The following is a 144,179-nucleotide window of genomic DNA, read 5'->3' on the forward strand; positions in this document are numbered from 1 at the left end:
TAGTGTTCTGCTGTGAGGTAGTCTTTCGTACAATTTACTTAAGGTTGAGAGAAGGGCTATAGGATGGTTTATGATGAAATATTACTGCTCAGAGGTAAAAATATAAATTCTGGCACACACACATACCCACCGCCAGAACAATCATGCCAAACTAGCCGTCGACCCCCGTCTCATTGACAGAGTTGGTGGTATGTTAGTTTCGCCACTTTTGCAGCTACACCTACTGCAATATCTTCTTTCAAACCATCAGCATAAATTTGATAACAGTGAGAAATTCCCAAGGAATGAGCTGAGTACAAGTGTCAGACGTTATGAGCTGGTAACGATTTTTTTAACAATCTTCAAAGTAGTTATTACAGCAGGGGAGAGTCAGATGGACCAAAGTGGATCGGACTGATCTATTTACTGATGGATGTTATCAGGAAGACGGGGGTACCGATCAGCTTCGCATGTTATTGCAGAAATAATTTTGAAGATGTTTAATTTTTTAAACATTGGTTAGGTAAGTGGTACAAGTGAGTTTATTTTCTAGAATTAGGCTTAAAATTAAGCAGAGAGAGAGAGGGAGAAAAAGAGATGACAACTGCGATTAGACGAGTTTTCAGTCGTAGTTCAGGTTGTATACCACGCTTTTTGCAGAAATAAATAACGTCGATTTCTGTTTTGAGAGGCGGTAGTCGGCCATCAAAATATTGTTTTGTTTATTGGTCTTATTTAATAACGAAAAGAAAGGTAATCTAAATCTACCTTTCCATTTTAAGGAAATAAGGAAAGGTGGATTCAGCTGTGGTATCCACTATGCTCTTGTTCGAGGTTTAATTGCGAGTTTTGTTAGCAGCATAAACCCTACAATGAAACTAATTCACTTTCTAAGGAGTTCCACTATTAGACCCGAATCGCGGGTTTCAGCAACTTGCCATGGAATGGAATTAGCAGTTTCCTTACTGCGTGCAGGATTTCGGAATTTTGGCATGCGAAATTTTTCAGTGCCGTCATATTAAAATTCGGGATTAGTGGCTCCGTAGCCAGAAGCGGGAGTGCAGTAGCACACGCTCTTTGGTTAGACCGGGGTTAAAGCCCCTGACTGCTAAATACGGTCGGTCTGCCAACCAGCACTGGATCTCCGTGGCAGATTATAATCCATTTCCTTCAACATGAATTGTTTAGGCGGCTTCCATCCTGCAGTGGGTTGATAATGGCTACAGTTTACCCTTTTTTTTTATTAGTGCATCAAGTGTGAGCAGATCTCGTCGTGATCCGACTGAAACATGTCTTTCTGAATCACGCTGCCGGATATTAGAAGATTACCACGCGTATCTTAAGTAACCTGATAAGAACACGAATAGAAGACCAACTCCTGAAGATATTGGCTTCATGTGGCCGTCAGTTAACTGGGTGGCGTCTTTAGTGAGCGGAAAAAGATGACCAGCTCAAAAAGTAACACTCGAAGGTCTGTAAGACAACTTGAACACTGTCTTCTATTTGAGGAATTTTTAAACTACCTTTTTCGGCCCCATGAGCCGCCTCTGCTGACTTAACTTTAGCATCTCTTCTACTGTATATTCCAGTGGAACAAAGTGGATCGGTTCCAAAGAAACGTAATGCTTCAGACTGATTACCAGGAGATTCAGATCCTCTGGCTTCATAACTAAGTTTTGATAACTCGAAATCATAGTCTTTCGGATGGTTTGAAGAACTTTTCCAGCGGTGATTTCATATTGCAATTTGAAACCATGCTACTGGTTACTTTAAAACTCTCATAACAGGATTGCCCGAGAACTAACTCATTTGTCCATGCGTATATCACATGCTTTCTCTGGTCCAGTTGTCTGTTTTGTTGGACGAAAAACCCGAGTTTCCTTTCCTGAGGGAGGGCGGGTGAACCACGCTGTCCACGCCTGAGACACGAATAACTCAGCCATTGTGCTACCAGTGTGGACTGCTGCTGATTTAGCACAAGATCATCTCGCTCGTATCAGTAACTTCTATGAAACCTTGCCACATTATCTTTCTCAGTAGAATCCATCAGTTTAGCTGATAGCCCACTAACTTCAGACCTTTTTCTTTCTTTGGTTTTTTTTTCGCAACCTACAAGGTTGCGAAAAAAAAAGGCAAAGAAAGAAATCCTCCGTTGTAACTGCGTATGATTCCTAATGCCGTTCCACTACTATAGTTTAATAAGAAATATATTCGGATAACTCAAAATATATTCGGATAACTCGAAATGATGATTAAAACAGTCGAGAAGTTAAAGCACAGCTATGTGTAAAGGTTTGATTGCAAACAATGATAATGATCCCTAACTCCTGGCTACGAGTAATATTAGAGTTGTGATGGGAATATTGTTAGGATTTGCATAATTTTGTGTGACTAAGAAACACGTATAAAGGAGTTAATAATTAAATTCATACCACAACGGCCTTCGCGGCATTAATAATACCTGGTATCACACGAACTTGTCGTAGAACTGCGTAGCCGATCTTCAGGTTATTTCTGTCATCCAAATACAGTCTCAAACCTAGAGGGCTGTTTCCATTGTACCAGTTTCCAGCTATAAGCTCGGGAATTAATGCTTCACGTGTCCAGTTCCAGAATCGTATCTCCGTGTTTACCTAAATGGAGAAAACAACAAATAGGGTTGGCAACATTTTCACAGAAACTCATTTATCACGCAGCTGGTTAGTAGGTGTCAATTTTTTTATTGTAAAGTTTTATTATAAAATACGGTACAGTATTTAACTGTATTTTATGATACTTAATATGAGGTCATAAAATAGAGGTGTGAGAGTATGTGTGCGTGTGTGAGAGAGAAAGAGAGAGAGATATTAACCAATGCACTCCCTCACACAAATCTGAAGTTTCAACAATCATTCACAAAATTGACGTCAACATTGGGCTGTCGTATCTGTTCTAAAGTTCGATCTTACTTCTTCGCACTACCGCCTTATCTTTTGCGGCCAAGGGCTGAGGCAGTATTCTTCTTTGGAAAAGAAAACCATGTATTCCCTGCTAATAATTGTTTTATTCTACCTAAAGACATAAAAGGCAATGAAATTGCCAGGGATTTCATTGAAAAGGAATTAGCATGTTGCCAAACAGTGCTAATTCTTTGAATAAGTTTTCACTTTCTCCTCTAAACAAATTTTGACCGAGGAAGGGGGCATATATGAGGCATTACTTAGGAGAATGAACTTTATCGAAGTCTCCTAAGGAAAAATATTCTTGGTATAGTGTTGAGGGTAAGGCGCCACCGGTGATTTCCCTTGTGAGAAAACAGAACTCTGTAAATGCCATAGGGGTGGATGCGTGTAGTACTGCATAGTGTTATTTGTAGTGTGGCTCCCTGGATTCCCCCAAACTTCGCGTCAAATAATCCGATGAATACGAAACTCTGTAAAGGTCAGATTTATGCAGGTTAGTGAGTGTTCGTGTAGTGCATAGTGTGCACAGTGTTAGGGTCAGGTGCCACATGTACGCTGTGAAGAAATACAGTACCACTGTAAATGCCAGAAAAAGCGTTCTGTTGAATGTGTTAGGTTCTGTTCTGGCATTTGGCTGCAGGGCCCCTGGCGGGACCCCACGTTGCCCGCACACACTGTTAGAATGTAGCCAGGCTGCTGATTTTTCTCTGACTGGTCTCCATCAGGGTCGTCTGAGCTTCCTGAGCGGAGACCAAGTAAAAAAAAAAAAAATTGAAGGGAAAAACCGGGAAACGAGAGGAAGGTTGGTCCGAATGTGAGGAAAAGCTAAAGTGGACAGATTGAGAAGGCAGTCCACCCGAGTAAGGCGAAATAGAGGTTGAGGAAAGTGATAAAAATTCACAGGGTAGGTGCCCCTGCATGAGCGCCAAAGGCCAAGCGCTCTTTGAGAGTCCGACACTCCAGTTAGTGCCAAACCATGATGATGCCAGCATAGTACCTTAATCTTTAGTACACCATATCAGTAGGGAAGAGGCTATCTGACCCCAGTTTGTGATTGCACTTGGGGGACGTTATTCTCGGCAGCTCTAAATTCAGCAAGCTTGGCCCGTCTGATGGTAAAGACATCAGACGAGCCAAGCTTGCAGACGGGCCAAGTGGCTTTTGTACACCAAACTGAAGCTCCATAGCAAACAATTGGGAGAAACATCGCTTTGTAGATGAGAGACGAAGCTTTACATTTCAAACCCTAGTCCGCCTCTGCTGACTCGTTAGGGCTTTGTATGTTGTTTCATCCTGAAGCAGGTATGTTTCCTGGTTGCGAGGGTTCCCCTGGATTTCCGCAAAAAAATAACTTAGCCTACAATCATTGTAAATGAGGTGCTCCCATGACTCTCCGCCACTGTGGCAGAACGGGTTTCTTTCAATTCTCATTGCTGTCAATTTCTGCTGAAATGGACCATGTCCTGTGATCAGGAATGTAATTTGCAGACCAGGCGAAAACCAGGAAGGGGGCTTTGGGAAGGTCATGTCAATGGATGGGAAGAATGTTCTTGAAATTTCTCTTTTTGGCGTGGTTTCCCACGAATCCTTGAAGGTGTTTAAATATCCGTTTTCTTTCTTGTTTCAGGTCGTTCGTAAGGTCCATTTAAAGATCTAACAACTGCCTTGGAAGCCCTTTCTTTAATCGATGGTAAAGGCCCCCTTTTAATTACCTCAAGATAGAGCGGCAAGCATCCAGTGATAACCTGCAGGGAAGAGGTGCTGACGATGCAGCACGGCATGCAGATAGACAACAGCATGAATCTCTGTATTGAATCAAGTTTACGCTTGTTCATTCCCAGGGTGGCTTTTGTACACCAAACTGAAGCTCCATAACAAACAATTGGGAGAAACATCGCTTTGTAGATGAGAGACGAAGCTTTACGTTTCAAACCCTAATCTGCCTCTGCTGACTCCTCTTATCATGGCCTCGTACTTTCGGATTTTCGTGGACAATCCGAAAGTACGCGGAACCTCCATTCACTTTCTAAGGTGAATGAAGATTCAAAGTTATCAGTGGTATATTCTTCATATCCAGAGACAATTGATTGCTGCTCTAGGCTTAATGGATCATTATTAGCAGGAAAGAGAAGGTCGGCATGTTTGAGGTGGAGTTCTCCCATGCCAACGTCAGAGAACCATCAGGCTTGATTGTGGAGCATAAGACTTCACCCCTTGGGAGTATGTTGGTCACTATACGGTAAACCACTTCCCAGAGGTCATTATTTCCAGTCATAGACAAAAGCTGCTGCCACGAGGCTCTCTTACGCTTCCTCATGTTGTCTGTAAGTAACGCACAATAATTATTTCGATATAAGATAGTTTAGTTGTTATTTAGTGTTTGATGGAGCATTGGCAACTAGGCAACCATAATGCGCCAAGTCAAAATAAAAATATTTATAAATATGTTTGACAGCTTATAAACAGGTTATGGAGAGTTCAAATATGACCACTAATCAGGCTAGTAATTTCCAGATAGAAAGACTTGGACTGGATACATGTAAGAACGAGTGCTGCTCTTGATTATTACTGTGTAGGGATTGTTATATGATTCAAACTCTTAAAAGAAGTTTAGTGCATGATTCCCACTTTTCTCTTTTAGGGCCAACAGCTATGTTATTACAGAGGTTTTTGCAATTGTCTCTCCTACCACAATTCCAATTGTTTCATCTGCAATTCCACATCAGTTGTGCTTCAGGATCACTGTTGGTGCCCAACAGTGATCCTGAGGAATTTTTATGAGCCTTTTCACAACGGGTCACCAAGAACAGAGAAAGGTGTTATGTGTGTGCTAAGAGCCAAAGCAACTAAGGCTTATGAGGCGTCAGTAGTATATTATTTCTGTAATTGCCTGTTTTCATTGATCGTTTTCTGTAAAAAAAACACTAGTTTCTGGGAGCATAAAACCGTGCAATCCAAGTGTGAGAGATCGACTCAGACTTAAATTTACTCACTCGCCTTCGAAAATCACATTGTTTCATTAATTTATTACCCTGTGTTTCATTGCATTTAATTCATTATTAAATATCTGTTCGTTATAAGACGAATAGATATTTATTTAATCTATGAAATTATTAGAATGGGATGGTCTGTTAAAAAACATCCGGAATGGATTACACTCACGTTGTTAAATTCGTTCCACAAATCTCCTGGCTTTATAAATCCATTAACCAGCGTCTGTCTCAAAAAGAAGTTATTCGGATCCCGACTGCCATAACTGATTATTAGTAGAATCCAAAAGTAGAAAATGCAGATTCCCATCTCCTTCATTATCTCGTACATTGCTAACTCCTTTTCTCGTTCCTTGCGGGCAATCTCCAAGGCATTCAAGTCCATTGGGCGGTACTGTAAGGTCGAGTTCTCCTCAGCGCATGCTAGAAATGGCAAAAATGCACGAAATTGAAATAAATATTTATTTATTTGTGATGATCACACACACACACACACACACACACACACACACACACACACACACACACACACACACACACACACACACACACACACACTTATCTCGGCCTTACCTAAACCTCTAGTGTCTACCCCATTATTTATTATTATTATTTTTTTTTTTATATAGGCCCTTGCCACTGAAATCTCAGGAAATTAGGTGGCAGGGCCTGCCAGAGTAAATAATTGTAATACTGGTGTACCTGGTCTGCCTCCACGGGGCCAAGTGTGGGCAACGTTGGGCCTCAGTAGGGGTCCAGCGGCTAAATGACCAGATGAACAACGGTACACGACAGTACACATGTACAAAATCCATACACTTTTAAATCTCTGGCCTCAACAGTGTTCTGTTTCACATGACAATGTATACAACGCGGAGATGGAGGAAAACCCCTGATGCCGTTTGACACGAATACACTTTACACTTACACACACACACTGTGCTTTGGCTTACTTCTTCCGCCGTGGCATTCCCTGTTCTTTTCTGAATATACAGGTGGACATTTTGGCACATTCCAGGAAGGAAAGGACAAGAATCTTGGATGCTTTGGTAAAAGTCTGGCAAGAGCGTTGGAGTGTTTGTGATAAAGGGCAGATTACACAAAATTTTTTCCCAGATTTAAGAAAGAAATGCAGCCTTGATAAAATTCAGATGGTTTGCCCCAAACTTACAAGCTATGTTATTGTTAACTGGTCATGGTTCGATGAATGCAAAGTTGCATGATTTAGGAATTAATGAAAGATCTAGTTGTCATTGTGGCGAAAAATAATCATGGGAACATTATGTACAACTATGAGGAGTACTGCGATCTATGAATTGAATTGGTATCTCAGGTGAGTAATCTCAATCTTATGGCAGAAGGCTGCGAGACAATTCTAGTTGATAAACAGGGGAACTTCTTGGCTTTCCAAGCCTTTGCAACTGCAATATTCCTTAGACGGAAGACTCTTCTGCCTAAGAAATATTGCATCTTCTGCATCTGGAAGCCTTGGATTTGTAATGCGATATGGTGTATGCCGAATTACCTAGAATTCTGTGAAATTGTGAAGGCTTGAGTCTGCTATATCCACTGCAACTCCAGCTCCTTGTGCTGGCATTTCTGTTCTCGGCAGCTCCTTGTGCTGGAATTTCTTCTTTTGGCAGCTCCTGGCGCTGCTGGGTTTCCAACAGACTGTGAACAGATGCATATCTTTCCAATGAAGTTTGGACTTTGTCTGATATTTAATTATATGTATATTTTACTTTTTATGTAATTTGATTATTTTTCAATTTGTTCATATCAATCTTTTTTGGTCATGGCAGGTTTTTTCCCTCCCTGTACTTGGGCAAACAGGAGAGGGAGTATATAAGTGTACTGCTAAATTATGTGTAACCGACAGCGGGGTTGCCATTGGTTGGCTGGTACCGTTTTAAGTAATAAGAATCAAATATAAACACACACACTAGAATCACTCAGTCCCTAATTGTCATGTACTCACAAAATGCAAAAACATACACCGAAAACGAAGAACTGTAGATAATACTGTTTTATCCAATGGGAAAAAAATAAACAAAAGAAAATTAAGAATTTATAGCGTTCTAATGAATAACACGCATCAGAGTAACTGCTGCAATGATGTGTACTTCTTCTTCTTCTTTAATGCTGCCGAATGGCGTTTGCGACTTCGTTTTGATATTGTTCTCTGTCTAGCGCTGCGTGTAGAATTTGTGCTGTTGTCATGTGAAGCCAGGTGTTGATGTTATCTAGCCATGCCATTTTCGGTCTGCCTGGGCGTTTCTTGCCTTCGATCTTTCCCTCCAGGATGAGTGGTAGTAGGTGATATTTTTGTTGGTTCCTAGCGATGTGACCTAGGTATTTGCATTTCCTGCTGATGATGGTTTTGAGCAGGTCCCGTTCCGTGTGCATGTCCTGCAGGACCTGTGCGTTGGTTATCTTGGCTGTCCACGGAATTTTCAGCATTCTTCGATAGAGCCACATTTCGAAGGCCTGGAGCTTTTTTGTAGTGGCTGATGTTAGAGTCCAGGTTTCTACACCGTAGAGCAGTATTGGCCAGATGTAGCATTTCAATGTGCGTAATTTGAGCACGATGTTCAAGCTTCTGTCGGTGAGGAGGGTTCTCCATTTGGTGAATGCCTGCCTGGCTTGTTCAATTCTGCTTTTGATTTCGGCCTCATGGTTCAGCTGGTCATCAATGAGCACTCCGAGATACTTGAAGCGGTGTATTTGCTCTAATTTTTCGTTGTTTAGTTTGATCGTGATTTTGCTTGCAGTCCTGCTGACCTGCTGACCTGCTGATGTGTACTTAGTCAATCCTAACAAGTCAGGTTGGTATTAACTAAGCATTTCAGGCGCGTATTCGATTATCAAATAACATACCACAGGCAGAGTCAGCGCAGGGTTCTTGGCCCCCAAAATAAATTTTGCAAAAACTTATTAGGGTGCCAAGTACCCTGTGCTAATAAGTTTTATTTTGTATCCCCAGACGTTGGTGCTAAGGCACCACCACCACCAACATTTGGGGATGCCAAAATGCAGGCGCGAAATGTTATTTTAATAATACAGTACACCTTACCTCAACAAAGGCTTTTATCAACAGTCTTAACCATTTCTCCATGCACTTAGTTAAGCTTTCGTATTTTTACTTATATTAGGTAATTTTAACCAAGTTTTTCTTCATTTTGACACCCCCACATATTGATGCCTTAGCCAGTTTGATTTACTTAGTCCTAGGGGACAGCTCCGCTTCGAGACATATCGGTTTAAATATTCTATACTGTACTCGAGAAATGTTTACCAAAATATAACAACCACGTGACTGATTGCTGTGAGGTGGAGGCTTAGCAGTTCTTTTTTAGCGTATGAAAAATTTTACCATACTAATCAGCTTAAAACTCGTATTTATAGGAAAGGCACGCTTACAGGAAAGTTTCTGCATTTTTATTCTCGCCATCCTTGCAGCGTTAAGAAATCACTACAAACACACATAAATGTATTGCGTACACGAGTTCACGATGTAATAAAATATAGTTTCAAAGAAAACGAGCATCAAATTACAGTATTGTATTTTACAAGAGAAAATATCCGTTCTATCTCATTTATAATACAATATCAGAGATTTAAAAAATAATATAGAAACTCCAATCATCATTAAATCAGTAATTATTAATCGCACAATTTATTAGCGATTCTTCGATATCACAGTCAGTTATCTGGACGACTTAGAAGCATCTTTCTTGTACTGATCTTATCCTAATTTTCTCCACATAGGAGTAAAATAGACACGATGCACACTTAAATACTGTGTAATGCAAATAAAAATAATTTGTCCACGCCACTAATTAATCTATATTACCTTAATACAGAAGAACATATCTTTGACATTATCATGGACGCATTTTAGTCTTTAATAGGTGCGACGCATTCTGAATTCTTCCAGAATTAAAATATCATAATTTAATCGCAATAAAACCAAAACTTTTGTTTCACTCACGTGCTTTGTGCAACCACTGTTCGTCCTTCTGTAACTCAGGAAATTCCTCATCTTCATCTGCATCATCTTCGTCATAGTCTACTTTGCGACAGATGCAAGAAAATATCAGCGCAATAACGAAAATCTAAAAATTTAAACGTTTTTTTTTTAAATACGAATAGAGAAACAATAAGTGCAATGAACGCTGTTAAAATTTGTCTTTTATTATTGAAAACGTTAATTTTTCCATGGAAAAATAAAATAATAGAATAGAATTCTTTCTTTTCAGGAGAGCAATGTTAATATGTTCAAAAACTCAATGCTTCAATTTTTAATTAACAAAATGGCACGCTATTAGTTTTTAATTACTACTTTTTTATGAAAAGCCCCAAATACGAAAGGTATTAGAACTTATAATAGCGTATGAGTTGTAGGTTGAGAAAACAAGACACTTGTTGGCATAGGCTTCAATTTCTCTATACTATAATTTTCAGGAAATATGTGTGAAAGGAGGTTGTTATAGAAATAGAAGCAGAAGGAATAAACGAATAAAAGAAAAAGTTAGTTCCGTGAGTTTGGAATTGGATAGTGAATGGATGTTGACTACTTGCAACGCGTGTTTGGACTAGTTTGGAAAAGAGAAGGAAAATTATAGATGATAATTCAGAAGAACATTGGGAGTATATATAAAAAATCATACAGTAGAACCAAAACGTCTTTGAGACAGAGAGTGGAGAGACTTCGCAAAAGAGGGTTCACTGATTAACCTTCTTGCCCTCTTTTGAATGGATTTTATAAGTCTGAGAGAGGTTTTGGGGCCACCACCCGATGTGGGAACAATATTCCATGGTAGGGCAGATTTGAGATTTTTACAGCTGTTTAGAAGAAAAGTAACGCCAAGAGGGAAAAATAAATCCCAGTTTTGTTTTCTGGATGTAGAGGAAGCAATATTTGTGATGTGGTTATGCCATGAAAGATTAGAAGATAAGATAATTACTAATAGAGATATGTGATCTAGTCGAGAAATTTGGGTGCCATCGAAGACGAGCAAAGGAGCAGTAGGCTCTTTTTTTGAGAGATATAAGACAGAATTGATTAGAGGGATTAAAGTTAGTTTTCTTTACCGCACTGAAGAATTACCTCAGATCAACAGTTAGAGAAAATTGATGGGCGTTACTCGAGAAATTGAACCTGTTTTTGGGAAATTTGGGAAATTTCCCAAATATTTTGGAAATTTCAATTTGGGAAACCCTGCCCTGCAGGGCAGGGCAGGGTTTCCCAAATTGAAAAGTGGAATGTAGTGTGCATCGGTGAAATTATGGACTGGATTTCCAGTCTGTGGAAAGAGACATTAACATACAAAAGGAAAAGAGTGAGAGAAAGAACTGACTTTGGGGAACACCAGCATTATTATTGGAGAAGTTAGAAGATAATGCGCCGTCTCTATCACCTAGAATTGGCATTAGGTGATAAAATTAGATTCCCAGTTGCAAAAAATAGTCGACAGGCCATAAGATGGGAAGTTGTTTAAAAAGATCTGTATATCAAACACGATCAAAAAAAAAAAAAAATCTTAGAAATGCCAAAAGAAACTACTTTAATTTCATCAATTATTTCAAAAAATATCGCCAGTGGATCGACACTGATGGAATTCATATTGGCAATCATTGATCCATCAACTTCCAACTCCTAAAGTTTAGGAGTTGGAAGTTGATGGAAGTTGAATTGGAAGGGAGGGATTGGTCATCCTCTTTAGGAACTGACTGCATAGATATGGACAAATTTTCAAGTAGAAGAAAAAATACAAGTCGAATGAAAAATGTAAAAAGGAGCAAGCTCAGGAGCACAGGTTTCTAGAACAAGTGGAGAAATTCCATGAGAGCATATAGTTTTCTTGGCGTCTAGATTGTTCAGAATTCTTTTAACATCCTTCTGTCGGAAGACGATGGGAGCCATTGAGTAGAGTGTGTTGGACCTTGGTAAGCCACACAGGAGATGGGTTACCTAGATCATCGATACAAGAGTTAGAAGAAAAGTAGGATGCTAGTAAGTCGGCTTTATCTTTAGTTGAGAATGCAATAGAACCACTATGTCGTAACGTAGGTAGAAGTACAAAAAAAAATTCAAATTATTATATTATGGCCACACGAAATCTCTTCCATATATGTATTATGACTGTAAATTGCGTGTGTTCTCTGATCGATTTGCCTATTTTTCTGGACGAAACAAACTCCAGTTTCTGGGGTAAAACACCTTGCTATCTACGCCAGAGACCGACTAACTCAGCCACGGAGTGAAAAAAGCCCATTAAAGTTCCTCGCGTCATCGACTGGATTCGAATCCGGGCCTTTTCCAGCCGGCGTGGGGAGGACGGTGACGATACCACTGTGCTACCGCGTAGACAGGTGGAAGTACAGACGGACAGAAGTTGAGATCAATAGCTTTGGCAAGAGAGCAGAATGCTCGACTACCATTTGGATAAACAAGTTTTATACTCTTAGCTTTAGTTGTAGCCAGAAATATGCAGCTAGAGATTTGGATAAAATCCAATTGCGTTAAACTACATTCTTATTTTGGACATCCTTAGCATATTCATTGGAAAACCAAGGTTGACAAGAGTTAACTAAATTACATTTTAATGGCACAAAAATTTTCCTGAGAAATTGGAGCGACTGGTCATCTCATTTGTTTCCACTAATGACTATGTATTCCTGGAAAGACCATAGGCATATGTGATGTGCATATCGTCATCCTTCAACATTTTGAAATGCTTCAACGTTTTTTACTATGAAATTCTAGGGGGGGGGGTCATACTAAAAAACTGATACTTTAGAGAATATCTCCTCCAGAGGGTTAGAAATTGCATATCCTTTATGTTACAGGATCGATGGAGGATGCGATGTATATTTTCTCTTCATTTTCTGTACTTTGTCCTAGACAACCTTAGAATTGGTCGAACGGGTCACAGAAGTAAAGCAGAGCCAAGATTCCCTTTGGCCGGTCCTGACGTCTAACATTCCTAATGTTTAATAATCTGTCATATATTCTGCCAGCAGAAAGTAAAGAAACTAAGGGAAATATACACCGATGAGCCAAAACATTTTGACCAGCGAGTCGTTATGCAAATCGAAACAACTGCAGGTGAACTATGGCGCGTGCGCATGAAAAAGCATAGTAGACATTCCAAATTTTCGGTGTGATACCAGTCTCGAGGTTACGGTTAGAGATGTGTTGTAACAGGTCAATCACATAGAAACTGCATATTTTGAGAATAAAGAGGGGAAATCCGTCGGGACTAACTGTAGATTTATTGGAAAGGCTGTATATTGCTTTCATAATCATTTCCCTTGAGATCTTAAAATGCGCAATCTTGGCCCTGGTCTTATCTGTGATGGCCGCTACAGGGAGTGCGAATGTTTTTCCTGGTCAGAGTGGAAGGTTGACTGTGTCCACAGTTTTATCGTTTCTTCGTCCATTTCTACCTGACGACCACTTGTGGAAACGATACGCTTGGAATGCCTAATGGGATGTCTTCTCTGGATATACCTACTATGTGCCCTCTTCCGAGCACGCAGGAAATTTGCTCTTTGTTTGTTGTAGGCAATGTGATCTAGCATGGAGCCAGACTTTTTTTAGATTATAAGGATTCATAGTGTCCGTGTTTCCAACCACTACGAAGCCGAAAAGTATGTCCATTACCTGGCCAGCAATAAATGCCCAAAGGAATGGAATGCTCGGACCACCCGAATACCATACCCGCACCGCCCTCAGTCAAAATCCTGTTCCTCGGACGATGAGGGAATGCACGTTACATCTACGCTGTGCACCCTTGCAGGCGAGCCGATTGATCCGTGGCGGGACATATCTCCCGTCTTGTCAAAGCAGAGATATGATATGTCCCGCAAAGTAAAGGGAACCACGAGATCCCGTTTTCCAAATTTCCACTGGTTGCAACGCATGGCAAATACGCTGCATTTCTGTGATGTTAGTATGGAACGTAGGCAATGGGCATTGGAACCCGGTGATGCTAAACCGGAGGACCAGTACCTTAGATCCCATTGACCTGGGCACCTCTGGAAGTCCCCGAGGTGCCCAGGTGGGATCTAAGGTGGATCATTGGTGTTTGTGTCACAAATGAGTTCGTGGTTTAAGAAAACAAATTGCTGGAGAATTTCTTTGCTTATGATTGTAACTAAATTAACTTGGTAAAGAGAGCATGGTAAAATTACAAAGAGTCTAACGGTATATTTGCCCTTCAGCTAGCGTCGTACGATAGGGTTTGATGACACTAACTTATGTTTCTAATTATTATTTTTTTATTCTAATTTAGCAATGATCCCTTCAACATTTGCTAACTTGTAAAATATTAGTTTTCATGTTCACTTTCAACAATAAATAGCATAATATGAATTGAAAGATGTCTTATATGAGTAAATTCTTAGATAATTTCATGGGAAGGCAACTCGTGGTATATTGCAACATTGACATCAAATACCGATCATTGCATGGACACGCAAGTTGAACAATGAAAGATGTACTGCAAAAAAAAAAAAAAAATAAATAAATAAATAAAATAAATAAATTAAAATTCTGTCTGTTGACATTGTCGTCAGAATATTAATAAAATTAAAATATATAAAACTGTTAAAGAACCAAGTTCTAGACTATTCCCAATGATTCACTCCGCGTGCAGTTCTGCGTGAATGAAATTCTTACCTTAATTGGCTGAGTGATGAGATTGATGAAAAGAAGGAGATAACAATGGATGTTAGCCACTTAGTTGTTTTTGCGTTGCCAAACTGAATCCCGTATGCCCATAAGAAGAACACCGAAACACCAATGCACCCTGCCACTAAAGCCACCCTATGAGCACAAAATACCAGGGAAAAGTAAATTTTCTCTTTCGGTGGTATACGATGGCCTCCACATCGTTTTGTTCCTCTACTGAAGGATTCTCGCCTTGTCTTACTTTTTCGGAATATTTTTTCTTCCATTCTTCCTCTAAATGTAATTAAAAAATCTTGTGAAGCAAAACGATAATAGCACTTACTGTAAGTTGAAAATAGCTAGTCTTAATTACAGTGTACAAAGTTTTAATTATTTTAATTATTCAGTCAATAAATATACAGAAAGAATGGAGTTCTTCATATTAAATTTCTGGATTCCCTAAGTAATTTATAAACTTGTAGTGTGATGCTGAAGTAAAATTTATGCCATTGTTCAATATATGGAAGGAAATAAAGTATTTTTTAGTGTTACTATTATTAGTGGGCGTTTTGTTAGAACACAGGCAGAGAACAGATTATGAAATCTGTCTCTGTCTGTGTTCTAATTTGATTTATTGTAGTTTAGAGGATAAACCTCTATTTAGAAATCTTTTAGTATCTGTATCTCGCAATTTAAAGCCAACTCAGACGTGGAATATTTGCAAGCATAAAGAAACTGGTATAATACGATAGACCTTTTATAGGTAAAAGGATGATAACTTATAATGTAGGAACATCCCGGTATTTGTGGGTTTTCGTATAAGCTTAAAATGAACCCTATCCGTATCCCGAGTTTAAAAAATTTAACGATTTCATTTCATTGTTTCGTTTTCTAATGCGAAATTAGGTCTAGGATGAATGTTATTAAAGGTGTGTAAGATGTCTTGGATGAACATTAGTAATGCAAAGGACATAATGAAGATACCAGTGTCTTAAATGTTTATACAATTTGCACAATAATGTGATTAAGAATTACAGTTGTTGTTGCAGGCTTTTAGGCGCATCAGCAACTTAGGCCATATTGAGCAGTAATACAGTATAATATGTCTGTAAATTGCAGGTACATATTATGTGGTGGATTTGCTGTTTGCTGCACTAAAAACCAGAGTTTCAGAGGGGAAAAACTATACTACCCTCACCTGAGACCGACTAACTCAGCCACGTTGTGAAAAAGGTTTTTCAAAAAAGAAAAAAAAAATGGTTCCACTCAAAATCCACTCAAAATGTTTTGGAGTTAATCTCCTTCTATCATCTGCTTATATTCGCTTGTAAGCAGAGGGCCTCTCAACATCACAAGATGTGATCGGGACAAAATTAAATCCCGATGTCATTAAGGGAGCCTCCAGCTCCCTTAATGACATCGGGAGCTGGAGGAAGTCCTTCAACGGCCGTGTCCTCTAAAACTTGGGAAATTTTGCATATGCGAAAAGCACATCAAAGGAACCTCGTGAGGTACAGAAATGATGAAGGAAACAAAACGGTACAGAGGGACTTTATTGAAACATGGCAACATAGCACTGCGAAAGGTGAATCTAGCAACAGTTGCACGATTAGTTTTATCCAGAACCTTTGATGCAAGGAGATACGATGTAGATGATTCATCTGAATCAAGCTTTCCGACAATAAAATTAGCTATATATCTGCCTTCGCAATCCGTGGTTTCATCAACTGAACCCCACACATAGCTGCTTCCAATACTTCGCGAATATTGTTTAAACACTGAAAGTAATAAGTAAATAAATACATTAAGTAAAATACAGCCTACACAGCGTTCAGTTTTTTGGATTTTATTAAATAATAAATTATTTAATAAAATCAATGAGATCATACCGATTTATAACAGTCCTCGAGGTAATTTTTACGTATCGTTGATTCGTCAGGAATTTTTCGGGAGCAGTATTTTTCCAAAAGATGCTAAATATGCACCAAACGAATTGCCGACTACTTCGAATAAATAACGCTTCACTAATAGAGAAGAATATTGTTACTTGTCTTACAACCGATGAAAAGCCAACTAGTTTTGAAACGGTGCCGTCTGGGTGGTGGTACTCACTGAGAATAAGTAACAATAATCTTCTCTATTAGCGAAGCATTAATTATTTGAGGTAGTGCAATACATGGGCAACTCGTTTTGAAGGAAGAGGCACAATATGATATACAGACAAAATATTGCCTTTCACGCTACTATTGTAGTTCTTCTTTAAGAGTTATCAACGCGGTATATCTACACCGATATTATATTATCAATTAATTTCCGTACCTCTTTATTGCACGCGTTGTAACATATTATTTTTTCCGACTGTTTGGTATGTGTCTTTAGACTCTTCTACAAAAGAAATCCATTTTCTAAAAAAAATGTTCAATTTTGGCTTCATTTTGCCAACAGCTGAAGTTTCCACTGTATAAAACAAATTGAACGAATAATTCTTTGAAATCAGTATAAGGCGAAACTACTATAAAGTTTTAAATTATAGCTAAGATTACACTATGGTGTAGTTGTGAGTGAGCAAAGAGCCAATCAAAATAACTTTGGGATTTAGCCGCTCTTGCCCGCCCACGCTGGAATGTGAAATGATTAAATGTAAATTCCCACGGTTTTTTAGAAATGTATTTTAAATCAATCTTTGTCGATTATCGTAAGACGAAATATGAAAGTTATATGTCAACAAGTATAAATATGCTATTAAACATGATATTTCGTATTTTTTTTTTGAAATTATGACCTAATGTTTTTATGATGAAATGTGAAATTATAAACACGCTTCTTTAGGATCCTCAGACCATGTAACATGGACACACTAAGTTTCATGCCTTTATGTAAACGAAAATTGAATATGATAATACATAAAATCCGAACCCTAGTAATAACTGCGAAGGATCACTTAAGAACAACACCATTCCAGCGCTGTCTACCCAGAAGTTCCATCGCATTTACCGAAGTTCGATTTAGTGACAGAGAGGCCCATTTCTCCTCGTTAACCGTTCATGCAGATACGTAGCCCAGTGGTCAGGAGCGAGAGTGCATAGCACGCGTTCCTTGGGTGGACCAGGGTTCATGCCCGTAACTGCTAAATACGATAAATATTTGTATCGACGATTTATTGTAAACTCTACTGACTTGGTTGTCGTGCCGGACTATAAATAGAAAATTTATTTATAGGGCGCCTGAGACACGCATACGGACAATACGGCATTCTGGGCCAAGTGATCAATGTGCCTGTTTCAGTCAACACGATGGTCCATCGTTTGCCAAGAGAGATTGACGGCGATCATTCTATTAACGTGTATATAAAACACAAGAAAATACACAAGTCCAGCTGTTTTGATTGAGTCTGTAAGAAAGAGAGTGGTTATGGCTTCAATATTAAACTAGCAAAAATGGATTACAAGCATTCGATAAGGGATAACAAGTGCCCGGTTTATCTGAAAGCAAGAAGCACACAACAACAAAGAATCAACTATGGCCCCATATAAGACATATAACTGTAACATCATGAAATTTATGCAGCTAAATGCTCAGCGAGCGCGTGCAGTCGTGGACCAAATAAGAATAAAGGCTGACGAAGACAATACAGACGTCCTGTTCATCCAAGAGCCCTATACAAATGCAAGAAAAGTCAGGGGATATCCGCTTACGTACAAAATTATACAATCGGAAGAAGACACTCCGTGGGCGGTTATCCTTGTTCGGAACCCGCACATAACTGCCACCAAAATCCACACCCTCTTTACCCCATGGGCGGTGTGCGCCCAGCTTATAGGACCTATGGGATCGTTCCACGTCATCTCATTGTATTGTCGTCCAGGCGAAGATATAGCCCCTGCCATCAGGTATCTGCAAGCAGTCCAAGCCCTTCTCCCAGATGGGAAGATTATTCTCTGTGCCGACGTTAATTGCCGTTCTGCAATGTGGCACAGCAACTCGGAAGATCGCCCGGGCAATCACAACGGCCGGCAACTCGAGAACTTTCTCGCTACTTCCTCTCTTGTAATCCTTAACAAGCCTAACAACATGCCTACCTTCAGTAATACCCTATGGGAGTCCACAATAGACATCTCAGCAGCCACAAGATCTATTGCCACTAAGATCACTGACTGGAAAGTCCGCGAGGCTTGGACAACTTCCGACCATAGGGCGATTACTTTTACCCTTCAACGCTCAATAGAATCAGCACCTCCGCCTAGAAACGATATCATCCGTTATGCAATTAACAAAGCAGACTGGAACCTCTTTAATTTAACGGTCCAAGCTTCCCTTCAAATTCCTGGAAACACCAATCTCACCGACCTCAACCACAACCAGCATCAGAGGAAAATAATCAATCATAACCAATGTCTGTGACAAAACAATCAAGAAGAAACACCCTTTCCCGAGTGCTGTCCCATGGTGGTGCAACCAACTGGATCATCTCCGCCATCAGGTTCATACAGCACGGAAATCATTTCAACGTGCTCGCCGTACCTGGCCCCCTCATGAAGTTGATGCCCTACGCAATAACTATCGTAGGCTAAGAAATGATTACACTAGTTTAATTAGAGCCAAGAAGAAACAGTCTTGGGAGCACCTCTGGAAACAGCACCCCCTGGGGAGTTGTGTATCGCATTGTTACGAACAAGTTCCCCAGGGGTGAGGTCATCTCCTCTACAGTCACCCCGCAGGGCACCACAACCCTCACATGGGAAGAGTCAGTAAACAACATCTTCGACACCCTGTTCCCGCTAAACACAGATCCTCAATCCAGCCAGCAACAAGAAACCTGTACTGAAAACGCATCCTACAGCACCACTTCTATAGAACCGCCTTTCAACTTAGATGAATTAAAACTTTCCATTGGCAAAACAAAAAACAAAAAAAGCCCAGGGTTAGACTTAATTGAAGCAGAAGTAATTAAGAAGCTTGCAGAGACGCAATCAAATCTCCTTCTCAGCCTGTACAACCATTGTCTGGAAGTTGGACTCTTCCCAGATGACTGGAAAGAGGCCAATCTACGCCTCATTTTGAAGAACCCAAGTAAACCACCAGAGCAGCCAAGGTCATACAGACCCATAGCACTCCTTCCCGTTTTAAGCAAAATATTTGAACGTCTTCTCTTATCTAGATTGGAAAAACACTATAAAAATGCAAATCTCCAGTCCCCAAACCAGTTTGGTTTTCGGGCAGGCCATTCAGCAGAAGATGCTCTTCGACAGCTCACGGATTCAGTCAAAAATTCAGCCACCAAATACTTCTTAGTAATATCAGTGGACTTCGCCGGGGCCTTTGACTTGCTCTGGTGGCCAGGTATACTACGAAGACTCAGAGAAGCTAGCGTTCCAACAAATCTTTACAGCTGCATACAGGACTATCTTCACAACAGAAGTGTTACAGTCAGAAATGCCTATCGACAAGTCTCCAGAAATGTCTACAGAGGATGCCCCCAGGGCTCTGTCCTTGGTCCTTTCCTATGGAATGTGGTCATGGACGAGTTCCTGAACCTAGACCTGGGGGATGTTTCCACCCAAGCCTTCACAGACGACTTGATACTGACAGTCACTGGAAACTCCAAAGCTTCCCTGGAAACAACAGCCAACGGAGCCCTTACAAAGCTAGAAGAATGGGCCAGCCTCCATAAACTATATATCCACTGAGAAAACTACTTCAATTCTACTCAGAGGAACCCTTCAAATAAGCAGGCCGCCGCAGATTAAAATTGCTGGTAGAACTATCAAACTGACAACTGAGATGAAGTACCTTGGGGTAATTCTCGACCCCAAGCTCACATTTTACCCGCATATAGTGTAAAGTGAAGTGTAAAGTGTGTTTAGGGTCAAACGGCACCAGGGGTTTCCCCCATCTCCGCGTAGTTTACATTGTGGTGTGATACAGTTCACTGTAAAGGCCAGAGATTTAAAAGTATATGGATCTTGAGGTGTGTGATGTTGTGTACCGTTGTTCTTCTGGCCATTTAGCCGCCGGACCCCAGCTGAGGCCCGACGTTGCCCACACTTCGCCCCGTGGAGGCAGACCAGGTACACTAGTATTACAGTTATTTACTCTGGCAGGCCCTGCCACCTAGTTTCCTGAGATTTCAGTGGCAAGGACCTTATGGCAAGGACCTTAATTACCCGCATATAGACTACCTTCATCGCAAAGTCAGGAACTACACGGCAATGGTAGTGAGGATCAGCAGGTCTGACTGGGGCCTAAATCGCCGCTCGCTGCACATGCTATACAAAGCTGTATTCATTCCCACTATAACCTACTGTGCAGGTGTCTGGTTTCATCGTGCACTCATTGTTCGTAACCAAAGGAAGCTCACCTCCATCCAGCGTAATATCCTTCTCACTATCACCCGTGCCTGCTGCACAGTAAGCAACCCAGCGCTCCAAGTCTTGGCAGGAGTTCTACCTCTGGACCTGCAGATAATTCGCAAAGGTGTGCACTACCGGCTCGCAAAGGGACTCCTTACCACCATCCTGGATTTCACTACAAACCCAGCAAACACCATCAAAGAAGAAAAAAAGCGCCTTGCAGTCTACCTTCTTAACGCCTGGCAAAACAGATGGAATACTACCCCCAAAGGTTCCATCACTAAAAAATTCTTACCTGAAATAGCCCAGATCTACCCTAAAGCTCCAGCATGGTACAGCCCAGGGTTATATACCACTTTCCTGATTACAGGCCATGGATCTATAAATCACAAACTTGCCTCTATGAACATCGTGGATGATCCTCGCTGTCTTTGTGGTGAAAACGAAGACTGGGATCACCTATTCTATGTTTGCCCGCTCTACGAGGACCTGCGAACGTTGCTCATATCAAAAATACATGCCTTACCTCGAGGAAATGAACATTTTCTGATCAATGAGGAAGACCAGTACCACGCTTTTTCTGCCTTCGCCCATGATCTCTTCACCAGAAGAAGATCACTGGTACAACGTCCTGGAACTGATGCACATTGATGAACACTCTTTCTCATATACTGAACATCTTCACCTAGATTGTGACCACTTCTAGCTACTGGACTTGACACTCAGGCCGCTTGAATTGTTTCATCCGTGTCTCTCTTGATACGTGATTGCCTTCCCACCCTCTCGAGGGTCCTCTTCTTCCACTTCCGCTTAGGTGAGAGAGTTCCCACCCAACCTGTGGAGGATGCCTTTCCTTACATCCTCCGTCGCTCTGTCTATACTTCCTTCCTTTACCCCCTCCAGTACATCCTGTACTCCCTGTACCCTATTATATTATTTTATATATATCTTTTTTTTTTTTTTTTTTTTTTACTTGGTCTCTTTCCAGGAAGCTCAGGTGACCTGGAGGAGACTAGCCAGAGAATTATGGGCAGCCTGGCTACCTCCTAGTGGTGTGTGCGGGCAACGTGGGGTCCCATCAGGGGCCCTGCGGCCAAAAGCCAGGACACCCAACAGAACCCAGCACAATACTTCATTTACAACACAAAAAATTTTTTCTGGCTTTCACAGTGATACTGTTTGTCTCCACAGAGTATATATGGCGCAGATGTGGGAAACCACCGGAGGCGCCTTTCCCCCAAAACTATGCACACTATGGCTTCAATATTTGGTCGACATGCCTCTCTATCAAATGTATCAAATCACTATAGATTAGTCATTCTTTGATGACAGCCACATGGAAATTAGTTTGGCTAAAGACGACATAAGCGAAGCGGTTCCCATCGAGGAAAGTCTCATCGTCCAACAGCAAACGTTGTTGTGGTGCAAGATAAATATCTTAGAATCGCCTCAGGATAAACTAACGTACCGTAGAGCTTACTGTTTGACAAGCACGCAAAGGAACTGTCCTTTTCCAGCACCTATCTTGGACAATCCGACCGTTCACAGAGAATTTATGTGAGACTCCATTCATGATGGCAACGAACGAGTTCAGACAATCTGACCGACGCGGTGTCAGTCATCTCCGTTACGCCTTATTATCTCCGTTACGTAACAACGAAGATAACGAGGTTGAGAACGAGAGACTCTTTGACGGTGGCTTTCAAATACAAAGGTAAAGATACAAAACTGACCCGCGAGCAAGTTCAATCCAAAGAATACATTAACAGTTGTATCGAAAGCAATTTGGCTTTCCTAAGGACAATTCCAAACTCGACCTACTATTGGGCTCAAGCATTTTTTAACCCTTTTTTATAGTGCTTTTCCATTTTTTTAAATATTATATTCGTTAAAATGTTAAATGACTGTAAAATTCATTAAATTTAAAACGTTTGACATCTATACGTTAATGATGTCTCGTATTCTATTTTTTTGTTTCCCCTTAATATTAATCAGAGTATTTCTATTTTTGAGTAATTTCAAAGACAAAAATATTGTTTCAAAGCGCAATATTAAATTGGAATGTACTGTATAACACGTACTTTTATTCGAAGTAAGATTACATACCGGTATTATGCATTCCAATATAAATAAATTCGGAAACAAAATACTTACGCTGTCGTTGAAGCGCTTTCTGAATCCTAGAAGGTCGAAGACGACGAAGTCTCGATTTTCGAAATATGAGAATAATCAAGAAGACGGGAGGGAAGACGATGAAGTTCGATATCACACCGACACCAAGCTGCAGGGGAAGGGGCAAAAATCAAAGAATCATCGCGAAAGGTTAAGTCAAATAAAACTCATGTGTACCAGACCCGATACTAAAAATATCAAGAAAATATGAAAGATATTTGCTCAATGACAATCCGTACCTGTTCTGGGCTTAAAGAAAATGGTCCCATTTTTATTGAACCTGGACTCGGTCGATCAGGCGTTCTCTGATACCACATCGCATTCACCAGCATAGATAGGTAGAGCATAGCGGCGCAAACTGCTACTCTTTGCACGCGTGTAAAGCGACTTCTTGGGGGTCGAAGGAAAATAGAAAACCAAATGTGACCATCCGATAGGTTTTGATGAGAAGTGGTACTAAAGAGATGAGAGAATTCGGTTGCTTGTTCTTTGCCGCACACGGGAATTAATCGATCAATCTGAAACGAAATTGGCGGATCTGTTATTCGGCTCTTAGAAAAGACGAACACGGGAATATTTGTAATTCGTACTGATAAACACTCTTAACCCGTCAATCCCTTAGAGCGTGTGTAGCAATGAAATTCCGAAGAGACGAAGAATCAACTGGAATAATTTACAATAAATTCAGCATGGTTTAACTGAAAAAGCATGAAACGAATAACAAAAAAAGAACTGGACAAATAGTTTCCCGAATTTAAACAAAAATTTGAGTTGATTTTTTTTTCCAGTTTTTGTAGCTTTCATGTCTGAGGCTTCTCATCGTTAACGAACTTATAGCACTAAGGAAAAATAGATTTGTATCGTTGGAATAATAAATTACAGTACTTAATCTACCACGTGAAATTAATGTTCTTACATATTGATTATTATATAAAGTGCATTATGAGAATAATGTACTTTATTCTTCCGGCACCGAGGGTCTCCCCGAACTCCACGTAGTATCTCTGTCTGTGACGCATACAAAAGATGCCCGTCACTACCTCGGGGAGGTGGGCCAGGGCAATAATAGCAGGCAGTATATATATTTCCAAAAGAAGCTACTGGCTTGACAAAATATAATTAGATGCGATATAATTTGAATAAAGTATATTTTGACGAGTATGCAGCTTTTTTTTGTTTTTGTTTTCAAAGCTGGCAATACCGCGATCGATCTGTAGATGTACTTGTGTGCGCTTTGGTTCTTTTAATGGAAAGGGGTTAAGCAATAATGGGGAAGTATCACAAGGCATTAGTACCGCAGAAATAGGAAGAGACCTTCAGGAAGCTACTGAAGCTACTTCTCGAAAACCAACTGAAAAATACGGCTGCGTTGGCGGCAGCAACGAAAAAGATGGAGGAAAGTCATGTGGTCCAGTGAATTCTGATTTATGATTTTCAGCAGCGATGGAAGGATGTGCACATGGAGGAAACCACACAAGGCACTGGATCCAGTCATGTTGTGAACCGAAAGTACAAGCCACTGGAGGGATTCGTAATAGTGGTTTATAACTGGAGGTGTTTGTAATTTGGAATAATAGGATATGTTTTCTTGGCATAACTTTGGCTCCCTGTTACCACTAGGGGGAGCAGTCGTAACAGAGGACCAAGAATACCAGAGCACATCTGAACATCACTGCAGCTCAGGTAAACACAATTTTGTTTACCCTAACGTGTTGCATGAGACTTTCATTACTGGAATAATGAAATGTAATGTAACTAAGATGATAATGTAACTTTCACCAAATGTGTGACGTGGGGTTTGAAGAAACGAGGATTTCAAGCATCTCCCCTGGGCGGCTAATTCTCGAATCTCAATTCCATTGAGCATCTGTGGGATGAATTGAATGTAGTCTTCACAGGTACAACCCTCGAGCAATGGGTCCAGGATGAATGAAGGAAAGTTTTGCCATGTAATCTGGTCCAATACTTCCCGCGTCTCTTTTCAACACCTTTGCGTCGTAATGTCGAAGCAGTGATGTGCCAATGGCGGTACAACACGTTATCATCTGATGGTCATAATAAAATGTCCAAATTTAGGAGTTATCGACGTGGTGTTCTAATGTTGTACCCCATTATGTTGCAGAAAACTGGTCTGGTTCCTGATTTCGTAACATCACTTTAAATAGCTGGTTTTATTCCCTCAACTTGCCAATCACACTCTGTAACTCACTAGAGCTCTTTTCCAGGATGTGGCACCTATTCTCTTATACTAGCCTCCGACTAATCGTGGAATTTTTCGCGTTCATCACAGTTTCCAATGAAAAAATACCGTTCATATTAGCATAGTTAATCTTGTTTTTCATTATTATGGATATAAAAGTGTATCGCAAATTGCACAAATCGATAACTGAAGTATCACTTTATGCAATTTCCTGTAAACCTTTATATTTGAGAATCAATTTGTCGCGAAAAAAGGTGCATCATAAAGTCATATCTTATAAAGTTTTTTGCTTCGTATATGCAGTGGTATCTTCGTATACATGTACTTTCCATTTCATGTCCACATTAAGAAGTTATCCGATAGCTCCATTGTTTGTTATGAGTGGTTATAACTGCTATTTGGAGAAATTACAGCACTGAAAACTACGTATTGGATAATGCATTTATTAACACACCGCACTGAAAACTTTTTATTAAATCTATATAATCAGTTGCACAAAATCATTAATAATAACAGACTTTTACAAGAAAAAGTCTCTCTTGATGCGTCAGCAAGTTAACTCAGAAATAACTAAGTGGAGGGGAGACAGTGAGCTGAACAAATTTACACCCGAGATTGTTAATTTATATTGTGGGGGAAAAACTACTTGATATGGAGTTCATTGATCTACTTGATGATTAAGTATGAAATTCAACTGTTTTTAATTATGTTTTACTACATATTCCAAATTCATCGCAACATAAGGGGGAACTCACCATTCCATCATCTTCTTCCACAGCAAACCATCTGTTGCAGATGAACTCGAATTTGTGACCCGTCTGCACATCTCGAAACACAATATAACGAAGATACCAAGACGCCCACCTTCCTTTACCAGAGTTGTCGTGCCATATACGAAGATAGTTCAGATCGCCTAGACATCTGAAATTAATTTTTTTCTATCAGGAAAATAAATACTGATCGCACTATGTGTGGATTTTAAATTCTCTTACGAATCTTCAGATATTCTAACAAATATTTTATAATATTTTGTAATCCCCCTCCTACTAAGGCACCCAGAATTATGAAATAACAGATATTTTTACGAGAGATGATGACAATTTAATAATGAAATTAATATTATGAGAGAGAAGATGAATTAATGATCGATTTTCTTTTTCTGATTTTGTTTTTAAAATACAGTCCTCAGTTATTCGACACAACGCGCAGTTCCTCCATTGTTCGTCAGATTTTTATTTATTTATCAGTTTAGTACAGGATTTTCACTCCAGGACAGCAATTTAGCAAAATTGGATGTTCACGAAGGATGTTCATTCTCTAACAGCTTTTCAGTTAAGCAATATATCATTTATATAATAACAAAAATGTCCAAAATAACATATCAATACATAAGTTGCTAGACAAATCTATCTTCAACTATTGACAGTTCAGTATTTGGATAATTTTGTGACACTGAGAGAAAGTTTATTCAATCTAACAAGCTATTAAGTTATAAAATGGCAGACTCGCTGGAAACAATCAACTGGAAGCCTACAGAGGTTGGATAAACTGATATATTTCCTGCAGCTTTGATGTCGTGTGTTCTCTGCCGGAACAAACACTCTCGGGATCAGTTTGAAGAGAATTACAATATTCCACTACGTTGTTTGGGAAGAACATATTTAAATATCTAATTTGTAAGCCTGCTTGTGAACAGATTTCTCTCTCTCTCCTTATAGGATCATAAGACACAATATTCTGAACTACAGGTGCATTCATCTGTTGAGAAATTAGTTGGTGCGATATGCTTATGTTCCTCGAGACTAAAATGTATTTCTAATGTGAAATGACAAGTGTAGCATAAAAGACTAATTTCGTTATCGTGGGAGAATTTCTAAAACGCCAATTCAAACTTATCATCTAGTACTGAAACGCATAAACACGCTTCTGACATGTTAGAGCCGTAGATGACCAGATAACCGATGCATGAAGGATGATGAGATAAACACACGTTAAGAGGTATTGTACTATTAGCTTTTGGTAAAAGATCCCTATTCATTCTTTTTTAACTCCAGGCTTTGGCAAAAAATTTGTTTTTTAGGTCATTGAAGCGACAAATGAAAGTGGGGTGCTCGTCCCAGTTTACGCACAGAACCTTATGCAAAATTACTTGTTGATTTGCGCCAGGTCGATGAAGACACGAATATCATTTTCTACACGCTTCTTCGTGAGTTGCGCCGATTTTTCTTTATTTAGGTGGAGTACATTGAAATGTAGATTATTATTAGGTAAAACATAAATTTCTGGACTTCCAGAGTAACCTTTTATACAGAGTAAGTAGTGTTTGGATGAACGAGGAGATTAAAGTCATCAGCATATACCAAAAAAATTGTATTTTCTGATAAGAACGGTTCAAGCGCTGCTGCAAACAGTGTTGAGGACCAAACTCCACCCTGCGCAGCTCCTCTAGTTCCTTTAAAAGTTAGCTGCTCACCGTTGTGGTAAATCAGTAGTACCTTATTGGTTAGGATTCCAGCCAAGTTAGGATTCCAAAATTGAAATGAAACTGCAATATGTGCAGATGAGCATTTACTGAGAGGTTATCATATGCAGCCTTTATTCGAGGAAGGTGACATCCAACTGACGTTTACTGTGGAATGACTTTTGTATTTCAAAGACAGTCTAGAGCGGGTTAGTGATGGTAGACCGCCCACTGATGACCATACAGGTGTATGGCTGAAACAGTGATAACAAGTGTTGTATGGATCGTTTTTTCCCGAAAACTTTCGGAAGCGAGTACCCAATCGAGATTGGTCTGTAATCCTTCAGATTTGGATCATGGATGTTATGGTTTTATTAATATTCAAACGCATATACTGCTTTTATCTTCAAGTTCCCTGAAGTTTGATTCAGCCAATCGATGCATTAAACTTGGATTGACTCATATTGCACCTCGACACATGCTTATAGTAAATCCGCTTAATTTCTTTCAGGCGGTTGTAGACTTATAGTGCGTAGCCTTCTTCAATTTAAGAAAATTGACTTTCCTTTAAAACAGATGCTGTCTTGGTTGGCCCTGTTCTTTTCCATTTTTGGAACTTTTTTTTTTTGCTTTTTCAGGAAGGCACTTTCAAACTCAGAAGAAAACCAGCGATTAGTTCTGGGAGAACGTATAACTTTAGTGGCCCCTAGGTCCGTAATTCTTGAGAGAGAGAGATTGGAGGAGAGTTGGTTAACTGATTCCTCAAAGGGGAGGTTACATATGTCTTCCCGGTTATAAGATCCTAGAAAGTTGAGAATTTTTTCGACATTCATATATTTATCGGAGAAAATTTTCCTAGAGGTCATAGCATTTGTTTGGATACTTTTGAACTTCATGGAACATTTAAATGTAATTGGAGTATGGTCGGAAAAAAGCAAAATTAGTCGCTATTCTTTCTAGTCCTGGTAGATTATGGTATAGAAAAGCCAACATCTGATTTGTCCTTGTAGGATTATTGCGTTCTTGTACTAATCCAAAGATGCAGAAAAGGGCATCTAGGTCAACCTTTGCCGTTTTTCGCCTCGAAAGAGGCATGTTAAAATCTCCCATTATGAAAGTTAGAGAAACTGGTTACAAGTTCTGTGAATATCCACATGTGATGTTCCATCCTCCTATCAGGGGTGTGATCCGGCGGGAGGTAGATAAGACATTTGGATCTCTGAGTTTTGAAATTAAATTTTGTACAGATCACCTAAAGGTTACAAGTCAAGCTCTTCACAGTCCTATAAATCTGAATCGATGTTTTAAAGATAAATGACACAACACTCAACCACTTTTTTTGTCCGTTCTGTTATTAACGATGAAGTGACAGTTCTTAAAGTTGCTTAGAAAGTCATCATCTCTGTTAAGGTTGAACCAGGTTTCCGTTGAACAAATGATTTAAAATTCATAATAAAATAGTAGGGTTTGAAGGGCATTCAATTTGTTTGAGATACTCCTAACATTCTGAAGAAAACAATTGATATGGTCGGTTCCCGATCTCGTTCTCGATTTATTTGATTTTAATTGACATACATGCGTCTGCAGTGTATCTGATCCGCTAGGAAGACATTGCCTTATCTTTGAGCCATATGACCAAATATGGGGATTTAGTATCTTCTGAAGGTGGTGCAATTCACAGGAAACGTGAAACGAAACTTATATGAATAATGCCTTGCATTCATCTTTCTGATTTGTGCGTGCACAGTCCAATTTTATTGACGGTTAGTTCCTTAACAGATGCCGAACTGTATGCGGATGAAGCCGTGTAATAAAAACCTCAGATTTTCTCGAGACAGATTTTAGAGTACATTGTACAGAGTTCCACGTATGAAATCTTCTTTGCGGTGGCTATGTGCAAGATATCTTCTGTAACTTCTGTCTTAATAATATTCCTTAACAAAGGGTCGCAAGTTTTTACCTAATTAAAAATGTTTAATGAAATAAAGTAAATATTGAAAAGAATAATAACGAAATTAAAAAAAATAATAAATGAAAGATAATGAAATCCATTTGCCCCACATTATTAATTGAAGTTAGGTTCTAGCCAGACATACAAATTTCTCAATTAACTGGGTTACTTTTATTTAAATAACCGAGAAAATTTAACTAAACTGATTAGATCTGAAGTATGGTATTGTTGTTTAAGAACTGTAATAGGAATTGTAGCATGAAAGTTCATGCGCCTCAATGTATAAATTTTCAACTGGGAAAATTCTAAATGCACACAGAGCAACTGTAAGGTCATTGTGCTGATTAGAATTAAAGCATCTTAAGGTACTTTCTCCAGCAGGATCTCATACCATAAAAGCCGGGTGGAAACTGTGGAAGAGCTTAGTGCTTGCAATGGAGACGTCCGGAATAACGCTTCTGGTTACTACGCCTTTGGGCGTTTTTTACGACATCGCCTGGCAAAGTTAGTGTAATTATCCCTGATTAATTTTCTTCTTCTTTCTTTTTAACACTAATGGTGAGATTTAAGGTGATTGATTCCCATGATGACTGGTAGGAATACTTCTCTTCAGTCGGAACACCAGTCCGTGTCGAATAAGCTCATGGTCTAGAGGAAGATCTCCTTCCAGGACCTAGAGCGCTGGAATGCTAATAGCGAATTAGGCCCTTGTGATGGTTAACAGGATGACGCGCTGTATCGTGTCCAGTTTTGCCTTGTTGCTGCGGCTCGCGATCCTGGTGCACCATATGTCATCACCGTGGGTGATCACCCACGGTGTGCTAGGTGCCGTATTTCAGGACTTGCACACGGGAGTTATACCAATGGTTACTAAAAGTCCCACACCATCGTGAAGGTGCAAGCAGAGGATTTGGCTGTCACAGACCGACCTGACTTCACTGAAATTAGGTCCACTTGACTTGAGTGCCAGCCGAATATCAGTTCCATCAGCGTTTTAGACTCCCAGGTAGCAAGCAGAGCTTGGCATATCCGAGAGAATTTCTGCAACACCCTGAAAACCAAAATATTGTATTAAAAATTGTTTTAAAATGTATAGCTGTACACCCTTTTGTCAGGAAAGCCATAAAGACGCAAGTATGAAAATCGGAAGGCCACACATCAACTGATGTGGTGGCCTTCCGATTTGAGAAACTGATTTAAATAAATAGAACAGCAAATGCTATTTTGCCGTTTAAAAATCATGAAAAGTGTTAGGATTTTCTTTTATCTTAGACAATAGAATTTAAACTTTTTGTTTAATGACAACCTGTTTGATTAATCCAAATAGGTTGTCGTTGCAATGGCTTCGTTTAAGCAAATGCCAGATTAGCGTTTAGGCTATGCCATTTGTTTAAAAGTAATGCCCTACCTAGGTAACTGTAGGTGAAAGAAGGTCTTTGCGTTGCAAACATTAAGATAATTGAATTTAGATAAATAGATTTTTCTCCTGTTTCTACTCCGGAGGGGTGCACATAAGACCAAACAAGTTTGAAGAGGTTAACTATGAGAATACATTTTGTGGTGCATATGTACAGATATACACATTTACGCCTATATTGTAAATGGACATGCAGCGTAACTTTTAATCTGCCACTCGCTACGGAAGTGCTTTACAAAGCAGTTTAAATCTTGAAGGTTTTTCGCTTGAAATGATTTTGAAAGGGCCAAAATGGCATTGGATATTTTATTATTTCGAATATTTAATAAATCTTGTGGCCCATTCTTGTGTTTGGAAGGAAGTCAGCCATCAGTGACGTCAGATGATGTCCTTCTACCTGTATCGTGGTTCGTTTGTACATTCGAAAATTACTTTATTTTTCTAATCACTCCTCATACTGTTATTTATGGCCATCCCCTTTACTCCGCAACTATGGCTCAGTTACTATATAAATGTCACTATAATATACGAGCAAAGTAAATGTACAACCTTGGTACTGCCATTACAAATAAATCCACACCGCCTTTCTTCAGCACTGGTCGTTCGGAGTCTGATAGAATTCGTAATCGTGTTTCTTCTTTTTCTCCTGAAGCCATAAGGAATACCTGAAAACATTCATTTACTATAACAATTCATTCTCCATTTGATGAATTTACCTTACATATACTTTTATATTAATTGAATTAATTATCTCATGTGGTTTGTACACTTTTTATACTATCTTAGGAAATATTAGAAAACAATGACTTAGACTATACTGTAGATGTTTATTGTTTTGTCTGGTGGCAAAATATAAAGTTATATTAGGTCATTTTATTATTAATCTACATTATCAAAATGCTTATTTATAATAATAAATTAACGCAGTTAATAAAACAATGTTTATTTACTGTTATAAATCGAGTGCATGGACCTAAACTGTAGATAAATAAAAATACAGTATTATATCAGCACCAAAAGCGATTTATAACCTTAAGACTTTCCTAATGTTAATCAGGAAAGTGTTAAGATTATATTTTCTCACTGTGTTGGTCGTAACACCAACACGGTAAGCAAAATTGCATCAGTCATCTACATCGAACGATGATGTCAACTAGGCGTGTCGAACTCGCAACTTATTTCTTCATATTGTGCGGATTGTAGTCATGATGACAACTCTTAGTATTATACCTAAACCCCTGCCCCGGAGCGTTCTGTGACAAAACCACTTTGGCCACATAAAAGTATTATGCATCTGATTGCACCTCATTATGAAACAAATTGAATGCGACAATCAATCAGATAGGCGGCTTGTGGATCGCTGCACTCATATCATGCACCGTCCTGCACACCTTATTCGTGTTGACATTCGTTCTAATCGTCTCACTGTGTGTGTGCGCGCGCGCTGCGATAATGTCGACTTGCGTTCCGAGTGGATTAATGTGTTTACAGGGCTATCCCGTTAAGTTCCTCAGCTTCAGAGTTTTTCGGGGTTGTTTTGTTTCAGGACTAATCAGTTTCCATTTTCAGTTCACATCGCCAATCATCAATGTAGGGATCTTCAGCGTCCATTGAAATGTCGGGTACAGACCGAGTGCTTATGTGGCATATTATTATCATTCGGCGCTGGAACTCCGTTTGCTCCGTCGATCACGGCATCTTGCATTTACAATTGTACCATTGTCTCCTCGACAATGTCTCGAAATTCTACGAGCATATTTAGCTAGTTGTGCTTGACACGTGGTGCTTGGGTAGGACGTGGCCAACCGTGAATAGAGAGATGTCTCAATATTAATGTATACTGACTTCGGAAATCAGCAGGGCTTACTAGGTTGTTGTTGTTATTGTTGTTAGGGGTTTAGGAGCATCGGTGACTAAGGCCATGTTGATCCGTGTATATTGTCTGTAAATCGCGTGTGTTGAGGTAGGTTTTCTGGACGAAAAACCTAGTTTCCGGGAGAAAAACCCACGCTACCCTCCCCTGAGACCGACTCAGCCATGTTCTGAAAAACACCAATAAAAATTCCTCTGTCATCCCGGGATTCGAACTCAGGTCTCGGGATTCGAACTCAGGTCAAACCTGGTGTGGGGAGGTCGGCAATCTTACCAACTGTGCTACCACATAACACTACTGTAGTGAGAAATGTAAAACCATGGGAAGATAATGCGAAATTACTGAAGAGTTGTGCAGATAGTGCTAAAACCAATTTCATATCGAACTGGAAAAATGGCGAAGAAAGTACTAATATCATCAAGTTCATGGGGTATATTAATGTCATAACGAATAGAAAAAGAAACGGTCTCTCACATTATTGTTAGAAGATTGGTGATTTAAACTTGATGAATTCTCAGTAACGGCTGATTCACTGAATGCATAAAAGTAGCTTCATTCTGATATAACGGTATATTCTGTTCAATGGTGCACAGGAAAGACTTGACCGAAGGAAAAAAGGCGGTTACGCTTAACCTTAATTACCGAGCATATAAATTCAAGAGCATATATTCTGTTAATCTAGCAAATTACAATGCTTTAATAGGGGGTACTTTAATTTTCCTGACTTTGAATGAAACTCGTAAACTGCTCACTCGCTTGAGTAGCAGAATTTCTGGATTTGTTAGATGGCTGCTTTCTATATCAGTGTGTTAAAGCTGTCAAGAAAGAAGGAAATATTATAGTCAAATCAAGATCTGGGTATCAGCAAAGATTCATCATATTAACAATCTTGAAATTAAGCGACCAATGGCAAGCACTAATCATGTTGTATTAATGTAGGATCTTTCATTTTATTAATATTTTTATCGTTTAAAATGATTACGGCGCAAATAAAAATAATACCCCTCATCAAAGTTATTAAAATGAAAAGTAAACAGAGCAGCATGAGCTGATGGAATCAATCATTATGTTCGTATTGAAGGTTTGGTTTATGGTTTTATTACTGCATTAGACACAAAGGCTAATATGCACCAAGATAAGGTTATAAAATGTTAAGAATAAGTTCTGGTAATCTTTGAAAGAGGTTACTCCGTCAAAAGTTTAAATTAATATAAGGGTAAAAGGCGGAATATGGATTAAAAAAGTATATGCAGTATTTTATATATAAATGAATAAGTTTTAAGAATTTAAAAACAGTTGACACGTTGTCGTAGTCGAATAAAATTTGACTGAGCGTATAAGGGTCGGTCATATGGGTAAAAGCGATAAAACGTGTATTATTAATTCCCGTACAGTCAATTAAAAAAAGAGATGGTATTAAGTAAGGAGTTTTACCAAAAATAGAAAAGTAAAAGAACTAGTAATCGCTCTAGAAAATCCTGTCACTTGACACCAAGGGCAAAAATGAAGAGAGAGAAGAGAAGGAGAGTTAATAAAAAGATTAATGAAAGAAAACGAAAGGATAAGGGAGGAAAAGTATTATTTCTCACTTTCAGGAGGAGAGCTCATTACTTCCGAGCATACGATCTGTTATGCGGCTCCTCATATTAGTGTCTGCCCTATCTAACAGGATATTATGTTCATTGAGATCCCCTAATAAAAGTAAAGAATTCAGTTGCTTAATGAATTTATCAAGATCTGCCTGGGAGACGTCAATACCAGTTGGCTAATATATAGAAGAGATTGTTTAAGAGGAAACCGTACAAAGATGAGAATGGCTTGGTTTACTTGGTCCTTATGGCGCATCAGCGACTAAGCTATAATGAACCAAGATCAGCGTCATAAAAAGTATAAAAAAATTAAGTAGTAAGGATTAGTAACTTTAAGAGAGGTTACCTCATCAAAAATTCACAAGTATAGAAAACCATGGTCTAATAGAGGAGTCAAACTCAAACCTGCCCACACGCGTGAGGTGGTGAAATCACTGTCACGTAAACCATGACTTACTGTTGTGCAAATTACAGGCATCAATATTTATGTTATTATTAAACCTAAAAACTTAGTTCTCACTGAAGGAACGGTCAAATAACAAACCTTTGATTTTGTTCCTGCATTCCTGTGGAATCCAGTAAATACAAGGATCTCGTACACGTATCTGTCTTTTGGGTGATTATCGGGTAACGGTGTAGCACCCAGCTGAAACAAAGAACAAAAGAAATAAAATATTATTTTCATTTTTACGTTATTAATGAATTTCATAATAAAAAATCACAAAGGCAGTTACTGCAACGGTTACATCTTGTTTTGTTATCAACAAACAGAACTGGAATTGCATAACATCCTCCTGAAACGAGTAAGGGTGGAAGTGAAGAATGTTCGCGATTATTCTCAAGTATTCACGAACTTCTTCCCTAGCTCGCTTTAAATAGATTTATTTAATTACGGAGGATTAACATTCGTAGGCAGTACAGCAATTTTTCAGTGTCTCGGTTAAACTTTTTTCTTCTTTGTGGATAAGGTGCATTGAACTTATAGAAATTATTCATGCCGTGGAATCGACTTTAAGGGCGATATCCAGGTTGATTACATTAAATGCAACGGGAGGAAGTCTATCGATTCGAATTGGAGTAGCATTAACCTTGCTTGTTGCCACTTAGAATAGTAATGCACTCTAAACTTAGCACGTGTAAATAATAAACAAATCTTAGTAAAAAAATGAGAATGATCTATTCATACTTTCTGAACAAGTTCTGGGCAGGGCAGCAGAGTATTTTTGTGTCCTTCTTACTAGTTTAGAGAACAGACATATGAATCATCGTAAGGTACTGAAATTTTTACTGTTTTTGTCATGATTGAGAAAGATCAACCCGATCGTAATGTCAAAAGCGCATAAAAGTTCCTCCAATAATATGGGAGGGACTTTTCAGAAAAAGATTTTAAAACGTTGGCTAAAAGTGGACTACACCCGACCACTTCATATTCTTGTTTTTTGTTATTGCTACAGAGGCACGAGTGTATCGGGGGCCTGTGAAAGCTGTCACGATGTAGCGATACCTTTGAAATAACCAAAAAATATCAGTTTATAATATTGAAGCAATGTTGAGTTCATCATTGTGTTAAATATTTTATTACGTTATTATTGAAAAGAAATTTAACAAGATGCATATTTTGAATAAGTTAGAATGTTTTGAGGACCAGCTTCACGCCCGTGTATGTAGAAGATCGATCATCAAAAACAACGAAAGCTGACAGAGCGTATGTGCTTACGAGAGTGTTGCACTCTTAAGTCCTACAGGTACAGCGATACATCAGGAATAACAACTTTTGAATGATTTTGGATGTTCTCTACTCTTTTGGTCTCTATCCGAAACCGAAGAGTCTTATGAGACTCTTTGGTTTCGGAGAGACGGATAGGGTGTCTTCTTAAAATCGAATACAGATCGTGGTTTGACACTTTAAAGACGTGGAAAGTTTATTCCTTTGCTGGAAGAAAATTCAAGTTTTCAGAGAAAAAAGAAGTCGTGCAGTCCTTAGCTGAGACTTGGTCACACTGTGAAAAATGTCCGATAAAAGTTCCTTCTCGATTTGAAGCAAAACCTTTTTGACTGTGATCGTATCCACTAGGCGATATACCCGATTATGCGCGGTGTTCTTGTATTGCTGATGTCATTTATTGCAACAATCCATTTTTTAAAAAAAGTTATAATAAACATTTCAAATAGGTTATTTAGAAATAATGACCAATTTTTGGTTATTACATATAAATAAGTTAAATTTAATTCTAAAGTAACTTCAATTTAATAATTTAAGCAAAGATTTTTTTAAAAATAAATAATTAAAAAATCTTTTCATAAATTCTATGCACAAATTAAAATTTATTGGACCATTATTAAAATTTACTGGAGAAGTTAGTGCAAAGCATCATTTTACTTTAAACGATCACCGATTTAAATCACCGAAGTAGTTGAAATGGGATCGTTTTTGTTACATCTCGTATTGTGAATGCCTAATGTCACTTATTCTCGGCGGATACCACCACCACCCAGACGGATTTCATAAATGTGTATGGGATAATAAGCACTTATCTACATCTCTGTCCCTATTAGTCACATAAAAGCGAAAAGATGGAGGAAAGTGATAGTAGGAAAGGAAGAAGAAGAAATGCCGTCGAAAAAGGAAAGAGCAGTTTCTCCTCAAACTCACTGAAATAGTTCACTTATAAATCCCTCGAATAGGCAACGCTTTCCCAGTGGAGAGGACTGTTGTTACCTATTCTCGGTAATGCAGGATACCATGAGGCCCCCCCCCCCAACCAAGACGACACCGTTTCGAATCTTGTTGGCCTCTGATCGGTGGGCGGGTAGGTCTGGTGACATGAGTGACACCCAGTTATGAAGTATAACTTCACAATATGGGAACTTGTTCGTCTAATAAATTTCCCGTAGTCTGAGGATTTCAGGCCTAAACCCCTTTATAGAATTTACCAAACCATATAAAGCAGATACAATGTAATCTTGAGTCGATATAAGACTGTGTCACAGGATCAAGTTATCAATAAAATTAATAGCCATCTACTTTAATAGAGATCATGTTACAAAATATAAATTCATTTGTAATTTAAAAATTAAATTATTTTTTACATAACAAATTATTTTAAAAATCATGAATGGAATGCTTATAATACGAGAATTTAAATGCAGTAGTACAATAATTACGAAGTGTTAGGGGGGGAAATACTATAAATATAGTATACATATATATATACATATATACACAACTATAAATAGCAATTAAATGTGTGTGATTTTTAATGTTACCTCCATCAGTTGTTCTTGAATATATGTCATCAGATTCCGAATCTGTAATTTTGTGATCTAAAGGATGATTTGAACTATTGTGACGAAGAAATTTACAACTGTGGGTCACAACTGTTTACACAAAGTGAATTCGATGATCTCGTGAGAGATTTGAATCTACATAAATGATCTGCAGAGCTTTTCGGGTAAAGACTGAAATCCAAGAATCTGTTGGCACTGAGCGAGCTACTAGCCTCATTTGTTAAGACAACAGTCATTCAGTGAGTGTCCACATGCGACCAATGTAACTTGTATTAGTTGATGTGAGAAAATGAATTCCCCGTTTCAAAGATGTTAAAACGTTAGCGTTGTTATGGGAACTTTCATGATGAACTTTTTGTCTTTCCTTGTGAAGTCGTGGGCCAAATTGCATGATTACTTTTTATACCATACTGCTAAAAATGCTGCTGTAACGCACGTACCTTCTTCAGGTCCTGTCTATCCTTCCAACGAGCGTAGATCAGTAGGAGGATGAAGACACAAAGCGTGACAATGAGAGTACAGTAGATGGTTATGTTTTCTTCCAAACTGGCATGCTGGAACACGTAACGGAAATCAATGTTATTCGGAACAATAAAGAATCCACTTCCGAAGAGTGTGAGATGAGTGCATTCGCAACAGGTCTCGTATGGGCTACCACTTAGCACCTGTAGAGAGAAAAAAAAAAAAAAACTGCAGCAATTTTCATCTTTTATAGATTATGAACAGAAGAGCTTATCTACCTAAGAACATTTATGTACTGTATAGTGTAACGTTCTTATTATAATTTAATCGATGCTATTCAATAATTTTAGTAATGACACTGTTTGAAGATGGCATGACTTGAAAGAGAACAAGAAATAAGCAATTTAATACATCATTTTCTACCATTCACCATATTCAAACAACGAATCGGCGGACGAAGAAAAACTTTCGAACTATTTCGATTCTTGAGCAAATTCGGTGAGTAAATTATCAGGTGACCAAAGAAGTTCGTTTTTAATGGTTAATTTTTTTGACAAAAATCACGTGGAAGCTATTGTACAACGATGATTTTGATGCATTTCGAAAATACAAATAATACTGAATCAGTTGATGCCTAGTGAAGTGCGGTTCGATAAAGTAGTGAAAATTGACGAATAATGGCTGCTAGTTATAGTTACTTGAGAATATTTATGCGTATAAACTGAACTGGATATGAATGTACAAGTATCAGTGTACTGTATTAGTATAAACTAATATACGCTATTTAAGGAGCGCACGATAAGTACAATATTCGGAAAAAATATAGTGAGTGAAGGTACAGCCCAAAAATGGGTCAAAAAATTAAAATCAGGTGATGAGTAGCTAGATGATGTGTCCCGTGAGGATCGACCACCCTTGATTCGGATTCAAGCCAAACATTCCAGGTGCTTTGCAGAAAGATTTAACGTAAGCGATGAAACCACTTGTTTACATTTTCATCGACTAGGAAAGGTGTTGAAACTGAGCGAATTGTTGTCAGCTATAAGTTTATACGGATCCAAACTCCAAAGATCCGACTATCAATTGTCTCTGGAGTTTTATCGCTGCTCTCGCGTAACAATAATGGGCCATTTTTGACTGGTTTTATTTGTTCGACGAAAAAATGGCTTACGTATAGCAACGTAAAATTATTGCATCGTTGGTTATCAGGTTATGAGCCTGTGCCACATACTAAGTCCCACGTCTCCGACAGAAGATTTTGATGTGTCTAGTGGAATGCAGTTAGTGTCATCCATTAGGAGCTTCTATCCTCTGGTCAAACGATCACAGGAGACACAAATCCGTTTTGTTCAATTATTGGGAGAGCGTTTTAATTTTATCCTAAAAATCCGCACCAGCTTTTATTCGCATGATACCATACCAAAAAAGATCCACCACTGCGGGAGGGGGTCCGGAAGATGTTACTGTTGTTCGCAGGTTTAAAAGCTACACATCGATAACAGAGGCCACAGTATGCATGACTGACGGCCGTGTAGGCCATATGATAGGAAGCAAGGCTTCAAGTGGTAATTATCCAATGCTTATTGAATAATCTGACTGATTTAGTAGACATGTTTCTTTAATGTATTTCTTGTAATCGAATAGGTACAGATTGTCTGAAACTCTACAGGAGGTGCTGTCCCCTATTAACTACGTTTACAAATAATAATAGTCGTTTTTATATTTACGAAGGAGAGCGTAACCTTTCGAGAGGGTTCGAGATGATGTCGGCTTACGCAAGCGAATTTAAAGAAATTCTCTGGAACTCAAATCTAGAAATTGCACAGTAACGACAACGTTTTCTGCAGAAATCTCGAATCGGCATTATTTTTAGTTCGTGGCTGCTTCCACTGCCTGCTGGAACGCTTATACTCAGGTTTAAAACGAAGGCGCGGATATTCATCTCCTGCTACTGTTACAAGTCTTGTGATAGAGCTTCAAAGGCTCAAACAATAATCTCATCTGTAAAGGCCCAGTCCCTTTTTTCTTTCGTTTTTTGTTTGTTACTGTGTTCTTATTTTGACACTCACTGAGCTGCTTTAGTGTAATAAGAACACGATTAATGAAGTACATTTGCTATGCTGATTTTCAGCAATTGAGAAAGTTCTCGGAGCATCATTCACCTATTATTGTGTAGCTGAATTCCCTAAAATCAACGTTCCATGGACTTAGTATTGTGGAGTTGTGAATGCAGTAAATCTTGTGTCCTTTCATTCTTGAACCTTTTTATCACTGAACGATGGGCACTTTTGAGTTTCGATCTTCACCAGACACACACAAGATTATCTAATGAATTTCTTGCAGCTAAGCAGTTAAAAACTAAATTATTGGCGCACCACCTATTTGAAATGAAAACGAAAAATGACGCTTTGCGCACACAACTTTAACAATCCCAGACATAATGAGTTTCGGGCCTGAAAATTTGCCCTCGTGGGTTGTACAGTTCATACAATTACGGTCCTCCCCACACCGGGCAGAAAAGACTTGAGTTCGAATCCCGTCAATGACGCGAGGAATATTTATGGGACTTTTTCAGTACGTGGCTGAGTTAGTCGGTCTCAAACAAAGGCAGCATGGCTTTTTCCTCCGGGGGCTTTCGTCCAGCAAATAGACAAATCAGCCATAGAACACACGCAATTTACAGACATAATATATATAGCGCAATACAGCTGAGTGCGGATGTGCCTAAAGCCCTACATCAATCAATTCACAGATATGGTTGTCTCTCAGTAAAAAATATCCTCCTTTTAAGAAATTCGTGCACCATTTGACCCCTACGTGGAAGATCATTATTGTCATTGAAATTAATTTGAGGCCTGTGACACCACTGAGAAACTTCGCATAGAGCTCAAGGATCTGTTCTATTACTTTGAACTTAAGAGAAGGTACTTTAATCAAGTACCTTTCCTTACCTACATAGTTTGCCTTGAAATCGTTCTGTAGCTGCTGATGGCATCATTTTCCGTTAATCTAGGGTACCAGTTTTGCTGCCATGGCACGAACAGATTAATGACCTCCCATTAGAAATCGCTGCCGTTGTATTTCTAGCGCGAACGCAGTTATTAATTTTCGTAAATTAAAATTTTATACTGTAATGAACAGTACTGCTAATTCCTTTCGGCAATGTAGCGTATTTCATATATAATTTGGTTCATTTTCAATATAAATATTAAAAGCCTGTTCAGAACAGTGCAAAAGAATGAGCTCGAGAATTTCTTAAGGCAGGAGGGAAGATAATACTGGAAAGCGAAAAGAGTATCTGTATATGTGAAGATCTCGTGCCGTAGCTACACTAAAGAACAGATTCGTGTGACAAGAGGGACGACGGCGAAGAAACACTTTCGCCTTCTTCGGAATCAAACTGCTTACACGGTATCTTACTTACTGTACACCCATCTGAACTCCACCGTTCCTCTTCTTCGGAGAAATAATAGCATCCCGATGTAAATATGCTGATGGAATAGTTGGTGGTGAAGTTAGCGGTCATGTTCAGCACAGTCAGATTATAAGTAGCGAGACTGGAAAGCACCCTCGGAACGTCTGTCTTTTCTCCGAGCTGTCCTATGGCAACGTAAAACGACTTCCCAGGTTCTGGTAGAGTCTCAGAAGGTATAAATATTTTGTAGCTGCCTAGAGAAAAACATTGAATAATTCTATTTCAATTCTACATTCATAGTAATTCAAGAATTCAAGAATCCAATTTAGGCTTAATTAAATGAAGTTATCTTTAAAAATTGGCTTTCGTCTCTAAATTATATTTGCTTCTATTAATATAATAAATAAATAAATTTTCTGTTTATACTCTGTGACGACCACACCGGTCAGAGGAGTTCTCAAAGTAGAGAGAGAATACAAGAAACAGCACCACCGTATTCAACAGTCACGGGCTTGAATCCGGGTCACTCAAGGCACATGTACTTATACACCAGCGCGCCTGACCACTCGGCTATTAAATGGGTACTAACGGAGATTGATTCAAGTGGAAGCAATGACATTTGATTTCATTGGATAGGTCAGTAGAGAGATTCAGCGAATGGATGGTGGTCATAACAATATTAAAAGTGGATTTACTTAATATTAGAAATGTTCAGGTGAAACGGCAAGTATATAACGGAGATCTTACAAGAACTCAACAAGCTCAACTGAAAAATGTACAACAATAGAAAAAATAGTATTGTCCAGCCCAAAGTTTTTAGAGATTAGTCATTCGTCAAGAAAACACCAATTAAAACTTCGAACTGGACAGTTATGTTCCTCTGACTGCTCTTAGCATTTTTCGATGAATTATATTTCACGTAAGATCTCCATTACGTATTTGTCATTTACCTACTTATTTATCATATAGAAACAACCCTTTAAAATGTATCTAGACAACTCTGTTTTCATAGTCCATTCGACTTTTAAGAATAAAAAAATTACTCACACAAGTTAGTTGTTCTCATCGTTGCACATAGAGCTAACCTGATTGGTTAGGATTTAATTTTCATGGTTAAATACAAGATTGATTTCAAGAAGGTGTTATTGTCGGGTCACATTATTGGCTTGACGATTCGTGACATTCACTGACAGCCTACACCAGCATAAAATCAAAGTCGACTTCCGGTGAAGTAGCTGAGTATTCAAGAGTGAGAGTGTAGTAACTCACGCGTTTGACTTGACCGTGGTTCAAACTCAAGTGACTGCTAAACATGGCCAACGACTGTATTCACTGACTAAATGACTATTTGTGAACTCCTTTGACCTAGTGATTGTGCCCGATTATAAAGAGAACATTTTTCTCTTAAATGGAAGCGTGCAGGTAAACAAATTGCCAAATAAAATCAGCAGTGATAAATTTATTAATGAAAACGATATACGCCCAAAGAAAGATTATGGAGGACCTGTTCGATATCAAAATCAAGCTAATTTATCCATACAGATTAAACAATAGGTTTAACCCATATGGGCAAAATCCAGCATATTTATTCTCCAGGGTGATTAAAAAGTCTCCATACATAGGGAATAATGTTTCTTTTATTCTGTGTTTTCTGTGTTACCCTTCTAAAATGCCTTTGTCTAAAGAAGAGCGTATAAAAATCATTCTCATGGCCGGATCAGCAAGGCGCCGCAAAGTTGCAATGGAATTTAAGAGGCGACATGGCAAGCACATCACACACGACACTGTTGCCAAACGTATTGAGAAGTTCAGAAAAACTGGAAGTGTTACTGGCCAATAGAGAAGTGGTCGTCCACGAACATCCACCAATGAAGGCACGACCGACATGGTGCTGGCAGCGTTAGCAAAGAGTCTCCAAAAAAGCAGACGATGGTTGTCTGCAGAAAGCAGTGTCAGCCAATCGAGTATCGTCCGCATCATGAAAAAGCACAAATGGCATCCATACAAAATGCAAATATTGCAGCATCTTAGCGAAGACGACCCGGATAGACGGATGGAATTTTGCGAATGAGCAGTAAACAAATTGGACTGTGACGCAAACTTCTCATCTGGGATCTTGTGTCCTGATGAAGCTAATTTTGACGTTAATGGAGAAGTTAATCGCCAAAATCTACGTATTGGAGTGATATCAACCCGCACTAGATAAGTGCCTCAAAGATGCAAGGTGCGGGAAAACTGATGGTGTGGTGCGGGATATGGGGAAACAAAATTGTCGGACCTGTTTTCTTTGACACAAATCCGAATGCTGAAATATACCTTAACATGCTGCAAGACACAATCATGCCGTCCTTGCTAAACGAGGACGGAGAATTTCCGGCGTATTTTCACCCCGCCGTAATGGGGTGGTGCAAGACGAAGCACCACCCCATTACAATATCTGCGTGCGCCGATGGTTGGATCAGCAGTTTTCGGGTTCCTGGATTGGTCACCGTGGTTCCCTGGAGTGGCCTCGAGGTCCCAGACCTCAGCCCACTCGATTTTTACTTGTGGGGGACTCTTGAAGGCCATGGTGTACCAGAAAAAGATACAAAACATGAATCACCTAAAGGAACGCATTCGAAATGCAATTACGCGCATAACACCAGGTTGAGTAACTTGAGCGGGAGAGACGCATTCGTATGTGTTTTCAAAGGAATGGCAACCATATAGAGCATGTTTTGCGAATAAAGTGAAAATTTGTTTAAAAAAAGTGACCATTTTCCCTAAGTATGGAAACGTTTGAATCACCCTGTATTTTCCAAATGAAATATGAGATGACTAATTGTTTGGGAGGTTTTTAGCAATTGATCAGAGAATAGGACAAAAAGATGAAAGACGTAAAACACCACACACACATAACACATTATTCGAACTTGAGCAATGCTTTAGGCAAAATTAGCGGACAGTTTAAATTAAAAAGTTTTCGCCTCAAGTTCTTAACTGAAGATTTTCTCAAATGCAAATCACATTTTGATCACGGTTCAGCAATGTAAAAGAAGTTTATATAATCAAATTCCAAACAAACTAATCGAACGACTCTTAGATGATTTATAGATCTTCTTAATCGAACGATTAAATTGGATAAAGCTGTGAGGGAAACATTAAGTTTGCATACTCTTAAAAATGTTAAAATAAATGTTAAATACAGTTATACTTAAAGTGTCGGCCTGGATATCTGTAATTAATAATAAGAACTTAATTACAATCAAGGAATCGGAGAACAGCATATGACAACAGGCGATCTGATTACACAGTGGATGAGTTGAAAGAAATAATGTAAAAAAGGATTTAATTTTAGGCTCTGCACTAAGTTCAGCCTAAACTTTATTAAAAGTCGTTTACAACCAGATTTGCTACATTTCGCCGATAGAATGGGCTGGAAATATAATGCACAAGTAGAGGCTTTCCATAAACGGATTACAGTCACCGAGGACTGCATTGTGGAGGCAATAAAGGACGATTCACATTCCTATTGTTTGGTAAAAACATAACATCGGGCTTACAAAAAATAAAATCAAAGAATTGCAAAAGAATTTTGTTACAAGGAATATCGATAAAGCGGAAAATAGTTTCAGTTTAATATGCAAACCAGTTTTACACGAACACATTAACAAATGAATTGGAAAACAGCGACACGGCACGACTTCTGGCTTTACAAAAAAATACAATAAAAAAATAAACATGAATGACAACACAAAATACCCTTATTATTGTATATTAATTTATTATTTTATTTAATTAATTTGTGTTCTGTTGAATCATCTTACGAGAGCTTACTTGGATCGAAGGACAAATAAGTGGGTGTTGAATAAAATTGGCAGGACTAAAATTCTTCTTCATAGCATCAACAAAAGAAAACTCAAGTTTTTTGGTCATATAGTAAGAAGGGAGAACTTTCTGTTGAAGAATATAATGGAAGGAAAAACCGAGAGAAAGAGGTGCAGAGGAAGACCTGCAACTAGGTGGAAGGATGCGATCAGTGAACTTCTGGGCATGACACTTTGCGATGCTGCTCGTATAGCACACAATCGAAGCAGTTGGAGGAATTTGTTGGTGGCCACAACAGCTCCTCAGGGAGCTATGTGACTGAAAGAAGATCTTGAATCATACGCTGTTATTAGCTTTGCTGTTTTGTACGATGTTACCAGAAAAAATAATTACATCATTTAGGAATATGTTGTAATTTTTAACATATTTAGGAATACAGTATGTTATATGAAGGCAATAAAAATAAATACTAATTTGCCACTTGGTTTTTGCCACTGTTGTCTCCGATGTTTCCTTACATTGAGACTGCACTTATTTCATTGCACTGAAACATGAAACACCCCCGCATGCGCCTTAAAATACAAAATTCAACAGTACTTAACAGTGGATATTTCTTACGACTTTATCCGATGAGTTGATCCATAATTGGATAGAAGTTGTACATATGTACACGGATTATTATTCCAAGCATCCTGGACTGGTACGCTGTAGAAAGGTTATGCGAATCCTGCCTGATTAATAACATTGTATTATTTAAAATTCTATTAGCTTTCCTTATTAATTTTAACTAATTATTAATTATTGGTTTTCATTCGGCTTTATTCAACTAAAATACGTACCTGATTTATTTTAACTTCACTCTAATAAAATTTATCTAATAATTAGCATTTATATTGGCTAAAATTTCATATTAATTTAAATTTGTGTAATTGGTTTCCAGTCCGAATTACTGACTAGAAGACGGCAAAACTTGACTACTGGAACGGCAATTAATTCACAGAATTCATTTGTGTGTGGTCCTGCTGGAGATAAGATGAGGTAACAATGGATCGGAAGAGATAAGTTAATGAATTTTAATTTAAATTAGTTTTAAGGATGTATATAAGTAGGGCTTTGTTTCCTCATCCAACTGTATCGTAAGTAGTAAAAGGGAAATATAATCTTCTCATGTAAATAACACATAAGGGAGTAATGTACAATTGAAAAGCAATGCCATTAACGCTACATCTTATCATTGCGGTATTTCATTAATGCCAATTCGATACATAAACAAAGTAAAATCCATCTCAGAATTAAAATAATATATAAATAGTATCGCGATAGGACTGGAATCCAATTATACGCATCTAGTAGGAATAAACATTTTACTGGTAAATATGTCCGCTTCTGATTTTTTAAATTACTTTAAGCTAATCAAAACTCCATATTCTTGTTTTTTAAAATTCAAATCACTATAGCTCCGTATCCTTCAGAATCGAATGTGTACACATTTTTGACTTTTGTTTTCCTTTAATTTAGGGCACAGAGCACGTCCCTCATTTTTTTGCAAATATTTTCGAAACACCCTGAATAATAAATCATACTGAAATCAAACTTAGCAGTAATACTCAAAGTGAATCAAGCTATCTATACTGCACAGGATTCGTTGGAAGATTGAAAAAGTTCTTACCATCCGAAGAGATGATATCATTGAGAGAAGCGATTTGGTCGTAATCCACGAGTGATGGTTTGTATCCATATCCGTAAAATATAATCAATGGTGCTGTTGGGTCGTCCGGAATAATCTGCACATTAATTGCGACATCGGTGGAGTTCACCAGCATCTCATGGTATACTAAAACATCGCTATCACCCTGAAATTGAGGATGCACATAAATGAACATATCTACGGCCTCCGTTGTAACATTTGTCCCCTCTTCGTCAGAAATACCAATCGGAATGCAGATCTGGAAGGGTTGACTAGTGTTAGAAACAGAAAACGAGTCGTTGCCGTTGGGATCCGTTAAGGTAATTTCGACATTAGAGCTACCTGGGCTCAGTTTCGAAGAATCATTAGCACATGACTGAATGGGGGTCGTGTACTTTACTGCCTGAAAAAAAAGACCAAGTAAACTATCACTTCTATTGAAATGAAGGGCGAGAAAAAAAGTTCAGTACACTTAAAAATCTTAAAAAATATAAATGAAAGTTATTTTTTTGTTTCATGCAGGAAGGATTTTCTCATTATTTATTTTTTATGCATCATGGCTGAAAACAACCCAAGAGAGAATTCTTTTAATAAAATTTTATTACAAACATTCAAATTCAGACCAGTGTATGCCTATCAGAGAAAAAGTTATGATATAGAACATTTATCTTTTAAGAGCACGAAATATGCCATTCTTATGCACGTTGGCTAATGATGTAAAGAATCTTAAGGATTTACTTAACAGGTGTAGGGTGATGTTGAGAAAAAGCGGCGAGTTAGGATTAAATTTAAAATACGCTGGAATTTCAATTAGCAGACAATTAAAATACAGTACGGGTGAGAGTTAAAAATGCATCGCAAGACTCTCATATAGGCGGGTCATTAGCGCTCAGAAAAAAAGAATGTCAAAGATATCTGAGCAGCCTATTATTATTATTATTAACTCAATTTATTGCAACATGCTCCTCCCCCTGAACGGTCTTCAGCTGGGGGGAGGTGCCTACATACATTTTGTACATTATAACCTGACAATAAACGTACAAATAGCACATAAAATACACATACATTTACATTAGATTCTATAAAATAATACACCGAATACGAGCAAATAAAGCACGTATATATACAGTGGAACAAGCAAAAGGTAGAGACTTATAAATACATACGTATCGCAATATGTACAACTAACATATGCATAATAATACATAAAAACAATTAATTTAAAACAAATTAATTCTCCTCAGCAGAGGAGCAATGTGGGGTTGAATGGAGATTTCAACCTGAAGGGGATAATCAAGAAACTGTTACAGCTATACGTGATAGCAAATCTCCTGTATCTTCTGAGACCTGTACGCTTTCTCATTATAGAACTTGTAGGGTCAATCTTCAGGGTATTAGTTGGGAAAAAGTTATCTAAGAATGTGTAAATTCTGCAATGAGCTTCTTTGGGGAATCCACGCGTCATCGCAAAGGACGCAGGACAGCCTAGGGCCTGAAACAAGATTATGGACATTTGGGACGTCAAGACGATCGACGAGGAGCTGACAAAGGATCTGAAGATTTCCTACCATGAGCAACTGATTCCAAAGGGTGCAACCAGGGTTTGCATACATTATAAGTTTCGAGATGGTGAAAGGGTAGCCATTAATACCGCTCAACCACCTTAAAATCCAGTACTCGATACCCATAAATTTTTTGACGTTAGTGAGGAAGGCAGAAGCAGAAAGGCATTGGAATGAATCGGAACAAGACATGTTTGTATATACTGAGTGGCAAGTTTGTTCCTGTCTTATCGCCCATATTGCTGACATAGTTTTTGATTCAGTGTTGGCGAAGTGTTGTTGGAAGTCAGGCCTTCATTCCACATAAGCCCTAGATCAGTGTGATGCGAGACCTTCTGGACCCTACTACCGTTGATGTATATGTCTGCGTTCTTTTTCTTCAAGTTGGTGAAAGAAATTTGACTGACTTGGTCGGTTTATGGATAGGCCAATGTTCTCGAGGTAAAAGTGAAGTTCTTCTGTTAGGCAGTGGCATGGGCGTTGATAGCGTCAGATTTGTCACCGTGTTTGGAGGAGATGAAGAGTTTTATCAGACGCAGAGTATTAACGCAGAGTATCATCTGCGTTAGTGCTGCAATTAGGAGAAAGGAGTGCAAAGCGGCAACAACAACAACTAGGGCAGAAAAGACACCACCTTGGGGATGCCTCTGTAGATTATGTGGTTTGAGTGGAAGGTCCTGTATTCAACCATCAAATGCATCTGTTTGAGAATAGAAACGATGACTTTTAATAAGCCTCCCTGTATTTCAAAATAACTTTCAAGTATTGTCATAAAGACATTGATTTGTGTAGAAAGCAAATTTAGTGTCAAAAATATTACTTTAATACTGTCCTTTGGCGTTTAGAGTCGTCTGGATCCGAAATAGGGTGTCCATTAAAATTTGTCAGAGTCGATCCCTTTGGAATCACTGTGTGTAAATATGGAGGTATTTTCGAGAAACAATGCATGAAAAGAATTGGCAGCAGAGTCTTCTCGAACAGTTTTAATAAATTGCAGCTTATAAAGATGGGGATAAAATAATAATTATATCATTTTAATAATAAAATACAATAACTCACGAAGGCTGAATGCTCGGATTTCGCTACCATACCTTTATTCCTATTGATCCATTAGAAGAACAGTTCTCTTCTGGTAACATCTCGCAGGCATCTGGGAGCGAGAATCTGAGACCTCCCTCACTTACACTCATATTAGATAGTTCACTGGGATTCGTTCTAAAGGAAAAGTAATGATCCAAATAATGAAGAGAAATGCATCCTCAGACTATCCTGATGAACCTTAACCTACACTAGTTTACGCATAAATTATGCAGAACTTAAGTGTATTTAAAATTATAAAAATTCTAATTATATTTATTAACTATTAGAGTCAGCAAGTTCTAGAAATGAAATGTAAAATAGTTTCGCCCGCTTAGAAAAGATTTGAGAAACTTATTCTTAGATTAATTTTTAAAAATACGGTAAGAGTTAAATAACCTGTAAGCTGCGATGTATAACGGGGTTAGAGCTGGGTTTATCGAATATAAATCACTCAAACTGCACACTTTCTTCCACTCTTGAAATGGCTCAGACTTACTCGACACTTCAAGAGTATCCCACTACAAGAAGCCGTCATGAATAATTTTCATTGCGCTGTTGTTTCCATTCTGAAACTACTAACAGAATTCCATTTGTGAAGTAATCGGCTTGCTTTTCATGCTGTGTTTGACCGATGGTTGTTCGTGGCTATAATATCACACTTGCTTGCAGAAGAAGCGCTGTCAAGACTTCCTTGATAACGGCATTCTTCCGAAAAGGAATGCAGTTTTATGGAATGGGACCATGCACCTCGCAACGTGACATTCTCTTTGTTACAAAGTCTGGTGTGTGACTGCAATGTTTGAGGAACAGTAAGATGTTGATACGCTCACTAGTCCCTCAGATACGCCAATAGTTACGCGCAGGAAAGTCGAGAGCTAACAAGAATCACGAATGCGAGGTGCATGACTATCCTCTTGTATTTATATGTGAGTGTGTGTCTACATATACATGTGAAGTTTAAATAGCAATAAGTAAATTCTAATATATAATAAATCGATAAAATAAAAAATGAGAAAATAAAAATATTTATTATTTTAACTTTGTAGATATTTTGCCGATTATTAAAAATAAATATAATTGCATAAAAAATGTAATATTAAAATCTGGGCTGGACCCCTTGAAGAACTGTGGTTCCGGCTAAAATCCCCCTCGTCGGGCCTGGATAGGAACGTGATAGAACATTGTGGGACGAACTGTAAAGGCCTACAAGGACTCAAACCCATGGAGGTCAATTCACCTGCACAATCAAAAACTGCGATACTAAAGGGATCGCGAATGTCTTTAAGGTTTCCCCTCCCGAAAACGGCTTAGTGTTTATGTTATGCATATTTTTCCAGAATGACGAAATAATAAGCTTGTAATTTTATGTTTAGTTTTATTGTTTTACCATAGAAAACAATATACTGTAAATGCAGCATAATATCTGAATAATCTAATTCTTTTTTCTGATTAGAAGAAGAACTATTTTGTTTGTTCTTTGACAAATTCATCTGCATAAATAATTCTTACTTAAATATAAATTGCGCCTTTTAATCCCTTTATTAAATGAAATGCAATCAAATGAAAACAAATAAAATGCGCAACTATTTCTTTAGTTTTATTCAACTAGCTTTAAATAATTATATATGTGGGAAACTCACTTACTTTATTAGCAATAAATGATAACCACCGTCAGCCTTTATTGTAAAAGGTTTCGAATTTTTCATCATGCATTCTATCGCTTTACTTAATATATTATCCATCATCGTCTCCATACTGTTTATTTCTCCACGTGCCTGGAAGAAGAAAGGGAGTGATTACTCAATAAATCTGAAGAATTCAGGAATTCACGCAAAAATGCGCCACATACTAGTTTATTTATTCAATACTGAAAGTTGAGTGCTATACAACTTGCCTTTGAAAGAAGGCCGGCATGACATTTTCTGAAGAGAATGGAATGGTCCATTCTTGCCGGGCCAAAGATATACACTGTCTAGTCAAAACATTATGACGGCCTATCTAACAGTGGGCATTTCCTCATCTTGTCGCCAGTACCCTCTCCACACGGCGAGGCATAGATCTATAAGGCCTCTGAACATTTTCGCAAGGGTTGCTGCCTTAAATTTGCAATAGTCCGTCGTGGAGGATCCAAACGCTGGATATGTCGATTCACGTAATCTCAAACATGTTCTGTTCATATCTGGCGAAAATCGGAGGCCAAGGTAGCACCTGGAAGTCACCTGAGCGTTCAACGATGATGGAATGGGTGTTAAAAAGCACAAGAGCTGCAAGGGCCAAATTGTGCCTCGTCTTATATTATAATGCAGTAAATTACGCACTCAAGGATTTCATTTATAATTTGTCAAATGGCTGTATTCGCTCTAGATATTGGAATAACTCCGTAAGGAATAAGATTAAAAGAAAGTCACAGAAAGAGAAAAAGGGATTTTATGGTTGAAGTCCTCTCAATCTGGAAGTGATTACATTCCAATAGAATTTGTCTTACTGGAAGCATTGAGTCACAGTGCATACATTGGGGGTGGAAGGAGAAACGTACTCGGTGAACCACTCTCGAACAGTATTGGTAATGCGGCACATTATCCTATTGGAACACACGTACCTTCCAGGAAGACAGTCATGAAGGAATGTACCTGATCAGCCACAATGCAGAAGTAGTTTTTAACATTTACAGTGCATTCTAAGGCATGGGGCTCCAAGAAATTCTTAGGAAAAGATCTCCCATACTAAAACACTGCCGCTACTTGCTTGTACCTGTTAGACCACGACGGTAGCTTCCATCTACAATCCACACAGCACGTCAGGAAACACTGATTCATTGGAAAAGGCCAACAATTTTCCAGTTATCAATGGTCCAATGACGCCGTTCAGATGCAAACTTAAGGCACCGTTCGGAATGGGTGGCCGTTAGCATGGATACCTTACCGGACATCTATTCAAGGGAAGAGGAGGGTTCGTTGGATCGGGGTCTTGGAAACACCACTGGTTGCCCCTGGCTAAAGTCCACGGCCATGTAGACATGTACGGTATCTTATGTAGGACGGCACCTGAACGTCAGTTCAACTGTGCCTTTGTATACTGCGTTGAATACAGAACATTTCTGGCCTGTAAAAGGCCAGAAATGTCCTTTGGTGCCAGCAAAAAAAAAAAAAAAAAAAAAAATCCATTCCGCCGTTTTCCCTCTATCGGCTGGCACAAGGCGGGACAGCCTACATTCATCATGACTATCAATGAGGTATGGGCACCCGCCATTCGCCCGGTGACTATTGTAGCTCTGTCCATTATCCATCCACTCTTGGAACACCTTAACTACAGCACTCCATGAACAGCCCACATGATCAGCAGTATCCGTAATAATCCAAGCCATGACTGGTACCCGACAATCATCCTTTTTTTCAAAGGATGTCAGATCACGTCCTTTGCCCATGTTGATCAAGTAAATCGTATGGACCGCATTGCATAAACCTGCAATATCACATTTATGGCTCTCACCATGACATGTGTGCCACCAGGTAGGGAAGAATGGCCGATTTCTAAACTTCGGAAAAGATGGTCATAATATTTTGATCGGACAGTGTGTGTGTGTGTGCATACATATACATATATATCGTATTTTTATATTATAATGGGGAAGATTATTGTAAGATAATCATATTAAGATACATACCTAAATAGATCTATAGAAAACGCATAGGATAATATAACATACAAAAGTTAACATACAAAACTTATCGTTGCTTACGCACAATTTAGGTGACTTCGTCTGGGGTCAACCACCCAAACTGAAAGTAACACAGCGATAAGGGGTTCTCTGTTTCTGTAATGATCAATATGCACTAAAGCGAAATCAATTTTGAGGTTGAATAACCAATTATGTAATTTGTATAGTATAAGATAAAACAGAAGTTTCTTTAAATAAATTGTGAGGTTAAATAAATTGAATTATCTAAACTATAATACAATAGGAAAGATTTTTAAAAATACTGCAGAGTGTTCATTGATCATCGTTGACCCGACAGAGAACGAAGGATGTCAGTTTAGAAATTAAAGCAGGAAAGAGGCATAATGCATATTTACCATGTCCAAGCCGACGAACCATGTATAGCCGATTGTAGCCAAAAAAGGAAATGGTGTTTTGGGTAATGTATGGCCCTCTAGTGAGAATTACCATGTGGCGACCCCTATGTGTTGGACGCAGTAAAATGTTGTAAAAACACCTATAAATAGCCAATTAGCTATTATTAAGATAACGCAAACAGAAACATGACGATAGCGAAGTGAGATAAATGGCTAATGGAGTAGGAGTAATACCTGAATACCTAGTACCTATAGTAGTATGTTTAGAAGTAGTTTCTCCTACATCCTCAGATTGCCCTAATAATTTCAGAGAAATAAGAATGAAGAGTATAGTACATCTTAGAGTGTCTGTTGAAAGATATAAGGTGAGGCTCGAGTAAGCCTGGGATCGCAAACCAGTTTCTATAGTAGGACCGCGAACTGTAGGAACAGGCTTGCGATCTTCGTTGCATTCCTGGGTGAAGGATTGAAAACTCGAACGGACCTTTCCACAGCATCCCAAAGATGCTCCATAGAGTTCATGTCCGGTGAACGGAGAAGCTATTCTATGGTGGAAAAATCTGCGGAATGCTCTTCGAACCATGTTCTAGTCACCACGGCTCTGTAGGGAGCTACGCTGTCCTGCTGGAAGAGTCCGTTGCGCTGTGGGTGCACGATGACCATGAAGGGATGCAGATGGTCTGCAAGGATGGACACGTAACCTGGACTGTTGAAGACGGCCCAGACCATTACCGACCGTCACCTGCCTGAACAGTTGATACGACAAGTGCATAGCGTCGTGCGGTTTCCGCCAGATACCCACCTTCCCGTCCGCTCGAAATAACTGGAAACAGGACTCATCGGACCAGGCGACCCGTCTCCAATCATCCAAGGTCCAGTGCCGATGTTCTTTCGCCCAGGTGAGGAATGAAATCCTGTGTTGTGGTGTTAGCAATTGGACTCTGGTGAGTCGGCGGCTCCCATAACTTATTGTGGCTAATGATCGCCTGAAGATCTTGGTGGAGACGTTTCTGTCACCTCTCTCGTTGAAGACGGCGGTGGGTGATTTGTGCCACTGTCGCTCTCCGGTTGGCTGAAACAATGCGAAACAGACGTCAACGACCACGTTCATCCACCACGTTTCTTCCCCAAAGAGCAGTCCACAATGAGATGTTATTCCAGAAATGACGTATTCCCGATACACTCGTGATATTGTCGAACGGGGATAGTGCAATTTCTGTACCATCTCCGCAATAGAATGGCGCAGGCGTCGGGCATCCACTATCATCCCTCTTTCAAAGTCGGTTAACTCACGACGTTTATCCATACTGACATCGAATTACCGTCTACGTGAATGCAGTGAACCAATATATTTGGCAAGCGGTCGCTAGCGAGAGGAACCCAATTAATTCTATCCTTTCAGTGTATATTGTCTGTAAATTCAGTGTGTTCTGCTGGACGAAAAACACGCGTTTCCGGGAAAAAACCCATGCTACCCTCACCCGAGACAGATTAACTCAGCCACCTTGTGAAAAAGACCCATAAAAATTCCTCCCGTCAGCTACGGAATTCGAACTCAGATCTTTTCCGCATGTGTGCAATTTGGTGGAATCGCCGTGGGGAAGACGCCGATTCTACCAACTCTGCTACCCACGAGGCCCTCTTCAATGGAGGCTGTAGTTAGCCGATCTGAGGCGGAGGAAGTTGGTTTCCCTCATGAGCTATATCCGATTTTTCAGCCCATACAACACGTTTAAATTGTCCTGTGAAGACACAATTTTATAGACATAATAAACGGCGGTGCAAGTTGCTGATGAGCCTAAAACCCTTAAACACCAATAACAGCAATCATTACCCGCCTTTCCAACTTTGTATCATGATCAACTTCGATATTAAACTTGATATGCCTTCACCAATATCGTAGGTAATTCCCCTAATTCCAAGGATACTCTCATAATTATGGCTAAAGGTTTTCTTGTCTCTTTTGCTGTTTCTTGAAATATCACTAGATAGATTCTGTCAGGCCTAAGTGCCTTATTTACGTTTAGATTCAACAGCCAGTTTCTTTTCCGTTCCTTCTCAGTAATCACAAAGTCACTTAGCTCCCAGGTAGAATTAAATATAGTTACGTTATCTCCATCTCTATAAACTTCTTCACACATGAATGCATAATGTAGATTCAAAATATTTATTCAGCAATACAGATGGCATAACTATAAGACCGATACGGTTCGTCCCTTTCTTTCTATTGTTAACTAAACAAAGAATTCTTTCCTACCTTTCTTCGCATTCTTAGCCAAAGGCTTCTCGTAATCTTCCTCAGCCTTGTACAAGAACATACAGTACGTGCTACTATTACAAGATGATTAAATAAATCAAGACCAAGCGTTCTTTTAGTATTGCTGTCTTTATTTTCAATCTTTATTTGAAGAGGTCATGGCAAAAGCGATGAAACAAGATGATGGCACAACTGCAAAAGTATATCCATAAAACAGAATGAAATTTTAAATATTAAGATTTGCTGATAGCATCCTTACTCTTTCATGGAACGACACGCATAAGAAGACACGACAATTTTAAATTGGAAAAGGAAACTTTTATTTTTTTATTCTCCTGAAATCAGAAAAAGGCCTTACATAGAAGGAGAATAATACAATAAAAATGATGGTTGCAAGATAGATGTGAGAAAATTTTCTTTCAGCCAGTAATCGATTGTTGAAGTATACGTCTATCTAGTGTTGTGGATGTGGGTAGTTTGAATAAATTTAAGGTTATTATTGTAGGGTTATAGGCATATCAACAACTCAGACCACATTGCACTGCATATTTGTATTACGTTAATGACGTGTGTTCTGTGGTCGATTTTCCTGTTCACTGAATGAAAAATTTGAGATTTGTTTTTATGAAAACAAGAGGTATTAGAACCTATAGTATTTAGTACCGTGCTTGGGTTGGAGGTTGATAAGACGAAAGATGATATTTGTTGACATTGGACTTGAACTTCTGTAGACTGTAATTTTCAGGAAATACGTATGAAGGAAGGTTGTTCCAGAAAACGGCAGTTGAATGAATAAACGAGGAATATGAAAAGTTGGTTCTGTGAGTTTGAAGTTGGACAGTAAATGGATGTTGGCTGGTGGCGGCACGTGTTTGGACTGTTTTGAAAGAGTGAGCGGGAATTATAGAAGCCAATTCAGAAGAACAGTGTCCATGGAAGTATCTGTAGAAGAGGCATGCTGCAGAAACAGTACGTCTATGAGAAAGCGAGTGGAGAGACTGTTAGAGATGAATCATTAATTAACCTAACTGCCCTCTTCTGAATGGAATCAAGAAGCCTGAGAGAGGTTTTGGGGGCACCACCTCAGATGTGGGAACAATATTCCATGGCAGGGCGGATTTGCGATTTATACAGAGTGAGCAGCTGTTTGGAAGAAAAGTAACGCCGACAGCGAAAGAGAAAACCAAGTTTTTTAGATGCAGAGGAAGCAATATTTGTAATCTGCTTGTGCCAAGAGAGATTAGAAGTCAGGGTAATCCCCAAAAGAGATATCATTTTGCCTAGAAATCGGAGTGTCACTAAAGATAAGCACGGGAGCAGAAGAATCCTTTTTGCGAGATATAAGAGAAGACTGAGTTTTAGAAGGATTGAAATCAACTAAGTTGTCTTTGCCCCACTGGAGAATTACCTGGAGATCGGCATTTAAGGAATTGATTGCAGATATTCGAGAAGTTGAAGCTGTTTGAGCATGGCAAGGTTTCTCAAACTGGAAGGTGAATGCTACCATTGCAGGGTGGGAGAAAGAACTGAACCTTCTGGAACACTAGCATTAGTGAAGAAGTTAGAAGACAGAGAGCCATCTACTATCACCGGCAGTGAGCGTTCAGAGAGAAAACTGGATAACCAATTACAAAAAACAGTTGTCTCAGTTTCCATGAGAAATAAACGTTACCATACATGCCGCAAATTTTTTTGTTATTATTTGTTTCATGCCCAAATACTATGAAAGCTACTGCAAATATTACAACATGGCGTATGATTCTTTGTTGAATTAAGGCGGATGAATTAACGATCCCCTAAACTAGAAGCATCTTATAACAGATATCCATACAAATGAACAAAACAGAGCATCGTTATTTTTGGAATTCGACCAATAATCTAAATAAATGATAATAAAAATTGTAAAATAAATTAATGCATCTATTTATTTACTTACGTTAATCAACCATAGATCTATATAGATGTTGTCTTATCATGTATGTTGTACTTATATTTATAAGGAGGAAAACAGTAAAACATCAAACACTGATATGTTCTCTTTGCATTATCCAAGGAACTAGTAACAAGCAGCGAAGAGAATAAAATAGATTCTCTCTTTATTCTGTATGTAATTTTTAAAGTGCAGATCCACGAATTTTACATCATTATCATGAGCACACCATGTCTATAATCATAGGATAACTTATCCTCATCTCTCACGTAGAGCTTTACAATAATTAGTACTAGCCATGTGGTGCAAGGAAGGACGAGGTTTTTGCAGCACCAGCCAAAATATAATAAAATAATGACAAAGAAAGAAATATTATAAAATAAATGAATAAACTACCTATTTGATTCCCTCCTTAAGTTGATATCTATCCAGCTGAGCTTTGAATTTCCTCAAGCTGTCAGTCTTAACCACCTATGGAGGCAACTTGTTTCAATAATTAGCAACTCGCTGGCTAAAAGAAAACTGCTCGCAATCTAGTTTAAACCTCTTCACCTGTAATTTGAATTTAATACCCTCAGATCTGGAATCGTTTATAATAGTGAAGATTTCATCCTCATCCATTTTACTGTCTCCTCCCAGAGCCCAATACAGCTCAATCAAGTCTCCACTAAGGTTTCTAGTTTCAAAGCTCTGTAGCCCACGTTTTCGATTTTTCTTTCCTTATGTTTGCCAATCTCACCAGACGCGTTTCTCGTCTTTGGATCCTTTCAAGAAGATTGATGTTTTTTTTTTTTTCTTGCTGCGGTCTCCGTACTTGAGCACAGTGTTCCAAGTGCAATCTTTTATGACCTTTCTCTACAAGCAAATGTCCTACGTATCTCTACAAGCAATTGTCGATAAATAATCGATAGGGCACTATGGGCTTCCTTGCATTTCCTTGTGTCCATATCATTTAAGAAAATGAAAAGCAACAGAAGTAGATTAGAGGATATCAGTCTTTTAGGAAACAGTCACAATGTTGAGGAATGCTTTTGAATATTGCAACGTCTGTAGAAAAATGGACCAAGGAATTATTAGGAGATTTAAATAATCCTAAACATAATTGTTGTCCTCCCAATCCTCCAAAATGCCCAGATTAGAATCCTGCCAGTGGTATCGTCACCATCCTCCCCACACCGGGTGGAAAAGGCCCCTGTTCGAATCCTGTCGATGACGCGAGGAATTTTAATGGCTTTTTTCCACTGCGTGGCTGATTTAGTCGGTCTCAGGTAGACAGCAAGGTTTTTCCCCTAGAAATTGAGGTTTTTCGTCCAGGAAAAGCAGGCAAACCGACCAGAGAACACACGCAATTTACAGGCATAATGCATATATGAGAATATGTAAGAAATTACCGGGTGACCCTAATATAATAGTTTAGTTTTTTAGTGGCGCGAAGAATTTTTATTGGTTTTTTTTATTAACATGGTTTAAATCAAATCGACTATATGTAATTCATAATACCATATTCTGACGCTTCATCGTTGCTTTTGACGCTTAACACACACACACACACACACACACACACACACACACACACACACACACACACACACACACACACACACACACACACACTATTTTCTGTAGTATTGAATAATTGTGTTGCGGTACTAGAACTGCGAGATGAACTGAAAATGAATGTCATAATTAAAGAAATAAATTAAAGAAATAAATTTCAATATTGATGGGAAACGCCTTACTGCCTCTGCCGTCTCCTTTACCAGCTTATCTGCTATTCTGTTTTCCACCCGATTCTGCACCTCGGATCTGCTTCCACTTACTAAAAGAGAGAAAAATATTCCTAATCAGTATCAGCAGTGGAGTGGAGTCTTTTGAATTTAACCAATTATTATTGAAATCCGAAAAATAAATTAAATAGATCGATAAAACTTAAATAGTGGATCTTCTACAATTATTACTGGACTTCTCGCATAGTACTAAGTTCAATTTTAATAAATAATAGATTCAACTTCAGCTCCGATGACAACTGCAATCTTGCATGAAATTGATTTTACTGCACCTGCAGAGGTATCCCAATTGATATCATTCCACTCTTATTCTAGACATTGTTATCTCTTTCTTCTCCTTATGGTTTTTTTTTTCATCTCGGAAAAGGTAGTGGTGCGTGGGATGATTGGTTGTGTTCGGTTACTATTATAGCATTCTGGAGTTCCATGTAAGTGTTCTCTGGGAGGCCAATTGTTGGTAGGTTCTTATGGAGGCTCTTTGGCACGTTGCCGGTGGTTGATACGGTGATCGTGGTGGTCATTAATTGTTCCATATGCCACATTTCTTTGACTTCCTGTCTTAGGTCTCAGTACTTCCTGATCTTTTCGGGAGGCTGCCAGTGTTGGGCACTGCTGTCGATCATTTTGTTCATTTCACCAGTCTGGTTGCCATTTCCTTCTTCTTAATGAGGGTTATATCTGGTCTGTTGTGCGGAATTGCCTTGTCCGTTATGCATGGTCCCAGTATAGTCTGTGAGTAGAGGTCTCTAGGACGGCTCGTGACTCGTACTTGAAATACGGTAAACTTTGTTTGATCAGTTGGTATTTTTGCGCTAGCTTCTCACGCATTATTCTGGCCACCTGGTCGTGTCTGCGAGTGTACTCTGTCTGGATGGTCACATTGCATCCTGCGGTGATGCTAGATGTTTGTTTTGTTTCTGAGGCTAAGTGGCATCGTCGACATGTGTCACCTATATTTCGCATTCCACTTCAAAAAAAAAAAAACAAAACCGAGCGTACCACAGTTTGGGAACTGCTGTTCTAAAGGGCTTTCAAGACGCAGAAAACATAGCATACACTTAAATGATAGACTGGCATGCTGTAGCTCAGCTGCTACTTATCAAAAACATAATCCAATTCATATTAATGCTAAAGGAAGTATTTTTGACTACACAGAGTACTTTTACAAAAATATTCAATTTATGGTTTCTTTAAATCCTTGGAATATTATTAACTAGTTGTTTATATAGAGTAAACAAAAAATTCACTAGGACTGTTATTTCACTGGCAAAACTAAGTCATGTTAATTGTAATGAGATATAAAGATGGAAAAATCTAATGCAAACAAGAATCCACACACGTTCACTGTAAGAAATAACGAGGAATATTTCTTTCAAATACTGTAATGACTTTCCATTTCCACACTGTCAAACATAATAAAAGACAATTGCATCGCTGTACGTAGATGGACAACGAAAACGCGTGTAATATTAATCAAAAGAGAGCATCAATTCTGTTCTTACACACGTTATCTTCCAGGCATCCTTTGTGACAGTACCGCAGTTTCGAATCCAATCGAAGAATGCAGGTATTTTTAATGACCTCTTCAACTAGGGCCTTAGCGAGCTGATCTCAGACAGAGAAAGTGGTTTTTCAGCTCGCATAACATGCAGTTTGGCCTGAGCGTAACTCGTGCAGACATAATACATACAGCGGAATTTGGCCTAAGATTCTGAAGTTTCATAAAAAAAAACTCAAGCAACTCTTCCAATCAACTCATAAGAAGAACTGTATAGGAGACTTTGTCTGTAAGAAGGACAGAAGTTCTAGTCGTAGCACTTTATCCAATGAACAGTTGTTAAATTTAATTGTATATATTATCATTAAAAAGATGGGAAGTAGGATATGAGAGGAAGATTCATTTTATTATCCTTGTTCATGGCTTTATTTCCAGCAGATAGGTGCATTGTTGAAATGTCATGTTTCAGATAGGTTTTTATTACTGCGGTCCCATGATCATTTTGATCCATATTGACTTATTCGAATTCTGCTACTTCTCTTTCAACTCGCCCGCAAGCACAACGACTAATGAAAAGTTTTAGAAACTTCGATCGAAATACATCCAAAGCGAAACTAGGCAAAGTCGTAAAAGATTTCGTAAAATGTTTTACAACTTTTCCGAAGGATTGTAACAAGCAGAAGTATTGGGTGAATATTTAGAGTGAATTAAATACTTGCCATCTAGTTTCAGTGAATCATTTGAGAAATTCCACCCGTTCCTTTCTTTTCACATAATCTGGACGAAAAATATTCGGAGAGTGTTTCCACATTTTTCTAAAGTTTTGTCGTTCAGGAACCAGAAATCCTTTGGAAATGACCCCGACTAACGCAAAAATTCACCCGTTTATTTTTCAAGAGCAGGTCTAAACACACTTCCCTCGAACGGGGGCCCACCATGCGCTTCCTTCCAACACCTTGTGGAAGCTAATTTCTATGCGAAACACGTCGAATTCTTTTTTTTTTTTTGACTGTGCAACCCGCTCAACATCATTCGGTATTCGAATGAAACTCAAATTCTGATTATTCACGAGAGGCAGATTAATTGCATGATCCAGTTTACGGCTGGTCGCTTTATTTCTTTTAAAAGACGACCAACTATTTGTTTCAGCTGGGAATCGCGTTCAGCGGACCTGTAGTGTTGAAAATTGAGAATTTACAAATAACTGGAAAAACTACCGTATATTTTCGGGAAAACTTCATTCGCGATGCAGTCGTGTATAAATCCGAAACAGAACGAGAATCATTTTCCTGCATTTTTTTTCACTGGTGTGAGAAACAGTCGTGTTTGTGAGTTTCACTCTGTCAAGTGAATTAAACCGAACTGGAATTAAATGTCCGTTTAATTCCTCGTCCCAAAAATTCCTTTGGGTAGATATGGAACAGCAAACGATGCGCATAACCATTCTTCGATAAAAATTGTGACAGAACTATTCAAAGCTTATTCAAGTTTAATAAATGACGTTTCAGCGCTGTTCTCGTTTCAATCTGCATCACAATGATAAGGATGCATTGCGCCATTGTGTCGAAGAGAAGAGTGTATAACACCTTTTCTCTATTAATTTTATCAAGGTGAAAATATTTTTCTTTTGCGGCGTGCAATACTTACTGTAAAGGAGCATGGGATTTGGTACATTGGGATCGTAATCTAACTCCTCTTCCACTTCACGCATATCCGAATTTGTAGATTGTCCTTCCATGCACACAGCAGCAGTTATCTATTAAAAAAAAGCCCTTATTTTCTTACAATCATAACGGTTTAAAAAATGCAATATTGTACTAATCTAATTCACTGCACATTAATGGTGAAGGGAAAAACAGAGCGATGATCAACTAAGTATAAATATTATTATTATTAGCCATATGGTACAAGGAAGCCTGAGGCTTATGCTGCACCAGCCAAAAATAATTCCCCAGTTACCCTAAGAGAGAGAGAGAGGGGGGATAAAAGGGAATCACCAAGAAAGATGATGTCCAGCTCAGGACCTTGGGTGTGCCAAGCCCATACTCACCAGATGGGAGCCCCTAGGGCAAGGTCTTATGGAAAAAGAATATCAGAAGGACCTTAGTAATTATTCCACGTAAGGTCCTTCACAAGTTTAATCAAAAACGTATAAGTTTATTATGCCAGTTCTTCCACAAAATGCATATATTCATTAAATTAGCTCTTGTATGTTAGGATATTAGGTAAAACAGAGAGGTGGCAACTGAAGTTTAACATTGACAAACGCAAAGTACTGCATTTGGATAGCAGTAATCCCATCCCAGATTAACTTACTAACTTGAGGTACTAGACTCACGACAATGGAAAATGAAAAAAAAATTGATCTTCATATCTGACTGCACAATTATCCTGGGGATAACTGTGCAGTCAGATATGCAGTTCTCTGAGCAGCTAAAAAGGATTGCCAGGACAGAGGTTTTGTCAACAATATATAGGAATTTTGCCAGCAGGGATAAGACGCTGATTATCTCGTTAGCCTAATGATGAAGTCTAACCACTTCCTGGTGGCTAATGCTTAAAAGTCATCATTTTTTCATAATTTCCATAACTGTATGTAGTGTGTAACCTAAGCATTGCCCATAAGACAATGCTTAAGCTAGATTCGTACAGTTTTGGAAGTCTCATTTTAGGAAAGATATGCATCTTCTAGAACGGGCACAGAGAATAGCAATGAGATTAGTGAACGAGATCAGAAGTGTGTGTCTAGCAAGAAAGCTTCAGTGGTGCAAATTACAGTGCCTGGAGACGTGGCACTGCGAGGAAATCTGATTGAGATGGTAGTAGCAGTAGTAGGGCAAATGATGCAAGAAATCAAGCTTATATAGCATCAGCAATATGACTTCTAAGGCTGAAGGCAAACTTCGGCAAATCTATCCTACACCATCCTTCCTCAACTTGAATTTACCACCCCTAATGTGTGTAGTCTCAGCAAGTGGAAGAATATTATTAACATTCAGTTTACTCAATTCATTCAAGGCTTTAAACACCTCAATACGATCTCCCTGCAGGTGCCTAGTCACGAGACGCTGCAATTTGCAGAACTGAAGCCTTTATAGGTATGAGCACCGTTTTGTTCAGCAGATCTACATCCTTCCTAAAGTGAGGCCTCCAGACCAGTATACAATACTCAAGATGCAATCTAACCATAGCCTTATACAAAGGAATAATCATCTTATCCCTGCTAGCAAAGTTTCTGTATATCATTGATAAAACCTCATGAGCTCTTTTGACTCGTCTGCACTGCTCAGCGAATTTCATATCTGACTGCACAATTACCCCCAGGTCTTTTTCATACTCCACTACCCTGAGTGTAGTACCACATAGTTGAGTTATTGCTGCCCATATGCTGTACTTTGCATTTGTTAATGCTAAGCTAAACTTCAACTGCCATTTCTCAGCCCATCGATCCAATTTTCCTAGATCTTGTTGCAGTAGTTCACCCTAATGACTGTCGTTAGCCACCCTGGAAAAGAGCAGTGCTATTGATAATCACTCTGTGCTCTTCCCATTAACCATCGCTTTATCCATTACAGTAATCTACTGTTAATGTTACATTACTCCAGTTGGTACAGCAGTCTTTTATGTGCAATGGTATCAAAAGCCTTCATCAAATCCAAGTATATGATGTCAAAATGATTTTTTTGCATCTAGATCATTGTTCATTGCATCATAGTAACCTTTCAGGTTGGTTAGGCAGGACTCCCCCTTAACAAATCCATGCTGTGATTGCAGATAGACCTGCATTACTTCTTTAACCAGTGATTCCATTATTTTCCTTGAAACAGACGTTAAGCTAACAGGTCTGTAATTACTCATCTCGCCTCTGATATCCCTCTTTATGAATTGGGGATACGTTCGCACATCCCCAGTCCATAAGAACTTCCCTTGAATACAAAGTTGCTCTCATAATGATGGATTAGTGTTTGTTTATCTCCTTTACTACCTCACTTAATATAATTAGATAGATTCCATCCCCCCGAGGTGCCTTTTTTTATGTCCATCTTCAAAAATTTCTCCTCCACTTTCCTTTCAGTTATCACAAAGTCATTTAGCTCCTCGTTAAAATAGCATCCCCTTCTCTAAAGAATTCCTCATGTGTGAATACAGATGCAAAATACCGATTGAATTTGTTCACAACCTGCTCAGGTTGTGAACAAATTCAATAGGTATTTTGCATCTTATATTATACAGTATATTATTTGATGATGTATTATATCATCAACAGTTAACACATTGATATCAAGTGGCCCAATGGGATTCAACTCCTTCCTTCCTTCTACTGTTAATATAAACACAGAAGACTTTGTTGTTTTTCTTTGCATTCTTTGGCAGATACTTCTCATAACCTGCCTTAGCTTGCCTAACCTCCTTTGTGACTCGATTACAGACTAATTTATATCTATTATAGGCTTCTGCCATGTGTCTCAATAGTTGATCTGACATCCATTTATTTCTAGGTCTTCAACGGCATTTCTTTGTTGGTATGAAAAGCCTAGTAGCTTGTAAGATTACTTCTCATTTAGAATTTGCTGTTGGTAACGTAATTATTCGGGCCCACTGCACAGTATTTAAAAACTATCTGAGCCCTCTGTAGTCAAATTTACGAAAGCCAAAGCCTTTTCTTTACCATTGAAAGTAGTTAGGTCTTTAATTTAATTCCATGTTAGTGCACTGTGATCGCTGCCACCACTCAATGGGTCTTTTACCTGCAGATTCTTAATGCATGAAAAATCCCTGCTGAGGAACAGATCAAGAGTGTTGCTGCCTCATGTTTCCTCTCTAAAATTCTGCTGTAGAAAACAGTTATCCAACAAATCTTGCTATTCTGTGAGTGATCATCCTACAAATTCCACTCAACATCTGGAAAGTAAAAATCACCCATTATGAGACATTCTGCTTTGATGGCCATTAGCGTACATAAAAGTATACATGCACATGTTCTTACTCTTAGTTACGCTAACACAGCCCATATATTCACTCATTACCCACAGCAGGGACTCAAGTTTCAGACCCTTTGCCTTCCAGGCCGCTGCATGTATCAGTAGTAGCAGTGCAAGAATCACTTTCAACGCGGCTCTAGTTAAGCTATTAGTCTGTGTCCGATCTGTAGCCAACGCCTTTTAGGATATGACGTATTAAAAATATAATAGCATAACGAATCTTATCTGAGAGAAATGGGCCTATATTTACTCTTTCATGGTATTTATGCGATTTATTCCGTTATAAGTGATTTTATAGGAAAGTCCATGATTAGTTTTCATTGATATTTATTACAGTCTAGCAATGATTGACTGGCTGAGGACATATTGGAATGCAGGTCATCGACAAGTATTCAGTTGTTTCTGCTAGGATTTCGCCATTTGTAATTCGCTACTCTGAAAATTGAAGCGGTAGAAAGGCTAATGATAACTATATAAATATATATATATATATATATATATATATATATATATAATTATGAATAAAAATTAAAATTAAGTAAAGAATGAAAATGGATTTGAATTTGAATAGAGATAAAATGAAATATCAATAATATGAATTATGGATCAGGGACACTGCAAGAGCAAAGGTACCCTACAACCATAATGTATATATAGAAAATTATTTTAATGTTATGTGCAAATCTTTAATTTAACTTATGCTAATAATGAAAATACCGTGTACCCTGGGAGCGATGTATGTTGAATAAAGGGGGGGAAGAAAGGAAAAGAGTAACGTTATAAACAAAGTGCGAATTTTGAAAAATGCAAAATTTGAAAAGAACGACCAAGGTAGAAATAGCAGATTTTTGAAAAGAACGACCAAAGTAGAAATAGCATTGCAGTATCTTTCATAATTTCTGTGTCTTCTTCAGAGGTCATCCACCTAAATTATGAAAAAGAACAGCAATACTCTTACTTCTGTTTCTGACATGTTCTGTATGTCAAAAAACACGTGTACGCGGACAAGTTGTAAAAAATAATTTAGAATATAAATTTTGAATAAATAAAATACAAGTTAAGCAAAAATATTATGCCAAAGTATTACGTCATCCATGTTCTGTATGTTATACTTTGGCATAATATTTTTGCTTAACTTGTATTTTATTTATTCAAAATTTATATTCTAAATTATTTTTTACAACGTGTCCGCGTACACGTGTTTTTTGACATACAGAACATGTCAGAAACAGAAGTAAGAGTATTGCTGTTCTTTTTCATAATTTAGGTGGATGACCTCTGAAGAAGACACAGAAATTATGAAAGATACTGCAATGCTATTTCTACTTTGGTCGTTCTTTTCAAAAATCTGCTATTTCTACCTTGGTCGTTCTTTTCAAATTTTGCATTTTTCAAAATTCGCACTTTGTTTATAACGTTACTCTTTTCCGTTCTTCCCCTCTTTATTCAACATACATCGCTCCCAGGGTACACGGTATTTTCATTATTAGCATAAGTTAAATTAAAGATTTGCACATAACATTAAAATAATTTTCTATATATATATATATATATATATATATATATAAACGGATAATATAACTTATGATATATAAGTTATATATACAGCTAATATAACTATATTATATAATATATTTTCTGTTCATACGTAAGTGGTTAGTCTCAAATTAAATGGTGAGTATGACATTCCATTCTTCTAACGGCCCGAAAATTAATAATCATAATAAACAATATTTTTATAGAAAATAGGAACGTGTAAAATCCAAAGCATAGCTTTATACATAAGGCAAACGAAACTTACATCAGCGACAGAATTAAAGGTAGAGCCAAACTGAGTAATGACAACCAAATCCTCTGAAGGGTGCGAACATTCATCCGCTTGCATCACATCATACATCCGTTCCATTCCATTTATTGCCATTTCCTGAAAAGAACACAGTATATGAACCAGCTCGCTAAAGACGAAACATTAACTGCTTCTGAAATAATCTGCATAAACTGCTTACAGATTAGCGGAAAAATAACAAAAAATCGATTTTATTTCTCTCTCGACTTATGTAAATAATCATTTTTTTTTCATTTCTTTCAATTACCCAATATAGGTGTGGTTCTGGTATACATCACAGGAATGATTAAGTCAGTTAAAATTGACTTCAAAATTAATTGCATTTGTTCCATTCAAAAGTAGGTTTTAGTTCCCTCGATGTATACTGCTGCTCGCAGACTTTCTCTAAAGATCACAAATGCGTCCTTTTCAGCGATGCTTGAAAAGTTGGGAATAGAGAGGAGTCAGGCGGATCAAAATCGAGAGGATGTTGCATACCTCTGAAGAATATTTTTTAGAAATTCCTCACTAATATTGCGCAGTCTCATGTTGCCTTATCGACAAGGAAATTTCCCACAGAAAAAAAAGGGATTCTCCAGACTGACATCCTTTCGACTCTCTCAAATTAATTTTGTCTTATTTCTATTCCCAATTGGTTTTTGGAAGAAATTCGGTACTAAAATATCAATATCAGCAGACGAGTTCCAGAAAGCTTCCAATCGTTGCGAAGGAGAGTGGCTAATTGTTGAGTTCCCTTGGGGAACTCAACATTGAACATGCTTTGAAGGGATAGAAGCAAATAATTTTGAAGTTCAATTTTAACTTACTTAGCCAATCCTGCAACTTTCCTGCCAACCGCTTTCGTATGTGCTAAAGATCGATTTGCACATACTACAAACCGTAAATGAAGTGGTTTTATTTTCACATTTGTGTCGTAGTGTGAAAATATATTACGGACTATTTTAAATTAGCTAATGCGATTTTTATCTTTTGAACACCCTCCACCGTCCCTCATAACTGCAGCTTTGGTGCCCGTTATGATTAAGTAACAAAGTTAACAGAGGGCGTCCAATGTTTTTTGGCTAGGGGCCAAAAAATCGAAAATTATTGCACGCCACTAATGGCATTGTTATATTATATGATTATAGTTAATACTGTTATAACCATATATAATATTTAACATCATAAGAAGGAAATACAAAAATCGGTATTACTGAAAACAGTTTCAAATGTCAACGTGAAGCTATAATCTGTAACGTGCTAACTTTAAACACAGGAGGCGTAAAGAACTTAAGCTGCCTACATGGCTGTGGGCCGCACAACGTCAAGGAATAGGCCGCTCGCAGGCAGCGAGGGGTCTACCTTCACACACCTTACCTTTCCTCCGTTATTCAACGTTCCATTACTAGTGATTGCTGTAAGAGTTCCTCCAAATATCTCCGCATCAGCTTTAGAAACTCTTGGAAATTTCTTAATGTGTAATACGGATATAATAGTAATCGGCAATACTAGATTTGAGCAGTCTATGGCCATTGCGCACATATTTTTGGAAATCCTAAAAATAAAGCCACGATAATCATAGCGGAACAACAACGCGTTGGTTCGGGGTGAAGTTCTCCACTACGCACTCTGAAAAATCCGGAAAAAAAAGATGAGAGTGCGGAACTCTGTGAAGAATAATCATATTATTTAAACGGTCGAAATGACGAGTAAATGGAGTCCGTGTAAGAGAGGACCCAAAAAAGATGCAGAAACATTATATCTAGTGTGTTTCCATTAGAGTCGAGTATGTTTTGCTTGATTCGGTTCAAGATTCCTTCATTCTTTCCATGGCAGGCCAGAAACTTTTTCCAGTATTAAATAAGCAAGAATATACAAGTAATTTTGTAAATCACTTTAATTTTGATAATACCAAGTTTCCCTTGTCATATAATCCAATTATTTTCGAATTAAAGAAACGCTATATGTAGTAAACTAATCTGGTTTACGGATTATCTTCACAACTCAGTACTCTGAATTTCTAAACTTTTACCTGCTAAGTTTCAGTTCCATTATGAGAATCAATCCTCCACATAAAGATGTTTGGGTTTAAGTACAGTTTGGAATAAAATAACAGCATTAAACTATAACATAATATTGGATTTAATTGTTAAAAGGTGTTCAAGAAAATTCAATTTATATACGTCTTTAAATTATTATAAAAATGTAAGATTAATGTAATGTTAAAATTAATTCTTATGAAGTTGAGAACCGACTCCTTAGGCCCACCTGAAAATATTGAAACGGTAATCAATACTGCTCAGCAAACGAACCATTACGTATACATACACGCACTCAATAAATGAAAACTGATTTATGGCGAACGGGTTGCGTGCATAAAAATCATTTTTGTATAGCATTTTAATTTTCAGAGTGAGATTAAGGTCATTATTAGTACACGATAAGACCTATACCTACCTTTCCTCTGTTGTTCAACATTCCATTTCTAGTGATTGCTGTAAGAGTTCCTCCAAATATTTCTGCATCAGCTTTAGAAACTATTGGAAATTTTGAAATCTTTTTCATGAATATTTCATTGGCCTGAAAGAGAAAGATACAAAAAAGCCCATGTACAAATCGTAGTCAAAAGATATGAGAAAAAAATATATATTTTTTGTTTATACTCCGGGGTGACCAGTAGGTCAAATGAGCTTACAGTTAATTACTTTGACAATGAATGCAATCGTTATCCATATTTATCAGTCACAAGCAATTTAACTACGGTTCTCTCTACTGCTACGAGTTAGACTACTCGGCTACGTATATAAACAACAAATACAGAGAGTGACTCAAAAGTAGTGACGTCCTCAGAAACAGCTGGATTACTTGTGAATCACAATAGGTGCATTTGCGAATTATTTCGCAGACCTGAACTCTCACATTTTCCACAAAATTTTAAGTGAAAACCACTTTCCGAAGATATGGAATACATATTTCTTTAAACCTGTTCCCAAAAATAACAACCCTAAATCCGCCAAAGACTACAGGCCTATTGCAATTGGATGTTCGTTCCAAAAAATATTTGAGAAATCCATTTTAAATACCATCAACCATCATTGCTTCGGGCATAGACCGGAGCACCTCCATTCGGTGATCCCACAAAGATCTACTACCACGAATCTCATGGAGACTATTTCGAATCCAACACGCCCTTAACTTCACACAGCAATTAGATATTGTCTTCTTAGACGTTGCATCCGCTTTCGACAGTATATCCATCTCGGCTATTACTATCATCTTGGAGGAATATTTCCATATAACTGGGCACGTATTAGCTATAATAACGAGTTCTTTGAGGAAGAGACACATCACTGCCATAAATGGAATTTCCAAAGAGACCTTCCAAATCAACAGGGGAGTCCCACAAGGTGGTGTCCTCTCTGCTACACTCTTTGCAACAGTACTGCATCCCTTCCTGACCCAAAATCAAAAACAATGTCGTATATGCAGACGACTTGAAATTTTTCATCAGCTCGAATGACCAAAACACATCCTTACAACGCAACAACGAAGCAAATTCCAAAATCGCCGCCTTGCAAGAATATCTTAATTGCATGGGGCTCCGACTAAATTAACACAACACAGCACAAATGGCTTTCACCAACAAGGTAATAAAGAACCACATATTAATACGCATAAATGGCAGAGTGGTCAAAAAAGTCAAGACATATTGATCTTGGTCTGAAATGGGACGAAAACCTAAACTTCACACCTCATTTCGGATATGTAAAGAAGAAAACTTACGCAGCGTTATGGACCTCCAGACAAGAACTGGTAGGTATCAGTAACCCTGACCTTGTTAAACAATATATTTTAAGATGCGTCATTCCCATCCCTCTCTACGCATCTCAGATTTGGTCTTCTGCCCCAGATGCTACCATCAAGGCTTTTCTGGGTTTAGAGTACTGGATGCTGAAATGGTTAAACAGGATTACTATGCAGCCATTTACAATCTCAAGAGCCATTTTATATGCCAACTTGGACGCCACGCCTTGGTCTCACATAATTGCCCCCAAGAACATTCTCACGCTTGCAAAACTGCTGACCGGGAGACTCGACTCGCCGAAAACTGACTACCTGCTGACTCGGCCCCGCATGACGCAAAGGTGGGCGAATAGGACACCATCCCCTCCAATCAGTAGCGCGCTCACGCAGCTGGAAAGCCTTCGGCGATTTTTTCCTTCTAACACCATTAAAATCTACAACGACCTTCAAGCAGACCCAGAAAAGCATTGCATAGAGAAGAGGACTGAAATATTTCAGAGTGCATTACTCCGCCTATAAATGTTGAGTGAAGCCCACAGATGAAAACAAAAGAGAATGCAGGAAATGAAAAATGAACTGGTCGAGACTGTTTTTGCTCCGCACTGGTGCTCCTGTTATGTTTATATTGGACGTCTTGTCTTTCTGTGAACTCGCTGTAAATAGTGCTGTAGATGTGAACATTCTCTAATTCCTTGTAAAATTGAAAATTATGCTTGTGCTCGCTTTCTATCTGCCTGTCATATAAAAATAAGGCAACGATATGTATAATATAGTTAATTAGACAATGTATAATTTGTATAATTTATTAAGACAATGATATGTATAAATTATAGATGGATAATTATGTATATAACTTATATTTGTGTATATGAATGTGCAACCCCTGGTTAATAACTGTAAGCGGGTGTCTCTTAGAAGAAAATTAAGATAATAATAATAATGAAATCCTTCAAGCTTCTCCCAGGCGAAACCGCCACCTTCAACTCCTTCGATATATTATCTACTATTCATATCAAGGATAACGATATCCAAAAAGCTCTTATCTCCCTTTTAAAAAAAGGGCTTTGCACCGCTTATCAGATTCCCTTAATAGTTTGGGGAAAAAATGTTAACAGCCTCTAATCCCTATATTACGCCATATTTTTAATAAATCAATCCACGAAGCAATTTATTCCACTCACCTCAAATGAGTATTTATTACTCCCGCACACCCACAAAAAAAAAAAAAAAAAAAAAAATCCTAAACCGAGATTGTAAACTACTGTCCTATAACATTACTAAAACAGCATATTCAACATATTTGACTCAATTATTCAGAAACAGCTATCACACTTTATAAATCCTATGTTATCGAAAGATTTACATGGATTTAAACCTGGGGGATCGTCTCCTTTTGGCAATATGTTTCTACTGAGCTAGATAATTAGGGGAGTGCGGGTAATGTCATTTATATCAAACTATCCAGGGCTTTTGATTCTGTTGGATCATGTCTCCCTAAAACAAAAGCTAATCAAGTATGAAATTACCAACCCTTTATTAACTTAGTTAATGGATTATATAATCAGGTAGTTTACCAAATTAAATTACCTGGAGGAGTAATTAAATTTCTGGTACGAAATGTAAACTCAAAGAGTTTACATTTCGTACTGGGAAACGCAGGGCTCTTTTCTGCTCCACTTCTATTATATATGTCAATGACCTTGCAAATATTAACTATTCCAAGACATTAAAATTCTCTTATATGCGGATGATATTAAAGTTTTTTTTAGCCTACAATGATTTTGAACACTGTCAACCATTACAAATTGCACTAAATAAATTTCAGTAGTTGGGCGCGTCAAAATAAACACTGACAAATGCAATATACTTAAATTCGAAGACCCAAGAAAGTTAAATGTCTTATATTCTTACAACGTACATAATAAAATATAATAGGTTTACACCCATAAAATATTTAGGACTTATATTCACATATAACGACTCATTTCAAAATCATGTCAATCACATTATATCTGGAGCATATAAAAAGATAGGACTTATTAAGAGACTAACTGCAGGTTTATACAATTCTGAACTAATCAAATTCTTATTACACAGACCAGAATGACAAAATATATTTTGAAACAGGACCTCATCTACAAAAGCAGCTTATACTTAACTTATTTAAATAAATATCGCCTTAAATCTCTCTCAACCAGAAGAGAAGACAAAATTGAAATTTATCCATAGAATAATCAATAGCACATCCATTAATCTTGATTTATTATCCTATATAGCAATTCCACAATATTATACGCATAAACATACCTTATTTAAAATAAAATTCCGAACAGAGTATGGAAGTCTTTCCCCGTTGAACTATTTACTCGCTCTAATTAAACACTACGAACAAGATCCCCACGTCAGCTCTACCTCATTCCAAAATATTTTTTATAATTAATTTTATTGACTTTAGATCGTTCTTTTCAATATAAATTAAAATAGCATATTTTAATGTGTAACACAAATTTCTTACTTTCATCGAATATTATTTTATATATAAATATGACAATTGGGTAAACCTGTTATGTGTATATAAATAAAATGTCAGCCGTCACACAGTGACCTTCCACTGAGCCCGTATAACGTGGTTTACCCTTCTCTCACCACGAAAGTTCACTTTGCATAATCCTTTACAATTCTGTCTGCGGGAGGTGGTTTGACCAGCTCGTACACCTTAACCAGAGTGGCCAAAAGAAACAGAGAAGACGTCCATTTACGATATGGAAGCACCGATGCACGAGCACTCTATAGAAACTGTGATATACGTACGTGCTGATACTTTATCACTTTGAGTTGCACGACCACAGGCAGATTACCACTGCTCTAGCGTACAAAGCTGCTCGGCTTTTTATACTGCGAGCTATGCGGCATAATCCATTACGGATGGAGTGGTCACGATTCAGTGATCACTCAGTGTATATTTACATTCAAAGCTCTTTTCCTCCGTGAACACAGCTCATTCACCAGGAACGTTCTATACTTTTCTCTATGTAAAAAGAGAAATCAGTCGCTGGTAGCACAAAGTGCTACCAGCGACTGATTTCTGGAGAAAAATTCTCCTCACATCATCATATATATACACTTCTTGTCGAAATTAATAGAGCGAAATGTTTTTCATGAATATTTGATATTATAGCGATATTATTCATGATATTATTCATGAATATTTGATATTAATGCGAATATTTGATATTATAGCCATCCTGGCACGCAAATTCCGAATTATTCATGAATTATACAACTTATTCATACCTATAAAAACACGGGTTGCGACCACATCACTTCATTCCCGTTTTTTTGCTTGCTCAGTGGGATAGTCACATCTCCAGTTCTCAGGAAGGCAAGTTATCGTCGTTTAGATGATTTTTTAAGAATCATTTAAACGACAAGCCTTTGCACGATTTGAAGTCGGCAGTAGCAGGCGAAGGTGGCATGTTGGCTTAATGTGCCACGCAGTGTCATCTTGGCACTGTGGAAGCAGTTTCAGGATATAGGAACCATTACAAGAAGAGCTGGCCAAGGTTGCCCGAGGGCTACGTAAACCGGAACAGACCGCTACCTTGTTCTAACAGCAAGACAGAACTCTGCGATGCCCTGTCATCAACTGTCTCTTGAGGATGCTGCGGCCACAGATGAAAACATTTACAACCGAAGCTGTGTTAAGAAGACTCGATTCAAGTGGACTCTACGCAAGGACACCAGTGATTTGTATTCCATTAAACCCAAACCACCGCAGAGTTCGTCGAAACTGGTGCCATGAACGTGGGGTACACTTCTGTTCTCTGATAACTCCTGGTTTAGCCTACAAGAAGATTCTTGGTGTTATTTCATCTGGCGACAACGAGGAATGCGGTACCATCCCACCAACATCAGAGAAAGGACCACTTACGGTGGAATACTGATCAACGGCCGCATCCCTTTTCATGTTTTTGATAACTGCACAGAGATACCAAGAACAGATCCTCGAACTCTAGTTGCGACTTTTTAGGGGTGCAGTTGGCCCAGATTGTTCTTTCAGAAATTACGCAGAAAAGCAAGCATTAATTCTAAAATATTAATTGCCCGCAAGCAATAAATATTTTATGCATGGCCTGTCAGGCTATTTGATAATATTGTTAGGGAAGGTAAGCCTCCCGTAATACATATTATGTTAAAAATACACACGTGAGTGCATCAGCCCGTTTAGGGTGTTAATGATATCACCATTAGGTGCGTTAGCATACATAAGTAAAGCGCCTATTGCTTTTATGCATGGCCTGTCATTTCAGTCTTGTCTGTCTGTCCATATATATTACAGCGTTGTGAAGAACTGTATTCATGTAGTTTGGCAAATGTAGATGAACTGGTGAAATAATACTTACTTTAGCCTTTTTATCTATGCTTTCTGCTAACTTTTCTGTCATTTCTTCCATTATTTCCTCTTTTGCTTGAGGGCTATAATAGCTGATGTCGATACCTTTTTCGAGTAAATACTTATCCCACTGCTCATTCACTTGTTTTTCGGATGGACGATCAGAAGCTACAAATTAAAAATGTATTTATTAAAAAAAGTCGAAAATTTATGAAATTTGCAGAAAATATTTCGATGAAACCGCATTTAGGAAAAATAAAACATCAAGGGCTATTCGCGAATGAGGAAGCGCAAGGAGGAGGAGGAAATCAGATTACAACGTGTTAGGGGTGAGAGGAATTCGCACAGTTTAATAACAGGTTTTCACATAAAAATACTGTAAATTGAATTTGTATAATTAAATAATAAAAGGAAGGGGAATAAAAATTTTTAATACAGTGCCATGGCAAGGGACAGTTAAAAAAACTGTAATTTTTGAAAGGACCCTAATATAAGGTTATTAATTTAATTACCTTAGTAATTAAGACTGTTAATACCAATTATACTTGGATGAAGGTCAAATCGTTCTTTAGTTGAAGGTTATTCTACTAAGAATTGAACGACCTTCAACTGAAGCCGTTCAATTGCATCTTATAAAGATGAGCTACCTAAGAATTTTATCACTAGAAGTTTACTACCTACGCTGGTCTAATCAAATAATAGTTAGAAAGAGATTAAGGATAACAATATATTTTTTAGTTTCATTTATAGTTCTCCATAGCACAAAATATTTCAAACGCTCCTTGACTATTTTGCATCGTTGGTTTTTCTCTCCATACACTAAAAAATTTTCTTCCCAGTGATATTTATTCGAGCCAATGGGAGAAGAAAGCGAGGCAATTACGTCATTATAAATGCAATTAATTATTGACAACTGCCTCTATAATGTTCACCAACCTCGTGCACATGTTTCGCTGTCTAACATTTGATGTTCCATTGTAACGTATTTTGTATTTTAATGAATATTGTATATTTGTACAAATAGTTTAGTAATTTGTAAATATTTAAAATTTTGTATAGTTTGTAAATATTTTAGTTAAATGTTTTAGTCTTGCTCTTTCGGATGCAACAATATTCCTCGTGCATTGTGGGAACCCGGAGATAAAGGCCTTTTCCTAAGTGACCTATGTGAACGCAGGTAAATAATTACATAGTGATATTTATTCGACCTTGAAAATGCCTCGCACTACAAATACACAGGTAAATAATTACATTGATCATAGTGACATAGTTGGGGTCTCACCCAACTCCGTGTTTTTACTCTGTGTAGAATACAATACCCTGCGTAAGCCCAGGTTGTGTGTTAGTATGTGTTTTGTGAATTATTATATTTGTGAAGTGTGGGTTGTGTTGTTCCTCTGGCCACTTAGCCTGTGGAGAGCCACTAACAACCCCAGTTTCCGTCACCAACACTTGGAAGCGGGCCAGGACACATTAGGAGAGATAAAAAACGCTGGCGGTGTAAACCTTGCGGTAGCCTAGGCATCCAAGAAGAACCCAAAAAAATTGGAAAGGAGATAGGAAGAGGGGAGGATAAAAGGGGTAGAGAACAGAGGAGGCAATGTTGAGGCACTCGCCTGATTTAAAAGGGGAGACAGTAATTGAACCCCTGGTAGAGGACGCCCATCTTGTTCCATAGGGCGGGAGTTGAATTTGGGTGGTGGGGTGAGCCACCAGGCAAAAGGGGGTGGGGCCACACAGGGTAGGAGAAGGGGATTGGGGGAAAGAGACTCAACCACACCAGGTGGTAGGAATAAAAGAACAAAGGGGAAAGAGATTCCTATGTTGGCGTGTGCTTTTTGCAGCTCTGTCCTAATGGCCAATGTCGGCATCCCACATCATGCCAGCTAGGAAAAGCTACAGCATGGTGTCAGCTAGGATACCCATGAGTCCCTTGAGGGCCTGCATAGCCATCAGTCTGTTCGGTGAAGAGGCTAAGATAGAATATGCAATTAATAATAACTTTCATTCACTTAACATTCACACAAGTTTACTTTTTATAGTTTTTTCTTACACTTTGTTTTCTTTTATATATTAGATTAGATATCGATCAGTGCGTTTCGAAAGGTGTGTCTTTTAATTAGAAAAGATTTGACTTACTCCATCATACCTCTACATAGAAAAGTGTAGAATTTACGTAGAAAAGCGTGCGCGTGGGTTGGCGAGCAAAGCGAGTAGGGGGCGAAGCCCCCTAGTATATATTAACAAAATTTTGTTTTAGCAAATCTTTATTGCAATAATAATAATGCAATCGATACTTTGCAATATTGCCCTTCACGGCCAATATGGGTTAGAACTAAAACTTGGTTTAGCTTTTTTTATTTATTTATTTATTTATAAATTTCATACAAAATAGGGAACATCCAAAGACAATGTAGGAAGATAAAATCAAAATGATACATTGTACAATATAAAAATTAAAATAAAGTCGGTCACAAACAATAAAGTTATAAAATATACTGAATGAAGTTTATATAGTTGCGACAAACTTATATGACATACAATTATGCGCGAACTGCATTAACAGAAAATTGTCCTTCAGGTCAGTATAGTGGTTGCTTCTCTTGTTACTGGTTTGGAGAGGTTTGCATTCGAATTCCGTCCATGACGAGAAGAATTTCTAAAGGTCACTTTTGGGCTATAATTAACCTATCTCAGGCGGAGGGAGTAAGGGGGGTTTACCCCACGAGTTATTCAGGGTTTTTCAGCCCGCATAGCATGGGGGCTGAAAAACGGCTCGTCAATAACAATTTATGCAGACGCAATATGGTCTAAATCGTTGATGCTCCTAAAGATCAACAGCAAAAAAATATTTCGGTACTTGCACATCAGCTATAATTACATGTAAGGAATATTTAAATTATATTTTCACAATGCAAATACAGCGATAAAATTATTGATCGCAATTTATAAGAACAGTCTTATCGTTTAACAGCTTCGAGCATTAGCAGGCCATCTTACCATCTATTGTAGCACCTTTCTCGTACAAAACGGCTACACTTTGTTCAGCTATTAAATACTGAAACGCCAAACATTTCTTCCCTTCGGCGAGATAGCGATCAAAAACACGTAATTTCTTCATATCATTAAACGTCTTCTTGGACGGCGCCTTAGTCTACGAATAAATACAGAAACTGAATATAAAATATATAGAAGAAAATATCAAAATCGTCGTCAGTTTAATTTTTCTCATAATGAACTATTAGTGGGCAAGAAATCGTAACAGTTAACAAAAATTGGAAATTTTGTGAAAAACTAGTAAATAAATAAAATAATCAAATCATAATCGGGCATTACGTGGTATTGGATAAAACCTACCTCCTTTGCAACGTCGTCTGACTGATGTTGCATATTTATGCAGACTTTAGTTGCGATTGCACCATCCGGTTCCGATTAGCGAATTCTTCTCAATGTGACTGCTTGCAACGAACTTAAAAGAACCCGAGAAAAGGAGCATCTTCTTAATTTAATGCTACAACCTAAAATGCCATCGTTCTACAATTCTCCGCTTAGCTTCAAGAAATGGCTGAAAGAAATCGGTGTGAGTAGGACGGCAGTGATAAGAAACAAGCGCACGGAGTGAAGAGAAGTTGGGGGAACCAAGATGGGCTTTCTGAAGGGACTAAAATGTTCACCAATGATTGTTTAGCGAGGAATTGAAAACTATAGTGTTCATCTAAAAAAAAAAAGTATACAATCGGAATGCGTAAGAACTCTCACAGCTACAAAAGGTCGTTACATGAGTATTAATGCAAGACCAGTCAAGTGAAAACGGACGTAGAGAGTTAGACAAGTTACGTACTTTAAAATTTCAGCGTCAACGTCTGTGGAGATGAAATGTGGGAATCCACGGTTCTCACTGCAATGAACTGGATCAACAGTGATAAGGAGTTGAAGTACTCTAACAGTGCTGTCTCTGAACTACATGGGATAATGGCGAAGATATCATCGACATATCTGCACCGCATTGTAATCGGTACAGGCGAGCTCAAGAATATTTGTTCCTCTAATTCCTCCATAGCGATGTTAGCAACGACGGAGCTGACAGGAGCGCCCATAGCCGTACCGTGTATTTGCTTGTATAGGGAATCGCCGAAGGTAGTGACGCTGCCTGACAGGCACAGGTTGAGGACAGCACAAATGTCCTCTGTGGACAACGATGTTCTTCTCGGTAGGCTTGGGTCATTCTCCAGAAGTCGGCTGGTACAATGAAGGACGCCATGATCTCGCTGTCAGGAACCGTGAGTTCTTTAGTTAGGCGAATGAATTCCTCGCTGTTGGTGTAGAATTTCCCACTATAGGTATAAGGAGTAGCGCGATGCATTTAGACAATTCATATGTAGGCGCGTTGCAGCAGGACACAATGGAAACCTGGGCGGTGCTGTTTACCTCAGCTTGCTTCAGGAATCAATCGTCCCACACGTGAAGTATTTGAGGATGATGATGAATTTTATTTTCAACACGATGGGGCACCTCCCCATTCATTTTCATCGCGATGTTACGGCTTATCGAGATGAAACTTTCTCAAACAGATGGATTGGACCAGACCAGGGTTTTCCAAAGTGTGGTCCGCGAAAAGAAAATACTGGACTGCGAACAACTTATTTCAAATATACCTACATAAAACTATCAGAAAATTTCCTGAAAAAAATGAAAATATAATAAAATACAAAATACCAAGTTATACTAAAAATAAAACATAGAAGTACTTTTAAAATCTGTTGAACGTGCAGAACAGCCAGCAAAAGGGACAAAGGCAGGTTGATCACAGAAGAAAAGATACGGAGAGAGAGAGAGAGAGAGAGAGAGAGAGAGAGAGAGAGAGAGAGAGAGAGAGAGAGAGAGCAGACAGACGACGTGGAATGATGTAGTGCAGGCATGGAAATACATCAAGACAGGTCTCTGCTGGTATGGATGAGATAAATGGAGGGATGCTGAAGGCTGCAGGCGAGGCGGAGATAGCGTGGACATACAGACTGTTCCATAAGATCTGGGACTAGAGACAAGTGCCGAAGGACTGGAAAGAAGGTTTGATCATCCCGTTGTTCAAGAAGGGGAACAGGAAAAAGTGTTCCAATTATAGAGGCATCGCACTGACATCACATGTAAGTTGTATGAGAGAGAATTAGAGCGGAAGATAAGAGGAACGATTGAAAATAGGATGGCCGAGGAACAATATGGCTTTAGGCCTAGCAGATCGACGGTGGATCTAATTTTCTGCATCAGGCAATTGATGGAAAAGTGTTATGAACACAATAATTATGGATGGCATTTTTGGATATAAAGAAAGCGTTTGATGCCGTAAAGAGAGAGAAACTGTGGGAAGTTTTGAGAAACTTGGGGATAAAGGACACCTTGTAGAGAATTGAGAATATGTGCACCAATACAGGAGCAAAGTAAAAACAGTGATGGAGTTGACAGAGAGCTTCGAAATAACATCAGGTTTGAGGCAAGGAGGCGTCCTGTCACCACCACCACTGCTATTCATAGCTGTCAGGAATGATGTGCAATGTAGAGTGGTGGAACAACTTGGACAGGACCAGATGAAAGACATGCTCTCCGCAAATGACCTCTGCATATGGGGAGAGAGCAGGGAACAAGTTGTTGTATTGTATTGTTATTTGGTTTTTAGGAGCATTAGCAACTAAGGCCATATTGCTCCGGGATATGCGGTGGTCATTCCCTGACCTTTCCGCATCCTCCGTATTTGGTGGTGACGGGCTCGAACCCCGGTCTAATCAAGAAGCGTGTGCTACGCACTGCTGCTCCTTCCCACCTGGCTACGGAGACGCCTAGGGAACAAGTGAAACGGCAAGTTGATATATGAGCTAGTATGGCCAATGAATTTTGACTGGTTTTCAGTCAGGAGAAGGGTGAAGTAATGATTCTAAAGAGGAGTGGCGAGCTTGACGGATACATTACAATGGAAGGAAAAGAGCTAAAAATGATTAACAACTTCGAGTATCTAGGAAGCACCATTACAAAGACTGGAGTAATAGACGAAGAAATAAGTAGGATTCAAGCAAGCGGGAATTTCTATAGGCAGACAAGAGATCTAATCTGGAACAGGAAGATACCACTGAAGTGTAATAAGGCTATATATCAGGCCTATTACGTACCAATTCTGACATATGCATCTGAAACTTGGACTATGAGGAAAAAGGATGAAAGCAGAATTCAGGGGGCAGAAATGAGATTTGTGAGGAGCATAGCCGGAAAGACAAGACGCTACAAAATCAGGAATGACATGATTAAGGAGAGAATTCAGGTTTAAAAACTCCAGAATAGGTTTGAAAGGTCCCTTTTGAAATGGTTTGGACATGTCAAGAGCATGAACCAGAGGCGTTTGCCAAGAAGAATGTTTGATTTACAATTAAGGGGTAGACCAAGGATGAGATGGCAAGACCGATGTCATTAAGAGAGGTGGAAATTGCAGTGAAATCAACTACGGAGAGAAGTACACGGACAGGGCATGGTGGCGAGGCTTCATACGTCGACCCGTGGAATAGCGGAACGATGACAGATGATGATGATGATGACTAAAAATAAATTTAATGTTTTTATAATTTATTAAATTTATATCGATGATGCCTTCAGACGACTCTGCTCTTAACACAAAAAAAAAAGTGGCTGATGCGCCACTTTTTTTTTTTTTTTTTTGTGTCATCAACAGTCGGAGAGAACCCGACAAGCGGAGTGTACGCGTCTATTGTTGTGTCTTATTCATTTTCGCCGCTGTTTCCTGTGAAGTGATAAATTTAATACATAGTATTACGCATTTTTAAATAAATATTTATATAAATATCTTGTCATTTTTAATACGGATAAGTGGCAGAAGAAATGTCCACCTAACAAGTCAAGTGATGAGCAGCCTAGTACTAGTAGAGATAATAGAAATTTATTAATAAACGCTCTGGCAATGGGCAGACTGACAGCATGGAAAATAAATCCAAAACCTCTTGGACAAGGCGGTATTATGAAGTTTATTTAAAATTTGGTTTCATGTGCGATAACCGCATGCCATTGTGCGTTATTTGTTGTGAAACGTTTGTCAAATGAATGCATGAAACCATCGAAACTGAAACGGCACTTAGATTGTTGCATCCAGAATACTCAAATAAGCCAAAGGAATTTTTCATTAATAAGAAAAATGAATATATTTCATTTAGAAGAAGTTAGTTTGTAAAGATGGTTTACGTGAGATGTTGCAATGAAGACTTGGTTATGGATTCATATGAAGTTGCGAGACTAATAGCCGAGACAGGATACCCTCATTGGTGAAAAGTTAATACTTCCAGTAATTACATCTCACCTTTATAAAAAGAAAGAAAATCAGCTGCATTTACTGTCCTTATCAAATAATACGGTGAAGCGTAGAATTGTGGAAATGGCGAATAATATTGAAGAAATTCTCATAAAGCGCATTCAAAGCTGTCAATTTTTTTTCTTTACAACTGGATGAAAGTACAGAGATAGCAGATAATGCCAATTAAATGTGATTTGCAAGGTATGATTTTAAGGACACTGTCAGTGAAGATTTTTTGTTTTGTAAATCCCTGCCAACGAGAACAACGGCTGAAGAACTTTCTAAATTAATGAATAATTATATAACTCCAAGTGGAATCGATTGGAACAAATGTGTCGGATTGAGTTGCGATGGCGCCCGGGCAATGGGAGTTTCCCGTACGGGACTTTAGCCGAGGATCAGATGTGGCTCCAGATTGTGAATGAGTGCATTGTGGTATTCACAGAGAAGCGTTAGCTATGAAAAAAAAATGCCTTTGGTTTTGAATACAACTATTGAAGAATGTGTCAAATTTGTTAACTATATAAAAGCCCGTTACTTGAATTCCAGAATCTTTACTTAATCGCTTCCTAATTCTTTGCATTGTTTATGCAAAGAATTAGGAAGCGATTATGAACATCTATCAGGAGGGAATGTATTGAAACGACTAATCGAAATGAAGAATGAGTACTCATTGGTTTTGGAGCAACATCCTCTATCAGCAAAGGGCGCAATTTAAAGACAGGTTTAATAATTTTAATTGGTTAATTAAGGTATCCTACTTATGTGATATTTTTGGTATTTTAAATGCCTTAAATTTAAATTTACAAGGTATTGATATATATATTTTTAAAGGAAAGGTAGAAGCAGTTAGGAAGAAAATTCATCTGCGGGTACTTAGAGTTTAAAACGGGAATTATAATTTTCTTCCTAGTTTAACTAAATTATAAAAAGAGTGTTCGACATTCCAGCTGAGATTTCTACGGCATTAAAGAATACCTCTTGGAATTGAAATCAAACTTTCAAGAATATTTTCTTCCAATTGACAACAGTAAAATATGGATTCGAAACCCATTTACTTTTAAGGTGGAAGAATTCTGTTTCAATGAACAAGAAATTGATTCTGTTATTGAACTGTCAAGTGACACAGCATTAAAAGATCGCTTCAATCAGGTCTCATTGATAACCTTTTGGCTAAGTTGCCGTGAAGTATATAAGCATTTATCAGAAAAAGATCTGAAATTTCTTATGTCATTTGTAACAACTTACAAATGTGAAACCGGATTCTCAACATTACTTTTTTTAAAAAACAAAATGCGGAACAGATTGGATGTCGAGCAAGATTTGAGAACCAAGTGACATCTTTTCCCCCCCTGATTTAAAATTACTATATAATGGAAAACAGCATCACCCTGCTCATTAAATAAATATTTATTTGCCCAAAAACAGACTCAAAAATATGTCAATTTTGTGTAAACTTTTGATAATAAATAAAGAAATGAATTACCTATCTTTTATTTATATTCACTGATGTTAATGAATACCTAATTGTATTATTACTGGTATGTTAAATGTCCTAATATTAGAGTCATTATTTCCTGAACCTATGAGTATAATTATTGAAAATACATTAATTTATAGCTATAGGTGGGCAGCGGAAAAAAAAAACTGCGAACACCGTTCAGCGCTTGAAAAGTTTGGGAAATCCTGGATTGGACGAAAAGCAGTGTTGAGTTCCCTCAGCGTTCTTCAGATCTAACGCCATTGGATTTTCATTTATGGGGATGCCTCAAAGATAAAGTTTATCCGCAAAACCAGGTACAGCAGAATGCGCAGCAATATCAAGAGAATATCTTAGGTATTGCATGCAATTCAGTTTCTCGACGATATCAACAATGCCTGGATGAGAATGAAAGACAATTTGAACACTTGCGTTAGTGCATATTTTTTTCTCACATTTTTTATTCATTACAAAATTATAAAATTGAATTTGCGAAAATAAACATGGAAGTTATTAACAATCAAATTGTGTATACATTTTTTTCTGGACACCCTGTATAGCTCAATTAGCTCCAGGGTGGTGCACGTGAATCAGCTTCTCCTACCAACAACAGCAAACTACTTCATTACTACAACAACCTCTAAAGAAACCATCTGCACGAAATTACTGAAGAATAGGGATAGAAGATAGACAGGGGATGGTATGCCATATATAAAGTGATTGACAATTATTAATACCATATCTTTAGTTTAAAAAATCGATTTCTATCGCTGCTGAAGAGAAACAGCTGAGAATGCTGCTCTTCTGAGCAGCATTCTCAGTAGCCACTAGCAGAGCATGGCCAAGGAAATTCGATAGCAGAAGTTCTACGATGTGGTAGTCACTGCAGCAGGTACCATTGTACCTGCTGGCTGCAGTGTCTGGAATTCCTAACGAATACCACTTATTATTCTGTAATCATCTATATAACTGAACTGTTTATGGAAAATGGGACAATGCCTGTTCTGTTGCCTTTAGGCCATTCCGACAGTACGAGAAGTGGTCAAAAGAAGGGAGTAAAAAAGACATAGGTACAAAATTAATTCTGTTTGTTTTTTATTTTTCAATGTATTCATCCCCAAGTTTAATACAGTTGTTGTATTTAATTTGCAAAGAGTTTAGCCTTCAAAAAATAATTCTTTAGGTTGGGGATCAAACCTAGCTTCCACAAATGCTTTTAGTTCTCAGTCATCTTTAAAATGAGTTCCACAAAGATGAGGCTTGAGGTTTCTGAACAAATAATAGTCACTTGTGGCCAGATCTTTACAGCGGGGTGGCTTAATCCAGATTCATGAACTTTGGCCTGTGCAAGAAGCAAAATACGATAACCGAATTTTCCTCGTCTTTTTCCCGAATTGCAGCTTTTAACTTTGGCAGAGGGCTGGCACTTGTTATTGTGGTTTTAAGTGCAAGGTAATAAATTTACAACAATCCTTTCACTGAGGCAAACAGTTTTCCAGCTGATGGCTGAGTTTGAAACGTTTTCGGGGTTGGAGAGCTCTTGCGCTTCCACTGCATGCTTTCTAATTTCGATTGTCATAAAATGTAGGCGCGTTTCACTACCGGTAGCTAAATGGTAGAAAAACCCATGTGGATTAGCTATAATTGTAAATTCTCTTCTGATGAATTCTACCCTGATGTTTTTTATGGATGGAAAAGTTTCTAGGAACCCATATGCACAAACTGGACATTCCCAAATACTCATACATTCTTGTTAAGTACTTTTTCAGGTTCAGACACTTTAATGCTTAAGCAGCATTTCCTGTTTTCTAATTCTTTTCCTCAACGATGGCAATTGTTGAGGAAAAGAAAAGAATTTTCAGAACTGACTGAACGACCTTGGATCATCTTCAACTGACTCCAGTAATCTTTTGAACTCTGCCAACAACAGTAGCATAACTGAGTAATACTTCCCGAAATACACTATCCATTCTTTTATAGAATCCTTTAGAATTTCAGCCGTCTTTCTTAAAAATTGATTACTGAACGATGCTCGATTTGTTCGATATTAATTCTTCTTCTTCCACCTATAAAAACTTTTATTTCAGAACCTGAATAAGACATTGACATGCAATTTTCTAATGTTATTTTGTAAGGACTTTAAGTATCAAAATCACTTATTCTTTAATTTATTAATGCGGATCGCTCTCTGATGTTTAGCCGCGATATATTTAGATATACTTTTATGGTAATTTATTCTATAATTCCCTTTCAACCTAAAACCAATAAATTCCATTCTGAATTCATATGCACTGTACCAAAATAATCTTTTATAAAATATGCTTACTGTTATATTGGCTACTTCCAAAGTGGTTGTAGCGTTAAAGCGGTCAGAAACGCTACATAATAGACTTATATTACCATATGGAAGAATAATATTCACAATCTTTTTGCCTCCATACAAAAGACGATAAACGTGGTCGTCGTCCACCACGGCTGTAAAAAAACAGGAATTGCATTGAGCCTCTACAAACGCAAGACATAACACTATGTAAAAAATATTATTTCATGTAAATTTAGAAATTAATTAAACATAGCAAATCTTAAAGCACTAAAGGAAAGATAAAGAATCCCTAAAATTATAGGAAAAATTATTAAGACGAATGGATTGAGGAAGAATGAGAAATTGAGATAATTGCAAGGTAATGGGGCATGTCCCTATATTTTCTCTTCTGACTTAAGAGAAATAGGAACGTGTTATCTTCATGATAAACTTTTTTGAACGAAGGAAAATATCCTTTTTTGTCTTAGAAGAAAACGGTGAAGCAAACACCCAGGCTTTTTTGCAAATACTAAATAAATTAATAATGTAGCATTAAATCTAGAATGACCAGTGTCCACATATCCCCTGTAACCATTATTATTTTTGAGACTGAACCGATAATTTTTGATTTATAACAATGTCAATGACAGGAATAAAGAAATGAAGAGACAGATTACAAATGAAGTAATTACTCTACTTGAAATTATTGCTTATAAGTATCGTTGTTATAAGGAAAAGTTTATATTTCGAGTTTTATGGACCTGTAGTGCGCGATATAGTTGAAGTAACGTGCAGCGATCTACACCCCACTTGTAATAATAACGGTAATAGCCGTATAGTGCAAGGAAGCCACAGGCTTTTGCTGCACTGGCCGAAAAAAACAAAACAAACAAAAAAAAAAAAAAAAAAGATAAGAAAATACAAATTATTTTTTCCAGCAATCAACGACCCGCTGGCTAAAAAAAAAAACTTACTACAATCTAATCTAAACCAAGCCCTGTAATTTGAATCTATGAACCCGAATTCTAAAATTATCTATAACAGTGAAAATTCTGCGTTCATTCATTTAAATAACACCCCCCCCTCAGAGCCTTAAAACCTCAATCAGGTCATCTCCGAGGTGCCTGGATGCCGTTTCAAGGAAACTAGCAGTTTCCCTGAAACCTTAAGGTATTCTCAATGATACTGGCAAAAATCCTTGCACTACCTTTGTCTAAATGAATACCATCTCTACAAAATAGATTTCTTCTACCTACAAGTGGGGTTCACGCTGATAAAAATTTACCCGTTCCTAAGAGTCTTGTAAATTCCATCAAGTCTTGAGTTAATCCACAAGGCTTTCAGCATAATCCCGACTATTGTGTCTGGGTAGAATTGCAGACATATACACATTGTGGCCTATTTATCCAACAAATGGTCAGATCCTAATCGTTATACTCTATTTACCGTCCTTAAAGTCTGAAATCCGTTGGTAACCTGGTTCTGGTCCGCCTATCTCTATTACTAAAAATATTACCCCTTTCTCTGACCATAGGGTCTCTCAATAAAACAAGATCAGCTTCAACCAGAGCGATATGCAATTGGCATTTTTTATCTGTAGCCTGAATGTGGGGTATAACACTTGACAGGTCACGAGAGTCCTTGACGCGCTCCTGGTTACATTTGTTTCTAGGGCAAGCACTTGTTTCTTCAGTGACTCAAATTCTTCTCGTAATGCACCAAATTCTAATTTGAGATCGGTATACTCCTTACATTGGGTGCAAAGAAAATAATCATCACTTGAGCTAAGTTTGACTACTAGACCAATCCTTAGAGTACATGCCACAGGCTATACAATTGAAAAACTCTTGACTCACACCCGAAATGCCGGCAGGCATTTCCGTCTGGGACAGATATCCTTGGACCTTGTATTGTAAGTGGATCCTACACTGGTTAAAGACATTTTAGTTATGGGTACAGTAAAGAAAACACGAAAGGAGAGAAAAAATAATCTTGGAACTTATTTATTTGGACCTAAACATAGTTAAGGGTCCAAATAAACATTCTTACCTACAAGAAGCTAAGGGCAAAAGTGTGTCTTATTCTAAGACAAGACAAAAGGAATCCTGGACTCAGTTTCTTCTATCATTAATAGAAACTTGGACGTTTGCAATGAAAGCCTCGCAGTTGCACTTACATTAAAACATTAGCAAGTACCGACACCTTTGAAGACCTGACTGAGGTATATAAAGCCCTGAAAGAGATGCGCAAAATGAACAAGGGAAGTATTTTCATTGATACGTCACACAATATCCAGAGGTACAAATATCTTGCAGAGATGGATCTCGTGATCCAGCCTTCGGATTTCTAATTATTCATAATCCATCATCATTCCACCTTTTTTTCCGATTGAGTAAGTTTGAGGGACTGGATTTTTTTTTTTTTTTTTTTTTTTTGGACCAGATACAGAAAATAATACTCCCTTGGCGGTATGCATTGTGGTATGTGAAGTTAGCAAGACTGAAATTCCACTAAAGGCCAGTTTTCATAAAAATTTAATGTCTGGATTGAGTGGTTTCTATCAAAAAGCCGCTTGGCCAATTTAGGTGAGCTTGCCACATTATTCAGATCTCTATGAAGAATAGATTGCTTTTTCGCAGGTTGGGTTGACAAATAATGTAGTATTATGAGTGTTGGAAATTCTTGGTTGTTCTGGAAGGGAGAAGTTATGATCAATTCGATGAGAACCCGATTTCTCCCAATGTATAGATTACTCTAAACTATAGTGGCTAGAATATCTCGTTATCCATGGCGGGGAGGAAGGCTTTACCATCGAATTTTGCAAACCCGCCACTGTAAGACAGACGCAGTGCCGCTGTAGTGACCCAGTATTAATGTGCTAGTAAAAGAAAAAAACAAACAAAAGAATGGTAGCTTTTCGTTCTGAAGTTTGCTTACAATTTAATGAAAATGGAAGAAACTTTTCGTTTTCTATCACTTTGAGAAAGAACGCTTTTTGAATCACCCAACAATAGCTTTGGCCACTTGACATTCCGGGCCAATGAAGAAAAACGCATTCAGATATTCTTTGTGTGTTCTCTGTTCAGAACGAGATATCAGAATTATTTAATGAGAGATCTGGTTAAATTCAATAGCAAATGATAGATTCAGTTATCCTAGATTCGACGTATTCGAGAGAGAGAGATAATTCTGGTATTATCACCAAGAAATAAACTTAGTTTCCTGTGAATTGTATCAATCTCGTATATTGGGAAGAAATACATTTATAATGTAGAAATGTGTAAGCACATTTGTAGTGTAGGAGTGAGGAATTTGTAGCAATCTAAGTTCACATTTTCGACTCCATACAAAATGATTATTTTGCACTAAAATACGCCAGTCCTTCAATTCTAATTAATTTTTTACTATCATTCTTCAAAAGAAACATTACAGCTATAAATAAAAATAAAATAAACGCACTTTTATAAACTTACCATAAACACTGTAATCCATTATATCATGACCCTCCGGATCTCTCCAGCCTTTAAACTCCAGGGAAAAGACATCTACCATCGCTCTACCACTTGTTGTATTTAAAGTACATTTTCCAGAAGTAGGCGGATCATTGAGAATTAAATACATGTTTCCTGCTCCTGGATGCAACCCAGGTTTCTGAATATCTCTTCCCGCTACTTCTACTGCAAATGCTGAATAGTTCTCATAAACTTGGAAGAATTCTGGCCCAATACCTAACATGTCATAATCAACTGAAAGAGACAGCATAGATCAATATTTCACTTGGTGTCATTTATATATCTGTGCAATACAGTAAAATGACTATAACGAACTCGAGAATAACGAAATGTTCAGCATAACCAATTACTATCCCTGTCAATTTGACACGAAACTATGTAAACGAATATATAGAAAATATCAATTTAGCGGTATAAAAATTCATTCTCGTAAGAAAAAATATAATAATTATAACGAATTTTGTAAAAAGAAAATCCTTACACGATGCGACATGTACTTTTTTTGATTTTTGGTCTTCAGTATCCGGCAAAGCTCTGAATGTTAACTTATTGAACAATTAACTGCCCATTCGAGAATAGTGGCTTTTGGTCTGTCCACCGTCCTAAAGTCTTACTTGAGGAATTATCGAAGTGACAGGAGTTGTTTGCTTAGAGTTACACGTTTAGTGAAGTATGATTGTAATGAGGCACCAGCAGTCAAAGTACAGTTAAATATTTCTCCGAGAGTAGTCGACTGAACAAGAGCAGGGGAAAATAAGCTAGCGGGAATTAAAAAAAATAAAGCATCGCTGGTACCTTTTTAAAGTCCGGCTAACTCATTTATGAATCGTGTCCCCTTAAATCATGTATCTCCTGGTTGGAGATACATGAAATAGCATGCACTAAGGTAAGCACTTATGTTTCTTACTTAAGGTGTTTTTCCTCCACCCCGGCAGGTCGCTAATTTCATCTGTGGAACTGTCGTAAGCACTTATCTTCCAATCGTATTCAAGTTGTGGTATTCCCTCCTCGTTTTCTTCTCCGCAGCTTTCTATGCATGTAGCGCGCACGGTTACCCAAGTCCCTCGGTTAATAAACTGACCTCTGGTGCCCGAATAGCACATCTTTTGCTTGCCACACCTGTATGAAGAAGAACCAAGCAAAAATTAAGTTTGTACGTTGTTGAAGTGGATTTATATATCTGAAATGACAAATAGTATCTCCTCAAACAAATACACATGTATGGGGAGAGAGCTTCCCCAAAGTGTCAGAGACCATATTATTCTCAGCAGAATTACTACTATACAAAAAGAAGAAGGAAAACCAAACTTGGTTTTCTATCACGAAAAGAATTATACAACAAAACAATTTAGCATAACAAAATTATAAGATACAGTACGCCAAACCAGAGGAAGCGTGCTTAGTGCCCATATAAAATCAACTACTTGATCTCGATTCTCCCTCTATAAAAATAGAAAAACAAAACTAATAGGTGCTATATAATCATTTATCCCCCTTCCAGAAACATCAATTGCACAAGATGCATTCCTGCTGAAATGGGATTTACTCAAAGAGGTAACTACCATCAGGGGTAAAGGGAAGGGTTTTTGCTTTCGTAAAGGCGACTATGATGGTCTGAGACAGTATTTAAATTCTATACAGTGGGACCAACTGATGATGTTGGTTATCAGTTGGTCTCACTGTAAATTCAAAACGGGAAGCATTCAAAAAACTTATCTTGGAAGCTACTAGGCTTTACATACCAACTAAGAAATATTGTTCAAGGTTTAGGCCTAAATGGATGTCAGATGAACTAAGGAGACATATGGCAGAGAAGAAAAATGCATGGGATACATATAAATTAATGGGTGACATGGAAGCCTATGTAAACTCTAGAAGGAAAGGGATGAATCACATTGGTCCACTGGATATTGATGGTTCAACAGCGGATTTGGTCCCAGCGACTGAGGTTGCAGGTGCCTGCCCAATTTCAAACACCATTGGGAGGTGGTCCGACATGAATTTGGAGTTATTTGCATTTGTTCAAAATTGTAGTAGACGCTGTCCAGGACTTGATATCCTCTGGTCGGTGGTGTATTCAGTGGGATGAGCCCCCAAGTCTGCATAGTATCTTTCATGTCTTGCCTTGAATTCTTGTACATTAGAATTAAATGGTTGGATGTCGGGGCGTAGATGAGCAGACATCCATGAGATAAGAGCCTCTCCGATTGATGGGATTTGTCCTGGTTGGAGATACACAAGACAGATTTGGATCCTTTTTCCATTTTTGCTGAACATTGCAGTGATTGCTTCATAGTTTGATGTTTTACTGCTGTAGACATGAATCTGCCTGAAAGAGGTCTTGTAGAAGATGGCAACACCACCTCCTCTCTTATCCTTTCTGGAGTTTGCAATATATTGATAATGAGTGGACAAGAGGAGCAATCCAAGTTGTTTTCCCTCATCACCCCATGTTTCCGAGGTCCAAATGAAATCAATGTCTTCCTGGAGGAGCAGGGATTGCAAGGTATGTAGCTTGTTAGCAAGGCTCCTAACATTCATTTTGTAGGAAAAAAAAATGTTACTGTCGTTTGGGTTTTATCCATTTGCTTCTTATCAATTGATTGCTATTGCTGTACACTAGGGACCTCGGGGTTCTTTTTTTTTTTTCGATGAATGGCTTAATTAAGGCACCTGTCGGCCACATACTGCTGGGTTGAGCACCGCGTGTAGATGTGCCTGAGGGCAAGATAGAACAAACGAGGAATATGATGGGTATTTTGTTTTGATGGCTCTAACATCTACCTTTACGCCAAGCTGTATGTCCAGGAAGCTTTTGATAGCAGTAGTCTCGGTAGTAGGCGCCAGCCTAGTGATGATCAGCTTGGCACGGGAAGTCACTGCTGTGATGCTGTAAGTTTCGCAAACTTGCCTGATCCGGAGAGTTTCCTTGGAAGTTTCCGTCCGTTAAGTACGCTTAGTGGTTGAATTAAGGGCGTTCGTTCTGTCTGGATTTGACATTTGTGCTACAACTGTGAGGCCTGTCAACATTTGTGCTAGCAACTGCTGTCTGAATGACTTCTGCATAAGATCTGGTGGGTCCCTTGGTGGCAACCTGGAGTTCATGTATTTCTCGCTTGGCAGGGGAGTAAAGGGCTGAGTTAGGTTCTCTGCAGTAACAGCCGAAGGCTTGTCCAAGTTCTGTCGAAGGCGTAGTTGTTAAAGTGGAGCTGAGAAATTGGTTCCCTGTGAATGCGTATTGTGGGAGGGGGGAGAGACAGAGGTGCCCATTTGGGTGGCATCTGGTCACTATGGGTTTTGCTGGTTCTCTATAAGTTGCTAGGTGGAGTCGTTGGTCATGCTCTGTTGTCAAGATGTCTGGCATGAGGTTCCATCTGTGCGATTCTCTCCGCATCAGCTTTGTATAACTTAACAAGTGCCTGTGACGATAGGATGTTGGTAATGACCGAGGCATCACCCAGTTTAGAGAGCTCTGTTAGGTTAACTAGGTCCGTTACCAGGAATGTCAGATCCTTAATTTGTTTTCTGAGTAGAAGTAACTCATCTCTAATTTACGCATTCTGAATTTTGAGTTGATAATTATTGCTCAGAGGTTTTTCCAGATTCTTTTTCATCGGTTTCACCATATCTCCAAGACTTGAGATATGTGACCTTGAGGAGACCTACTAAAGTTGTGAGGAGGAGGAGGAAGATCCTGGTAAGTGATTTCCTGTGTGGGATGAACGGTTGATTTGATTGACGCCAGAGGAAGGGCAGTTAGAACAGTTTGCTGCTCTTCCCTAACATCAGGAGTTTCGAGGTAACATGGCTGACTAGCTGGTTTCATTCCGTTCCTTGTTCTGTAGAGAGAAGCTGAGACTCGCCCATAGTCATTCTTTCATATGACTCTTGATCCGAATCGATGTCATCCTACTGGAGAGCCTGTTCGCTGGGAATGCCCGGTTGGGTGGTGGGGGGGGCTTCTTTCTGATGCTTCATTAGTATGAAACTGTGTACGGCTATTCTTCTTCTCAGATCCTACAGAGTGCCTACCACTCTTAGAGCGTCCAGGTGTCTGAGTGACAAATGAACTACGTTGGCAAGCTATTTTTGGAATCTCAAGCTCTCCGAGTGTTTTCTCCCGTATCGGATCGTCTGTTTTCTGACCTGATTGTGCGGCGCAATACTTAGCCTCATTGTTGCTGGTTAGTACCTCACACGGAATTTCATTCTCACTGACAGCTGCGTGGTCCTCTGAGTTGCATAAGGTAACAGACCTGACACTACTATTTTCTTCGTTGGCTGTTGACAGAGACCTCGACTTGGCTGTATTCGTGGAATTATTAGGTTCAGTTACCTTTCTCTTCAATTTCGATCTTTTATTTAATGGTACTTTCTGATTTACATGTGTTTTGCATTCTTGACATAGGTAGGATTTTCGCTTCGCAATTGTCAATTTCGAAAGATTGACACAGCACGCCCCGAAGCTAAGTGAGCAGCTGACACATTGTATAGTAAGCGACGCAAGCTTTTGACATTGGCTGCAAGTGCAAATACAGGGGGACATGCCTCTCTTCTGAGTAGGACTTGGCATATTTAAACTCCGCCAAATTATACTGTAGTGGTCTTAGAATATCTTTCTTTCCGTGATTTTAGAGCGTAAGCTCAGAATGAGAGTTTTCAAGACAATTGGCAGATTTCCTTGCAGATTGCAGGCCTTTACTGCAGCGCCCAGAGTCCACTTGGGAATTGACCGCACTCACTGATTAAGGGATTTAAATGATTAAATGCGGCGACCTTGACCTCGGACGGTTTCTACATTAACCGTAAGCGGGAAATGTTTCACTGCAGATATGTATTATAAACTACAGAAAAATTATAATAAAGATTTACCTGTCAGAGAGAGTTGGACAATAGCTCCATCAGTGGGTCGCTGACACCACGAGGAATCTTCTGGTGTTAGATTCATCATGGTTTTGAATACTATGTTTTTAGCATAAACGCGGAGCAACCAAATTATTCACAACTTTTCAAGATGCCAAAAGTAAAATAACTAAAATAATTAGCTTTACAAAGGTAAACATTAAATTTATAAAAGATTAAGGAAAGTAAATTTAAAAAGAAATTGGAAATTTAATTTACAAGATATAAAAATTGAACAAATAATAAAAATTAAGTTCCTCCCTCAATTTCTAAGCCAAGCTTTTGTCATTCACAAGCACTAAGAATCAGATACGATAACTGTGACTGCCAATAGCAAGTCGAATGCTGCTAAACACTGGGCGTATTAGTGTAATTAAATATGAGGCTTTGAACCACTTTTTCTGGTTATCGAGGAATGTATATACCATGCAGAAAAATCTGAACGTTATTACATTACTATCAGAAAGTGCTTTCAAATTCTTACCTGAGACTAATTATTGGTGGAGATTCCAATATCACTTCCACCTCAAGGCGTCCTTCTATTTCCTTATTTCCCTTTCTTATGGTGGCAATAATCTGATAGGTCGCATTATACGTCCAGAAGTTAGTCATGAGAAAATGGAACTCTTTCCCAGTTATATTCATCAGGCCTAAAAGAAGGTGTATCATCGTTATTGAAACTGTCAAGCTGAAGGGGCCGCTGCAACCCAAAGTACTTAAATATTGAGTAAGTAGGCACACTATCTCGCAATATATTTTTCAGACATCGAATGAAAAAAACAAACACGTTTGGTTAGAATAAAGGAAATTTTAATATCGAGTATGACATCGACAGCCCCATCAGAAACACTTTCTACAAGATTTTTCTAAAACCTTCGACAAATTTTTAAGCAGCAAAATTCCAGTAAAGACCGGAATTTTGTTGCTCCTGTATGACTGCTGCTGGTGTCTGCCTAAACCAGAACATTTTGTTTTGGCTTCCAACTATTGTTCAAAAAATCCCAAATGTGTTTAGGTCGCATTACCTGAGAACGGCTCATGCGTTGAACGAGCTCATGCTCGTGAACGGCTCATGCGTTGGAAATGAAATCCTGAGGTGGCGTTGGTGTGGCTGCGCACTGTTTGGTAAATCTGACAGAAATGGGTAGATCTTGTGCTTTGTTACTGTAATTATTGTTATGCACGTTTTTGTCGATTTGATTCTGATCTTTCAACATATCTACATTAATCGCTCTAAGAATACACCTAAGCTAAGTGATTTAAGGGTGTTTAAATCTTAGTGTGTTTTCATTACAAGTGACTAAAAAAGGCACATTTCACAAAGTAGAGAAACGATGCTTTTAAGACGATGGTATTCTAAATTCCATTCATTTCTAAATTCTAAATTCAATTCTAAATGCGGTCTGGAAAGACCGCATTTAGAATTGTTCAGATCTGAAGCCACACCTCAAGAATGATGTTTCCAGAAGGATTAAAGAAAAAGGGCAACCAGATTGGTGAGGGATAGTAATTAATATCCATATGAAAAAAATGGCTTAAAAGGTACGTACTGCAAAATTTGGCAATTAGATATTTGGGAGGAGAATCAATCGTGATTGAGGCATATAAAGCCCTGAAAGGAATCAGTAAAATGTATGAAGAGTGCTATAATTTCACTGGTGGAAAAGAGATGAACCAGGGAGCAGAAATACAAAATTTATGGGAGAGTTGCCTTTCTTTGAACCCTTTCCAGAAGCTCTGCATGAATTTCCTGCAGAGCCGAATTGGGTAGCCACTTTTTAGCAACGAAGAACGCATGAATGATGGAATGTTTTCGTTTTTTCTCCGTTTTTTTTTTTTTTTTTTTTTTTTTTTTTTGTTGCGAGTCTCAGCAAATCCAATTGATAGAAAAACAATTCGGCGAGAACTTCATAAAGCTGAAATTTATGGCAGAGTGACTATTGCCATGCCACTCTGATGTTGATGCTAGAAAGAGAATGCAATGGTATAAGGAGCACAAAAATTGGGCACTAGATGGTCGGAAACGTCATTTTCAGAAGAATCATCATCTGAACTGTATTGTCTTGCGCCAAACGTCAAACATGGAGGAGGATCACCAATGGTTTGGGCAGCAATATCTTGATATTTTTTAGGTCCTATCATCACCCTGAATGGGCAAATTACTGCCACTGATTACCATGATATTCTGAGTGACCAGGTATCCCATGGTGCAAATTCAATTCCCACAAACGATTTGATTTGAATTTTATTGGCGCATTAGCAACTAAGGCTATAATGCGCCATCCTACAAACGATGCCACGTTTCAAGGTGGTGATAACACACACACACCAGATGTGTCCAATCTTTATTTGAGGAGCATGAAACTGAGGTTAAGCATCTCTGTGGCCTGCACAATCGCCAGACTTAAAACGTTTCTTTATGAAGAGTGGTCAAATATTCCTCTTAAGACAGTTCAAAGTTTATTTGAATCTATTTTACGTAAAATACAAGCTGCTTCGAAAGCAAAAGGTCCAACACCATATTAGTGCATACCTGTAACTTACATCCCCTTTATGTGCAGTAGTGAAAAGCAAATATGTTTCAACGTTTCAGGAATGTCTTGCGTAATGACCTTCATTTTTATTGAGAACAGAGTTGTACTGAGATCAGTCTTTGGGAACTCCTTCATTCTGAACATACTTTCAGGAAAGAATAAGGTTATGTCGGACTTGAAAGGTTCTTTTACTCAAAGAAGTTGTGGAAGGGTTTCGGTAAATACCCTCGCATCCGTAGTCTGTGTAAATTATGCAGGATACTGTATCTCTAGATTCTATCAAAACTCTTTTCAAATTTCGAGGCATATCATAATGAAGTGCTCATTTTTGAGAAAGACGTTGCGCATGGTGGTCTTTGTCATGACAACCAAAGTTTATATAATTTTCTGAAAACCATATTGACTAGGACTAAGAAGATCACGTGTTCAAAAAACCATGTTAGACGATTATGTTTCTGTTTTTCCAAGACAATTACTGAGAGAAATCGCGCAGTAGTTATTTGGGTTTGTGCGACCTTTCCAAGGTTTCAGAAAGTCAAATGCAATCGGGTGTTGCCAACTGTCAGGATAAATATTTTCAGAAGCAAATTAATATCTAAAGAACTCTCATCAAGCTGCATTATCGTTGAATAATGAATCCTTCATGGTTTGCTGCGCTCTGTCTTGGTTTCGTAAGGCTTTCTTTAATTCTGTAAAAGTGAAAGGTAGACTGTATGATATCTTCAATTGCATGGAAATTAAGTTTGTATCTTCTATCTGATTTTTATGCGTAAATAAAATGGCGTTCAGCATAAAGGAACGTATGTTGATGCTGAGATATTACCTCAAAATAGTTGCGTGTAAAACTGCTCAATGTGGTTTTTTGTATGCAATTTCCTTGTTTAAATGCATCATCAACATGTGCAATATGGATGATTGCGAAAATGTCTAGGGAGACTGAGAAAGTGAATGCTGTTAGTCGTGGTTGCATATAGCATACATTATAAATAGCCTTGCATCAAACCCACGCAAGTTGCTATGGAAATGACTTTCAAAACAATAGCGAAAGTCAATATATCAGTTGTCAGTGGTGGCGAGGAAATTAAAATCTGTTTCCTTATAAAGTGCATTCATGCAGCCACCCTTGCAGCCAGACTATGGAAAACGAAGCCAATAATGTGTATAGTTTCTAGAAAAAGTGGGTGAAGACCTTGATGCCGGAATTTCTTCTCTGATGAGGCCTCGTTTCGTCTGAGTGGGTGTGTTAACTTTCATACGTGCTGCACAGCAGTGCAGCATGTAAAACTTTTCCACGCCCTGTGAAGATGGTAGCCTTGTGTACACTTATCCGCCGTACGCAGGCCTGTTGCACCCATCTTTTCACAAAAACTATAACCTCTCAGCGGTACATTAATATAGCCAAGAATTCCTGGGACACGTCGCTGAGGCTGAGATTGTTAAAGCGTGGTTTCATCAATGGGAAGCGCGGTCTTTAACAAAAATCTACCTTTCGTGGCAACCTATCAGGCACAAAACATAGTAGTCTGCCGCTCGTTTCTAGAGGTCTGCATTCGATTCCTATCGAAGACTGGACGAATTTTTAAAGTCCTCTCTAATTGACACTGTAGTTATCCGATCTCTAGCGGAAGGAGGCAGAGTTTCTCCGATTATTTCAGCCAGCAAATAATCGGCCAACGTGAAAAACCGTGAAAAGATACTTCTATTGACATAATACACTTATTGTTATGAGCGCACACTCTGGAACCATGAATGCCGATATCTATACCAGGAATCTAACCCATGCCTTTTCCACACGGTGTCGATGACCAGAGGCTTTAAATATTGTGGCAGTAAAGAAAATGAAATAAGGCAAAAAATCTGATATTAGAATGCACCTTTTCTAATTCTTAAAAATCATTACTCATGCATTTAGCATTAATAGTGATTTTTAACTAAAAATATTCGGTTTTAAAGTTCAAAACCAGTCCCCAGCTGTACTAATAATTACACCAATTTTCAAGGTAAGAAAGAGAAAATCTCTCTGAGGCTTCAGGATAATTCTAACTTAATGCTGAAAATATTTCTCTTTTAGTACGAATCTAATGTGGTACAGATAGACTGGTTTGAAAATGGTTCATTTGTAAGCTTGACTTTCAGCGAACTGACGAAATAATGATTTTAACATTATTATGAAGACAGTCAACTTTCCCGCATATCACTATAGTAATGCAGCGAAGCGGCATGTACAGGCAAATACGTCTATGATACGTCCGATAGTCCTAAACGCCAATACAAGATGCTTATTAGACATAACAGATCATAATCCGTTGTTGAAATCACTGGATTAACGCCGGATTATGATCTAGATGACCTATTCCTAGTGACTAGAGACCTTTACTATCTGATGAGGGAAAAGTAAGTGCTCAAATAAGCTGTCATAGCAGTCTAAATGGCCAATTCACCTCTCTCCCAAGCCAACTGTTTCAAAATACAGTAATGCAATACTGTACTCGTTATAAAAGCGAAGTTTGTTCTACTGTGAGAATTATCTAAATAGTTTAAAACCTGTTGGCCGCAAAAATGCATTTAAAAAGGTAGTCCTTCTTACAATAAATTTAATTATGGAACGGAACCAATAGAGAAGCCAAAACATAATGTTAATATGCAACTCATAACAAACAGAAATGCAAAATTAAATAAAAATAAATCATAACTGTACTTAAAACGAGTTTCATCGGCCTTATTCGGCCATATAATAAATAAATTACTAAATGATCTTTATGGAAGGTAGTTAGTAGGACATCACAAAACCCTTCACGGCACCAAGTCAGGGATTAAAAAAAAAAAAAAAAAAAAACTGTCATTTTTTTTATACTCTGGCACAACCACTAGTTCAAAGGAGTTTACAATTAATCATTTCCACACAATGAGTACAACAGTTCAGCATATTTTGCAGTCAATTGGGCTTAAACTACGATCCGTCCACCCAGATGCATGCTTCTGTACTCTCGCGCATACCTCTCGGCTATGTTCAGGTCACAGGAACAGGTCACTCGTGCTCACTTTTCTTTCTACAAGCAAGCTATGACAGAAACACGACTTTGAGAATTCATTGTAGCTAATGCCTCTCAGACGAAGCTGTTATTGCAGTTATCCATTTTGTGTTATTTTTGTTCTCGGGGTAGGTATTTTCATAATTATGTTAAATTTGTATTAAAATTTGTATTATTTAAGAGTTATTCGATGATACTGATTATTTCGTCTCACCTGGTCCTTTCCCGAAACATCCACCTTTGTTTTCCAACCCCTCTATTTCTCTACGATTAATGATGAGTGCTGAAGGATTCACTGGCAAAGGATGGCTGCCATTTCTCATTAAAAGTTCATGACGAAGTTTGCAAAACCAAGTCACGCTAAAATTCTGAAAAAAATAAATAAAGCGAGAATATTTGTAATTATGTGAAAAGGACATTACATGGGGACAGAGAAATATAACAGGAAGACAATAAAATATAACAGTGAAAAAAGAAATACAACAGGGAACATTCTTCGAACGACCACAGTAAATGGACTTAATAACGGAGTAATTAGTTCGGAGTATTTTGTAGTCCCCCCTCCCAAAATATGATCGATCTGCCAACCCGCAATTGACCAGCGTGGCAGATTATGGTCCATTCCCTTCAACATGAATCGTTGCGGAGGCTTCCATCCTGCAATGAACGATAATGGCTGCAGTTTACTTCTTTTTTATTATTATTTTGTAGTTTAACTGTGGATCGAAGGGTGTGAAGCGATGAAATTTTTAGCTTTACACATGGAGAGGTATATTTAGGTCCTTGACATAACGATGCAGTGTCCCTTTCCCCGCACACAGCTTGCAGAGTAACTGCAGCAAGATAACCCGAATACTTCCTTCAGTAGTAACGAAACAACAGATTCGTGCCGTATACTATCTAACGCAACGCTTTTTTGCGAAGACTTACGCAACTGTTTGCGAGCTGTATACCCGAAAAATGGAACTTAACGTCTCCTTCATAACTTTAAAAGATATGGTTATAGGGATACAACGTAGCTTTTCTCTGGAGATAAATTCCACTTCAGAGCTCCATTCAGCAAAAGTATTTTGAGAGAGTCATTTTGTACCTGGTGTTATAGAGTCACGACATTTCCACTAGAAACCACATTTTAACCTACCCCATATTATAACACGTGGGTTGTTAACTCAAGAATACCAGGAATTCAATTTTCTTAGACTTCGCACACGAATGTGCTTTGAATTATTAACAGTCTCACAAGTGTATACGTGGATGCAGAGTATGTTACGTTTGTGGTTTCAACATTAGTCCGCCTTTGACTTCAAGTTCGGCGTAATCCGTCACTACTAGAAGAATATCCATGAGAATCTTCGGAAACCTTAAGGGTTTGTTTAAAGTTTCTAATTTAATTTTATATGAATAGATTGAAATGCTGCATCAGGGAATCACAATATAGAAACATCACGATTATCAGTCAAATAATTTCGAAAAACATGATCAGAGAAATGCTGAGAATAAATAGCTTAGCCGTGGCAACTGCTAATTTTGAAAAGCGTGCACAGTGATTACAAGAAGCAATTTAAAAAATATATAACAGTAAACAATATAATGCTATGGTATATGGCAATATTTTACACTTAGAGAAACCACGGAAATGTAAATCCTGGAAACGGATGGCTAATATTTTCCATTGTTTTTTAATCTACCTTAGTTCAAGCTAGATTTAAAAAGATTAGCTACAAAACTTACATTTCTTTCGAAACTGGTTATGACATACCTTGTCATCTGGATTATCTGGATCTAAAGACAAAATCCCCGGTGCCACGTGCAGAGTTTGATTGAAGCCACGAAGAACTTTCGATCCCCCTCCTTCAATCATCACAGGAATGAGAGGGGTGGGCTTAATCCTGACGAAAGTGAAAGACGAATGCTTGTCCAGTGTATTAGTAACATCTTCATCGTCTTCGTAATATTCGTCCTTTATGTTCTCCTCTGTAAGCAACACGTGAAAATATTAAAACTGCATTCATGGCACGGGAAATGCGAAAAATTTACAGAATAAAAAAAAATATATGAATATCTTTTATTATTCAGTAAATTAATAAACGAAATGACTTTGTACTATAGTGCATGATAGAGCAATTCCAGTGTCATAATTAGTAAATGGTATCTTGAAAGTTCGAATCACGTAGGTTGGGTGGCGCTTTTATTAGGTATTATAATTAACTTATAACTTTACAAACTTAACGTAATACACATAACATAAACTCGATAAAGTAGTACATTTAATTTAAACTCGATATATAATAACTTAAAACTTGATAGCGTAATACATATTATTACTGCTTAGAAGACTAAATGCACAAGGCATAATATGTTATGGGTTGAAATTAACTATATAATATTGGTTTAAATACTTCATAATTTACCATAAGTAGTGTTAAGACATTGTTTGATTTTATCCATATTGTGGCTACCTTCAAACGATGCCTTAACACTACGTATGTAGTTAAACTATTGTGTACCAATATTATATAGTTAATTTCAACCCATAACATATTATGTCTTGTGCATTTAGTTTTCTAAATATTATTATTACCTACTCCATTTGGCATCTCTCATATTGTGGAATTAACTTCACAACCGTGATGGCATGTTTACATTACCAGGGTACCTGCCCGCCCACCGACCGAGCCAACAAGCTCCGAAATGGTACCTGCCCATCCACCGATGAGAGCCCAACAAGCCTTGAAATGATCACCTGATATTCACGGAGTTTCCGAGACTAGGTAACAACAATCTTCTCTACTGGGGAAGCATTGCCTATTCGAGGAATTTGAGCAGTGTGAGTTGAGGGAGTAACTGTCCCTTTCTTCCTTCGACGGTATTTCTTCCTCTCCTACTGTCACCTTCCTACATCTTTTTTTGCTTTCTCAAGTCTAATAGGGATAGTATGAGGATAACTTTATCCCATACCATATTTAAAACGGTGCCGTCTGAGTGGTGGTGCTCACTGAGAATAATTAACAGTAGTCTCCTCTATTAGAGAAGCGTTATTTATTCGAAGTAGTGCAATACCTGGTATCTCGATGTGAAGGTAGCCACAATATGAGATAAAATCAAACTATACCTTAACACTGCTTATGTAGTTAAACTTATGGGTAAACTATGATGTATTTACACCGATATTATATAAATAACATTACTGCATAACCGGCGCATAGTGTGATTATTGCATTTAAGTATATTACTTTAGTGTAGTATTCTCAATTAAATTGACTTTGAACGGAAATCATGCCTTAGACCAGAATAGAAAAAGGTTCAAAGTAGCGGATGTGCTGTGGATCGGGAGAGGGGTTATCCTCTGAATCATGACCACGATTTGTACTACTTGGCTGATGTTAGCGATTCTCTCTTGAATGGGACATCATACAGCCAATGGGACATCATATCTTTGTAGTTGTAAGATGTAAAGAGTGTAAGGATATTAGGCGCCAACTAAGCTTGTGACGGGCTTTTATAAGAGCTTGTAGAACAGGGTAGTTACTATCGTAGGAATTAAGTTGAGGGACCCATCAAGCTCTCAGCAACCCACCTCAACGCCAGAGCTTGCAGTTGCGCATGAGGCAACACAGCGGCAACCCCAAGGCAACATGTGCTGATCCCACAACAGGTGGCTATTGTCAGTGACTCTAGTGTCATATAAACGAGAAATATTGTACAAAGAGGATAGGTGGGCTAGGACCAGAATGTGTCCACCAGAGACAAAAGTTGATGAAGTTGTATAGCAGATATCATCATTTTAAGGGCACGAAACATGATATTATTCTATACGTTCACAGTAATGACGCTAAGAGTAGGAGATACTTAACGAGAACAGGGTAATGTTGAGAAAAAGTAGTGAGTTAGGGTTAAATTTGAAAGTGTTCTGCAAATCTACCCAGACAAGATAGGATGGAGTACGTGATGAGAGATTTGCCCATTTCGTCACTGGAGATACATGGTTTAGAATTTTACTCAGCGTGGTCTGTGCTTGTTAACATCGAGAGACCATATTTACAGGGATGGGACACACCTAAATAGAAGGGGTGAAACTAAGAGTAAGAACAAGAGCATGTATACTTGCATGTGCACCAATATTAGAAACATAATAAATGAATTTGAAGTGCTAGTCATGTCATCAAATACAAACATTCTGGGAATATCAGAGACGCAGTTTCACTCAGATATAAGGGACACAGGATTTGAGTATGGGGCATACAATGTATGCAGAAAGGAGAGACAGGATGGAGGAGGGGTAATGCTCTTAGTTAAGCACCTAAAATCTAAGGTAGTGTATTCATTTGACATGGGTGGCCAGGGCAATGTTGAGTGAGTTTGGTGTGACATAAGCACTGGGAAAACAAAACTGAGAGTAGGAGTGTGTTCTAGGCCGAATGACTGATGAGTATAGTAAAAAACTATACATAGAAATGGAGTGGGAAAGTAAATCAGAAAATCTTATAATTGGAATTTAAACTTTCCAGATATTACTGGAATTTGTGGGTTGGTCACTCACGTACCAGCAAGAGTTTTGTGGTTTTATTGGATGACTGTTTTCTAAAGCTTGAGAGGCAAAAAAGAGAGAACAACACTCTTTATCTGATTATCCTCAGCGATTCTTCATGCATTAAGAATATGCAGATAAAATAACAAATAGGTGGCAGTTATCACAGTGTATTGATGTTGGATTTAATTAAAAATGTAACTACCATCAAGGGTAAAAGAAAGGGTTTTTTGCTTTCCCATAGCAGACTACAGTGGGCTCAGATAGTTTTTAAATTCTAAAAATGCTTTGGATGCATATAAATTATCAATTGTACAGAAGCCTATGATTTACAAGAAAATTTTAGAACATTTCTTGAGTACAGTATGTTTTAGGCTCCTTATTTGATAATCTAATAGATAAATCTGTTAGATAATCTAACAAACCTGAAATATAGTGCCGTGCTTGTTGATATTTATGTGCGAAATTTGCATATGTCAGTAATAACTTTCTAGTAAGTTCCATTTTGCTAAATCAGATTGTACGCCCAAATCAATTATTTGCCAAACTATTGCACTGGGCAACGGTGGGCCCCATTAGGGGTCCAAAGGCTAAAAGGCCAAATGAATAACGGTACAAAACATTGCACAGCACAAAATCCATACACTGTTAAACCTCTGGCCTCTACAGTGTTCTGCATCACACCACAATGTAAACTACGCGGAAATCGGGGAAATCCAAATTTCCCTATACACTGTAGCGCTTTGGTTATATATATCTTAATCCAGACTACTGTATTATGGAAACTAACCGGTGTGTCAAATGTTACACCAAAGTTAGCGGTATATCAAATGTTATTAGAATACAAAACGTCTTGTTTTGTTTGCACATTTATACTTAGAGAATGCAACATCTAAAACTACAAAAAAACAGTATCCCACAGAATAGTTAAACATAGAAAGGGTGTGTAATTTCATTTGTAGAATCTCATACATACCCATAATAGTAATGGTGAACACAAATTTATACAAGCCAACTGGAAAAAACCTGCGGGATACAAAAAGAGCAGAGTCATTCCACGTCTTCAGAGGGGTCAATGGAACCGGGCGCTTGTGGGTTCCTTTAAGGTCCACTTCATAAACTTCCCAGGTGCTATTAGTCTTATATGATTTCGAGCTCCGGAACTGGGACGTTGCCTCAAGACGAAACCAGTCACTTCGACAATACTGAAATAAAAAGTTTATTAAAAAGAAAATATTCGCACGAGAAAACTGCTGAAGAAACGCACGCGCGCACATACACACACACGTTTATCGAGTAACTGATTAGTCAATGATGACTACCGAGTCAACTATGGCAACAGAGATGTAATGCCATCGGATGTGGAGAGATATTTTTAGAGAGTGGCACAAAGCATTGTAACAGTAATGGAATTTGTGGAGCTGTACAGCATTTCTTAGTAGGCGTGTAAGAGGAGTTTTTCGGAGAAAAAAACAAATGTTTATTTTGGAATTTGCAGATAATCTTGGAAATTCCAAAAGTCATTCAGTAATGAATATCAAAATGCTGAGGACTACATTGGACCTATTAATAAGCATATTCTTCTTCTAATCTAATAAAGTAAAAGAGTGAAGGCAACAGTCTGAGCAAGGCGGATATTTCCGGCATATTATGAAATAGCCATAATTAATTTGAGCACCCTGAAGGAACAGGAATATAGAGAAGATACTTAGTGTAATAATAGTCAAAGAGTTAAAGTTGCAGACGCAACTTTTATAGTGTGTTCCGTATGAGTGGGTGTGTGTGTGGGGGGAAAGAATACATTTGATGACACAAAATAATGCTTACAAAAGATACATAAATGTGATGCAAATCCGCCACGGTTGCGGATCACTGAGCTAAGCGTCTCGGCATTGAATCATGTAGGTATCGAATAGCCTCCTGCAGTATTTCCCACCAAGCCCCGAAGAATATCCGTGAACATGTGTTTTTGTAAGGGGCGGCTCCTATAATCTCTGTGAAGAACAATACCACTGTAAAAGGGCCCGATATGTGAGCAGTGTAGATTTATATCTATTGTGTGCGTTCTAGCCACTTGGCTACCCAGAAGCATCAGTCACCTGAAGAGATGATTCTGGGTACTTGTTCACACATGAATTGTTGAGGAGGCTACCATCCTGCAGTGGGTTGATAATGGCTGCAGTTTACCTTTTTACTTTCCGAGATTTACTGTTCAAGATTTACTGGGACTGGCTCACCAGTAAATCTCGGACGTGACGTGAGCCAGTCCCAGTAAATCTCGTACTGTCTCAATTCGAAACTCTGACTCACCTGTTGTTGGGCGCCTCCGTAGCCAGATGGGAAGGAGCATCAGTGCGTAGCACACGCTTCTTCATTAGACCGGGGTTCGAGCCCGTCACCACCAAATACGGAGGATGCGGAAAGGTCAGGGAATGACCACCGCATATTCCCGAAGCAATATGGCCTTAGTTGCTAATGCTCCTAAAAACCAAACAACAAACACCTGTTGTTGTCAAAAGGTGGGCCAAATTCCTCTGGGAGCCCACTCCAGAGGAGAGGAAAAAAATACCATGGTGTTAAGAAAAAAATAAATAATAAATTAGATAGTATGAACCAGAGCTGTAATACTCAATACATTCTACGTTGATATTAATATTTGTAAAATAATAAGAGGAGTTTACCTCAATGTTCTACGTACTATATTGAGGTAAACTCCTCTTATTATTTTACAAATAAATAGTAAATAAAAATAAAAATTCGAAGTTGGTTCTGACTATGCTCATAGCGGTGATTCATCGCCGATGAGAACTGTACGCAATATACTTATAATCCAGACAGAGAGTAGTCATCCTCAAGATCCAGAAGAAGCAGTGGTTGAAGCAGCAATAGTTGGTACAGTATATGTAATAGTATTGACGACCCAGGAACAGCGCGCACAGGAGCGAAGGTCCTACGTCGGGCGAAGACAGCGCAAGCAAAGTCTTGTAGGTATAACAGATTAGTTTTGGGTTGTACCAGGATTTATTCCTGACCAGGAGAGAATGCAGGAATAGCCGTTTGAATATTGTATCTGAGATCTTCGACCAATGCACAATAATACACTATATGGGAACAGTTTTCGACACCACCGCTTTGAGTTGGAAAGATCTAGTTTTTGAAGTTTGTCATTAAAAGGATCGTGACCCTTCAATAAAAATGAGACCTCCATACTGAAAGAAAACCAGACAAATAAGAAGGATATCCAAGGGGCCAGCAACGCTAAGAATCTGAAGAGCCAGGTTGGAGACCGTACAACAAACAGGAGTAACAGAAAGTAGCACAGACCTCTGAATAGATATTAATTTGAACCGAAATTCATTATTTATTTATTTAAGCAGGTAAAGAAAAGTTACATCTACCCCTTGACAGCAATCAAATGCTAAGAGGGTAATAGAATTATAAAAGTGAATACAATATTTAACAATAGTAGCACAGTGAAACCAGGCACCAGCAGCAAACAAAACTATAGGAAGAAAAGCAGCACCATAGTTAAGTTGGAGTGTTTTTCCTAGAAAGTCCCCAATTAGAACGGGAAGTCCTGGTGATAGAAGAATAAGAAAATCTAGATGTGGAAAGAAACTGAGCCTGGAATTAATGAGAATACGAAGATATTTTTTTGGTTAAGCATTGGTATTTGTACACCATTGAGCTGAATAGTAGGAGGTCTATAGAGATCTAATTTGGACCTAAATAGCATCATCTGAATTTTTGTTGGACTAACAGACAGTGGATCTGACGATAATTGTTTCTGGAAGTCAAGCCCAGTCAGCAAGATTAGATAAAATGGAATTAGTCATAGACTTAAATACCGCTCGTGACCTTCCAGAAACAATTATCGTCAGATCACCGGCGAAAGCTATGATTTTGGATCCAGGAAAAGAACGTTTAAGCCTATCCTGGAGTACAATATTCTAGATTAGTGGTCCGGACACAGATTCCTGGGGGTAACCACGAGCAAGGGTTCTAGAAATGGAATGGAATTTGGACTTAAGAAGAACTGATCTGTCAGCGAAATAGCTTTGGAAAAGATGATAGAGTTCAAAAGAACAGCCCGATGAAATAGGGGAGTGCTCTAGTTCCACGACTGCGCTTTTTCTACATTTTGTCTGGGATAAATTTCTTAAAAGGATTTTAGCATTTGGAACGGTAGAAACTGACCTGACAGATGAAGTTTGTTTAGTTGGAACAGAGAAGAGAACTGCAGTAGATTGTAAAGAAGGTGGAAGCAATTTCCCCTTCCCAAACTTCTCAGATGCAATGCATAGACATATTCAACAATCATTTTCAGAGTGGAGATAACGCATTTTTATCAGTGTTGAGAGCCTTCTTATATTTAGAGATGTGACCAAAGCTGCTATACTTTTCTGGACAGAGGGTGGGGCAATGCTAATGAGTGAGTAGCAATTGTTCAGTGACGTATATTGGATTCATCGATGAAGACCACTTGAGGCCATTTTGTATTCCAGGTGACCCGTGCATTTTTAAATGATATATACGCATTTAAGGCTTCTATGATTAATTCATATTGGTTGGAGAAGCCTACAAGAGTCCCAGATATTGTATGGATGTTTCTTTTTGGAGTGTTACTGCCCTGCAGGTAAAAACAGATATTAATGCGCTTTTTACTTCAACATCTGCAAACTGTAACAACTTTATCTTTCAGAAGGAGCTGAATAGCAGCATCAACAGGTTTGAGAGGAAACAGCACTAAGCATATTTAATTGGAGTAATTTTGAGATTAAATTATGAAAAATGTTTCGCCAGGCTTGGTGAATTCCTTGGTAGTTGTATCATGATCGTGCTGATGTGAGAGCTTGACCAAGAGCTTCTGAGATCATCTACCTAACACACCATTTTGGTTTTCAGAGGGATGACTAAGTCTAAGAATATATAAATTCATACACCGACCATTGAATAAAATTTAAAATTTAATATGACTACAATCTTTACACAAAAATATTTACAATAAACTATTACGGAATGCTAAAAACTGTAATAAAAGATCATTTACAATAAAATTTGCTAAAATATAAAACATTAAAAGCGCTAAAAATCTGAAGCTTTCGGGAGCGTCAGCTCCCTTCTTCAACAGTGATATGACTTCCTGCAACATCTCCTTAAGTAGCAGGCTCACGGTACCTCCACACGTGGTATTTCTCCACGTGGTTCAATCGGCACATGGTCAGAACTGGAAGCGGAAATGTCTCGGGAACGTGGCAAAGAAAATCGTTCATCCGACCTTAATATAATTGTTTCAAAGATAGGATTAATACGTATACCTCTATCTCTATTCATTGTATTCCTACTGGATGAACTAATCCGTAAACCCTCGAGCCATTTACGCTCCCAGTATCCATGTGCACGATCCAAAATAATAGCGTCCTCCGGGGAGATTTGATGCTGCTTCTCCCAAAAATGTTCGGCCACAGCAGACTTGTTGTATTCAGCGGTTCTTACGGCATTTAAATGTTCCCCCAGACGATCCCTGAGCCGTCGTAAATGTTCCCCCACATAACACTCCCCACAATCCGGGCATTCTATAATTGTGGGGAGTGTTATGTGGGGGAAACAAAACGACGGCTCAGGGATCGTCTGGGGGAACATTTAAATGCCGTAAGAACCGCTGAATACAACAAGTCTGCTGTGGCCGAACATTTTTGGGAGAAGCAGCATCAAATCTCCCCGGAGGACGCTATTATTTTGGATCGTGCACATGGATACTGGGAGCGTAAATGGCTCGAGGGTTTACGGATTAGTTCATCCAGTAGGAATACAATGAATAGAGATAGAGGTATACGTATTAATCCTATCTTTGAAACAATTATATTAAGGTCGGATGAACGATTTTCTTTGCCACGTTCCCGAGACATTTCCGCTTCCAGTTCTGACCATGTGCCGATTGAACCACGTGGAGAAATACCACGTGTGGAGGTACCGTGAGCCTGCTACTTAAGGAGATGTTGCAGGAAGTCATATCACTGTTGAAGAAGGGAGCTGACGCTCCCGAAAGCTTCAGATTTTTAGCGCTTTTAATATTTTATATTTTAGCAAATTTTATTGTAAATGATCTTTTATTACAGTTTTTAGCATTCCGTAATAGTTTATTGTAAATATTTTTGTGTAAAGATTGTAGTCATATTAAATTTTAAATTTTATTCAATGGTCGGTGTATGAATTTATATATTCTTAGACATGAGTTTTCCCGACCTCAGAGGCCTCTTTCAGGATATTGGGATGACTAAGGCAAGGAGCTCAGATAACTCATCCTTTTAGAACACCAGAATTAACAGAATTTGCGATCGAATGTGCTTATTTTTAAATTTAATTTGCAGTGATTTATTCTGCAGGAGTGATTTGAGAAAAATCAACCCATACACAGTGTTCTGGTAATTTCAGTGTCAAAAATGGTAAAGGAGCGGAAAAGGGTCAAAGGTATTGACTGTTTTACATATTAGTATATTACATTTTACATATTAGTATATTACATTTTATATATTTTACATATAAATTTAGAGTCAGAGTGCAATTAATCCTTTATATGTTTGAATTCAGCACGTTTGAATTTTGCGCTAATTCTAGTTTTGTTTAGATATTCCAAAAAATATCTAAAATCACTGCTACTCTATTCAGCCGCATCATGTAGACAAGTGTTGGGTCTTATGTAAGGCGGCCCCTAAACGTTAGTTCAACTCCTCCATGATTCTCTATAATGATGCACAAAACTCTGTACAATGACCAGATGAGTAGTGTGTGGGTGTTGTATTGTTTAGTTGTTTCTGGCCACTTAGCTACCAGGGAGGCTATTTCCTAGTACCCATCCACACCACGAGGAGGCAAGCCCAACTATATAAACTAAATTTTTATTTCCAGCACCCATAGGAAGGAGCGCAAGTCGTATGGGTGCAACAGTTTCCTATAATCACGTACGGTGATAAAGACCACAAAGAATCCCGCGTCCACTGGAGAAAGTGTAATACCAGTGGATGCTAGCAGTTTTCGTATCCAGAAAGCCCAAATCAGGGTACGAGCGAGTGAAAAGTGAAAATCGCGTCTCTAATAAACTGGAGAATAGCGAATTCTGCTCCCGAAGAGGCAAGCATAGAAAAAAAAAAAAAAACTGCTCCAAAGAGACTAGCATTCAGTCGTCTTAAAAATGGGAAATATTTTTTCCCATTTTTGAGACGACTGAATGCTATTTTTTAAGTTTTTTATACTTAAAATAATTAGGGTGGGAGTTAATGTTTTGAAAATGAAAAGGGTTTGACATAACGCGCTGAACTGTTTGGTTGTCAAAATATTTTCTGCTTCTATAAACCAGTGTGTGTGTGTGTGTGTGTGTGTGTGTGTGTGTGTGTGTGTGTGTGTGTGAGAGAGAGAGAGAGAGAGAGAGCACGCACTCGTAAGCACATAAACCGAACTCTTTGAGCTTCACAAATGGCGATTTTGGTTATTAACTTTATTATAAGCATTGCACAGTTAGCGTGAGGATAATTCTTGCAGATTACATGTAATACAATTAAATGCCTCCACGCTATTTATAAACATAATGAGGACTTTTAAAAGTATAGCGAAAAACATTACCTGCATTGGGTCTTTGGGATCTGTGCGACTATTTTCGATCGTCAGGATTGGTGAGGGATATTCAGATGCAAAAGCAACGTGAAAATCCGTTTCATTAGTCTCTTTGCATAAGGTGTTGAAGATCTCCACTGTGACTCTATAATCTCCTCCTTCCAAGTACACAGACGATATACTGCAATAAAAATGAAGTACGGCAGCTATAAATTCGGATATGGCAAATCCTGATGAGGGTATCCAAGAGTTGGACAAGATTTTGCAGCTCCGGCGAACGCTAAGTTTTTATTTATATTTACCTGTTTTATTAAGTCGACTTAATAAATTTCTAATACGCAAAACTAGATAGCGAAATACGCTATCTAGTTTTACGTATTAGAAATCTGTTAGCTTAGTTTAGTATTATCCAATTAATAAATTAAAAATGTATTAATCTTATTAAATTTCATTGTTAATTAAATTGTACTTAAACAGAATCATGACCCAGACTAGAGCAGCAAAGCAACGAGCACAAAGTAGTTGTAGTACTCACCCCACGCCTAGCCATGGCTAATGCGCTATCCCACCAAGACTGCTCCCAAGCGTGACGGTTTGATAGACATTCCTATTCTCAGAAGCCCCAAAACCAGGAATCAGGGTCACACGATGATGAGCCCTATACATACCCCGATGACAAAACCTCTGATCAATCTCTGCAATACCACAGCTACAATGAAATCCACCCTCAGCTGATACCAACTATTGTAACCAACCGTGCTAAAAAGCCAACAAAGAAAATAAATAATGTCCTCGAATCAGCACTCGTGAAGGTCTCGTGTCACCTTACACTCAAGATTTTTTATCAAAATGTTCGTAGTATTCGGAATAAGCTCGAGACACTTGAGCTGATGCTTCTGTCCTAAATGGCTGATGTCATCTGCATGTCTGAAACCTGGCTGGAACTACAACAAGAATCAATTGTCTCCGCCCAAGCTGCTGGTTACAAATCTTTCTTCACCTCCCGCTCTCATACCTGTGGTGGGGGCGTTGCTGTTATCATAAATGCCAGTAGACTTGAGTTCGTACATGTAGTCTCCAGCAAATACAATCTATTTGAAGCATTGGTAGTAACGGTCAAGATCAACTCTTGCTTATTAGATCTCGGTGCAATATATACACCCCCAACCCCCGATGCTCAGACAATCAATGATATTGCATCCTGGCTAATAAATACGCTTCACACATCTGCTATCCACCTCATCTGTGGAGATTTTAACTTACCACCAAATCTTCAACATCTTCATGAGTCACTTATGGCTAAGATTGCACCTAGTGGCCTCAGGATCATAAATGAAGGCCCAACTAGAGGTCTTCATCGCCTGGATCTCATATTATCGTCTGATTCCTGTAGCGTCGACATTAAACCCGAAACTCACTTTGAATCCGATCATGAACCCATCGTAGTCCTATTGCAGCTCCCAACGCCCAACTTTAATGTCTCCCACTACGTCAAAAGGAAGATCATCATCTCTCCCACCTTCCTACAACCGAACAGATGCCTTTATGCAACAAGATTAATTCCCTGGGAAGTTCTCGAATCAGGAGATCCGGAACTGGCTCTAGACATATTAACTAGATGGTTGCACACTGTTACTATGTTCTCAGCAGCTAAACAGGTCAGTATCTCTGCTAGAACTAATGCTTGGTGGTCTTCGGAGCTAAATTACAGTTTCAAGTGCAAACAGTCCCTCCATAAACAATGGAAACAGTCTGGTACAGCATATGACCGAACTCAGTACTCCAAAGCTAGAGCACTGTTTAACAGACTGAAATCGCAAGCCATTAAAGAATATACTGACAAGACCTTATCCAAAGGCAAAGTGCCATATACCCGTAACTCTGAACAAGATTCCAATTTCAATCCAGTTGAATGGATCAACTATGTAGCCAGATTCCAAGACAACATCACACAACCATATGATTACCAACCAGACCCCATTTCTAGTCCAGATGATGAGCTGTTTTCCATTCAAATCGATCGACAGCAGCTTCGTCAAGCCATCAACTCGCTGCGTCCGTCATGCACCGCTGGCATCGATAAAGTCCCGCATTTCATCGTAAAGTGCCTCAGTCCATATATCCTTGATCCTCTGCTCTACCTGTTCAACTCCATCCTCTCTCATAGAGTGTTTCCTGCATCCTGGAGCAAATACAGTCTTGCCCCACTACCTAAAGTTCAACTACCAAGCCAGCCGAAGCACTATAGACCAATTTCCACTGCATCCACGCTCCTAAAGCTACTGGAAAAAGTCCTTCTTCCGCATATAACACGCCAACTTCTTCCACAATCATCAAAACAACTCCATTATGTTCTCCCTAATAGATCAACTGTCTCCAACCTTCTGGCAGTCCAAACGGAAATCTTAAATGCATTTGAGGCCAAATCAGAAATGGCGGTTGTTTATGCCGATATTGAAGCTGCTTTTGACAGCCTCAACATCTCAGCCCTTCTGAATCTCCTAACCAATTTCTTTCGGATCAAAGGTGACGTTTTCGCTTTTCTGCACTCGCTCCTCCGGAACAGAACAGTGTACTTCACTCATCATAACCTCTGCTATACCCGATCCATCAATGCTGGTGTGCCGCAAGGTGGCGTTTTATCGGGGTTACTTTTTACCGCCCTCCTTATTCCGTTTGTGTGTAACAGAGATGATGTCATTACCTACGCCGACGATATAAAGTTCCTAACGGAAATACCACCATCAGCCGACAGAGGAGTGATCACATCGGAAATCTGTAATAAGATCACAGCTTTCTCTAGCCATCTCAACCATTTCGGTCTCAAACTGAACCCCCAAAAATCCGTTATTATGGTTTTTTCTCTGAAGAAGTGTCCCACATCCATACAACCCTCACTGCAGGGTGCAGTTATTCCAAGTGTTACTAAACACAAAGATCTCGGTGTAACCTTCGACCCAAACCTTAGGTTCAACTGTCACATCGAATGTGTTCTACGCAAGATCAACCGAATGCGCTGGATTGCCCGTCAACATCTTCTTCATAACACAGACGCAAGAACCACAATCAGATATCTGGAAACCATTGTGTATCCTACCTTTCTGTATGCCTCTGAAATATGGGCATTCGCAGTACCTTCTCTCATGAAGCCCATCTTTGCCAGTGAATACTGGATATTGAAGTGGGCAACCCACAAACATCGACTCCCCCCTCAGCAGAGGACCACCAGCATGGACGACCAACTCCAAATCCCGCGGCTGCCTCAAATAATCAGCATGAGGAGAACTGTGACCACAGCCAAAATGCTAGTTGGCAGAATCAACTCCCCTGACTTCTGGGATATATGCCAGTGGCATGTTCCACTTCCTTCCTTACGAGCCACCCCTCTTCTTCAGCTACAACGGAACAGGCTGAAGATCAGTGACAGATTCCTTCCTGGACAAGTACTTCCTACAGTACAAGCCCTGCTAATGATCGGAGTTGACCTCCAGAAATTCGCTGCTGATCGCAACTACAGGCGCTCGTTGGCCGAACTTGTTCCCCTTTTGTTTGGCCCCTGATGTCGACTCATATGATATCTCCATCTGCTATCTCCTATGAGGCGCATAACGGCACGTCGCAGGCAAATCCACGAACTGTTTCACAAGAAAATGCAATACCGAACATCAATTTGGCACTGTGAAATATTCTGACTTTTGTGAATATGCTTAAATATGTGCTTTGTACATATGAACGTGCACATACCTTGGTGTACTGTCTGCCTCACAACTATGTACATACTCATATCTATTGAATGGCTAATGCTACGTTTTTAATTGTTATGTAATCTTTTATACTGCACAATTTTTTATACTGTACATATTTTTATATTACCCTATATCATTGTCAAGCCCCTGGCCTCCTGGCTGTGGCGGGCACATTATTGTATCTGTATCTTTACTGTACAATAAAGATTTTCTTCTACTGTGCTCGGGGGAAAACCGAAGGGGGCGATTCTCCAACAGTTTGAAGTGTACGGTAGATGCCTTCGAAGGTATTAAAGTGGGCGACCCATCAAGTTCTCAGCTGCCCAACTCAACGCTAGAGCTCATTCCTGTGCATCAGGCAACACAGCGATAATTTCCAAGGCAGAAGGCGCAGGTCCCACAGGAGCTAGTTATTGTCGGTGACTATTGTCAGGGATACGGGGAACATATTATGAAAAAGAGGTGGAACAGGACCAGGGTATGTCTTCCAGGGGCAAAAGTTAATGACATTGTGGAGCAGATATCATCTTTTAAGGGCCCAAAAGGTGATATTGTTGTACGGGTTGGTACTAATGACCTGAAGAGTAAGAGATCTGCTTAATAAGTACAGTTCAATGTTGAAAAAAAGTCGCCAGTTAGGGTTAAATTTGAAAGAGTCTGCAATTCTGTCCAGATACGATAGGAGAGAGTATATGAAGAGACCCTTGTTAATCAATTCGGCCCTGGAGAGATTGTGCAAGGCTCAAGGGGTAGAATTTTTTTCAGAGTGGTCTGTGCTTGCTAACAGGAGAGACTGCTTCTGCAGGGATGGGAAACACTTAAATAGAAAGGGTGCAAGAATATTTGCTGATGTTATCGAGGCAGTGTTAGGTGGGTGGGAAAACTGCTAGCTTGCAGGGATTCACATAATGAAAGATTAACAGTAGCCGCAGACAGAGGCAAAAGTGATTCTTGCACTGCTTCTATTGGAATGAGCAGCAGCCTGCAGAGCAGGTTGCTGGTGATTTCAAGAGCTGCTGGGAGTCATCATGGAAAAAGTAAATAATGGACTGTGTTAAGGTAACTAAGAGTAAGAACAGGTGCATATATACTTTCAAGTACACCAATGCTAGAAGTATAGTAAATAAATTTGATGAATTAGAAGTGCTAATCAAAACATCAAAAGCAGATATCGTTGGGATATCAGAGATATCATGGTGTCACACAGATATAAGCAGTGCAGAATTGGAATTTAGAGATTACAATGTGCACAGAAAGGATAGACAGGGTAGGAAGAGAGCAGGGGTTATGCTGTTAGAAAGAAACACAAAATCTAAGGCAGTGCATCCAGTTGATATAGGGTGGGAGACAGTGCAATGGTGAGGCAATTTGGTGTAACATAAGCATGGGGAAAGGGAAAATGAGAGTAGGAGTGTATCATAGGCCTAATCACTCTGATGAGTACAACGAACAATTGTGCAGAGAAATAGAGTGGGCCACTAAATCAGAATATCTTGTAATGGGGGATTTTAACTTTCCAGATATTGACTGGAACTTGTGGATTGGTCACTCGCACACTATTAAGACTTTTGTAGATTTATTGGAGGATCGTTTTCTACAGCAATATGTTCGAGGGACAACCAGAGAGAGATTAAAGTCTTGATCTGATTATCAGCAGTGATTATTCATGCATTAAGAATTTGCAGATAAAGGAACAACTAGGTGACAGTGATCACAGTGTACTGATGTGGGATTTACTTAAAGATGTAACTACCATCAAGGGTAAAGGAAAGGGTTTTTGTTTTAGTAAAGGTGACTACAGTGGTCTCAGACAGTTTTTAAAAATTTTATACAGTGATATCAACAGGTGATGTTTAATACAGCGAATTTTAAATGGGAAGACTTCAAGGAATTAATCTTGTAATCTACTAGGCTTTTCATACCAACTAAGAAATACTGTTCAAGATTTAGACCTAAATGGATGTCAGATGAACTAATGAGGCTCGTGGCAGAGAAGAAAAATGTGTGGGATGCATATAATTTATTAGGTGACACAGAAACCTATATTATAACCATTTTCCATCTGGAATTTTTAGGAATGGTGATTCCGGAATTATGTCAAATTCTAACAGGAGGCCAAATGATTTTTGATAACTGAAAGTAAATCGGAAAAGAAATTGTTGAAGCTAAACATAAACAAGGCACTTGGTGTGGATGAGATCTATCCAATATTATATTAAAGGATGAAGCAAAATAGGTAAGCAAACCTTTAGCTGGGATTATAAGAGCATCCTTGGAATCAGATTAGGTCCTGAGGACTGAAGATGTGCAAAAGTAACTCAAATTCACCAAGGAGAGCAAAGGGTGACACGAGTAATTACAGACATGCTAGTATAACTTGGGTTCCAGGGAAACATAATAGAATCGCTGGTTAAAGAAGTAATGCAGGGCCATATAGAAAGCAGTGTAGTTATACTATTGTCACATCATGAATTTATTAAGGGACGACCTTGTCTGGAGACTATGACACAGTAACAAAGAAAATATGTAAAAATAATTTTAACATCACATACTTAGATTTCCAAAAACTTTTGATATTGCACTTAAAAGACTGCTAAACAATTTGGGGCAGTGTGGCATTAAGGGTAAGTTACTGCTATGAATAAAGTAATGGATGAGTGGAAGGAGACAGAGTGTTATCAATAGGCACTGCGCTTCTTAGCCTAATATTTGCAGTCACCCATAATTCAGTGAAGTTGGGGCGATTGTTGTTTTTAATACTTATGGATGCTATTAATGAATGCATATCAAGCTTGTTGTCTACTTTGCAGATGATGCGAAAGTTGACAGGGTAATTGATGAGAGCAATCAGGGTGTGCTACTGCAAAAAGATTGATAAAAATTAGACAGACGGGCTGAGAAGTGGTAATTGAAGCACTGTGTTGTATCACATTCAGGGTATTAGAGAATGAAAAAGATATTCATATATGGCAGTTGCCTGGGGATAATTGGGCTGTCATATATGAAGTTCTGTATGCAATGCAGACAGGCTACCATGACAGTTCATGTAGCGTTTTCAATGATATACAGGAATGGAATTTTGCCAGCAGGGATAAGGAAGTCATTATTCTTTTGCATAAGGCAATGATTAAGCCACACCTTGAGTACTACATAAGCCCTGGAAGTCTCATTTTAGGAAGGACCTGGATCTGTTGGAACGGGTGCAGAAAGAGCAACGAGATTAGTGAGGGAAATAAAAGGATGAGCGTATCAAGAAAGTTGTTGGTTCTGTAAGTTGCAGAGTTGTGGTTATTAGGCACGCCGGCGAGGAGATCTCCTAAGGTGTTTTAGACTTTGAATGGATTGACTAAGCTCAATGATGGTGGAACCCTTGCTCCTCCACCTGCATGGCGGGGCATAAACTCAAACTGAGGAAGCATGGTTGCAGGATATACGTGTGGAAATTTGCCTGCGGTCGGCGGTTATTTAACTGTTTGAATAAACTTCGATCTGGTGTTACAGAAGTTAATACGTTAAATAAATTCAAGGAAGACTAGACAAACCATTAGTGGGGGATGAACAGGTGAAATGGAATTTTTTGGCTGATGTGTATGATCTTGTTTTATTATTCCATTTACTATTAATAATACTAATCTCTTGGTGTTAATGCTTACACTATTTCTCCATTTTTGTCATAGTTATATTTCAAACCTTTTAATATCTTTTTGGAAGGTGTATAAAGATACGAAATAAGAACATATTTTTACTCGATGCTAAAAATATTTAAGACTCCTCGCACATATCGAATTCAATGCAACATACCAAGAAAAATGAAAAGCCACTAAAATTTCACTTACTTCATATCCTCCTTGATTGGTTGTCCAGTCCAGTTAAAATTCGTGCTATTGTTGCAATTCGAAGTGCAAGTTGAATAATTCCCATAGGCTACAACGTTCCCGTTGCCAGGATCAAAAATTAAGCATGAAGATGTGTCAAGTCCATTCACACTGACGATGAAGCTGGCAGCGTCTCTTACTCCACAAGTAGAGGATCGATTGTAAGTTATTCTAGGTTCAAATGAGCTGTGCAATACTCGAACTACCACTGCTACCTGGTTACTCCGTTCAAAATAATTTTGGGCACAGAAGAGTCCTCTATATGATCCATACTGAGAAAAAAAAAAAAAAAAAAAACGGAGAAAGAAATAAGAGTAAAGAAAACTTACATGGTAGGTTTACCCAAATAAACAAACAGTTCAATGTTTATTTAAGTAAATATTTATATTTTACACAATATTATTTATTATTTTACGTCTAATAATTAAATCTTGTTATTCTAGTGATTGATATTCAAATATATTAGAATACTCAGTGCCATATAAAAAAAAAAAAAAAAAAAAAAAACACCTTACTTATGGTGCAAACTTCTATTTACTGTTGTTTACTAGATTTAAAATTACGAAGTATGGTTGCTAGTAACTTTCTCATTTTTAAATATCACTTGCATTAATGCTATAAAGATTTTATTAAAATGCAAGTACAGTCTTTGCATAGACTAAATTGGAAAAAAAGTTAGTTAATGTACGCAATGCGTTGTATTTGGGGGGGGGGGGGCGTTACATTGTTATTTCTTAAATTGATTAAATTTTCTTTTTCTGTAAATAATAGAAGTGAAAAGTAAATAAGTAGCTTTTTACCAATTACTAATTGATTAACTAATATAAAAATAATTGTTTCACTTCACTACACGCTTAGCCGACCGGGCTAGCCGAGTGGGTAAAGTACCTACCCGGCAACCCAAAGGTCGCGGGTTCGATTCTCGCCTCGGACTTGGATCAAAGTACTGCAAAAACCTTGGGAGGTGCAATATGGCCACAGAAGCCGATGCGCCAACAACTACCAAATCAAAAAAAAAAAAAAATCACTGCACGCACCTCATTTCACGTTTTGTAATACTTCAGAATCAACAAAGCTTGATGCAACACGTGTTTCAGGCTCTGTGATTTAATGTTTTAAACAATTGTTTAAAGACAATGCACAAGGCATAATGGGTTTAAATTCCATATGGGTTTAAATTAACTATATAATATCGGTGAAGATACACCATAGTTACCCATAAAATTAAACTATGTACGTAGTGTGAAGGCATCGTTTTAATTATATCTCATATTGTGTCTACCTTCACAACGAGATATCAGGTAACACTTCTCTAATAGAGAAGACTACTGTTATTTATTCGCAGTGGGCACCACCACCCAGACGGCACCATTTCAAGGCCTGTTGGCCTTTCATAGGTGGGTGGGCAGGTACACTGGTAATGCAAACATGCCATCACAGTTGCGAAGTTAATTCCGCAAATATGAGAGGTGAGAAATTAAAACGATATTTTGACATTACGTACGTAGTTTAAATTTTATGGGTTAACTATGGTGTATCTACACCGATATTAACTTTGCAACTGTGATGGCATGTTTGCATTACCAGGGTACCTGTCCACCCACCGAGGATAAGCCAACAAGCTTCGAAACGGTGCTGTATAGGGGGTAGGATCCTCGTGGGGCCCTTGTTATCGTGAATGGGTAGTGCAATACCTGGTATCTCGTTGTGATGGCAGTCACAGCATGAGGTAAAATTAAACGATGCCTTTACACTACGTATGTAGTTCAATCTTATGGATTAACTATTCGAATAAGTAACGCTTCTCTAATAGAGAAGATTACTGTTATTATTGTTATTATCGATATGATGCAAGGAAGCCTTAGGCTTATGCTGCACCAGGGTAAAAAAAAGGTCCCGAGTAACCCTGAGAGAGGGGGGTGGAAGAGAGAGAGAGAGAGAGAGAGAGAGAGAGACAAAAGTATAAGGGAATCACCAAGAAAGAGAAGAATGATGATATCCAGCTCAGGACCCTGGGTGTGCCAAGCCCATACTCACCAGATATGAGCCCCCGGGGTTGCTTATTCTCGGTGGGCACCACCACCCAGAGCGCACCGTTTGCAAAATGGTATGGGATAAGAAACTGTGTTATCCACATACTATCACTATTAGACTTAGGAAAGCAAAAAGGTGTAGGAAAGTGATAGTAGGAGAGGAAGAAACGCCGTCAAAAGAGGAGAGGGACAGTTACTTCTCACACTCACTCACTGAACTAACAAAACCACACATAAATACCCTGAATGGGCAACGCTTCCTCATTAAAGAAGACTGTTGTTACCCATTCGCGGTAACGAGTGCTCCATGAGGACCCACCCCCGGATAGCACAGTTTCGAAGCTTGTTGGCTTCTCAGGCTTGATTCTGATACATCCCCACAGGACACTGAGTTTGATATTAAGCAAGACTGGAATGCACGCTTTTGTCCGCCAAATGCGTACAAGACACCTTCCTTATGCATCTTTCGATGTCGCTTGTTCAACCTCTGATTTAGCTGTAATACTTAACCCTCACTTGTGACCGCTAGGCTCAAGGGTTAGAGAATTTCGGGAAAATTCCCGAGTCTCTGCCCCTAGAAATCGCCTCTAGCAACTAAAGATATCTGAAGATATTGGATACGACAGGCGCTGCTCAATTTTTGCTCAAAACGTCATGCAATAAGTTCCACTCCCTGCAATCACTCTTGTTCCTCGAGGAATTTGGGATTATTTGCGTTACAGAAACCTGGACGTCTTCCAATAAACAGCTCGATACTTTATTGAGAACCTCATCTTATCATGCAGCTGCTAATGATCGTATAGGAAGAAGAGGGGGAGGTAATATGCCTACCCCTAGACACTCAGAAGCTAGACGTGACCTCATCACTTTGGTTGAAAATTTAGCGTTAGATTTCCTTGAATCACGGTCTACAAGGGGCATCCGGATGTTAGACCTAGTATTTCGTACTGCAGATTATGTCCACAATCTCGACCTTTGCCTTTAATTTACACCTTTGCTTTCATGTTCCTGTCGATGCATCCTGATGATGATGAAGTCCTAACCGAAACCATTTTTTCAGTTAATTTCATCAAGCAAGATGTCATTTTGAGTTTTCTCGCCTCAACCAACTGGGATGAACTTTCTACCCTGCCAATCGAAGAAGCCACTAATGTCTTGCTTCCCACTTGACGGCAATGGCTGTTCAAGGAGCTTCAAAAACCATCAGAATCTCCAAATGGACAAAACCATGGTTCTCAAGAGACCTGAAGTCGACCTTACTAGATAAGCAGCGTACCTTCAGGAAATGGAACAGTTCTGGAACCACATATGATTTTATTAACTTTAAAAAGAAACGTGCATTTTTCCTGAAACAAACACAACACGCCAACAATAGATATATAACTAACAAATTAGTGTGCACGAAGCGGCATCTGCAAAGAGATATTAAGATGGATGATAGCCTCTTCATCGAATGGGCGGACAATACTTTTGGTGAGAGTTCCGTAAAGGAGGAATCTAATCGTCCCCTCCCCATCCCTTTATGTGATTTGACTCCCCTGTCTACGCTTAATATCACGAAAGAAAATCTGACTAAAGTTATCAACGTACTACCAAACAAAGCTATCTTCGACCCTAATGGATTTCCCTTGTTTATCATTAAATTATCCTGGGTCTTCATTGTGGATGCTCTTTTACATATCTTCAAGGAAATTTTGCGGACATCTGTCGTGCCTGAAATTTGGACACACTACTGCGTCAAACCCATTTCAAAGAATTCGAGCCCTAAAACTGCGAAGTTCGCCGGATCTCAATGGGCTCCTCTTCGCTCCTTAAGGTTTTTGAAAAGACAATCCTAGCGCAACTTATTGAGCACTGTTTTCATCACAGACCTTGCCACCGGGGAAAATTGCACTCTTTTCAGTACTCTTTTTGCTTGCTCACTCGACATGGTATAGTTGAATACATGGTATATATGCTACTTACTAGATGTTTGGGTTGAATGATGGCCTTGAAAATATTCAACACGGCACAGTCAATGTTGAAATATGAATTCAAATATGGTTCATTACCATATAGTGAAGTTATCGTAGGATCGTTTTGTATCGATAGTTTTATAACAGATCTCAAAAATCTATTTGAGATCTGTTATTGAGGGCATATTGTAACTAGATTAATCTAAAACATTGCGATACTTTTCTTGCTTATGACTGCGTGAAGATACTCAAGATGCGACACAGCCTTTGTCTGATTATTCCGTTGTATAAGGCAATGGTTAGATTGTATATTGAGTACTGAGATGAATGTAGAACTGTTGGAGTGGTTGTGTTGAGAGAAGAGCAATAAGATTAGTCAGGAACACAAAAGGGTAATTTTGCCCCCTAATAACCCCTTATCAAAAAACACTTCAGTTCAGCCCATTGCCGTCAGAAGATAAAGAACTTGCGAAGATACATTACTGGAGTGTTTAAGGCCTTCAATTTATTGAATAAATTAAATGTCGATACTCTTACCCTTTCTTGGATAACACATACATAATGGAGCTTAAATTTAAGTTGAAAAGAATGAATGTGGGAAAGATGTGAAAATTTCTTTCAGCCAGAGGTTGTTGGAACAAATCTCCATCTGGTGTTGGAGAAATGGATAGTTTGAATAAATTCAAGGAAGAGCTTGATAAATTATTAAAGAGGATGGACAAATGAAATGGGTGCCTTTTTTTTTTTTTTTTTTTTGGCTGATGCCGTTTGCTTCCTTGCATCATTTGCCGCTACTATTATTACTAATAATAAAAACAATGGTTCACCTTTGGGAACTTCTCAGGATATGCTCCACTTCTCCGGATTTCATTAAATAACTGCATCAGCAGATCTAATATGTAGATTTCACAGGTGTTTTTTATGGTGGGAACCACCTAGATGTGCTGTAGCTTTTATTGGGTATGGCATTGATGGTTTTCATAAGTTCTTCACGTTTCGCCTCGAGGTTTATTAGCAGTGACAGATCATCTCTTTCAACTTGCAGTGAATTAGCATCCTTTCGGAGTGGGCCAAGTGGGTCGAAATATAATTTTGCCCTTTCATAAAGCATGCATTTGTACAGCTTGTTTATTATTTCAGTTAAGTATACTTTATGAGAGAAAGTTAGATGTTCTTGTGTTTAATTCAATCTGTTATTTTTTTTATTATATCTTCTGAAAGTCCTTTGCTTGCGGAGGAATGTTCCAGCTCGTTTCATTACCTCTTCTATGAGTTTTACGGGGTACAGTGATTTCAGTTGGTTCAGGATTTCAAGTTTGCCATAACTAATAATTCACTGATATTGAACATAATTTTGGATTACAATGCAGTTAACGAATTTAGGGGGAAAAAAATGATACAATTATTATTTCCATAGAATCCACGACATTGTAAGAATATTAATGTGCCCGTAGTCATGGGCCTGCTCGTTTCATGGAGTTAAAACTAATAATTTAAAAGTAAAGTGAATGACTTACTCTGGTAAAAGTGTAGAATACATTGGTTTCTGTAGAATTCAGCGATATTAGCCTTTCTCCTGAGCTGTTATCCATATTCTCAATAATAAACGAAAACGCTTCAACAGTACCTGGAAATGAAAACAGGATATTTCTGCGAACTGAACACAAATTTAAATTTTGCGGTCATTCGTTGGTACTTCAAAAACCAAAGCTTAATTTTCCTAAAGTAATATTCAGAAATAGTTCGATTAATATCTATGTAAATTTATATGCTGTCAAATACAAATATACTATGGGAAATATTCAATATTCAAGAGATTTATCCTCGGTGCCACAAATTCGTACCAGTGGTGAAATTTAAGGAACTTAGTGATAAAATGGATGAAGGTGAGGTTTAGAGTTTAATGGAGAAAAAGAAATAATTAAAATTAAAAACACTAAAAAATTAATAATTAAAAACACGTGATTCTGAATTTCATGAGCATTATAAGAAAGACGAGGTAAGACTGGCGAAAGCTGTTTCCAAGAAAACACTGAAAAGGAAAGCTAAGAACTGGGTCAGTAGTGGAAGGTCCATAAAAAGCCCAGGAGAAATGCAGATCAGTTGAACATATATTTCTCAACAATATTTACAGTTAAATGCAAGGTCGAATTTCGGGGAAATGTTAAAATGCCGTAAAATAAGTGATACGATCTCTGAGAAGTGGTTGAAAAAGTCACTGTGGTTAAAAGGGAGCAAGACTCGGGGGAGGATGGTATATACGAGCTGCATATGAGTGTAGTGTATCAAACCTTTGATATACAGAATCAAAAAGGTCCATGGTCTTCTGACTCTGACGTGTAACGTAAAGTGCTTTGGTGCGTGCACGTTTGAAAGCTATTATATTATTTGTTAGAATGTCGACGAAATGTACCCACGCCTTGCTTTGCGTCTTACTTTCTGCTGCCCATTCTACCAGGATTTTTGAAATGGTGGAAACAGAGTCGATGTCTTCGGCAATTGTCGCTACTTGGACAATACTTTCTGTGATGTACTTAACCGCTTCATTATTTGGCGTCTGACCGTTGTGGAACGTTATCAGATGCTTGAAGACATTCCAGTCATCTCATAATTTCGTGGTCCTTTTCACCACACCGAGCACCACAACTAGCCATTTGCAATTTCCTGTTTTTGACATTTATGCCTCTTAAGGAATTTGGGACTTAAGAACTTACTGGGCAGTGCCAGTACCTGCTGTGATGTAATTAGGAGACGTTGGTGAGTTAAAAGTAACGACGAAGTTTCTAGTGGATGCCAGATTCCCATCCCTATACACGAATATTCTTTTTAACAGAAGTCGCTCCTTGTTGCTTAAGTTTCGACTGCGCGGTAGCACAGTGGTATCGTCACCGTCCTCCTCACACCTGGTGGAAAAGGCCCGGGTTCGAATCCAGTCGATGACGCGAAGAATTTTAATGGGATTTTTTCACTCCATGGCTGAGTTAGTCGATCTCAGGCATAGATAGCAAGATTCCCCCCAGAAACCAGGGTTTTTCGTCCAGCAACACAGACAAATCGACCATAGAACACACGCAATTAACGGATATAAGACACACAGCACGGAATATGAATTTAATTATTCGGGTGGCCTAATATAATAGTTTAGTTTTTTTTTTTTTTTGGTTGCTTAAGTTCAGAACAAATTTATTCTTCAGACTCTTCAAGATCCCATTCTTTCCAACCCCTTCTGTATAAACAAGGGTGACATCACTGCAATCGCCTTTTGGTGTGGATTATCAGGAAGCGTGTTGTTGGTTCTGATACCTCCTCTGTTCTGAGACTTTTTGTTGCTCTAGTGGCATTATCGTCAACGTTATTATTATTTGGTGAGCACCGTATTGGGATCCCAAAAGAAAAGTTTAGGTTATCAGGATTCATGAGCATTTTGGTTGCATGCTTGGTCAGGATTCGTGAGAATTTTGGTGAGATGCTTGGTGGCCACTTAGGCATCCAACTATACCCGCATCGCAGCTAGCCTGAATCCTGTCCCACGAACCCACTAGTCACTTGATTCTGGGCGAACCATTCCAGGACCCCTCCCTCGTCTTTTCGAAACTTGTTCAGGATGTACTCTAAACTCCTAAAATACAACAACACACCGGATTGTTGTTGTTGTAGTAGTGTTTTAGGCACATTAGTGAATAAGGCCATATTGCTCCGTATATACTGTCTGTAAATTGTGTATGTTCTATGGTCGATTTTCTGGACGAAAAACCAGAATTTCCCGGGGGAAAAGCATGCTACCCTCGCGAGACTGACTAACTTAGCTACGTGTGAAAAACGGCCCATACAAATTCCTAACATCATCGACGCGTCGAACTGAGATCTTTTCCACCCGGTGTGTGGAGGACAGCGATTTTAACAACATACTACCCACGAGAGCCACTGCTGGTTCCTCTGGTGTTAGCCTGGAACCTAGGCTGTGGGTGTTGAATCCCAGTGACGCTAATCTGGAAGAACAGCGGCATCACTGGCAGGTGCCCTCACCATGTACAGGTGCTCACGGCAAAGGACTGGAAGAAGGTGACGCCATTTACGTGCGCACAGAATGGCTCCCCTAATGGCTGTTCAACGGACACTCCAGGAAGAAAATATGTAGATAAAGAGAACTACCAGATAATGTCAGCTTTTAATAAGTCATCCGGATAAACCTTACTCTTACCAACTCAAGTACGTTGCCTACAGGAAATATCTGTTTTATATAATTTGCAGATTAATTTGAATTAACAGAAAATTATTAATTTCCATTTAAAGAATCGATATGAACAACCACCGCAGCATTTTACCTGTGATATTCATATGAAAATTGACAGTCGTGTTAATAAGGACATCGATACTGTTGATTCTCTTTTGGTTATCCAGACACTGATCGCAGGACACATCAGAATTGCTGTGTGTGGAAGTGACAACCAACACTCCAAGAGGCTCGAATATGTTTATCTGTGTAAACAGAAAAGAACAAAATCATTCCTTTTGATAATGAGAAAAATAAAAATTAATGTTTATTACATCAGTTGTACTCTAGATCGTATGTATAGCTTAGCTTAATTTTCAGCACTCACCTCATAGTAATCCGCTTAGCTGGTGGAGGGTTTTATCACATACATAGTGGTTATAGGATTCTAATGCTTTACAGGGATTATGGGTTTTAAAATTAAGTTATGGGCTGTAGAAAAAATTTTAAGAAAGGAAAGTGCACCTTCCATGGTTGCCTAATTAAATTAAATTAAGAGATAAAAAGGGAAATATATAAGCTAATAATCGCGCACGAGCGACTTTCGAGTTTCCTCGTCTTCAGTTAGCTATAGTGGAGGGGGGGGGGGGAAGAGAGCGCGCTTGTCTTATATATGGGTTGGGTTCCCGAAATGCATTTCAGTGCACGTGGAAACTTGATACGTGCTAAATTCCAAATGGGGGAGAAATTGGCGGGAATCTTTTTGTTTAATTGGGAGTTAAAAACAGCGTTAGTATGATTCGATATTTATCTGGGTGGTTATCAAGTTTGGTTTGTATTTCTATCATGGCGTCTTTTGACTGGGTAGTAGAAATACAAACCAAACTTGATAACCACCCAGATAAATATCGAATCATACTAACGCTGTTTTTAACTCCCAATTAACCAGTAAACCTAACATTCCCCAACAACAATTAATCCACATACGAGACTTCATAAAAACCCCGAACATTATAATACAAAAGGCAGACAAAGGGGACACCATCGCAATCATGGACAAAAGCACATATACAAAGAAAATGCTACACATCTTATCAGATTCAACAACATACAGAACTTGCAACACGTTTAATATTAACAAGCTTAAAAATAAACTTGATGGGATCCTAAGAAGACTCAGAGCCAACAAACAAATTAATTTACATACCCTCCAGCAAATAGGCATACGCAATAACATTCTCCCACACATATTTGGAATAGTCAAACTCCATAAACAAGATTACCCTTTAAGGCCCATCGTTTCCTATAAACAGTCCGCCTATGCTAACCTATCCATATTCCTGGTCAAAATCATTTCACCTTTAATGAGATTTTCTCGGTTCAGGGTCCACAACACTAAACAAGCACACGAATACATAACTTCCATAACCATATCTGAAAACGATATTCTCGCGTCCTTCGACGTCGTCTCCCTATACACAAACGTACACATCCAATCCATGCTACTGGCCCTTAAAGATCTATTAATCAAAGACGACACATTAACAAAACGTACCGACTTAAACATTAATGATATTTTAGAACTCACATCACTGTTACTTGACGCCAAACAATTTAAATTCCAAAATAACGTCTACGAACAAATTTTCGGCCTTCCCATGGGCCTCGGTATCTCTGCCCCTTTATCCGAGATCTACCTCGCATCTATCGAAGAAAAAAATTCTCCAACCTCTTCCCCCAGGAATTAAACTATACATGAGGTATGCAGATGACGTCCTCTTAATAGGCAACAGAACCACCATCGATACTTTACTGAACACCTTTAACACAACACATGAAAGACTCAAATTCACCCTCGAAGTAGAAAACGATAATAAAATTAATTTTCTAAACCTCACTGTATACAAAATAAACACATCTTTAGGCACCAAAATATACAGAAAAAACACACATACAGGTAAATTCTTACATTACCACTCACACCACCCTCTATACATCAAAAAAGCAGTTATATACAACCAGATATACAACGCTGTAAAATATAGCCACACACAAACAGACCTATCTATAGAATTACAATACCTCACCAAAAAATTCATCGACAGAAAATACCCACCACAACTAATAAAAGAAACCATCACCAAAGTTCATAATAACACTAATAACCCAAACAAAATTATTAACCACGTGAACAAGAATAAGACACAAAAACCCCTTATCGCGCTCCCATATCATCAACAATACGCTAGAAGACTTCAACAGATTTTTAAAAATACAGATATAAAATTAATATTCACATCGTATAACAAATTAAGTTCCAAATTCAATTCATACAAGACAACACACGAGTACGAGACGCAAGATTGCAACAACATTATATATTTGATCAGATGCCAATCAGATTGCCAAGCATGTTACATAGGTAGTACAACAGCAAAATTCGGGACATCAAAAATCGCGAACACGCGTGCATACTACCACTTTAATAGCTTCAAAACTAACTCAGCAAGTACAGAACTAACACAACACGTCAAATCTCAAAATCACAACCCACTCATCGATTCAGCCATCACAGTAATTAAATTAAATTCTAGCTACAAAATCCTTGAAAACGAAGCCCTCGTTATTGAATGGTTTAAGCGCCATACATCACTCAACGTGTTAAACAAAAAGATTCCCGCCAATTTCTCCCCCATTTGGAATTTAGCACGTATTAAGTTTCCACGTGCACTGAAATGCATTTCGGGAACCCAACCCATATATAAGACAAGCGCGCTCTCTTCCCCCCCCCTCCACTATAGCTAACTGAAGACGAGGAAACTCGAAAGTCGCTCGTGCGCGATTATTAGCTTATATATTTCCCTTTTTTTCTCTTAATTTAATTTAATTAGGCAACCATGGAAGGTGCACTTTCCTTTCTTAAAATTTTTTCTACAGCCCATAACTTAATTTTAAAACCCATAATCCCTGTAAAGCATTAGAATCCTATAACCACTATGTATGTGATAAAACCCTCCACCAGCTAAGCGGATTACTATTGAGGTGAGTGCTGAAAATTAAGCTAAGCTATACATACGATCTAGTTATTACAGTACAGCACATAAAGACTCCTTAAAATATCAAGAATCAGTTGTACTCCCAACATGATTTTTACCTCCGCTAATATAGCAACTGTTTGCAGTTGCTACACGTCAGTTTTTAAACGCAGATTTCGAAAATAATCCTTAAAATTTCACATCACGTCACAATTTATAAATAGACGGTTTTCTCTTTTCAGTCATAGTGTGGATATCGTACTACCATTTAGGGAAATAAATATGATGACACTGATCTGTTGTACTGCTTACAAATATTAATGTTTGAATGTGCTCATAGATGGCAGTAATGTTGGGGAGGATTAACATATCCAACGTTGTCTGTCTGCCTCCAATTTCTCTCGCAGATAAATTACATAGCTGCAGTTTATCTGCATAAATATTGCATATTTGTTTCTTCAAGTTTTCTTTGCATTCCATTGTAAGTATCCAGAAAAAGTAACTACATCGTGAGATAATCTAACTTACATTCATGAGTCAAAACATTATGACCTTCCTTTTCTCCTCCACAAGTGGACGCATCCCACAACAACAAGGAATGACGTCACCGACCGGCGCAGCATACATAGTGACGGAATGGTTGTGCCTGTCGTGTGTTCATCAGTATGAAGCCCGTGCAGTGGAGAAAAGGAAGGACCTGACGGACTTTGAACTAGGAATGAGGAGAGCTTTTAGCGAGGCTAGAAAGGTGGGAAACAGCATCTCAGCAACATCAAGCATTGCCTACAGTTCGAGGGCCGATGTAGTGAAGGCGTGGTGTAATTGGTACGAAGTGGACACACAACCACTCGACGTGCCGGGACGGGAAACCATCACTTGGTGACAGTCGAGGTGAACAGCGGTTGGCAGGTGTTGTCCGGGAAAATAGGCGGCTCACGATCGCTCGCAATTATCGGCAGACTACATCCAGGGCGCAAGAAACGCTTCTGAGCACACCATACAGTGGGCGCTCTTGTGGATAGGCCTACGGAGTAGACTACCTGTTCGTGTACCCATGTTGACCGACCGTCATCGACACGTTCTCCTGCAGTGGGCACGGGACAACCGTTCCTGGACATTGGATGACTGGAAAAAGAGTAATCTGATCTGATGAATCACAAGGTTCCAGCTCCATCATGCCGATGTACGGGTACATATTCGACGGCAAACACGCGTAAGCGGACTGCACGGTTAGACGAAAATAGGCCGGCGGTGGTGGTATCATGGTTTGGGGAATATCTTCATGGACATTTATTTATTTATTTATTTATTATTCAATTTATTCCATATGCTTCACCCCTGAACAGCCTTCAGCTAGGAGGGTGCCTATATACATTTGTACATTATAACTTAGACAGCAAACATAGAAGTCGTACATAAATTACGCATATTATTATTATTTCTATTTTATAGAAACAGTTTCTATATAATATTATATACATTAGTTTCTTTTTCCAACGAAATAACATCTAAAGTGAGCAAATATAGCGGATAAAAATATATACAGTGACATGAGCAAAAGGTAGAGACATATAAACACATACGCGTCCTAATGTGTGCATATACCGCCAATACATATACATACAAAACACATAATGATTTAAAACAAATTAATTCCTCAGCAAAGTAGAGTTGATGGGAGATTCCATCCTGAAGGAGATAATCAGGAAACTTCTACAGTTTTATGTGGTGGTACATGTCCTGTATCTTCTCAGATCTGTACGCTTTCTCATCACAGAACTTGTGAGGATCAATCTTCAGGGTGTTGTACGTTTGGAGGATGTTAGACGGAAAACATCTTCTAAGCATAGTTAAATTCTGTAATAAGCTTCTTAGGGGAATCCATGAACTATTGCAAAGGACGCGGGAAAGCCTAGGACCTGCAACAAGATTATGGACATTTGGAGCGTCAAAGCGATCGGTGAGGAGTTGACAGAGATTACGCAGATTTCCTGTAATGAGCAACTGATTCCAAGGGGTGCAACCAAGGTTAGTATACATGACTGATCTCGAGATGGTGAAAGGGTGGCCATTAACACGGTTCAACCACCTTAAAATCCAGTACTCGATACCCATGAATTTTTTGATGTTAGTGAGGGAAGCAGAGGACCAGATCGTCGAGGCATACATGGGAATCGGAACAAGACATGTTTGTATGTAGTGAGTGGCAAGTTTTTGGTTGTTTACTCCAGTAAGTTCCTGTCTTATCGCCCACATTGCTGACAGAGGTTTTGCTTTAGTGTTGGCAAAGTGCTGTTGGAAGGTCAGGCCTTCATCCCAGGTGAGCCCTAGATCAGTGTGATGAGAAACCTTTTGCACTCTAATACCATTTATGTAGATGTTTATGTTCATCTTCTTCTTCAGGTTGGTGAAAGACATTTGTGCTGACTTGGTCGGATTTATGGATAGGCCAATATTCTCAAGATAATGGTCAAGTTCTTCCATTAGGGCAGTGGCATGGGCGTTGATTGCTTCAGATTTGTCACCGTGTTTTGACGAGATGAAGAGTTTTATATCATCTGCGTAAGAGCTGCAGTCAGGATGCGTAGAGAGGAAGGGGTCCAAAGCGGCAGCAAAAAATAGTGCGGAAAGGACGCCACCTTGGGGGACTCCTCTGTAGACGACGTGGTTCGATTGGAAGGTTCTATGTTCTACTCTCAAATGCCTTTGTTTGAGAATGGAAGCGATGACTTTTAATAGGCCTCCCTGTATTCTGAAATGCCTTTCAAGTATTGTCATCAAGGAATTGATTGACACATTATCGAAAGCAGCTTTAATGTCTAAAAATACTACATCAATCTGTTCTTTGGCGTTCAGAGTCATTTGGATCCGAAATAGGGTGTCCATTAGATTAGTCACAGTTGATCTCTTTGGAATCACAGTGTGTAAATATGGTGGTCTTTTATGGAAAAAATGCATAACAAGAATTGGCAGCAGAGTCTTCTCGAACAATTTTAGTAGATTGCAGCTTATAGAGATTGGACGAAAATCCTTCTTGTCTTTCGGATGTTTGACTTTAGGCACGGGTTTTACAATATAATGTTTCCATATTTCAGGGATAATTCCAGTGTGTAGGGTTTCTCTAAATATGTGTAGCAAGACCTCGATGATGAATGGACTGCTTACTTTCATGATGAAGAGGGGGAACATATCAGGGCCAGAAGTGGATTTATTTGGGAGGCTATTTAATGCCTGAATTACATTTTCTTTGGTTATGGTGATTTCTGTTAGTAGAGGTCTGATATCAAGATTGGATCCGGACGGAGTCATGTTATTCATGTAATTTACCAGCCAACTGGTACTGTCTGTTGCGAGAGAGTTATTCATTAAATTAGGGTCTGGAGAGATTCCGAAGGTACTGTTCGCCCATTCCCTAAATAAAGTTTCATCCATGGTGAAGTTGGTATTCTTGTTGTTATTGATTCTTTTAGACTGTTTAAGCTTTTTAGAAATTGCAAAGTTGTACTCTTGGCGTTTGTGCTTTAAGAAACAGGCTCGTTCTTTTTTGTAAGCGATGTAGTCTTCAGCGGTTCTGGTTTTCTGCCATTTTCTGTAAGCCTTTTGTTTTCTTACAAACACAACCTTCATATTGTTGTTAAACCACCAGTTAGATCGATGTGAGATCCGAATCTCCTTAGACGCACCAACACAAGCTATTTGAAATAATTCTTCAGCCAGGATGGAAGCGGCTTCAGGCCCTGACTTTTCTAACAGACAGTTCCATTTATACGTAGTGAGGCGATGGAGGATTATTTCTTGCTTAATGAACTTGTTTGAAAAGACTCTTCTCGTATGCAGCGGGCCACATCCTTCAACCGAGGCATTAGAGAGGTCGGAATGGGCATAAAATTCACAATCTAACGGTTGATGATCTGATTTGAAGAAGATGGTTGGTTCGATAAGTTCCGCATGAGGTATGTTGTGAAAAATGAGGTCGAGCTGCTGATTTCCGCGAGTTGGGGGAGTTTGAAGAGGATGAAGGTCGAGCATATGTAGCATGTTTTCCACAGAAGACCGAGCCGTTGAGTACCTTGGCAGGGGCATGTTGAAGTCCCCTACGAGAATAGTAGGGACGTTGGGTTGGAGATTGGTAGTGATCCAGGTCGCTAATTCCGTTCTAACCTCTAGGGTGTGTTCTGGAGGGAGGTAGACAGTGCAAACCTGTATTCTAATTTCATTGAGGTCAAGGATTACAGAGATGGCTTCAAAGTTTTCGGAACTACTTGAGTTGGTCCTATGTCGAGAAAAGGAATTTTTATAGATAATTGCAACTCCACCACCGCGGCGAATGGCGCGTCCATTAACTTGAGAAGCATAGTTCAAAGGGAGGCAAAGAGTGTCAATACATCGATTGTGGTTCATCCAGGTCTCCATTAAACAAATAATATCGTACTCTGCAGTAAGGAGAATAGATTGAAGTGTATGGAGTTTGCAACTTATGCCTCTTATGTTATGAATGTAGCATCTGATAGTTAGAGATGCCGGTGTGGATGGGACACTCTGTAATTGCTATACCTGAGTATTATTATGTCCCCTCTGGAGCACGCTAGCTTTTCTGTTTTCATAAGGTTTAATTAGAGTATTTTGTGGCCATGGGTCCAAGCTTATTAGCGGTTGGCAGTGGTCAGCTGGCTTTGAGACAATAAAAGAGGCATAAGATGCGTGCCGCGTACGTAGTTGTCTAACATCTACTCTGATGGAGTATTCCTTCCAATACATTTCTATGATTGCCTGAGTAGTGGTTTTTGGATTTAATCTTGACACAAAGATTTGGTCCCGAGTCAGTACAGCCGTTATGTTATAGTTATATGCTGGGCACGTCTTTCGTTGATTGGGTTTCTGATTATGTCTTATGATACCCTTTTCATTGATGTTTGTTAGAGATGGAGGGAAATACGACACAGCGCTGGGATTAAGAGGTTGGTTCTCTTCGTGGGTGCTGTTTTGGTTGTCTCTACCTTTGGGTCGGATGCCAGTTGGGCTCATAGCGGTAACGTCGGCATAAGACCGCCAAAACGATTGTTTTTGCTGTGGCCGGTTTGGGCAGCAGCCGACTACCTCATTGACTGTATCTACTGAATTAGTGCCAGCAAGTGTTACACCCCTTATCTTCTGAGTATCCTTTTTCAACGTATGCTCTGTTGTCTTTTTTTTTACTGTATGAATTTCAGATGAGGAGTTTTTATGCATTGAGATGCAGCTCTGAGAGGAAACGGTTGCACTGTTATGCGGATGCTTATCGATTTTTTCCTGTTCGAAGGTGACAAAACATTCTTCAGCTTGCGGTATGTGTCCATTTGTTGCTGAGATCATCACTGGGAACTGTTTGCTACACGTGGATACTGGTACTCTCTCTGGCTCTAGTGTGACACCGCTATCAGTGACCCGTTGTCGGGTTTCTGTTGAGATCGCGTCTGAATCATGATATTCATTATCCTGTTGTTTGTACTTGCCATATTCTGTACTTTCAGGTCTCATTGTATGTTCTGATAAATTCATTATGACTTGCTTGAGGGTGAATAGCTCTTGAGAGATTTCTATATTTTGCGCTCGAAGTATTTGGTTTTCGTCAATCAAAACCGCTAGATTTTCTTGAACGTTCTTCAGATTCAGAGCTATACTTTCTATTGCTGCTGAGAGTTGTTCAGGGGCTTTTCTTGTGTTCTGAAAATCCGTATTTACCGTTAGCAGTGCATGACTACTCTCGGCATTGCTTATACTTTCAGTTTGCGTACTTTTATTCAGATAACGTGTACTGATTTCCTGATTGTCAGAGGCTCGATAGGACTCTCGATCTAAGTAATCTTGAGTGCTCAGAGGAAATTGTGTAAAATTACTATCATCCAGCGATTCATTTGTTTCTTCATTCATTTTTGAAGCTATTTCTAACGTGTGGTCACTCTCAGGAGTATCGGCATCGATATCCGTTAGAGTTTCAGGGTGTTTATTTTGTGGTTCTTGAATGAGAGCTTCATCTGGCGCCTTACAGGAAGTTATTTGTTTCGTATTTTCTTTACACTGATCGCAAATAAATAGCCGTCTTTTAGCTTTGGGCAATTTAGTTAGGTTTATCTTGGTACAAGAATTACATATCAACCCGAGGCATTTAATGCATTTGATAATCGTTTCTTCATTATGTCCACAAATTTTACATATTAATAGACCCGGAATGATTTCTTGCTGATCCATAATGTGGACTTAGTATGCAATTCTGTATAGTTCTGAAATTGTTCTGCTACCTTTAGTGCACTTTTAAGATTTCTAGTACTTTCAGTGATTAAGAGATTATTGTGCCACCTGTGGGGTGGTACATTGTTTGACCATTATTGCCTGCGGCATTGTCATGAGATTATCTGGAGCACTCGTCTTACTTCTTAGTTGACCACCTATAGGCAGCATTTACACGTGGTGAATCCCAAGGGGTTTATCCCGACAGCGATATATCCTGAAAGTTCTTGTTGGTAATTAATGTACAAAGCTCAGAGAACTGCCTATTTTCATCTTAAAATACAAATAATATATTACCTGGATAAATCCAATATTTGAGTGATGTATCCTCTTGTTCAGCTCACAATGATGAATCCAACCATACTAAATTATAAGTTAAACTTGACGGAAAAGTTAGTAGAAATACCTGAAAAACGAAGAGCACTAAAATCGGGCGACTGCACTAGCTGGCGCAAGCGCACTACCTTCAACATCGCTGGGTCCTCGCTCTCATCACCCATTGAATAGACCACCCAGATCCTATCTCTGCACCGTGCTCGCGCTACTGACTCACCAGGAATTTACAACTATATTAGACCACGCTCCTTGAGTAGACCGGGGTTCAAGCCCCTGACTGCTGAATACGGTCGATCTGCCAACCCGCACTGGACCAGCGTGGCAGATTATGGTCCATTTCCCACAACATGAATTGTTGAGGAGGCTTCCATTCTGCAGTGGGTTGATAATGGCTGCACTTTACCTTTACCAGATACCACAAAACAAATTTAGAAATCTTGTAGCGTCCATGCCTCGCCGGGTAAGAGCTGTTTTGGCTGCACATGGAGGACCAACATCATATTAGGTAGGTGATCATAATGTTTTGGCCCATCGGTGTATAAATATTTGTTCAAATGTAAATAAAAAGATATACATATTAGGATTAATAGCCTCAGTGTGGACATCGCTATGAATAAATTATGTTTACTATGAAACGTATAGTTCATAGTAAACTTAATGCCTTCACGCAAAGCTGCTTTGTCTAAGCATTTTGAATGTAATATAAAACACTATTCTGTTCGGAGCACTGCTTGGTGTTTAAAATATATAGTTGTTAATGACAGCAGAGGTTAAGTTATACGTCAATAACATTTAAAAATAGTTTTAAAATGTAAGTTATATGACGATATTACGAGGTCTAAAAAATTCGGATTAGGGCAAAGGTAGGAATCTGGCATTAAAATGATGATTTGCTGATTGTTCCAGTTTTTATTAGCTTGCAATAAATTACGAAAACACATTGCTGATTATTACAAACTGTATTACACTAAGGAGAAAAACATCTGAAGGTCATTTACTAGGCTCTCTTACACTGCGTACTCGCTACCGCTCTAGCGGAGGTGAAGAAGGAAGGGGAATGACAAATGCAAAAAGTGGAATAAACGGGAAGCAAAGCGCCTTGGCGTGCCGCGGAGTGGAAGTAAAGTGGACTGTGCTAAAGGTCTGTTATGTTGTAAAATCGTTACATCGCAATCTGGTTCGCTAGAAAGTAGATTAAACGGTGGGTCCGATAATATAATAATGACTATTCTGCTACATAAACTGATTGTACTGACTATCTGACAAAATGGAAGCCAAGGCAAAAACCAGGTAGTCTGCTCTGTCTTCCGGCAGCATTTGATTAATAATTGCCTGCTTTTACCAGTTTTCCTACTTAAAATAACATAAAAGTATTGCACGTGGTTATTTTAGGAAAACTAATCCAAGTATTAAATGATAATAAAACAAATTACACAAATATCCTGCTGACCAGTAGAGCAAGCTATCAGCGCGAAAAATACAAGCAAAGGTAAACCCTTCTTCGATTTTCCTGGCTGTATTTCACCATTTCTAATTATGAAAACAGAAACTTACCACAGTGAAGAACAGTTCATGGTCTACTGCATTGGATATATTCACACTGGTATTGTAGCTGCCAGCAGTGGAATAGACGTGATGGAAGGACCAAATATATGGATTCTCCATCTGTTCACTTGTAAACTGGATCTCCTCCGTATCCCCATCGCCATAGTGAAGGACTGCTGTGCCATTAGTCAGAAATTGCTCGGGGATTCCTTCATATTTTAATGTCACGATCACCTTGCCTGCAAATAGAATATATAAAAATATTTTTCCTGTAACTTGGTCAGTTTAATATGCCATTATTACTAATACTAACCGAACGAATATTCTTATACGAAGTGAGCACGCAGAGCCGTGTCAAGACTCGAGCAACAAATTCGAGCAAGCGCAATAGTTATGATCACCGTCTTCCCACACCGGACAAATCCACCAGACTAGTTCAAATCCGGTCAGTGGCACGAGGAATTTTTATGGGCTTTTTAAACAACGTGGCTGATTTAGTCAGTGTCAGATAAAGGCCGCATGGTTTTCCCGTCCAAAACATGGTTTCTCATCCATCAAACAGACCTAAGAAAATACACGGATTTTCAGACACAATAATACTGATGCTTCATAGCCTTAGTTTGATCCAACCACCTACAGCCTTGTGCAAATTAATGTGAATAGAGAGGTTTTCTTCAAAAAGATACATTTATTTCATAATGAAAGTACAAAAAAAAAAAAGGTACAAAGAATACGCAGTTTAATATTACCTCCTCTGGCCTTTATAACCATTTTTACTCGTTACATGGAATTAATCAGTGTTTTGCAAATTTCGTTTAATTTTCGATCATACAACCACATCTTCATCACAGCACAAATTATCACTTTCGTTGTAGTACAGTTCATTGTTTAGCCTGTCCTTCCAGATTGCCCCCAGATTTTCAATGGGACTGAGGTTAGAGGTGTTTCCAGGTCTTTTCAAGCACTTTATATTGTTTCCTCTAAAAAAATATTCTGTGACTTTTTTGAATGAATAAATAGCAAAGATGAAAAATGGCATTCTCAATTCCACTACCTTATTCAACTCTGATTAAAATTGGTACGTATTTTTTACTATTCGTCATCCCATCCAGTACCTTGATACGAAAAGCATGTTGAGCAGATACATCTTCCATATGACCTCCCGACGTGTACAAGTCTCATTTCCTGCACCTCAAAATGGCTTTCATCAGGAAAGAGGAGAGAACTTTCTCCAATCCAGCTTTTATGCCCGTTGGCCCAGTTCATTATTTTTTTTTTCATGGTTTAAATCAAAAGTACGTTTTAATTGGCTTACGCGCTCCCAGACCTACTCTAAAAGTCTGCGACGGCGGTTCAATCACCTATTTTGAACCAGTTCCAGCCAAATCCTTTTTCAAGTCAAAACTGGTCTTATGAGTCTATTTTGCTTCTTCTAATTATATAGATTGTCTGCGCGGTAGCACAGTGGTGTCGTCACCATCCTCCCCACACCGGGTGGAAAAGGCCCTGTTCGAATCCCGTCGATGAATCGAGGAATGGGCTTTTTTCACTCTGTGGCTGACTTAGTCGGTCTCAGGCGTAGATAGCAAGATTCCTTCCCCCCCCCCCATAAACTGGGGTTTTTTGTCCAGCAAAACAGACAAATCGACCATAGAACACACGCAATTAACAGACATAAGACAAACGGCACGGCAGATGAATTTAATTATTCGGTGGCCTAAAAATAATAATAATAATTATATAGATTTCATTATATTGTTAACAGCTTCCAAAGTAACTTTCCACTGTTATGCACTCTCCCCCTCTAAGTAAGGTTACAATCTTAGACTGTTTTCTAAGAGTAAAATTCATTTCTACAACGAAAGATCTGTGAACACACTAAACTAAAGCACTTCTCAAGATTTCTATTTAAAAGCACAGCTTTCTGCATAAATCATTAATTCTTCTTTAAAACACATTTGTAATGATCTCAAAAAATCCTGTAAAAAATAGAAATACAGTTTAAAATAGCTTTTAACAACAGATATTTATTTAAAGTATACCCAGTAAAATAAAATAAAATAAAATATTTCCAGAAGCTTTCGGAACTCGTGTCCCTTTCTCAACTGACAGAATTTTTAAATACATTACAAGCAAACTGTGGCACGTTACTCATTCGTCATTGTTGTAGCACGGACGTGTGCTGCCTTGCGCCAGTGATCATCCATCAATAAAACGGTTGTCTCCAGGATTGGATGTATACGCATGCCTTTCTGGCGATTTAATGCCTTAGGGTTGTTCATTATGTTTAGTGACTCTAGCCATAGGCGGTGGCGAAAGTGTCGCGCGTGGTCCACTATCTCAAAGTCGCGCTTGGGGTCAAGATCGTGGTTGGTAGCCCAAAAATGTTCTGCAAGCGCGGACTGGTCAGTTTCGGCAAGCCGGATTGCTCTGTCGTGTTCCGTGAGGCGATCCTGGAGACGTCTCGATGTCTCACCTACGTAGCAACTGTTACAGGCCCTACAGGTGATACGGTACACTACATTGCTGCGTAAGACAGGTGTGACAGGGGTCTTCACACTGGAGACAAGTGAACGTAGGTTCCTACCTGGTAATTGTACACATTTTATGTTGTAACTTCTCAGGATCTTCGAGATACGTCCTGACACTCCTGGATAGTACGGAATGTAGGCGGATGATATGCCGACTTGCTTCGGAGGTCTTGGGTTGGAAGTAAGCTCTTGTGCCTGTAACAAGCATCTGTTTAGTACATGGGATGGATAACCGCATCTGGTTAAGTCCGCCTTCACACGGGAGATCTCGTTACGTCTAATTGTGTCGGTGCTGGAATGGCTCCAGGCCCTGGAGAACAGGGTGCGGGCAGTGCTATTGAGATGGCTTGGAGCGTGGCCGGACCCGTAGTTGGTGAATTGACCGCACCACATGGGTTTGCGGTATACTGAGGTCTCTAGATGTGGGCCTACGCGATGCACTAGCACGTCCAGAAACGGGAGCGAACCGTCCACCTCTGATTCTACGGTAAACTTGATGAAATTGGATAGAGAGTTGAGGTATTCTAGTAGTACCGTTTCAGAACCACGTGGTATTATGGTAAAAATATCGTCGACATATCTACACCACGTTGTAATAGGTGTAGGTGGGTTCTGGTGTATCTGCTTCTCCAGATCTTCCATGGCGATGTTAGCTACTACGGAACTGACAGGGGCACCCATAGCAGTGCCATGTACTTGTTTGTAGAGTGAGTCTTCAAAGGTGAAGATGCTGCTAGAGAGGCATAGGTTGAGGGCGGTACAGATGTCATCAGTGGATAGTGACGTCCTGGATTGGAGGCTTAAGTCGCTCTCAAGGAGCCTTCTGGCGCAGTGCACGGCCTGTTGGACGGGAATCGAGGTGAATAAAGAAACCACGTCAAATGATGCCATGACAGAGTTATCAGGGATTGAAATGTCCTTAATGGTGTTAATGAATTCACTGCT

The 144,179-nt window shown here is 38.7% G+C and overlaps 2 protein-coding genes across 2 annotated transcripts in view; both read right to left on the reverse strand.

Moving 5' to 3' along the window:
- LOC150085756 (polycystin-2-like) overlaps positions 1-14,652 on the reverse strand; it is an 18,153-nt gene extending 3,501 nt beyond the window's left edge. The window contains exons 1-4 of the mRNA XM_090374681.1: positions 14,598-14,652; positions 9,903-10,026; positions 6,084-6,334; positions 2,441-2,612 (exon numbers count right to left, since the gene is read on the reverse strand). Coding sequence (XP_090230807.1) covers positions 2,441-2,612; positions 6,084-6,296 — 385 coding nt within the window. The 5' untranslated portion in view covers positions 6,297-6,334; positions 9,903-10,026; positions 14,598-14,652. The remainder of the gene's footprint in view (positions 1-2,440; positions 2,613-6,083; positions 6,335-9,902; positions 10,027-14,597) is intronic.
- Positions 14,653-23,910: 9,258 nt separating this feature from the next.
- LOC150085757 (uncharacterized) lies at positions 23,911-121,385 on the reverse strand. Its single transcript, XM_090374682.1, has 24 exons — positions 121,281-121,385; positions 113,708-113,879; positions 107,064-107,292; positions 103,319-103,533; positions 101,774-101,927; positions 96,478-96,643; positions 91,999-92,210; positions 91,053-91,325; positions 87,604-87,752; positions 79,453-79,606; positions 76,463-76,620; positions 70,713-70,835; positions 68,232-68,354; positions 63,096-63,204; positions 59,903-59,982; positions 51,547-51,677; positions 49,914-50,037; positions 47,243-47,663; positions 41,776-42,020; positions 38,330-38,554; positions 35,146-35,247; positions 31,689-31,804; positions 26,066-26,231; positions 23,911-23,949 (listed from the first exon to the last, which is right to left on the reverse strand). The coding sequence occupies exons 1-24, from the start codon at positions 121,283-121,285 to the stop codon at positions 23,911-23,913; spliced, it is 3,891 nt and encodes a 1,296-aa protein (XP_090230808.1). The 5' UTR covers positions 121,286-121,385.
- Positions 121,386-144,179: the final 22,794 nt, after the last annotated feature.

This window comes from Mastigoproctus giganteus, chromosome 5 (assembly GCF_048544385.1).
Source record: "Mastigoproctus giganteus isolate SK-2022 chromosome 5, ASM4854438v1, whole genome shotgun sequence".
NCBI classification, from domain to species: domain Eukaryota; kingdom Metazoa; phylum Arthropoda; class Arachnida; order Uropygi; family Thelyphonidae; genus Mastigoproctus; species Mastigoproctus giganteus.

Bases quoted from the DNA above. Each gene is read 5' to 3' on its own strand.
- LOC150085757 (XM_090374682.1), bottom strand. The intron at 68,355-70,712 runs GTAGGTATAGGT...TGTTCTTTTCAG, and splicing joins TGTTGAACAACAGAGGAAAG to GAAATGGCAATAAATGGAAT. The intron at 35,248-38,329 runs GTACGTGCGTTA...TCTTTGTTTCAG, and splicing joins ATAGACAGGACCTGAAGAAG to CTGGGTGCTACACCGTTACC.